This window comes from Catharus ustulatus, chromosome 10, assembly GCF_009819885.2.
Source record: "Catharus ustulatus isolate bCatUst1 chromosome 10, bCatUst1.pri.v2, whole genome shotgun sequence".
NCBI classification, from domain to species: domain Eukaryota; kingdom Metazoa; phylum Chordata; class Aves; order Passeriformes; family Turdidae; genus Catharus; species Catharus ustulatus.
In genome coordinates this window covers 1,262,040-1,367,615 of record NC_046230.1, presented here as the reverse complement: position 1 = coordinate 1,367,615, position 105,576 = coordinate 1,262,040, and the positions used below count along the sequence as shown (strand labels likewise).

General features: G+C 43.9%; 3 protein-coding genes and 1 long non-coding RNA gene across 6 annotated transcripts; 1 reads left to right on the top strand and 3 right to left on the bottom strand.

Moving 5' to 3' along the window:
- Positions 1-45: 45 nt before the first annotated feature.
- LOC117000602 (lysophosphatidic acid receptor 6-like) lies at positions 46-1,020 on the top strand. Its single transcript, XM_033068371.2, has one exon. The coding sequence runs from the start codon at positions 46-48 to the stop codon at positions 1,018-1,020; it is 975 nt and encodes a 324-aa protein (XP_032924262.2).
- Positions 1,021-16,370: 15,350 nt separating this feature from the next.
- ITM2C (integral membrane protein 2C) lies at positions 16,371-39,511 on the bottom strand. 2 transcript variants are annotated; one of them, XM_033068351.1, is made up of 6 exons: positions 39,361-39,511; positions 25,778-25,915; positions 24,043-24,231; positions 23,647-23,757; positions 19,977-20,127; positions 16,371-18,158 (listed from the first exon to the last, which is right to left on the bottom strand). In XM_033068351.1, exons 1-6 carry the CDS (start codon positions 39,472-39,474, stop codon positions 18,067-18,069), a joined length of 795 nt encoding a protein of 264 aa, XP_032924242.1. In that variant the 5' UTR covers positions 39,475-39,511; the 3' UTR covers positions 16,371-18,066. The 2 variants fall into 2 exon arrangements, with proteins under 2 accessions (XP_032924242.1, XP_042635528.1); XM_042779594.1 differs by lacking the exon at positions 39,361-39,511 and adding an exon at positions 33,962-34,024.
- Positions 39,512-40,691: 1,180 nt separating this feature from the next.
- Positions 40,692-60,174, bottom strand: LOC117000545. Its single transcript, XR_004418812.1, has 3 exons — positions 59,938-60,174; positions 44,190-44,279; positions 40,692-43,626 (listed from the first exon to the last, which is right to left on the bottom strand). It is a non-coding gene; the product is annotated as an uncharacterized LOC117000545 (long non-coding RNA).
- A 726-nt stretch (positions 60,175-60,900) lies between these two features.
- Positions 60,901-103,167, bottom strand: CAB39 (calcium binding protein 39). 2 transcript variants are annotated; one of them, XM_033069009.1, is made up of 9 exons: positions 103,084-103,167; positions 82,017-82,173; positions 73,588-73,752; positions 69,635-69,753; positions 67,551-67,719; positions 66,781-66,840; positions 65,249-65,314; positions 64,271-64,414; positions 60,901-63,478 (listed from the first exon to the last, which is right to left on the bottom strand). In XM_033069009.1, exons 2-9 carry the CDS (start codon positions 82,128-82,130, stop codon positions 63,290-63,292), a joined length of 1,026 nt encoding a protein of 341 aa, XP_032924900.1. In that variant the 5' UTR covers positions 82,131-82,173; positions 103,084-103,167; the 3' UTR covers positions 60,901-63,289. The 2 variants fall into 2 exon arrangements, with proteins under 2 accessions (XP_032924900.1, XP_032924901.1); XM_033069010.2 differs by lacking the exon at positions 103,084-103,167 and adding an exon at positions 102,370-102,448.
- Between the last annotated feature and the right edge of the window lie 2,409 nt (positions 103,168-105,576).

Below are 105,576 nucleotides of genomic sequence, written 5' to 3'. Positions count from 1 at the left end.
GACTGGACTCACAGAGACCTTATTAGCCTTTGTTCTATGTCTTCTATGTCATCTTCATCTTTCCTTGTGATGATTTTCTTCTCTTCCAGCCTACCTGGAGATATGAATGACACCCATGGCAAGGGCAATATCAGTGCTGCTGTGGAGCTGTTCCAGCTCATCATGTACACCCCCACTTTTATCCTGGGATTGCTGTTCAACATTATGGCTCTGTCCTTCCTGTTTTTTAAGGTTAAAAAGCTGTCAGAATCTACAGTCTACCTGATAGCCCTTATATTCCTGGATACTTTGCTGCTGTTTACTCTTCCTTTTAAAATCATTTCCTACCACCTTCAGAGCAACTGGAATTTGGGGTCTGTGTTTTGCTCCGCCTTGGAGAGTCTTTACTTTGTGAACATGTACGGCAGCATCCTCATCTCGCTGTGCATCTGCGTGGACCGGTACATCGCTATCCGGCACCCTTTTGTGGCCCTCACCCTCAGGTCCATCAAGAAAGCTGCCATGGCCTGTGCTCTCATCTGCCTGGGCACCTCTGTGGGGACAGTTTCTACTTTCCAACTGCATGGAAAGGGCCACAACATCTCGTCCTGCTTCCATAACTTCTCCAAGAGCACGTGGGAGAACGCAGGCCTGTTCAGCACCTTGGAGATCATCTTCTTTGGCAGCATGGCAGCCATGATTTTCTGCACTGCCCAAACTGTCCGGTGCCTGAGAAGGCACAGGAACCCAGACAACCCCCAGATACACAGTACCAGAGCAGAGAGGATCGTGGTGACAAACCTGGTTGCCTTTTTGGTGTGTTTCACACCTTACCACGTGGCATACTTCATGTACTTTTTGGTGAAGAACAACATCATCCACATCAGTTTTCAACCAGTGCTGCGAGACATTGTTCAGGTTACTCTTTGCTGGGCAAACCTGAACTGCTGTCTTGATGGGGTGTGTTATTATTTTGTTTTAAAGGAGTCCTTGGAAGAGCCATTGCAAAACAGTGAAAAAAGAGCCATGCAAAAGCCTTGATTTATGTACTGCATGTTCATTACTTCGGGCGATGTGTGGAGAGACTTTTGTGGAAAGTACAGGGCTCTAAACTTCTTACCTAAGCAGTTTGCGTTAAATATTCATGGCTGAAAATATTTCCTAAAAACCAGAACTAAGTCCATTTCCAGGAGGATGTTCCTAACTTTTTTTTTTTATTTCTTTCCATAATGTTTCCTGTTACTATTTATGGATAAAAAAAATTATATTATTCATATAAATAGTGATGCATATTTCTTTGGATATGATTCTCCTTTACTTTGAAAAGAAAAAAATGTTCACTTATATGTGGTAGTATAATTCAGCTTCCCTGTCCACACTGTACCTGCAAACCTTCCTCAAAACTTTGTTTCTTAGCAGACCAAGTCTGTAGTGACTAAAGACTTGAAGGTCATGGTTAAAAGCTTCAGACTAAATTCTGTCTCCCCTGTCCTGGTCATGTATGCTTGTCCTCACATACATGTGCCTGTTGGGTTAAGCCTGCACATGCTATTTAAAAAAGAAAATAATAATTGCAACTAAATGCAAAGGCAGCTTTAGGTTCATGGGTACAGCAAGATCTCCATGTCATTCCTCCACTGCTTCACTTGCACTACAAGGCACAGAGTCACTTGTTTTAGTGACTTAGTGTTTTAGACTACCTCATCACATCTAACTGATGCTGCCACTGGCTCCAATCCCCACACAGCACACATTAATTGACTCCCCCAGTCCCAGGCTTCCTCACCACCTCCTCTGCTACTTGCAGGCTTTTCACATCTGTTCCTTCCTGCTTGGTTACAAACATAGTTTCATGAACAGAGCCAAACCAAACAAGAGCATGAAATAAAATCCCCGTGTCCAATGTAGCAGCAAACACATGAACCTGAAGGAACCGCCCCCACCTCATGGGGGGATAAGATAAGAGCAGCCCTGATCCCTAAAGCAGTAGCCAGAAACACACAGAGCCCTGGGGGAAAGCAACCTTTTGGACCTCAGAGCAAGCTGAGCACTACCATTCCCCAAGCAAACAAGGCAATAAAAAATAATCAAGCAGCGAGAGCCTGACATGCCAGTCAGTTACTTCTTATCAGCGCTCACAGGCGCAGATTAACCCAAAGACAAGGAGTACCCAGCCTGCAGAGAGGCAGCCTGCTGCTCTGGGCCACCCCCACTGCTGCCTGCAATGCTGCCCAGCAATCAGCTGCCACCTTCCTCAGGGATGAGGCTGATTTGGAAATCAAAGCCAGACAGTTTTCATATTCATGTTGAGCTGGATTCTTGCAGTACCTCTTCGAGGCAGGGATACTAATCCCAGCCTTTGAACTGTCTCTTTTCCACACACTTTCGACAAGGATGATGCACAAACTGTGCATTGATTTCTCCCCTGAGCTGGAGATGTGGGGGCTCCAGTCAGCCAAAGTGAATGTTTTTGAAGTGAATCTATGTATGAGATTGTAACAAAGAAATCCAGTTCCAGTTGGGAACACTGACCCACCACAGACCTATGTATGTGCTGCTGTTGACAGAGTCCTTCTGGTGTTCAGGCAAAGAATTGTGCTTCTGAGAAGGCATGGACTGTGCATTTACCTTATGTCCTGGTTATGTAAAAGTGCCTGAAAATCAAATTCACCAGGATATTCCAGCAAGAATTCCCTCACAATAACAACGGCCATTTCCATTGATTCCCTCAGTAACTTCAGAATATCTGACTGAATATCCCTGCCAGCAGACAGGGAATCCTCATCATGTCCTTGCTCATAACTTACCTCTTTACTAACTACACTTCAGTAGACACAAAGATTTTACCATTGTGACTTCAGGCTCCTTTTGGAAAAAGAGTTAACAAATCATAGAAGAAAATAATGCTGAGACAAAAGAGTTGTTTTACATCTCAAAGCAGTAGGCCATGCCAAGAGGGCCCCAGTTTAACTGACAATGCCTGAACAGAAGGAAGTGGGATTGCATCAGTACCTCAGGAGGCAGAAAATGCCAAAGTGTATGAGAAAACTGGTGTCAATTGCTCTTCTGTAGCCTGAGGCAGCTCCATTAGTTTTAGTGACATGACTTTGGGCTTACAATGCAATAACTGAGACTAGAAGCTCACCTGTAGTTTTATGTGTAGTTTCATGCTTCCTCTGTTGCTCAGCTTTTTTAAAAATACGCCTATTCTTTGTTTTGTTATCCTGCTGTCCCTGGTCTCACAGATCATAAAGTAACTTGCACTGTAATTTAATTTAGAATGCTGGTAGACAGCAGGGAGATGAACACTAAATTTAGGTATTTTTGGCTTCTAGGCTGCCTTCCTCAGCAATAACATACTGCTTGGAAGGGGCTGGGGTGTTGACCAGATTAAGCATTGTTAACACTGCACAAAGGACAGGTTAAAAATGCTTGAGGCATTTCTTCTTCTCTTGACCATTTCCTCTGTGTTTCTCCAGTGATTCTGGAGACTGATTTCTCTAGAAACAAACAGGCTGAGGTGTGGACAAGCAAGTACCTGTCCATGGACAGGTAGAGCCAAGCACGGTCTGAGCTCCCTGCCTCTCCACATTGCCCGCAGTGCCTCTGCCAGCTCGGAGAGAGCACCAATGATCAGGGCACACTAATGATTTTGATTCTACAATCCTGGGAGAAATTTGAATTTTGTAAAGGCAGCACTTCCCACTCAAAAGTTCCCTGCTGGATCTTACTGTTTCTGGGCCTCTGAAGATTCACTGCCCAGGTAAAATGTAGTGTTGTCTGATCCCTTCTTTGCTCAGGTGGTAACTGCAGCAGCTTGCTCATTGGCAGGCATTTATATCTGAATCATGACATGGGTATCACGAAGAGAATATTAAAAGATGTAGAGTACTAAGAAATAAAAGAAGAAAAAGTCTGAAAACCAGAAATTCATATGAAGAAAAAGGAAGCAAACCCAGAGATTTGTTTGTAAACAATTTGCCCTCAAGAGCCAAGGACTTATTCCTGACACATACAGTTCTTAGCTTAAAATCATTAGTCCATTCTTTAAAAAATGTAGTGGGGTCTAGAGAGCTGCTATAGAGTATATTTTCTACTTGCACTTGGCTTTGCATTTGGATAGTGAAAGGCAAAAGGTTTGAACCAGCACTGAAAGCACAGCAGGTCATGGGAGCTGATGAAGCTGCTTTGCTGGGGAACTTTACCCTTTGGGCCAAGCAAGGCATTTCAATTGAGAGGCCTTTCAAAAATGCACCCTGAGGCTGCCAGATTTCTTGCCAAGTGTTGCAGACATTCAAGCCTGTATCCTGTTCACTTAAGCAATTTTCCCACTTTCTATGCAGGTTTTACTGGGAGACTAGGCATGTGCTTCAGCTGCAAATGCTCTATTCCCTGCAGCCTCACTCACCTGGGAAAGCAGTGAGGCTCAAACTTAGATTAACTGTGCACATCTGTCCTTTGCTTTCCAAATTTCTTGTCTTCTAACACAACTACTATCTTATGTGTCAGGATCAGGAAGTATCTGTTTGGCTTGGGAAAGAATAAAAGGTTTAAGAGAAAACATCACCAGTGATATTTACGAATAATCACTGAAATCTCAACCAAAGCATTCATCTCCCAAATTGAAAGAATTAACACAGGTACCAGGCATGCAGAAAATTCTACAGAGTTTTCACTATTTTGGGAATAAAAAATGAAAAAGTAAAAGAAAATTACTTTATATATTTTGCCAAAGATAGAAAAGTATTTACCATTAACAAGATCACATCTGTCATCAGTGGTAATGAAAAAAACCTTCAGAAAAGTAATTCCCAACAGAAATAAAAAGTGTTTTATAGATATTTTCTTCTCTATGCTTCATTCTCTCAACATGTTTTAGCATTTTTACTGCTGCCAAAATGGATTAAAATTACCCTTTGTTCTCTCTGCAGAAGGACAGCAACAGGATTTTAAAATGAAGTTGTAGCACTGTAGATGCTAGACAGAAGCCCTCTGAGAGGTGAAATAGTTAATTTTGCTGTGAAATTTAAGTGCTGCAGATAGGCAGAGACAGAAATCACGCCCCAGCTCCCTTCACAGCTATTTCCCTACAGAGCAAAGCTGTTTGCATGCTCCCTCCATCTGCTGCATTTACTCGTGGTAGTCTCAAAAAGAAGTAAAAATGTCCTAAGTGGGACCACAGAATGGTGAAAAATTCCCAGGACTGACCTTGGTGTGCCAGGGACACACAGACATCAGGCTCCAGTTTTGGAGGGAGGACACTGCTCTCACACCTGACCAATGCAGTTTGCTCCTGGATTTGCACCTGGCAAAGTCACAATTCAATCAGGTGCTCCAGTTTATTCATCCCTGTCCTCATCCTTCCTTCCCTTTCACAAGCCTCTGCCTTCAGCTTTTTGGAGGCACTGAACCCTTTAGTGAAGCTGAGACTTCTCCCTCCATTGGGTATCTTGCTACTGAGAAAGGTCTACCATAGCAACAAACTAATGAATCAGTGTCTTTAGCTACAGGAAAATGGAAAGGACGCCCACACCCTCCTTTATTTTGTTTATTCCTATTATTCTGATTTTATTCGCTGTCACTTCATAAGAATGGCATTTACCACGTTTTCTAATGTTGCTGTGGGACAGTGTTAAAATGAAAACTCTATGAGGAATCAGAAATGTGACCCTGGAAGAAGAGCTGAATCAGTGCCATTTGCAGACAGCAAACAACGTAAAACATCACATCTGCTGTATGCTACAGATCCCTATTAATCCTTCTCTCTATTCCAAGACAAAAAGGGCATTAAACTGGGACTATGTTTGAGAGCAAGCATCAGCAGTTTAGAGCTATAAACACTGGTGGGGAATTGCTAATCCAAAACTAAGCATTACAAACCCAGGAAATCCAGTTTAGATTACACTTCAGAGTACACCACAAGAATCCCAGCCATTCCTGGGTAAGTATTAACTTTGTGACTACAAGTAAAGCCACCTCCCAGAGCCCAGCATTTAACCTGGGCCTGCTTGGCCTGCCGTCACTACTGAGACAGTGAAGGACACTGTCTGACACAGCTTTTATCAGTTTAATGGAGAGCTTAGGAAAGAAAACACTAGAAGCTGCAGACAGCAGAGACCTGACTAACTTCATTCATACTGATAGGAAGTGGTGTGGTTTGAAGAAATTGCAACTGGGAGGGAGCAGACAAAAAGGACTGTGAGTTTTGCCAGACCCAGTTCTGCATAACAGTAAAAGCCCTCCACGTAGGTTTGTTTCCCTCATGCAGAGCAAAATAACTTGGTTTTAATAATAAACATGCTATTTAGACCTTTTTGTTTGAGCAGTGAGAAGACAAAAGGAAGCCTGAGGTATAAAACACCCTGTTTCACTCAGCTCAGCTCTTGCTGCTGCTCCTGCCTGTGACTGCGCAGAGGCCTTGGGTGGGACCTGCTGTGTGACGAGGGGTGCTTGTTCCCTTTTGAGTTGCCCTGTGGTATTCCACCCAGCCTCCAATGTGGAATCGAGCAGGGATGAGCTGTTCCTGGTCCACCTCACTTCTGCCCATCTCTCACAGCAAAAATCATGCAAAAGGAGCCAGATTAATTCAAACCCACAGCCTGACACACAGTGCCTTATGATTCCTCAGAAAAACCACATGGGGCTATCAGGAAAGGGTGGGGGTAAAGCAATGCTGTGGACACATTTGCATTTATAACCCACTCCATGCTATAATGGTAAGAAAACACAGCACTCGGCAACAATAGCAAGACCTTTAATGCCCCTCTCCTTTGCAACACAAAATACTGAGGCTGGAATAATATGTTACATTGGTTTGGGACAATGGGGCAGAAACCAAGCACTATCACTGACTCTTATCCCAGATTCCATTTCTGCACATAATCACACCACTCAGATCATTTTTATGCTCTATGCTATTACAGGTTATTGCTCTCTTAAATTAGCCTGTGTCATTTGCCTTGAGATGCCCACATACACCTGCCATGAGACATCTTTAGAAGATGTCCCAAACCTCTCTCCCACTTTTTGCCAACCAAAAATACAACCCTGTGGCTAAATACACCCATTCTAACTATCAGGCTATCAGATTGTTTAGCTTGAACACCACAGCTGCCAGACTCCAGTATTGAAAACTATTCTGTTTGCATTAGATGAAGCATCTGTTTTTCTAGAACTCCACAGTATGCATCTAAGAATCTTATTCCTAACATTCTTCCTGGTCACAACACAGGTTTACAGTCCAGCTCCTACCTCATATCCTTTAAACACAGATGCAAAGAGAACCATGTAGGTCACAATCCCTCTTATCAAAGTTTCATCAAAACTGCTCAGGATACAATATATTATTTTCTTGATTATATGCAAAATGTCAAAACAGCAAAGCCTGAAAGTGTTTCTGTCAGGGAGCCAAGAGGAAGGAAGGACTTTGCTGGTCAGCTCAAGGACACCTGGAAGTCTTGTGATATTTTGAGTGTTAATGAAGACAGTGCAAACGTCCATCAGGCAAGTTTCTCCAATCAAAAAAGATGAAGCAGCAGCACCCCAAGCCAATTGCAAGTCTCAAACGAGCCATGGAGCCGCATTGCAGGACTCCCACTGGAACAAAGGGGCAGCAGATCAAGCGCCTGCAGCTCCAGGCTTCTCAGTCCCCAGGGAAAGAGTGGGGTTTCAAACACAGCTGGAAAAAACACACGAAAATTTCTTTGCTTTAGCGGCTGCATTTGGCCCTTGGAGGACTCTGGGGAAATTCCTGTCAGAAGGGTATAACTTCCACTGATATAACTTATTTTTGTGGTATTACTGCACCCCACTCTCCATTACAACCACGTTCGCTCAACCTCTGCTGCATACTTAATCCACCCGAAGTGAGAAACCCTTTTCTATATCACAGTCGGATGCTGTGGAAATGAGCTCAGTATCCCAGAGGATTAGCGTCTGTAGAATTCGAGGTAATTGCGCTCTCTGGACAGACTCAGGCTCCAATGGTCAGTGTCCAAATGAGGAATAAGTAGTCGGGATGGATCAGCTCTTCAGAAACAAAAGGTCCCATTTTAATGCAAATAACATTCACTAGGAAGAACAATGAAGGAGAGCTAAAGAAAAGTCAGACAAAGCAACAGAATCCTTATGGTCTGAAGGTTTTTAGGAGGTATCAGCTGCTCCTTAAACTATTAACAAGATTTCAGAGGGTTTTTGTATTTGCTTTTGCATCCCTGCGTGGGAGTTGGTAGATAGAACCAAAAGCAAGTATCCAATTTGCTTTAACGTTGTTTCTGTCACCTAGGTCCTGTTCACACCCTCAGATGGGAACAAATTTCAACATCTGTTACCAAACTTCAGAAGGAGAAAGAAAGAATAATAAAAAAAATACAGGTGGAAAGAACAATACCATGAAAAGCAGAACAGTGGCAATGCCAAGAGCTCTCCTTGGCAGATGCTGGCTGTGAAAGGGTCCCTTTGGAAGATCTTGGCAGCAGAACCAAGGTGAGTGAGTGCCAGGAAAGGGGGCAGTGGGAGACAAGGGAGGGCTAAGAGAGCCCCTCGGCACAGGCACAGAGAGCTGACCAGGGGTGACACCTGCAGCACTGCTACATCCCTGGGGAAAAGCCCACTCTTCAACTGTCTCAGAGGGAAAGAGCCAGGAAAATCTATATACAGTAGTAGTTCTTTGAATAAGATAGCATAAACATGTATTGCTTTGCAAATTTTTCTGTGCTAAGCCCTGGTGACAGAAGACACCTTTTTGTTTTGTTTATTTGCTTTTTTGGTTTGGTTTGGTTTGTTCTTCTTTTCATGCTCCACTGACACCAGAGCATACCAAGAGCACATCACACCCATCACATGAAGGGCTCACTGCTGCCCAGCACTTGACTCCAACCATGCCAGTCACTTTTATCACTTTTTTTTAAAATGACAAAGCAATGACAATGCCACCCTTCATGATGCCACATATCCCTGAGTGCAATCTGCAGCCTCAGCCCTTTCTCCTCCCCCTCCTGCCACCATGGTGTGACAACCCACTCTTAAGGAGCATCGTTCCCCTTCAGGGTGGGTCATCACACACATTTGGTTGGTTGGTTTGAAAAGCAACACAAAACAAAATTTAAAAACAAAACAAAACAACAAAAGCAAAGATTCCTCCTCCACAAGGTGTCCCAAGGTCCTGTTTTGCAATGACCCAGCGATGGTGAGGGCACTCCCAGCTGGCAGACTGTGCCTCAATGCAGCAGCATGAGAGTTTATTTTAAACATGGACAGCAAAGTATATTTAACTTCTTTCTCCTCAAAGCCATTTGCCAAATTCAGAAACCGTTTTGGTCAGAAGAGTAGTGTTACTTTTTACTGTGCCCAGCGAGGATTTTGCACAGAAACACTCACAGGTCCTTGGACAAAGTGCTGCTACTGGTGCCTCACCGTGAGGGAAAAACATGAGTTTGGACATTAAAATGTTAATTTTAGCTGTTGACACTTGCTGTGTGTCTGTCTGAGTACCAGGACACAGCCACAAGTGAGAGCAAGCCGGCTGTGAGGGGAGGGAGGGCGTGCAGGGCCTGCTCCTGCCTCCCCTCAGCGCTGCCACCTTGGCCACCACTCAGCACCTCCATTGCCCTGCTGCGGTGAGTGGCAGCAGCATGGCCACCAGACCTGCCATGAGGAGGCCCAGGGGTGAGATAACAACGCCATAATTGCAGCAGAAGCCCCTCACACTCTCTGGTGCAGGCGCAGGGCAGCCCTCGGGCCCAGTGGCCTGGCCTGGAGCCATGATGGCGGCAGTCACCTTAGGAGCAGGCTGCATGATGCCTTCAGGTTTTAGCCTTCATATTTTTCCAATCCTGTGCTGCATTACTACCTGACTCTAAACTTTGCATAAAGTGTTAACTACTGTCTTCACACTTCGGTCAGAAAAAACAATTCCTCTGGGCCTGGAACTCAAGGACACCCTACAGCCTTAGGCCCTGCAAAGTATAAACAAAAGTGAATTGAGGGAAGCAAACTGTGGGTAAATTACTTCATTACCTGTAGCTGGAGGATTAATGCCTGATATGCAAATAGACCAAACTTATAACTGTCTGAAAAACTCGTGATCATTGTGCATTCTGGGTGTAGCTTCTGAGGCTTCTGACTGCCCCGGGTGTATCATTGAAGGCCTTTAACAAATCCCCACTTTATTCTCTTAACCTTGTCCAGCCTCTGTTCTAGGGAGCCACCTCAAGGCATCAAGCAGACACAGAACATTCTCCTTGCCTGGAAAACCACTTCTTTTGGCCACGCAGGGGGATGTAAGCAGTGTCAGGACACCCCACTGCAGCTGTGGGGCTGACATTACCCTGCCCACACATCACAGCACACAACTGAACGTGCTCAGACACACAAATATTAGAAAGCCTTCATCAGTTTTACAGCTCCTGCAAACAGCCCTGCACAGTGCTGCCCTTCCAGCAGCCAGAGTGTAAGAACCTTGGCTGTTAATGAAAAATCTAAGGAAAGAGACAAACTGAAGATGTAAAGTCCCTCCAGTTCCCTAACACAACACGCTGCTCTGGCAGAGGCAGCACTTCGGGAACAGCTACACCAGATGAACTCAAATTGTCAAGGAGATTAATACCAAATATTTACCTTTTAGTGCAATTAAGCAACTTCATCAAAAGCACTGAATGAAGGCAAAGTGCATTTCCTTTGCAAACCTTATTAGAGAATTGTCAAGCTTTTCTCTCCCCACTCAACATTTCAGCCAGCCATTTGGTGTTTGGTACCTGCTGTTATAAAGGCAACTCATTTTGAATTTGCTTATTGTTGGCTCATGCATTTCATGGGCTAACACTGAAATACTGGGTCAGGGAGAAAGAGCGAGCATTTCTATCCATGATATCTTAATTGAAACTTTGTTTAAAGCTGTTGTAAAGCACAGAAAGAAACAGTCCAAAAGGCTTATTGCAAACCTGCTTCATGATTCAGAGGGGCTCAAGCTACATTGCAACTGTCTGTACTTCGGCAGCATTCGTTTTTCTTGGAGAGAGGGATGAGCGTCAGTTCTAAGCACCTCCTTTCCAAATACAGAAAAAGCACTTTGATCAGGCAATTCTTTTTCCCCAGCCTGCTGTTGCCAAGAGAGGAGCCCCTCCTTGCAGTGCTGGGGGTCTGAATGTCTTCAACTGAATGGAGAACTGAGACCAAAATAGGGCAGCAGACAGAATATGCTTAATTGGCCCTCATTTCCTTCCCAAGTCCCGGGCTCAAACTGAGGCAAGACTGACAGCTGTGACCCTTCAAACAGGCAGCTGTCCCCAAAATACAACTAAGGGCTTGATACAGACCTACTTAGGGCAGTGTCTGTGGCTGGCACCCAGGGAAGTAGCACAGAGACAGCCAAGGCCTGGGGGCTTGGGTTGGAGCTCAGTGCTCATTCCCAACAGTGCCATCCAGAATGACAAAGGCAAATGTGCCCCAAAAGCTGCCATTCTCCTGGCCATCCAAACAGCTCCCTGCCTGGGGCTAACCACATTTTCCCTGACCCAGACCCTGACTTGGGGGACAGTTTCACAACCACCCTGCTCAATTACATAGCTCCTGCAAGGTGGGAGTGTTTGCTGTTCCCAGCTACATTCATTGCCTGTCATGCATTGTCTACCACATTCACATCACAGGTGCTGCCTGTGGTGCCATGGGATTCTTCCAACATTGCTCAATAAATAGGCACGCTGTTGGTTTTTAAGGAGGATGTTGTATAGTCTCTCATACCTCAGTGAGCAGCCTCAGAGGCAGCTGCTGCAGCCCTTCAGGGTGTGTGCCCCATGGCAAGTGTGTGCAGACTGTGCCACAGCCAAAGGACCGTCTGGGAAGTGTATAAAGCTCCTTATAATCCAGGGACTCTTCAGTAGCACTGGAGAAGGCCAGGGGTGGGGAGTGCTTTTAGAAATTTGAAGTCAACATCCAGTCCAACATATTGAGGCCCCCCCTCCTGTTCTCTGTCCCCACAGCTGCTCTGACAACCCTATGTCACTCTGAGGTCTTGCAAAGTCACTACAAAACCAAAAGCAATCAGCTGCACAACCTGCAACAGGAACACGGGGCTGCCAACCCACACAGCCTCCCCTGCTTCCCTCCCAAGGAGCTGGGACTGCAGATGGCCGTGCAAATCCAGCCTGTAGGTGTGGGTGGTTGTGCTTGGTTTATTCCATCCTGAGCTTTTTTTTTCCCTGGATGTTTATGCAGTGACCTCCAGTGTTTATTCTTAGCTTGTATAACAACAATACAGCAGTTTAGTAGGCTGCACCTAAATATTTGACCTACAAAATGATCAGTCTAATTTGGAGACCAAGCTGAACTCAGCCAAGTCATAAAATGCTGTCTCATGTTACTACTTTCAGCCCTTAAAACCCAAACCTATAGCTGTGTCAGGTCCAAGCCTTTCTCTAAAGGGGAACTGCATTGCCCTGTATTTTCTTACACACCTCCAGAGACCACTAACATGGTGCTGCTGGTTTAATTGCCACAAAGGCTCCTGTACATTCAAAACCACTGAGCTGTAAATCCTTTCTTTCCCAAATCCACCTTGCCTAATTTCTTTGTGCATTGCAAACCCCCTGCCCACTTGTCCACAGGTGCTTTCCAGACCTCCTCAGTTCCACCAGACCCAGGCACGCTGCAGAAGGTACCCAAGGGCCAGGCACAGGCTGCACCTCCCAAAACTTCTGCAGAAGGTTTGCTCTGACAGCGCTGCTGACACTGGAGCATTTTCAGATGCAAGCTGTGGGTATCCACAGTACCAGGGTAAGTCAGCTTACAGCTACTTCCTCGAGCTTTACTTGCAACCATTTTTGGAGAAGGGAGAATCACTTAGGGGATTGACTGTTGTTCTGGCAGTGGTAACCACATAGTGACCATCTGAAAAGGGGGAGAAATGAGATGGGGCCTCATCCAAAGCCTTTCCTGTAACTTCAAGGAGAACAAGTTACTCCATGAATAACAACTGAGGGAACAGAGTGACATTCCAGAGAGATCTCTTGAGAAGATGACAAATTTGAATTTCAGAGATTTTCTTCAACATAAAGTTGTCTTCGTTTTGGAAACTTCTTTCCCCACTCAGACCAGGAGAACATTCAATCATTGCATAACGTGATTTCAATTCAAATACAGATCTAAAAGTTCAAGTATGAAATTACATACTTGGCCTTTTCACATTAATTAATCCAAATCAATAGAGTAACACACTGGCTTTCACTAGAGAACATCTTTGTGCTAGTGAGAACAATTAATTAGAGCTGGTACAAACACCTTCCATATCCATCATGAATAATAATATTCCCAGAGCAGATTTTCTCAGCAAACTTGAGGAAACAGCTGATTCTTGATTCTTCAGCTCACCCACTACTTTAAAGATTTTAATAAGAGAGAAGGAGTTGATTGGTAATTGATGAGCAGCCCCTGTGCTCTTCCTGCCCAACACACCAGCTCCAGCCCCTCCTCTGATATAAGCTGCTAACACCAGAGATGCCCGAGCCTGTACAATCAGTCTCGGTGCCAAGGCTGCCTTGCATGTTGTGTCACCTCTGCAGCATCCCCCTGCTGCCTCCAGCAGGACATCAGTCTTAGCCTCAGGGGCTGAGGCTCTGGAATGTGCCACACTACTCGGGTCTGCTCTGCATCTTCCCCTGAACTGGGGCCTGTGGAGAGAGCTCTGCCATGTGAGACCCACCCATGAGCTGTGAGCACCCCATGGAAAAAGGAACAATATACCAAAGGAGATGATGGGGAAGGTCACAGTCATCAGCTGAAATTTCTGTGGAGGCAACCCCAACCTAAATCAAGAGATTTTCCTTTCATTCAATAGAGACCAAAGGCACCAGCCACCCAGGCATGCCCATTTCTGCTCAGCACTCCCCTCCTCACCTGCAGACACAGTAAGTCAGAGCCAGCTGTACTCGTGAGGAAGTAGAGAAACACAAGGGTGTACACAGTACCAAGGAAAAGCAATAGCCAGTTGCTCACCCTGTCCTGAAGTCAGTCTTGTATTTAAAAGTGCCACTCATTTAAAGCATCTGACACATAAGGGTGTTAACACTGTCTAACTCAGGTATGCAGGAGCTCCTCAGCTGAACAGCCAAAGGCATCCTCTAGAGAGATCCTTACTCTCCAGAAACAAAGACTCCTAAATCAAGTATGACAAGTTGGATGGTCAAGCTCCAATTCCCCTCCCGGTCTCATAGGGCCCTGCTGGCAAGTAGAGCTGGTCACTGTTTTGTAGACATTTTGGTCAATGTAAATGCTTCTTCTAACATAAAATGAACAGTGTTTTATTTATTCACATGTTAGTTCACCATTTTAATTCAGCATTTTTTGTTAAAAATTGTTTGGAAGCAAGAAATAATAAATTAATTACTAAAATGTTAAAACAAATGCTTTAGCTTAACATCAGGAAGTTTAGCTGTTTCCACCCCTTTTATATTATGACTTTTTTTTCCTTTAGCTGGAAATAGTCACTAAAGCTCAATGCATATGTGTTAGAGGCTCTGTTCCCTCACACTCTGCTTTTTGTTCATTTAATGCAGAAAACATTCCCTGTGAGCTGCAGCACCTCAGTGATTTCACTGGGACATCAGGAACTGTACTTGCCAAAAGAGCAAGAAATGGGCATTTACCTGGGACCTGGGAAGCTATTTTTGTGGATCACATAGGTGTCCAAACATGCCTTCTTTCTCTGGGGAGCTGTGACAGCATCCACAATACTAGTTCTTATAGCATTCTGGGTGAAATTCAGAATGAGAGTAGAAAAACACTTTGGGAACAACTTGCACATCCTAAGGCACATACATGAGCACGTATAGAAGAGAGAACAGGCTTTCATTAGCTTGGCATCATAATAGAGAGCTGTTCCTATTGGGCTCCTTTCTGGAGTGCCTACATGGTCCATCATGGTCTGAACACTCCTTGTCCCCAGAGATCCCAAAGGGCTGCACATCATGGGATGGGACCGGACTGGACTGTAAACACAACTGCAGAGAGCTTATAACAAAGAAAAAATATATTTATGTTTTAGAGAAGACACTAAGATACTTCCTCTGGACTTCTAAGTAAACAGTTTCCAGCAGTTTTTGTTTTTTAGAAAAACAAGCCCAGAGCTTGGAAGTGGATTCTCCTAGTCAGACCAACTTTGACTTACTGTGCACTGTCTGCCAGAACTAAAAAACTGCCTGAGCCATGCTGCAATATGCAAATATTAGAAAGTAAATTATATTAGATGCCAGCCATTATCACAGTGACCCATATTTTAGGGTTTCAACTGCATCTCTGCCAGTCTTCCTAAAGCAGGTTTTATTGCCAAGCTTTTATATGTGCCACTGTTCAGTCAAATAAAGCAGCCTTCTGCCAGAGTGGGAGCAAGATTAGGAAGTAGAACTGACTTAAGTTCTCCTAAGAGAAAGGGGCAACAAATACAACCTCAGAAAATGAAAAACTGAACCATGAGGGAAATTTTGAAAATGCAAGGTTTCACAACACAGCTGGTTTTCTTTGTAGTGGACAAGTCTCAGCTGGCTGACTCACTGATAACTGAATTTACTGGAATGCATCAATCACATTCTTAATATCAGCATTTCAGCCTTCAAAAGGCATGTCTGAAAGGTTCAGGTTTCCCACAGAGTGGTGCAGAGCTGCTTGCCAGAGTTGATGGAAGAAGAGGGCAGTCAGGCAGAGCTGGCTGGGCCAGCCTGGGAGAAGCACCCCAGAGATACTGTAAGGTGCAGCTCCCTTCGACCCCCAGTGATGGAAACAGCACCCATATACTAAAGAATTAAGTGCAAAATGCAGCAAAAATTACTGTAACAAACAAAACATGAACTTCCTCCCTGATTGACCAGAGACTAATTATGGAAAGAGGAACAGTCAAGATCAGAAAAACATTCTGACACTTCTCTACCAGGATGAAACAGGGAGAGAAAATCTGGGAGGGCACTAAGGGACCCCCATTACTGTGTGTAGTGCGGAAAGGAAAAACCTCAAAGGCCAGCCCTGCAGAGCCAGCCAGAAGGTTTAGGTCACACTGGACACATTTCTGTGTAGAAATATAGCAGCTGGAGAAGCAAGGCTGAGCACAAAGATCCAATGCCCACCAGCCACCCAAGCAGCAGAGGTGATCTCTGCAACTTCCCCACACAGGCTGCCCTTGGGTGTCCCAGCAATGTGCAGGGACAGGGGAAGGGCTCTCCAGAGCCTGCAGGCATGGGCAGTTGTGTGGGTCAGCCACATCCCCACACAGCTCTCCTCTCCCCACTGCAGCATCCTCCCACTGCCCAGTTCCACCAGTCTGGACCCCTCCCACTGCTGCCTCCCATCAGGAACAGCTTTGGGGAGGGCATGTGCTTCCCATTCCAAACAAACACATACTTCTCATATCAGAGGTAAAAGACTTTATTATCCCATGGGTTTTTTTCTAAGAAGTAAGATTCCCACCAGACAAAATATACAAAGTATCTTATGTTTTCTTTCTAGACAAGTGCATTCTCATCCTATGGAACAGTGACGACATTAGTTGACCCCAAAGAACCAAGGTTTGTCCTTAAAGCTGCGGGATTGCACAGTTAGCACATCCAATGACCACTTAAATCATGCAGAACCAGAGGGGAGGGCAAGAGGCCTCTATGGTCCCTGAGTGCAGGCTCAGGCTTCTAGAAACACAGGGCTTAAATTTACCAGTTACTTCCATTAAGTGAACCAATTCTCTGACCCACTTCTTGTCATCCTCTTGGCAGTTAAAGGCTGGGGCTAGCAGCAAGTTATTGCTGGAAAACACAATGCTAGAAAAGTAAATACCCATCTGGCAGTGGGAAACTTTCCACACCAACCTGCAAGAAGTGCACATAATTCTTCATTATACATCAAGCTTACAGGAGAATGAAACCAAAACGTCCTCCTCTACTTGACAGAAATTAATGCTTATAGCTACGTTTATATAAAATAATAAATACTCAGACTCTAAGGACATACTAATTCCTATTGCATTACATGACCATCCTGAGATCCTGTTTTGTTTTCACATAATTAACTCATAGAATTAACACTCAAAAGTTTAAAATATATTAACTTTGCATTTTGGTTCTGCTGAGTTAATGATTGTACTTGCATTTACTTTATACTTCCTCTTCTAAAACAACAAGCTTATTTCAACAGATGGTGAACAAGCACAGATTTGCTGGAAACTAATTAACAAGAATGTGCCAAATTGAAACTCACCCCTTTCTTTCAAGCCAAAAAACTGCCTGCATTTTAAGAACCTAATTAGTTTTAACTACATTTATGGAATGGAGGGAAGAATATTTAATTACTCTGCAATTCTTCTGTCTGATGATCAATAGAAATGCAGTTTTGTTCAAACAATTTCTCTGCAGTATATTGATCAGCTGAATCTTGCCTTGTATCAGTACCTGTACTTTACTGGTGACTGCAGATAATGTGATACACAGCTGGATTACAGTGATTACTATCAAAACAGCTTTCACTGGAGGAGTTACACAAGAGCACACATTGTTAAAAGATTTGAAAAACCTGCTTCTTCACTTGCCAGTAACTACCAGCTCTGCTGCTGACACCACCTTCCCTCTGCTGAGCTCTCAAACTGCCCTGTCGTAGCCTCACGACTATTCCATTCCTAAGTGCACCTGGTTTAGGTCATTGCATCAGCACCAAAATGGAAATCCTCCTCCTGTACACACACCCTCTGTCCCAGTGCCACAGCAGCCTCAGAGCAAGATCCCAGCCTGGAATTGCTCAGCCAGGAAAAGAACACCTATTTCCAGCATTCCTATTCCTCAGCCCTCCCTTCTACTCAAACGTGCTCCCAAAAGATGTGTCTATCCTGTCGTGTGGAAGAAGCTGCATCTACCCCCAGTGATCTTTGAGCACTGTGTAAATTTAAGCCCAGCAAATGTCTTGGGTAGGTAGCAGGGAAGAAAAGGCCACAAAGGACCCCAGAGGTTAGAGCTGCACAAGCTGGGGGAGTATAAAAAGTAGCCAGATTACCATGTCTAAAGAGAGGGCTGAGAGCATGTGTGTGCAAGCAAAGCCAAGGAAGGTTACATCTGGAAAGTGGTTTCATGACTTCTGGCAGATAACAGTTTCGACCACAAAAGTGTTTTCAAAGTGACGAATACGATGACAGTTTGCAGCCTCACGTCGACTGATACCTAGAAGTGATTTAAAGAAAGGAGAGAGGTGAATCAACAAATTATAATCTGTAAGAACCAAAGGAAGGGGGGGGAAGGAAAGCAGATGAGATGAAACTTCTGAACACTGAAATGAGGGGACAACACAGCCCATATGGAAAGCAGCATTATCTATTTGGAAGAATTAATATCTTCTCTAGGATTTAGTCCTGCAGTAAGAGCTTCCATGGGCTGAAGGAGTCACCTGGAAACAGCTGGTTTCAGCTGACAGCATCTTAGTGTCATCTCAGGGACCAGAAAGCCTCAAGAAACCAGCAGAAGTCAAGGGCTGATACAGAACACAGCCCTGGATGCAGCAAGAAGTGTTTAAAATAGCACTTCCTCCCGGGCTGTTTGTATTCCTGTGTGCCTGATACTGCTGTGGCCCCAGCCTGGGCTAATGCTTCCCCTTGGGTCACACTTCCCCATGCCCTTCAAGTGCAGCTCCTCAGCTCTGGGCAGCTCTGCTGGTAGCTCCTCCCCCTTACAGCAAACCTGTGGTGCCCCAATGACAAGCAGCACTGCGCCAGGGCTCCATGGGAGCAACAACCAGTGTGTGCCAGCAGCTCCTCCATGTCAGCACAGCTACCACTGGGAAAGCACAACCAGCTACAGCCATGGGGACCTCTGCAGCCTGCAGCTTCCCCAGAGATCCAAACCCAACTGACTGCAGCTCCATGTTCCAGGTGAGCCCTTAAATATACCTTAAAAGCAAATTAAGACACATGTTGGTATTAAAGAGTATTTTGCAGCTATGTTACCATTTCAATATAAGGTACATATTGCTGATTTCCATGAAATCATTTTTACACAGTCCAATGTTCCCTCTTCACAACGTTTTTCCATACTATTAGGAACTTAATTAATTAAAAGTAATTTGCAGATCTAATCTGCTCTGAATAGCTGCCACTGAATCAGGTGCTTTCATTAGGGAAATTTTCCAAACAGCTCCCAACAGTACCGCTATTAGTTCAGCCCCAGGAGACCATGTGTAAATGAATTGCTGCCTCCTGCAACCATTTCTGCAAAGTTTCTATCAGGCTGATGGACGACACAAACACAGCAGTCAACACTCATTTGCAGCAGCATCCTGAAGTTGGGTTTCCATTAACTGGATGGGAAACACCTCAAGGGAAACTTCAGAGGGAAACTCTGCTCTGGCCATGAAGAGGCCAGTATGGCTGCACCAGCCACAGTGGGGCTCTGATGTGGAGTGAGGATAACGGGGCAGGGCTATGATGGGGGGTGAGAGGATGGGACAGGGCTGTGATGCAGGGTGAGAAAACGGGGCAGGGCTATGATGGGGGGTGAGAGGATGGGACAGGGCTGTGATGCAGGGTGAGAAAACGGGGCAGGGCTGTGATGGGGGGTGAGGAGAACGGGGCAGGGCTGTGATGGGGGGTGAGAGGATGGGACAGGGCTGTGATAGGGGGTGAGAGGATGGAACAGGGCTGTGATGGGGGGTGAGAGGATGGAACAGGGCTGTGATGGGGGGTGAGAAAACGGGGCAGGGCTGTGATGAGGGGTGAGAGGATGGGACAGGGCTGTGATGAGGGGTGAGAGGATGGAACAGGGCTGTGATGAGGGGTGAGAGGATGGAACACGGCTGTGATGGGGGGTGAGAGGATGGAACAGGGCTGTGATGGGGGGTGAGGAGGACGGGGCAGGGCTGTGATAGGGCCTGACAGGATGGGGCAGGGCTGTGATGGGGGATGAGGAGGATGGGGCAGGGCTGTGATGGGGGGTGAGGAAATGGGGCAGGGCTGTGATGGGGCTGACAGGACGGGGAAGGGCTCTCACGTCGGCGGGTGCTGCGCCGTCGCAGCCGGTACGTCTCCTTGCCGCTGCACAGGCGGTAGATGAAGGAGCCCAGCTGCTCCATGTCACTGACATGCTCCGTGGCGATCATCTCCTCCTGGATTATGTATGTCTGAGGCAGGTATGTCCCTTTCTGAAACGACAATTGCCACCAAAATAAGGCACAAATACTGCCACGGTCTCCTCCCTGAACACAACTGTTTCACACAGAACACCACGGACAACCAAACTGCAGAAAATTCTTTCACTGTTGAGGCTCAAGCTCCACTTACTGAGGCCAGTTAATATGCGTCCTTGTCCTTGCAGGCAACTGTCCCTTGCTACTGGCACAGTGTACACAAAACAGGTTAGATCCAAAAATAGAACTTTCATATAAGGGGTGAAGTCAATGTAGGATCAACCCTGTTATAAACTGCCCAAATTTCAGAGCAGGATATCCAAAACTGTAATTCTGGGAGTACAACAAACCCATCTGGAGAGAAATAAAAGCTTAACCAAAATTCCAGGAACTCCACTGAAATGTGCACTCTACATTTACTTCAAAAGGCAAAGCCAAAAACCACCAGCCCAGCTCAAATTCCAACATTCCCCCTCTCCTCTTTGGTCCATTCAGCACAGCCACAATGATGTCCTGCCCTTACTTCCCACAGGAATCGGGGCTTAAGAGGGGCCATGAGCGCCACATTCAGAGAAGAACTGAGCTCTCCACACACCTTCATTGCCCCAGGAACATGTGGGGCAGTGACATCCCTGCTGTTGAGGGATGTGAAGATCAGGGTGAGGTGTCATGGCAGAAAGCCACCAAGGGATGGAAAAAAATGGGGTTTCTACGTGCCCTCCACAAATGGAGGTCACAACTCCCCCTGCAGGAAAGAGCTCAGCCCAGCATTGGAGACTCTCTGCAAGCTCATTCCCAGGTGCTGGGGGCATCTTTCATGTTTGAACATCGCTGTAGAAACAAACAGCTGTGTAACAAGTGCAGCTTGGGTCGGGGGGGCACTTGAGAGTAGATGCTAACCAGATCATGAAGCAAAGAACCTCTGGTCCCTTTTTCTTAAGAAGAGTCAAGGAAATAAAAGACCCTGGGGCGAAGGTAAGCATAGTCAAGGTAAAAAGCAAGCAATAGCCGCACCATTTCAAATATCACCTCTTCCATTTCCCAGGACTGGTTATCTCCACAGAGACACAGCTGGAAACACACTACCTCAACTCAGTGCTGTGCTGCTGAGCTGGCACAGCCAGGTGGATCAATAAGGCTGTCCTCTAACGCTGCAGGATTAGACAATTAGTGCCAGTTTGTACTGCACTAACACAACAGTTCTGTGAGAAATTCCATTATTGATTCTCAGGGGGAAAAGGCAGGGGGGCCGTGAGATACGTGCAGTTCCTGGCAGGGCTTGTCATGGTGACAGCCAGGGCTGAGGCTCAGGATGTGCTGTATCTGTGGCCTGGAGAGAGGGCTCAGAGAGACGGATGTGAGCACATAAGGCAGTTCCTAAACTGTCTCAGATTGAAATAGCTGTGGCAGGTGAAGGGGAAATCACCACTTCTCCATCGTAGGACTGTGCAACAAGAACAATACCTTCAAGTCTCTGCCAAGAACTTTCAGCAAGCTAAAGCTCTGAGCATCTTGCATTCTGCAAGAGATGTGGATGGTCCATCATTTAACTGGGTCACCTCCAATGCCCTGCTGCTGCATGGGGGAGTATCCCTCCATCCTGTTATGTCAGACACTGATGCAGGCCTGGTCACTGAACTGTCACACCTGTACAGAATAAAGCCTGAAAGATGCAGGTGCAGGGCATGTGGCAGCCACTCTGCAAAGGGGCACCCTGGCCAGGAGGAAAGAGCAAAGGAGGTTCCCCAATTCCCTGTGCTGCCACAATCTGCTGGAGCAAACCACTGGTGTTAACTGCTGGACTGTGATTTGATTCTAGAAACAGAATTGCAGTCCCTGAAGAGCTCCAAAACAAAACTCTGCTGGTAATCAGTCTCATTCATTAGGGACTGAGTGCATTCAGAGATGCAGAAAAGGCAAAAGTCTCCAAGTGCAAGGATCAACAAAGCTCACCCAGCATCCAAAAGGCAGCACTTCTGAGCAGCAGGGCAAGTCATAAGGTCATAAAGATCCTCCCTGCAGGGGAGGAAGAAACCTAAGCTTTCTGCCTGGCCAGCAAGGCCATTCCCCTCACATGTGGCCATGAAGATCACAGGCACACAGCATCACAGCTAATTCAGCTGGGGAGGAACCCCAGGACTTTATCCCATCCAGTCTGGAAAACCTTCAAGAATTTCAAGGAGGCAGCACAACCTCCCTGGGCACCCTGTTCCACTGCTTCACTGTCCTCGTAGTGAAAAACTTTTCCTGAGCCCAAAACCAAGCCAACCACTTTAAAACAATGTCTCTAAGCCACAGGTTAAAGCATCCAGAGACAGATGGGACACTACTGGACATCTACCTCAGTAATTAGGAGGCTATTTAAACCCACACCTGCTTTGGGCTGTTTTAGCACAGAAGACCACCTCATTTGTATTGCTATCCCCTTTTTAAATTCAATGACAGTGCATCATTTTCACTGACCGTGAGTTTATATCTGTTATTTTAGCATGTGACCAACATTCCCAATCTCTCAATTGTTTTCTCTCAGCTTGTGTAATCCTGCCTTTTCCACTTCCCTCTGCCCCAGGGACTGGTCACCTGCCATGATCAGCAGCTGTGACAGGTCTGGAGTGAGCTGTAAGTAAATGTGTGTTGTACCCCAGCGGGGTTCCCAGCACATTTGCCAGACAGTCACAGTGCATGGAACTGCTAGGAAGCAAACTGGGAGTCTGTCAGGGATTGGAGACCAGGCATGTCTCCAGGCATAACTGCTTGTTTCTGAGCTCACACTGCAAAGTTCACCACACTGCATATAGCAGGAAGTGAGTCAAGGGAATTTAGGAAAGAGTAAGAATTAGATTGTCATTTTCCCCCCTTTCTTTTAAACAGACCCTCCCAGGAGTGATAAAGGACCCAGGCTCAGTGCCTTGATTTACCTGCAGAAGACTGAGACAGATATGTACCTTTTGCAGTCTGAAAAAGCCTTTGCTTTTTTCCCGCTGTGAAGATTAAATAGTATTCTATTTTAAGATGGCTGCTTTCAGCAGCACAGGCTTCTGAACTGAACAAAATCACTGGTACTAAACCCAATTAATGCTGGCTGTGAGCACAATTGCATGAGCCCAAGGCTGGTGCTGCAGCCCAGCAGGGAGGGCAGCAGAGATTCCCCCCAAAAAGGTGCATGCTGAAGGTCTGTTTCTCCCCAAGGGACACTGAGAGCTCTGTAATTGGCAAACCACAGCGCAAACCACAGGAGGGTGAAAGGAAGGAATTTCTTCTTTTTTCCCTTGATTCCAACAATCACTAAACACCAGAGAGAAGGAATCTGCTGCTTCCATGTGTCTCCCTGGTCAGGCTGATCACCATGCCAGCGTCACTGTGCTGTCTGCACAATCAGTATTTCAGGCAAACCTGCTGAAGCCTTCACTTGACATGAAGACTCAGAGCCAACACCTCCCCAGACACAGCAGTTTTGATTTCCCAGGAGCTGCCAGCTGGCACCCAGGAGCCAACTCAAGGAAAGCATGCAGAAAAGCAGGGCTGCAGCCGTACCTTCACGTTGACCAGCAGCTCCCACAGGTTGCGGGGAGGCATCACGATGGTGGTGTTGAGCTCGATGACGTAGCACTTGTCCAGTGTTATGTCATGATACGCTGTCAGACCCTGCGTGCCAAGCACAGAAATGACACAACTGAACCCTCTACAACAGCTGTGACTGTGAAAATGGGGGAAAGGGGGAATTCAGGGAAGACAGGACTCTGTGTTAAACAAACCTCCCTACCAAGCAAGTAGAAGAGCGGGTTGGAAAAACCCAAAGAGGGCCTTGGGCAGCAGGACTGCTCAGGAATAGAACCATGTGACAACAGTGATGGGGCTAGGCCATGAACACAGAGCTGGTGCACAGCTCAGCCCCATGCTGTGCCCCCAAAGGCCCCAGGAGCTCCTTACTCGCTGGAAATCGTGGATGATGTCCGCAGGGTCGCTCCCTCCAAACTGGGGCACTGGGACATTGATTTGCTCATAGTTCTCTTCAATGTAGATCTTGACATCTTCGTGCAGCTCCAGCTGCCCTTTGAAGGGCGAGTACAGCGAGTCTTCGTACAGGACACCGCAGTGGAACACGCTCTCACGGGGCAGCTGTGGGGACAGATCCAGGGAGAGGTACAACACACACACACCCCTAACAGCTACAGCAAACATGGGCAGGAAGGTACCCCTGCTGGCTAAAACATTCATCAGATGCTTGAAGATATTTCAAGATTAATCTTTTTACCAGAGAACATTCTCAGTGAACCTAGTGCAAACTATCCTTGTGAAATGATCACATCTCACTTCATGCTAGCCAGGTCCAAAGTGAACAAAGAATTTCCTGCCAGCTTTCATGAAGAGTAATTCAGAAAGGCAAAGTGACTGTCTGCAAGCTCTATATTTCCTCACCAGGCTATTCACATTCCCCCATAGCCATGGCTTCCAGTAACTGCATTTTTCTACCGGAGGCATAGAAGCTTGGGCTGAGCAGAGCATGATTTCCAGAAGTCCTTGTAAATTGGAGTGGCAAATGCAGCAAAACAAAGTGGATTCACCTCACAGCAAAACAGGAGTTGCTGCTCTCTGAGCAACCTGGAAGGTGTCCCTGCCAGGGCCTCCCTTAGGGCCAGGCTGCTTCTCCTAGGGAAGTGCCTCCACCAAAAGCCCTGTGACAGGTACCCTCACCTGGGACATGGCTGTGTGTGAGGGGGGAGCAGCCCTGGGGCTGTCAGAGCATTTCCAGATCAGGTGTAAATGAGAGTGGGTAATAAGGCACAGATGATTCTTGAAACAAAAACTGCAATTTAATTTGACAGCAAGGAAATCCATGGACAAAAGGAGTATATAAAAAGACTCTTCTGCTGAGTGGATAAGTGCTGGCTGCAGACATGAAGGCTCACTAATACTCATTCACTAATAGCCACTCCACAGCACAAGGAGCGCTCCGGTGCAAATCAATGCTCTGGGGTTTCTTGACTAAACACTCAGCAAGCCAGAGCTCAGCAGTTTCCTCAAAAAGCAGCTTTGCCCTGTCTCATTCCCTGTGTTCTGACCCTCTACTGTGCTGACAGCCCAGTGCCTTGGCCAGGCCAGGCTAAGCTTTGCAAAGACTACATGGAAGAAAAGGTGCTGAATTTAATGGAGGTTGAGGGCTCACTTTCTACATCATCTCTCACTTAGTTCTTATTTCTCTGCTTGCTTTATTAATAGCAGCACCTATTTTTGTCACACCTACAGAGTTTTTCTGTGCTAGAGCCTGCAAAATCTACTGCAAAAAGCTGTTCCCTTGCCTGTACCCCACCCTGTTCTCTCCAGGCTTGTTCTCCCCTCACAAGCCAGGCTTCTGGACTGCGGTACCCTGAACAGCAGTGATGTGGAATTTAAAAGGTACAACTGGCAGGATATTTGATGCAGTTAAAAAGAAAGCAAAACAAATCCATAAGAGAAGGAGAGGGTTTCTGGAAGGCCCTTCCTGGCATTGGGGATGGAGGTCAGCCTGAGCCTAGCACTTAGGAAAAGCCTCATCTGCAGTGTCCAGCAACCTGGGTCCTGAGTTACCACAGTGCAGGGCAACAAAAACTAGCAGCACCTCTCTCGAAGGTGGTTTGGCTTATGGGGCTGATAGAGCCAGAAGTGCTTCCCAAGCCACTCTTACCTGGGTGATGAAGAAGTACCTGTACACGTACATTGATGCAAAGACCAGCCCCAGCAGCAGCACAAGGAGGCCCATGGTCAGGTAGCACACCCCGCTGAGCGATGAGCGGCGGCCCTGCGCCGTGGGGACCGGCTCCTCCTGAGGGACAGAACCACAGCACTGTCAGCTGCTGCTCCAGGGCACCAGGAATCTGCTGTTCCATCCACAGGGTGCTCCAGGGCACCACCAACCTGCTGTTCTATCCATAGGGTGCTCCAGGGCACCAGGAATCTGCTGTTCCATCCACAGGGTACTCCAGGGCACCACCAACCTGCTGTTCTATCCTCAGGGTGCTCCAGGGCACCACCAACCTGCTGTTCTATCCACAGGGTGCTCCAGGGCACCAGGAATCTGCTGTTCCATCCACAGGGTGCTCCAGGGCACCAGGAATCTGCTGTTCCATCCACAGGGTGCTCCAGGGCACCAGGAATCTGCTGTTCCATCCACAGGGTGCTCCAGGGCACCAGGAATCTGTCATTCCATTCAAAGGGGTCATGCTGAGCAATGAACAGGGCAGGCACTGCCCTGCAAAGCTACTTCACACCTGGCAACAGTAAGACATTTCTTGTGCATTTTGCCTCCCTTACCCCAGATACATAAACTATATACATTATATACATACATATTTATATGTATTTTAAAAAATGTGTGTGTATGAACATACACAGACATGAATCATCAGCTTCCCACCAACTGTTCAGAACAAAGACAAGCTTTGTTTCAATGGAAAATAAAGACTGACCAAAAATAAAAAATAAAAGCAGGAACTAAGACTTCCTGGCTACTGAATGTAACAGAATTTTATGTATTTACAGTCATTTTTTAATTTTCTTGAAATGCTGCCACTCATGGCAGAATTTCCCAATGGAAATTTTTGTGATGAGAATTACTGGTCCCAGAGAGGTACCTCCTGGCCCTGCTGGGGTGAGCTGACACAAACAGATGTGCTGATCTCAACTGCATTTTCAAGCACATTGCAGCACAGCTCCCAGGAAAATGGACAGAGCATCAAAAGAAAACATACCTGTCCTTTTCAGAGTGCTGCCCAATCTATACAGACAACAGCCAGCTCACCTTGTCACAGCCCTGAAAACAGGGCAGTGCAAAGGCAGAGTTACCTCCTGGAGACAGGTCATCCCAACCTATGGTGCTCTTGTTTTTACTACCAAAATAATCCTTCAAAATGTTAAGCAGGACGATGTAAGGCCTTTCAGAAGAAGATGAAAGAAGGTGCTTCAGAGATGCCCCAGTTTCCACAGAGAAGAGCAGAAAGCTGCCCTCAGCTGAGCGGGCAGGCAGGGAGAGAGGCACCAGGGAGAGCTCTTGCAGATTAACTCCCTCTGTGCAGTTTGTGGTCTGATGTGTTTGACTAGACAGGCACTCTCTCCACAGCTACTTGGAGACTGCTACAAATGGGAGGAACAGACTGAAAAGCAAACATCAGTCTCTCATTTCTAAGGTTCCTCATCTCTTCAAGGAAGAGATGTTTCTCCAGAATAATGTAGCCAAGACTCACAGGGTGGTGTCAGTGCTGAAGGCCCAGTGGGAGAGGCCCCTGGGCCCCTGCCACCCTCTGGTGGCATCAGCCTAGCTCTACCCAGCCCAGCTGGCAGCAAACACCTCTTTCCCCTTCCCTGTCTTGGAGCAGCCCTTGTGAGAGCAGCAGCTCACTGCCAGGCTTGGCCAGGCTCCTGTCCCAGAGCAGGACACCCCAGCATCACTGAGGCATCCCTGGGGACCCTGTCAGGTGGGCATTCCCTGCTCCTGGCCCACACCTGAGCTCCACTGAGGTGCAGCAACAGGGGTAGAGCCAGGAGCCTGCAGCCCCTCTGCTACTGCTTCACTCCCAGCAACGGGGACTCCTGCACATACTGACTTTCCTATTCCTAGCCACATTCAGCCAATAATTGCCAAGGCCAAATTGCTTTGGGGGAAGCTACAATTCCAGCACATCTCCAGGAAAAATTAATCTACATTTATTTCTCCTTCATCCCAGCTGCTGGAAGACCCACAGCACCTCTGGTCACTGCCAGCTCCCTGCACTGAATGATCACTGTAATCAGTTTGCTGCTGCTCCTCTAGCAAATAAAGGGATGAGCAAGGTGAAAAATATCACATTTTTCCTCTCCTTCTGCAGACAATGGGCAGCAACTCTGACAAGCCACAAAGAACAGGAAAAAAGGAACAAAAAATCACATTACTAGAGGAAGTTTAAAGGCTTTCTGACATGAACCACTAGGACAAGAAAGTCATGCTGGATGTCAAGTGTTTCACAAAAACAGCTTTCCCCAGATACTTGTCATCACAGAAAGAGTGCAGATGGTGGGGGTGAAGAGGAAGGAGGAGATCTCCTGACACTGAAGCAAGGCTGAGAAAATGTTTAATGCTCTGCAAGTGAACCATATCCAAAAGGTGCCAGGTTGCTGTGGGGTTAATGCACTGCTGCTCCTATGGTGGGCTGCCAGTGCTGACTCCAGGGAGGGCTCAGAGAGAGCCTTCATGAGGACACAGCAACTCAAAGGGCAAAAAACCCCACTCCCACTGAAAGAACAACTGTGTTTGAAGAATGGTAGGGAGGGGAAATAAACCCTCAATGGTTTGCTACTTGCTAGGGCAGCTGTGTCTTCTTTGCATGACCAAAGACACTGTGAGACATCCCACCTCTCACTGCCAAAGATGAGTTCTGCTTCCAACAAAACATTTCTGGCTCTGGAAAAAATGCCCGAGCTTTGCCTTGTGGGAGAAACAAAGCAAAGCAGAGTTTTGCTCTGATAGAAGTTATTAAACAAACCCCCAAATTCTGATGGAGGATAGAAAAAAACCAACAGCAACCATTCTGATGGAGCAGCAATTTAGGCAGTGAGGTTAAAAATGCAGCCAGCTGGGCCAAAGGGAACAGTTAGCACAGTCCTGCAAAATAGTGCATAAAAATCACCTGGAAAAACCTGACTAAAAAGGTGTGTCTCCATCTCCCAGCCCAGCAGATAGAAAAGCCACTGTGAATAAACGACAATTTAAAAGCAGCCACATCAGTCTGCACCTCAGCTTGAGGCTGGAGCTGTCCCAGCACTGGGAGTGCTCGGCTGGAGCAGTGCACAGCCTGCTCTAACAGCTCTTCACCCAGGATAACCAACCTGCACCAGCCTGGAAACATCCAAGAAGCTTGTTCCACAGGCTGCTGCCCTGCTCGTGCCACCACACAGCTCCCTTCCCACAGGAGCCCCACTCCCTGCAGTAGACTTGTTTACAAAAAACAGGGTACTCTAAAAACCAGAAAATCTATCACAGTTGATTTCCATCTCTTCCTGACTAGGAATGCCTGGCTCCCCAGCAAGAGGAGAATCAAACTTGGCAGCAAGATTTTCCTGAAGAGCAGTTCATGCCTTCAAGATGTAAATTTCCAAAGGAGAAAAATCAAAATATTAACACATAAAAATGCTGTACATTCACCAGATGTTTAACAATATTCTAGAGACTTCATTAACCAGACACACAGCTTGCAACAATCCTATTGATTTTCTGCCCTTGGGGTTTTTTTGGCCAAGAGGAATGGGAAAGGTTGAGGTCAAAACCATCCCTGGGCAGAGGCAGGGACAGGTATTTCAGCTGAGTAAATAAGTTTTCCTCTTTTCACTGTTTTAAACACAATATTCCAAGAGCTGGACATATTTTACACAAAAATGAACATAAGGTCCTTCTTCCCCTCCCTGGGCTGAGCAGAGGACAAACATTCATTTGTTTCTCCATGAAAGAACAGAAGGATAAGCAACAGCAGTGGCAGAAGGGCAGCATGCCCACGGTCCAGGCACTACAGATGTGCAAGTGGGTGGGATGCAGACACATCCTCAGCTCTGCAGGGTATCCCAATGCCATCCATGCAGTGATTCCTTCTTTGCTCCATTTCCTTGGCAGTGCCACTTTGCTGACCCTTACAGAAAGAGGGGACAGCTCCTTTTCCAGTGGACAATTTCAGAAGAGGCCATGAGTAGAGTTCCTTATGCTCTGCAACCCAAGAGGAAGCTACAGCTCGCTCTTCCCCTGCATGGGCAGTGGGGGAAAAAGCACCCACCTGTCACAAAGAGAACCTGCACACCTTGGGGTTTTGCCTGGCATTGTTCTGCTAATCCTTCATTCCACTGGGAAGAGTCAGAGGCAGCTCCAGGCACAAGCCTGAGCTCCCAGACATGCTGACACTGCCCCAGTGTGCAGGCAAGATTGCTTTCAGACACTCAGCTCAGTGCCCAGCAGCAGACAGGATATTGGAATATAAAAAGGAATTCATTTCCTCAGATAAAACGGGCTCTTCACCAGGACTCAGTGCCCTGTTGGCTCATGTGGCCAGCACAGGAAGCAAATACCCAGATGGGATAGGATGGAGGCATGATACAGACCATGGGGTAGAGGAGGCTTGAAAATAGCCTGAGGGGTGGGGAAAAGTCCTAACTCAGTCTTTGTGGATTTTCTTTGGAATTTCAGGTCATGCTGAGGACATGATAGAAATGGCTGGTGTCCTGTTATCCCTAAGTAAAAGGTTAAGGAACAATTCTCCTACAAGGGGATGGTGGACAGAAGCCTGGCTGGGCACAATGTCTGGTCCAAGGTTTAGAAACCAAGGTCAAAGGCCACAGTGAGTCAGAGCAAGAAAACATCTCAGGCACCAGTGGCTGAGCCAACCCTCCCAACTTCACAGCACCCAGTCTTTGGACACAGCACTGGAGGAGCTTTTCACAAGAACTGTACCTGGCGAGATGCTGCCTTTGGGATCTCTCATTAATACAGAAGGTTATAAAAATAGAAAAGTGACATTATTGCTCCTTCATCACCCATGTCTTGCTGAAGATGATAGAAGTGAGAAAATTAAAGTTGTCGTGTCACATATTGCCTCAGCAGAGATGGGCTCAGCTCACAGCCCTTTTCTGCTTCTTCAGCTTTAGAAACTGCTCTGAGTCCTCCACAAATCCTTCTCCCTGCATTTCTGAAACACACGGGTTTGAAATCTTTCCTTTTAGGTGTAGCAGGGCCTGACAAAACAGGGGACAGAAATTGGCAAGTGTCTAAATATACACCCCCAACAGGAAAAGAAGCATGGGGTGACTAAAAATAGTAGATGTGATTTTGATGACTGACAAGTGAGGAGAGAAATGCAATGCAAAGGGATGCAGTTTGGAGAGCAGTGCCATCTGAAATATGTCATCGCTCCCTGGGACACTGTTAAAGGGAGCAGCAGCCTGAGCTCTCAATGTTTGATTCACTGACATAACTGCAGACACTGCCATGGCTTCCTCAAAGGATGTAGGCTCCAAACTTAAGAAACCCTCATCACAACAATCTAACTTACCTTGCTGTTCACTCATTCCTGGTAGCCAAAGGTCAACATGGACATCGGAAAAGAAAAAAAATCAGTTCAAGGTTGCTACCTCCAACACATCAAGTCCCATATTCACAGCAAAATCAGTCAGTGCTTTACAAAACACAAGGACTTGCAATAGTGGCACCTCCACAGACTTCAAGTGGAAAAACCCCACAGCTGATTGCTGACAAACTGCAGTGCTGCCTCTTACAGTAGGTGTAAGCTGGAAGGGAATGGCCTCTCCTCTGATGTGATGGCTTAGCTTTGAGTGTCCCCTCTTGGGAAAGTGACCCCCAGACCTGAATCAAGAGCCTGCTCTTTCTACACATGAAGCAAAGTCTTCTCATTCACCCCACCATGGCCAGCACCCTATTGGTGCCAGGTGCTGGGCACTGCTGGCACTTACTGCTGCTCCTCTGCCCCAGGAAAAGCACTGGAGAGTTCGTGGGATAAGCTGTGAGGTAAAGAAATCCAGAGCTGCCTCCCAAAGACAACCATGTCTGTACTCAGGAATAGCAACCAGGGGTGGAGAGCCCCCAGGGATGGGCAGAGTGAGCTGGGTGGGCAGGCAGGCTCCAGACTGGAGCACCTGCCAAGCTCTGCAGAGGGGAGGTGAGAGACTACACACAGGAAAAAGGCAGACAAAGGAGGGCAAGAAGAGAGAGAGGAACAGAGAAATAAAATATCACAGCAAAGGCATCCTGGCCTCCATCAAAGCACCCTGACACTCCAAAGAAGGCTCCTGTGCCACATGAACAAAAAGAGGGGAGAGGGAGAGGGAGAGGAAGAGAATGAGACTACCAGGTGAGCCCGTGGCAGAAGACTGCTGGAAGAACTGCCCTGGCTGAGAGGGAGCAAAGCTCTGCACTAGCAATGAGAGGCCTCTCAAGGAACCCACACGGGGAAGGAGGGTCCTTCCAGCCTGAAGGGCATTTCTGATGCTCTAGGTCAGAAAAGGAAACATGTGCATGCATAGACAGAGAGGAAAACACACACACATACACACACATATATATGGTGCACAGTTTCCAAGGCAACCAAAGCCCCTGCTCACAGTCCTTGAGCAGTGCCTGCACTGGCCACCTGACAGCATTTCCACAGGGAACACAACTGATGACTTTTGGACTCAAAGATGCCTGGAAGCAAAAAAAAAGAAACAAAACCCAAAAGCGAGCCTGTAATTAAGAGACTATCACAGCTGAAGGCAAAAAAGTTGCAATAAATGAATCTAATCACACCTTTGAGTGACACCACAACAAGTGACTAGCAACAAAGCCACCTGCCTCAGAAGTCACTTCACAGCACTGGAAATTAGAATATCAAAAACAACCACTGGCTAATTAAAACCCCCAGCTTTGTTGCTATATGACAAAGACAGCAGGATGTTAAAAATGCAGCCTAGCATGTGGGAGCTCTTAAGCACTCAGTGATCATATTTTCCTTCTCCCTCATCAGCAAGAGAGATATAAATCCCCCTCTTCTCTCCTTTTTTCATCCCTTTCTGGAACGGAGGGGCTGTTTCTCCTCCCTCTTTGTACAGGGGTGAGGAATTAATTTCCATATTTTTTTAAATTTTGTTTTTTTGGCAGAAGCACAACTTCCAGCTGGAATGATTCCAGCCTCCCTCTCCCTTTTCTCAAGAGTACAACCATTCAGAGCATTAGCAGAGCCAACAAAGCCCCTGGTAAAAACAAGGCTGTTCTTATCACGCTCACAGCTGAAGCCCCAAGCATCATGTTGAACAGAGAGGCAGGCAGAGAGAAAATAAACAGCTGTGACAAAGTGGCAAAAAAACATCCCAACCTGGGCATTTAACAGCCTGACTGCCAAAATACTGACTCTGATAAACAAAGCCTGATTTCCAGGCCGCTCACTGCAATGATGGGGAAAATCAGTCCTCGCCATGGAGCAGCTCCAACACCACAGCTAAAAGGCCAGAGCCTTTTAAAAAGCCAGAGCACCAGGGCAGACATCACCTGGGAGACAGAAGGAGCCAGCACAGCCATGGGCTATGGGTTGTTTAGGGTTTTTTTACAAACTCCCCAAAGTGGGAGGTGGTATTAAAAAAAAGGGAATTTTCCCCAGGAGAAGAAGGGAGGTTGAGCTGTGGCACTGGGTCTCACAACCCCTCTAGAGCCATGAAAGGCAAAAGGCAGCTCAAGCAAGAGCAAAACAGAGCAGCTGTTCTGGGAATGAGGGAAGCTCTTAACCTGAGAGGCTGGCCGATTTAAAGAGAGCCTTGACTCAAAGGTAAAGACATATGCAGGTGGGCAGACACCTGACTTCTTAAAAGACCTTTCACAAATACCAAAAATATTTCAGAACACAGTGAAACTGATGTAAGGAAATGCCAACAGTTTTCAGCACGGCTGGGAAGAAGCAAACCATGAGCCGCGGTGCCCACCAAAGTGCTGAGCTATCCCTCAGGACACACAGCCCTTTCCCCAGACTGCTCTACAACTGCTCCCATGTAAAACAAACCCACCTACCAACCCACGCCAATTGGCCCTGGGCACAAGCCAAGAGAGACAGAGGCTGATTTTACAAGAGGTGTGAAGGATTGCATGCTGCAGCAGCACATCCAAAAGCAGAAAATGTGGCAGGGAAAAGACACATCAAAAGGTTTCACACGATTTCACCTGAAGTTTTTCACCTCTAGTGATGCTAATGAAGCACCAGAGTAGAGCAACAGCTGGGCCCAGGACTCACCTGGACACTGCCACTGGGCTCTCACACTGCTTCTCCCATGTCTGGAGAGCTTTTGGGTGTATACAATTTAAAATCACAGCACCCACCTTGGAGCTTGCACTGTAAAAGCAGAGAGAGATGGTTAAATCAGCCATTCTGGATCTCACCAAAAGCAAGCCAAGCACTGCTGATCTGCCTATGGTCAGTGAAGCCACATTTCCCTCCTCACTCTTCCTCTAGATGTGACTAATTCCCAAAAAGCTGTAAGAAAGGACACAGCCATGCCCAAGATGCCCAAGAACACTGAAGGTCCTGCCTTCTGCTGGTTTTGAAGACAAGAGGGGCAGTCACAGCCAGAAACCTGTATTGCTCACTCTGAGCAGAAGGGAAGAGTCCAACACCTCCTGAAGGGCAAGTTCAATCACCCTCAAGGAACCAGACTTGAGGTTATAGCATTTCCTTCTTCCCTGGAAATCAGGACTTCTGCAGTGTCACACCATAAAATGAAGTCACTGCTCCCTTCTGGAACACTGACAGCTATTATCTCTTCTCCCAGCAACAGCACAGAAAAACTCTGACAGTCAATCCTACACTGGAAAATTCACCACAAAGAAAAGGTACCTAGTTTAACAACAGCAAGAGAGAGGAGGCAAATTTACCCTTCTCTTTGTTGTTCAAACTGACTTCAAAGGTGGCATCAAGGAAGACAACTCTGAAAAACAAGTGCAGAGAGATAAGTGAAAAAACCCAGCATCCTCACACTGTCCTCCCTCAAATGGTAACTCTGGCATTAAAAAACTCCCCAAACATTCCTAGCTTCTCACACATCACTTGGGAAGAAAATAAGCATCTACAAGTGAAAATGCCTTTTCCATCTCCTGTAAACCTTGTAATGAGCAAACATTTGGTAGCACAAAATCAGGAACTGCAGAGCAACACACAAGGACACCTCATCCTCCATCCCTCCAGACCTGGCTGCAGTACTCTGCTGGATGCAACTACCTTCTTCTGGGCTTCTGTCCCATACTTACTTTTGGTTCATTTGTACCCTTTGAAACTCTTCATTTTAAAGGTATTTCTTGGTTTTCTGTATTTTGCCAAAAAAGCTCCACCAAAACTGCTGTGCCCTAAATGAGTAAATGCAACAGTGGGTCCATGCAAAGCTGGGCTAGCTCCAGCTCTGCCCCAGCTTTGGGAGAACACACACCTCTAGACAGATATTTCCAGTTCCTGTCTCCAGCTCTTCAGTAAAAGACAGCTATATTTTTCAAAATTCGCTAGCATTTATAATGTATCTGCTTGGAATAGACAATCTCTGTCCTAATCCCTCTGCCAGTTTTAGCCAGATCCTTTGTCATGCTCAGCTGGAATATCAAATATTCATGTCTGGAGTCCAATAAGACACTGAAGTCTAGTATTTCACTAGAGCAGATCCTGCAAGGGTCCAGAGACATTTTTTTGTCCAATTCAGATCTTTTCCTCTGCTTCCAAGGTATGCCCAAACCACAGAAAGCCAAAATCAAATGACAGTGCTTCTCTTTAAGCTGACAGCTCCGTGCAGGCCACAAAAAGAAGTCGTCACTTCAGCCCATGTAGTTATAGGAGGGTTGGGCAAAGACCAAAAAGACCTTCTGTTACAGGAGGCTGCTTCTTCAAATTAGGATCTACCATAGTTAACTCCCTAAGCCTGAACGTGGTGAGAACCCCCGCAGCTCGAGAGCCTCCAGCCTGGACTCAAGCCTGCAAACATGTCAATGAGCACAATCAATCCACACTGCTGCCAGCGAGTTTTCCCTTCCTCTCTCTAAATTTACAGCTTGCTTTGTGAAAAAGCCTCTTTAAAAGACTCTTCCTCACATCCCTCACCATCTGTCTCCCACTTCACAACATTCTGCAAGGAAGTCACTCACAAAGCCCAACACTGCACAGGCACAGCAGTGTCCACAGGCTGCTGTGACTCTGCTTTACGTGCCCAAAGAGCCACTGCTCCTCCACCTGCCCCGTGAGCTGGAACCAGCTCTGGAGCATCACTGCTCAAGGTGCACCAAACTCCTGGGAGAGCCACAAGTGTGCTACCACCATGAAGCGCTGATCCTCTTGGGCTTGCTCAGGCAAATGCAAAGCATTCCCAGCTCACCATGGCCAGCTGAGCATCAGGAAAGGCAGGGGAGCAGGGACACAGCATCAGTCCCAGCAGTGAGGACACTACCTGCTTGCTTAAGAGCTCCACAGCCACAGCAGACCTGCTCCTCACTGGGGAGATGTGCAACCACAGGGAACAGAGCTTCTTGGGTACCAGAGGGGCTCTCAGGGAATGTGCTCCCCACAGGTTTCCAGCTTTGCCCTGCTGTTTCTGCCAAACAGGGCAACCCTGCTGGGTGTGGGAGCTGTGGCAACAAGGAGGAGGCTGGGGCAGCTCAGCCATCAGCCAAAAACTGAGGCACCCACCAGAGGTCCTGAGGTGCAGCTACAAAGAGACTACACAGACACAGAAGGGTTGGATGGATCCAGGGCCAGGTAGCAAGCAGCTCCTTGTGGGAAACTTCTCCACACAACCAGGAAGGGTGTGATCCAAAGAACTCTGAGTCTTGTCAAGACTTTGGGAATGCAGATGGGATGAAAGGCACAAAATCAAAGCCTGGTATTACTGCAACCAACCAAGAGCAAAATATCAGTCACAGCCTGCAGACACGACTGTGAGCACCCCAGAAAGCCCTCGCAGCTTCTGGGCCTGTCTCTGCCAAATAATGAGCAATTATTAGAGGGGTGCACAAGGGATCAAAAAAAACCCCAAAAAACCCAACCTACATTTTGACTAGAGAGTTCCAGCCATCAGCTCTACTTGGTTCCTGTGGGTTTCAGCACCCATCACAATCACAAGGAGTGTATTTCCCACAGCAGTTAAAGACACAGCCTATGTATTTATTTCCATTTCAGACTGCAAATACGGAGTTCAGTGAAAACTCACTGAAGACTACCTTGCATCTGAAAAAGTATTTGCCAATGGACACAATGGATTATTTTACCGGCTGCATAATCTCAAGCTGCCTTCTGCTCAAGGGTGCTATATCTCCACAGTTCCTACTAATGACAAGACTGTTTCCTCTATAAGCTCTTAAAGTCTTGAAGCAGCCTCAAAATTATGTGGATTTTCCTGACAGGAGTTTAAATTGCATATTCTTCCCGATTCAATCCAAGCTGTGCAGGGGAGAAACAAGGCTCAGAACATGCAAGCCTGCTGCCACGACTCCTCACCTACTACTTTTCAGGACACATTAGCATCAGAGACATCTTCCTGCCTGCCGCATCTTTGCGTTCACTGAGCACCTGCCAAAATTCACAGGCTGCGGAAGCCGCCGCTGAATCATTTCCCAGCTCTGGCTCCTATCACTGGGATTGAAGTTATGAGATCAAAGAGAGAAGGAATGCAGAGCATGTTGTTTGCATGTCACCAATGCCATTTTGCTCTGAGGCAACTAGAGAAAGACACACACGGACAGAAATTATTGGCAGTAGGAGCGGGCTATGGAAAGACCAACAATGCAAGTTGGGAGTTTTACAAAGGTAAAGGTCCAGCTAAGCCCAAGCACACCAAAGAATCCAGTGGCATAGTCTGAAAAACATCATCAGGAAGAGGCCACCTGATGTCAGTGGATGTGCTGCTCCCTGGACATCCTCACACTGCACAGACTCTGTAACCCACCCCTTTTTTCATGGGTCTCATGCCAATATTCATACATGTCTATCTGCTGGACTTAAGAGACTGTTGAAGAGCCTTTGTTCTAAATTCATGTTTTTAAGTTCCTATGTAGCTCACAAAGGTGGGCTTAAAAGAACACCACCATGCCTCCCAAGAGTCAGAGAAAGGCCCAAGGCAATGTAAAAAACCCAACATTTATTATTTGCTACCTAAGCCAATTTCATACATCTGGCAGCACCTGAATCAGAATAATTTTGATTGCTGGGATCTGGCAGCACTAATGATAGAAATAAGTTTCTGTTACTTCATTACTTTTTAAACTCCTTTTCTCCCAGTGCCCATGAGAAATAGATGGATCTGCTTGAACTCATGCAGGATCAACAGAAGAGCTGAGTTTCTGGCTGTGGAAAGGTGGTTTAATGGTGGGATGAACTGGAAGTCCAGTGTGATAGTCAGCTTCCAGGGCTGGACATCAGAGGCTGGAAGAAAACTAGCACTTTAGTCTGTAATTAGGAAATACAGTCAGAAAATCACCGAGGTCACAGTTGGCCACATTCCCCCAGGTCTCTGCAGAGCTCCTTGTGTGACATTAACAGATGCAACCATGACAGACTGAGCACAGCCAGACCCTGGTAGCACAGCCAGAGCTGTGAGCACATCGTGTGTGATGGGAGAGCTCATCATGGTGTGACTCCCTGAACTCTGCAGAACAGAGCAGTCTCCTGAAGCCCCTGCTGCAAAGCACTCCTCCAGGGCAATTCCCACTTGTTTGGTGAGGCACACAAGCAGGAACAGTCTGCACTGCTGCAGGAACTGAGCAAAACCACAGATCCCACATCGTTTTTTGAGTCTGAGAGATACTAGGGTTCAATAAATGATCAGACATGCACAGCCTAGGGATTTGTGAGGAATACAGAAACACCATTTAGGACTCCTCCTCTGAAATGGAAGTGCTGTAAGGAGGCAGCCTCGATTCCGTGGGTCAGGCCCAGCTCAGGACAACACCCTCACACTACACAGTGTGGAATTCGCCCAGCAGGTCCACTTGCAGGGCTGGCAAGTGGGGTTCTCCAGCACCAGAGACTTCAGAAACACCCAGCTCCTGCCAAACACAACAGTACCTGGTTCAGTGTCTGCACTTTAGAGGGGCACTGGCCGTGCCACCACTGGCAGGTGCCCAGCACTGCCCGACAGCACTGCCCACGGCTCACACAGTCCAGTAGCTCTGCCCCAGCCCCAGCCCATGTTCTGCATCTGCTGTTACTGTTCCAGTGCCTTCGTTCCCCCTGTACCTGAAGGAACCCCAACCCTGCAGGCATGAGCACTTGTTCCCCTCTCCTAACCATCACCTAAAGGCAACAGAGCAACTCCACATCACCGTGTCAACTCCCATCTGCAAAGCTTCCAGAGCCGTGTGCTCTTAGCCCCTTGCTTCTCATCTTGCTCCAGCATGATCTGTTTTCCGCCTCTTGCCCGTGCCAACCCGAAGCCTTCAGAGATGTTAGGATTTGAAATCCACCCATATACGACCAATCTGAAATTACATTCCCGCAGGCTAAACCACCCAAAGGGATGAGTTCTGCAGCCACTGTGTGCGCTGGACATTCACTCGGAGCCCAGGGACGGCTGCTCCGCCATGGTGCCGCTACCCTGCCCCATCCCCTCCCCACTTCCCTAAACTTCGGGTGCTGACCAGCCCCCGAAGCCGTCGGTGAACCGGACACTTCAGCCGGTGCCTGTCCAGCTGAAGCACCTCGCCACCCGTACCCCTCGGCCCCCCCCGCCCCTCGACCCCGCCCCACTCACGGCGCCCGGAGGCAGCAGCACGGCGCCCGCCACCCCATCGCCCCCCGCCGCCTTCTCCTTCTCCTTGTCCGGCTTGAGCGCCGCGGGCGGCTGCTGGACACCGATCTTCACCATGGCCCCGCTCCGCCGCCACCGCCGGCCCCGGCACCGCCCCGGGGAGGGGCCGCGCCGCGCCCGCCCTCAGCGCACCGAGCCCGCCAGGGGCACCGGGCGGGCACTGCGCCCCCAGAGCCCCCCCAGAGCCCCCTCGTGCCCTCCAAGAGCCCCCAGTCCCTCCAAGCCGCCCCCGGGCTCTCCGAGCCGCCCCGGTCCCTAAGAGCCGCCCCGAGCCCCAAGAGCCGCCCCAGTCCCTCAGAGCCGCCCCGACCCCTCAGAGTCGCCCCGACCCCTCAGAGCCGCCCCCAGCCCCTCAGAGCCGCCCCCAGTCCCTCAGAGCCGCCCCTGGCCCCTCAGAGTCACCCCGGCCCCTCAGAGCCGCCCCTACCCCTCAGAGCCGCCCCCGGGCTCTCCGATCCGCCCCGGCCCCTCAGAGCGGCCCCGGTCCCTCAGAGCCGCCCCTACCCCTCAGAGCCGTCCCCGGTCCCTCAGAGCCGCCCCGACCCCTCAGACCCGCCCCCGGCCCCTCAGAGCCGCCCCGGCCCTGGCTGCCCCCAGCACCCCCGGCAGCACCGTCCGGCCCCGCTCTGCCCGGCTGGGCTGCGGGACACGGAGTGGATGCAGAGGCACCCCCGGGATCTTGGGGTGCGGGCACGGTCAGTACTGCCCGTGGCACTGCTGACATCGGGTCAGCAAAGGGAAAAGCCAGAACTGAACAGCCCCCGAGCCTGAAGATGCATGAGGCTGCAGCAGATGTACACAGAGAGCAGGGTTACTCTGGGGAAAGCTGGGAGAACCCAGCCGCTCTTGCGTTGGAGGCCACAGAACAGAATCCGTGAACACAGAGCACTCAGGTGGCCTTTCCCCCAGGATCAGCTCTGGACGGCACCAGATGGATTACCTTCATCCTGGGGACAGTGACTCAGAAAATGCCCTGTCTGCCAGAAGCAGAGAGTGGCATGCATGAGAGAACTCGGGGGAGGGTTGGGTTGCTTTTGTGCCACCAGTGATGGCTGGGGAGCAGCAGGGAGCACAGCAAGGAGTAAAGAACACATGTTGACACTTTTGTTAAGTAACAAAACGGAAAAAAAAAAAACCAAAACCCTCTCTGCCAACTACAGGTAATAAGGAAAGTAGGAAATTGTCAGTGGATAAACACAGCACTAGCCTTACATTGATTTGGTCCACTTAAACATAGCATTTATTTATAATAAAGTTGTTATGAGCATTTTCTTTCGATCCAGACGGGTTCATTATGTACTGAGTGCTTTACATCATGTTTTGAACTAACCCATTGATAAATTAGTGCTAAATTTTATTTGTAAAAGGCATCTTTGGCAAGGATTCAACATTGACTCACGGCAAGAATTGCTCATAGTGCTGACTTACATTGTTCAATATTTGGAGCTGTTTGGTGCTCTCAGCATCCCATCCTGTGGGTAAAAGTTACATGGGTATTGCAGGTTTTATTTCACACAGAGATAAGGGGCTGCATTTCCACCGAAGCCTCTACTTTCAGGAGTTCAAACTGAGGCAAGATGGTCCTGAGTTTATGGACATGGGAGTGTTTACAGCCAGACCCAAACAACTCACACTCAACATGCAAACTAGGAGACAGCCCACCAGAGTCTTCTCTGACTAAAGCTGTAAGGCAAATGCTAACTCTTCTAGTAACACTGAACATGTATCACACGTAGCCTTAGCGCAAGGAAATGGCCAGAACAGGGCAGAAATCCCCTTCTGTCCCTCTCAATCCACCAGATCATCCTGCTACCCAGACCGTGCTCTGCCCTGCCCTTTTTTCAGGTTGTTTAGCTGCACACTTCCCCAAGGACGGCCCTGTGCCACAAACACTGTGTTACCACCTCTCCTCCAGCCCACTGGGCAGCTCTTGTCACAGAGAAGAAACCTAAAGCCAGGATGCAGCTGAAGAAAAGTGATTACAAAGTCTTACAGCTGATAAAACCAGGTAAAGCTTGACACTAAAATCTTCCATTTAAAGGCAGAAGTTAAAGAAAGCTGGGGTTTGTTCTTTCCATTTATGTGCAAAATGTGACTGTGCCCCCCCACCCCCAGTCAGTCTGCAGGACTGGTAGGACAGGTCTGCAGTCAGGAGAGTAAAGGATCCTCTTCTAATATTTAGGTTAGGCACAAGGCTCTTGATGTTCTTCAGGGCTCCTGACATAACTAGTCTATTGATTTTCTCAGAGGCAAACAAATGGAAAGGCAGCATCACACCATTGCCAAGCCAGCAGCACAGCACCAGGCAGCAGTGACAGTGTGACTCTGCCCTTTTCTTGCATCAGGTGCTGGCCTGTCAACTGCTGAATCAGCCTGGGTTCTCTCCAGAGCACAACTGATCTCCTGTTTCAAGTGAGGAGAAGTATTATCAAATATAAGAGACCGGCACTGGAGTGTAGGTGTTGGAGCGTCCCCTGTGCACAGCTGAGCCAGCCTGGCTGTTCTCCAGCAGGAAACCTCACCTGGCAGCCACTGCCTTCCCTGTGGGGTGTGCCCCTCATGGCCAGCACAGCCTGAACTGCAGCCTCTGTGCTGCATGAACTGGGCCCAGAAGGGCACCCAGAGCAAGAACTGCTCCCGGGGAGGGCACAGAACCTGCAGGATGCTGTTAAGGTTCATGTGTTCTATTTTCTTTTGTACATGGTAATATGCACAAATGCCTTAAACAATTCAAGTTTGCATTATTTGTGAACATATCTGGAATACTGGAATATTACTTCTGCTGTACCATAAAACAACTGCAGGACTGATAAGGAAGGCAAGTTATTATCACCATAACAATGAACCCAAAACAAGTAAAGGAAAACATCAAAATAATTATAAAATGGGTCAACATTAAGGGTGTAAACCATTAAGCGTCTTAACTTATTTAACATTTCAAGACTGGGTCTCAGTCACAGCCACGGCGTTCTGTGGCGTCTCCGGATTTCAATTACATCCCCAGATAAATGGCTTTGCAAGCATCAAGAAAAATCACCCAAGTTATCACAGGCCAAGTTTGAGACTAAAAGATTTCTCAGTAAGAAATCTCCAGCTACAGGCCCTTCAGTCAGAGGCTTAGAGGATAAACAGTGACAATGAACTCAAGGCTTCTAACACAGCTTAAAACCATGTCTCTTGGCCTGCAGTGGAGAAGTGACATGCTGCTTACAGAACATCTCGCTCAAATCTACTGTCTTTTCTATTTTTAAGCAAGTAGGTTTCTATTTAAAACTGCCACCTTACCCACTTCCTTAAAGCCATCTGCTAGTTTATTAGTCTGTAACAACAAGTTTCCATCTCTGAATGTAATTAATGGAATCCCAGGGACAATTTAATTGACTGACCTTTCATTAAGAATAGCAGCATGATAGCACTTCTCAAGTGATGAAGAAGTGAAACTTTTACAAACCTTTATTGAACTGTCCTCTACCTTTCCACTTCTCACTTTTCAAAAAATCACTTATGTAAACAAACAAACCAATATTAAAAAGAGAGCACAAGGTAATTACTTTAATATAGTCTGAGCCAACCAAAATGTGTTTGTCATGAATTAGCTGCATCTATTTCTGAGGTCTGCCTGGTGTCCTTAGCTGTCATCCATCACTGTATCAGACTTGAAGGAAATGAGAATTTTAGAGTCCTTAAATCCTTCTGCTTTTCCACTGCAGTTCCAATAAGGGCTTGTACTAGAAAGCGTGCCTAAAAATGAACAGAACTCTGTAATGTGCTGAAAATACACTTTTATTTTCCCTTCTTATGCTTGATCAATTAAACAGAAAGAAGGAGACAGGTTGGGCTAAAAAAAAGAAACTGTTAAAAAAATCATAATCGCTCTTAAAGGAGCGGACCACAAACGCAGAGGATGTACTCATGGTTTTTTGCTATTCCCTACACAATCTATTCCTAATTATCACACATAATTGCATGAGGTAAAGCAATTACCTGTAGCCAAAGGTAGAGAATCAATCCAGTGGTTTCCATGCAAAGTTATATCTTTCATCTGCAACTGAACTGAGCTGAATTTCTTGTCACTCCTGGGCACCTGCCACACCAGCCAGGGCAATGTGGCAATCCCTGGTACAGCTATCAGGGACCACATCCTTTGTTCCTCCTTTTCTTTGTAAAAAAACCCTGATGGTTCAGCAGGACCAGGAAGCCTTGGGCTACCTAGGAGGGTAAATGGAAAAGTATTACCATTATGTACTTCAAAAATAACAAGAGAGTAATTTTCTCCTAATAATAGAAATTATCCTGGATTAGTCCCCTCCTGGAAACTAGCAAGCTCCAGGTATCTTGGTCTTCTCTCTTTTACAAATTCTGGTGTATAAAAGGCCATCACTTGGTATGCTTCAGTCAGTAGCTAAAAAAAAGTATTCACATTTCAAAAGGTGTACACAGACCAGATGCACAATGGCTTTGACCTGAGTAACGTTCAATTAACCACTGGTGGCAGGACTGCTGAAAGTCAGAGCCAGGGGCTTGTTAGCATTGGGTTGCCTGTTGTGGTACAAAAACCCCTTCACACCATGTGTCAAAAAGTGGGGAGGGATGGTGAGAACAGGAAAGGAAAATGTGGTTTGGAGACAGCACCCAAAATACCCAAGCTGGATTTTTATGTCATGGGACAAGCAGGGAGCATACCCAAGACAGCAAAACCACCAGGACTGTTGTATAGTTTATACTTTTTATGATTTAGAGGGAAATTTTCCACTGAAGTACCCACAATTTACCTGGAAACTTGTTAGGGGTTCCACGAATCAAAAATACTTCGTGTAATTTCTGGAACCAGCAGGGACAGCTTTTGAGTCGGTGGGGAAGCACTAGGGAAAAGAACAGAATACAAGCCTAAAAACCAAGAAAGCCCAGGAAGTGGGAAGGGCCATACTTTCCTACCTTTACATATGAATGCAAGCGTTGAAACAAAGCTTAGGCACAAGGGGAGAAAGGGGATGTAGGGCAGATGCTGGTTTAGGATAAAAGGCTGGGGCTAGATTTAAGTAGCTGCTGGAGAAAGTGGGTGTGAGGTCTCAGCCCCACGGAGTTCAGCTGCATTCTTGCCCCATTCCCTGAGAGCCCCAGGTACAAGAGAAGATGTAACTTGAGCTCTCCCTGCCCCTTTCCTTTCAGTCATCTCATTTCTAGTTCTATACTCAAGAACTAGGCTTTTTGCTGTACCTGCATCAACCTCCAAATATTCCGCTTGTCTGACGTTGAAAGAGGCCAAAGGATGTGGAAAACCACAGACTGAACCAATGCCCACATCCTGCTTGCCAGGGGCCTGCAGACCAGAAGTGTGGGAGGGGATCTGGGGAGACTGGCTTGTGTTCCCCCCATCATAAAGGATTATTATCTCAAAGTCATTAGGCCTGGCAAAACCCATCTTCTGGCAGGTGCAGGCAAGGTTCCCTCAGCATGAGCTCTGCCAGAGCAGCGTCTGAACCAACAGAATCATCGTGGGAGGCTCCTTAGTGCAGAGGCAGCACAGTACCAGCCTCAGATGTGGGGAGTGAAGCACCACTGGCTCCAGTTTCTGCGGTGTCGAGTGCCTGGCACCAAGAAAAAGGGCCTGCAATTACAGTTCTGAGCACAATGCATGTTTTAGTCAGCTGCAGAAAAGCCAGGGAGTTTAAAGAGGTATTAGCTTACACCAGCAGCCACCAGTTTTCACCAGCTCATGTCCATCCATCATGCAAGTAACCTACTGTGAGCAAAGACCTCACCTTTTTTCTTATTTCTCAGTGTTCCTCTTCTTCAATAGCGACTACTTACAAGTGTATGGAGTGACAGGACATGTGGTAATGGACAGAGGGCACATTTAGACGAGGTGTTAGGAAGAAATTCTTTACTATTAGGATGGTAAGGCATTGGAACAGATTGCTCAGAGGAACTCTGGATGAACCATCTCTGGCAGTGTTTAAGGCTAGGTTGGATGAAGCTCTGCTCTGGTGGAAGGTGTCCCTGCCATGGCAAGGGGGTTGGAACAAGATGATGTTTAAGGTCCCTTCCAACCCACACCACCCTATGATTCAGGATTTGTTAAGAGTGAGTGACCACACTCAGCCTGAATAAAATGCTTTATGGCAAGAGCAGAACACACTGAAGAGAAAGGAAAATGACACTGAAAACCAGCACCAGCTCTCCAGCAGGGTTTAGGCTGGGAAGGAGGAAAGAAAGTGTCATCTCCTGCCAGCAGTTTGACTGCTGAAGAACTGCTTTGAAAGCTCAGATATAATAACTGTGGTGTTCCATGACAGCCACATCCTCTGAGTGTGTCTGCTGTCTCTTTTAATTAGCACGTCTCCGTGAACGTCTCAGGATTTTAAGTTACACTCTTAAAGAACTATCATTACCTTGAACCCAAGAGGGATGAAGCATCACAGGACAGGGTAACTAATTATACTAATAACCCCTAGGAGATGGAGGCTTTCCTGTTATCCAAGTGCAGGACTGCAAAAGGAAGAGCCTGAATCTCCTCTGCCCTCCTTCACTGCTTCTGTCTCTGTTGAAATTTCTGTGTGATGTCCCATCATTGGCCAGAATATTTGCACAGCAGGCACCCTCCTGCTTGCCCTGGTTCCTTAGATTCGGTACTTCTGTGCCTTGCCTGAATGCACTCCTGAAAATACACACCAAGATGAGAAAAAACAAGAACAAGCCCACAGTCAGCATGTTAAACAGAGGTGCAGACTGAAGTGTGCAAGGCAAGCACCTGCTTGGACGTTCTCGGTTTTGACTCCTTCTTTGGGAGGGTGACTCAGTGAACAATCCTTTTTTTCAGACACCTGGTTTGTCACACTCAAAACTGCTGCAGATCAGGTCACATGGAAGGAACCTGCCACCCCCGCTAGCAGCATGTGACATCCCATCATACCCATAACTCAATTAATACCAAACAAAATCCCACTATTGCACGGCTGTCAAAGAGTTTGCAGTAAGAGACAGAACCACTCCTGTTTACAGCATCAGCACATCTTATACAAATTCAAGCAAGCTTGGGTCAGCAGCTGGCAGAATTGATGTAACCTTGCTATGTAAGAGTCCTCTGCTTCACAGCCCACATGAAATAAAAGCCAAAGTGAGCAAATTAAACTACATCCAGTAATTGTCATGCCCCCGTTCAGAAGGTTCCAGAGACAAGGGGAAGGATATGACATCTATGATGATGTTCAATGATCTTGTTTCTTTGAGAACTGGAATGTGACATGGAGGAGAGCTGCCCATTGATTAGAAGAGACTTGTGGGGTCAACTGGACTTGAGTACATTTAGAAGTCAAATGGACAGGCAATGAAAAATGTATTTGGATTAGTTCTAATGCAGCTGATTATATGGGCCCAATACTCACACAGCTGAAACAAGCTCCCTACACTCTCTTCTTGTCCCTGAACATTGCTTGACACCTTTCTGTCCAGGAATGAGGGCAATCCAGATCAGAAGTACATGCCCCAGTTCATCAGTGAATGGCCAAACTACACCACAATCTTTCTCTATCCCCCCTCTCTTTGGAGCCTAGGCACAGCAAATCCAATTGATTTCATGCACAGAGCATCCTTTAATGGCACCTTCCATTCCCCTGTGGTTTTATCTTCAAGGCCTACCAAACACCCCTGTTCCTCAGAATGTGTATTCTACTTCCATCCCACACATGAGAAGCCATCAGCTGGCAGATCACACGGACATAGCTTGTGCCTGTTCTGCCAGCAAAGATGCTGGTCTGTAGAGCAATTCAAGTCCTGTCATTGCCCAGAGGCAATATTTGCAGGTTGATGTTACAGCTGGAGTGCCATGAACATATATTCCTCTCACACTTTTTCAAAACACCCAACACAGCTGCATCAACAGCTGCACAGTTGGTTGTGCCAAGGGCAGGCAAAGCAGTTTCAGTACTGTAGGGTGGGACACCAGAACACTCTCCTGAATGTTTCAGGCATGAGTGAGGTTACTCTTTGGGGTGTTGCCACAAATTTACTTCTAAAAACAGGCTGCTGTATGTTGTGGTTCCCCATTTATATTGAGATTTGTCTTGGTGTAGTCCTGGGGTGCACATGTTGGCCCTGCTCTGCCTTCATGGTAAACCTGTAGTGCCCTTGTGTGAGACAGAAAGTTGGCAGTCTCATTTTTAATCACTTGTAGGTTTGATTTCATCAGTGTTTTTCCAGATTTTTATTTATGCCTTGTAAAATTTTCCAGAAAGCAAAAAATCTGTTCAGTCAGGTCACATTGTAAAGGATATGCCAGTTTGTCTCTTCACGAGTCATCATGACATACTCCCCCTTGTCCCATCCTGTTCTGCCAAGAGGAACTTAAAAATCTCTTGATTTAAGGAATTAAAAATATATAGGAATTAAATAAATATAATAAATATATATTCTAATTCCTATATTTAAAAAAATATATTACAGTAATTTCATGAATACAAGCCGCACCATTTTGACTAAGATTTGGCTCCCAAACCGGAAATGCAGCCAATATTCAGGAGCGGCTAATATGTGAATAATTTTCTGACATTTACAACCTCAGAAGTGCCAGCCAGGGTGCCGAGCCGAGCAGCTGCAAAGCCGGCATTTCGCGATTGTTACAAATTGTTACTCTGTTGTGCCGCGGGTGGAGCCTGGCTGCCTGCAGGCAGCACGAGGGGCAGGGAGAGAGGAGGGAGAGCTCTCTCCTTCTCTGCTGCAGCCCGGGGGAGAGACGGGGGGGCCCCGCGCCGCCATTGCCACGGCTCCATCCCCGCCTGCCGCCGCCGGAGCGGGGGGGAGCTCCGTCCCTGCCTGCCACCACAGGTCAGTGCCGGACCGTGGTGACTGAGCCCAGTGGCAGCGGTGGCTGGCCCCGAGCGGCCCCGCCGAGTGGCAGCATCAGGCTGGGCCACCTGGCCCCGTCAGCAGCCCCGAGCGGGCCGAGCCTGCACAGCCCGAGCCGAGCCAGTAAACCCCGCCCTGCTGCAGTTCTGTTACTATTTGGCAACTTTGTTGCACGCGGGTCCTCGCTGCGAACGACAGAGTGGCTTATACTCGGGTGCGGCTTATTTATGGACAAAAAACAAAATATTTGCCAATACCTAGAGATGCGGCTTATACTCAGTGCGGCTTGTATTCGTGAAATTACTGTAATTTAAAAATCTCCTACTACCAATATCATCCAAGTGGAAAAAATAACACACTTTGGCACTCCTGGAAACACACAGCCAACTCTCTTACAGTGATCAAAAAGAAAAATCTATACTCTTATGAGCTGCTCTCCCACTTTGTGCCCTTGTGACTGCTGATCCATCTTTTACAGATCTCAGTGAGACACCCCACAATGTGCTGCTGTATTAACCCATGAGAATCTCCCACCCAGCAGCATATCAGGTCCCTGGATGAACATATTGCACTATTGATGAGCTGAAAGCACCGTGTGCATTCAAATTCCTTTTTTTCTGGGTCAGGAGAGACGTTGCAGTGCCCCACAATGCACCCCAAGCCATACACAGAATATCCTCATTCCAGACATGACCCTGGCACAGCACATGGCTGCAGGTTTGCATGATGGCACAAGAATGTGAAAAGTCCATGTGGAAGCCTAGCATATATATATTGAACTGGCTCTAACTCCTCTAGAACATCATCTTCCACAGTGAATAATGGGCCTGTGAGGAAAGACTTCAGAGGGTGAAAAGCAATAGCATGTTTTTTTTCTGAACATCTCTATCCTAAGTTCAATGTTTGGGCATAAACATCCTGTGTTTTCCAGGACACAATTTCAAGGAAAAAACAGAATAAAACCTGTACTCTAAAGTCTCATCTTACAACTCACATAAAAATTTTAAAAGGGCAACAGACAGGGCAATGGCACTTTAAAACAATCCTATTTGTAAGAATTCGTATTTGATGAGCAATGCAGCCTGCAGGTTACTATAGCAGCCAGATCCATCACCTAGGTGACCAAGCACCAGTGATATCAACAGCAACCTATCCCTACACACAACCTCACACTGTGCACATTACCAGCCTTCCATTTCTTGGAAGTTTCTCTTCATACCAGCAGATGGACAGTAACAGAGCATATGGGCAGTCTCCAGGAGGGGTGAGCACTCCTCACAGCACCAGCCTGCCTTGCTAAGGAGGATTATTTCTGACAGCACCACCTGTGGAAGTGCTGGGCACTTGTGGCAACCAACATGGCTAACCTGATTTACGACCAGAATAATAAGCAATAACTTGCTACTTTGGAAAAGCTTCAGATGGCCAAAGAGTCCACTTAACATAGCAGAGGATCTGAAGCATAAATCCACACAAAACAGAGAGAACGTCTTGAGGCATTGGTAAGGTCTTCCCCCAAGGAACCATTGCTTTTGGGAAGCCAAACTCTTAATGAAGAACACCAAACCCAGTAAATTCCCAAATCAATATTACCTATTCCATGGCAATGATTTGTTCCAAATAATGTCAAATGAAATGTTTCTCTAATGTTTCACTGATGCTGTTTAACTCTCAGTATCTGAGGAACACTCATGAGTACAGACGTGTTTGTTTACAACCAAACAACACATCACTCTGAATACAGGGCAGAGTCAACTCCAGACTCCTGGAAAATACTGATTTTTTTGTAACAACGTTACATAACTGGTAGCTTCCGTAGTCTAAAAGGATTTTGGTTGCTTGGGCTAAAGGAAATCAAATGGAATTTAGATTTCTCCCCCCCTTTTGTTAAAGGCTGCCTTGTATCCCATTGAGAAATTAACTGAGGCAGAAATCTCTTTTCCCGTACTTTGATAAATAGGGATGACTCATTATTCCCCCATTTTGCTTTAAATATCTTGTCATCCTGGCAGTGTGCTTTGTTCAGCTATTCTCTCAGCTCCATACAGCACCTGCTGTAATGACACAGGAAGTCCTTTGTGGTTCTTCTGCCCTTTCAGTGCATCCCCTCGTCAACAGAGCGCTCTGACCTTTACACATCCCTCACTTCCCTTACCTAGCAGACACTTGCAGCCCCCCAAGACAGCCTTTCTTTGATCACCACTTCCTAGGCAGCAGGAGATTACACTATCTTGGCAAAGCCAAAATACCTGTCATACCTTTCCATGCCTTTACCTGCATTGAAGCGCACCCAGATTTGGGGCTGCAGATAAAATTTTCAAAATAGACTGAGCTGTTACAGCTTCATTGATACTTCAGGAGGTGAGGAAATTTCTTCAATCAAATCTATTTGTTTGAAACCTAACTGTTTGTTTCCTTGTCTTTTGCCCATCTTTCACTGCCTCTTGCCCCCTGTTCCTTGTGCTCAGTAAACACAGTGGTGTCTTTTACCTGCTTATCCATGCACAGCTTGAGTAAAGACCAGTAGAAGCCAAGCCCTTTGTAATCCTGGAGAACAAAAGAATAACTGTCTTCCCGATAAAGCCAGTTTTCTTGTCTGTCTCTCACTGGCTGATGATGGGATAACACCAGCAAAAGAAAACAAGATCAAAGTCATAATGCTGGATCTCAGAAGATAAAAGAAAAAAATTCAGAAAGAAAGGAACCTTGGGCAGATGAGAGAAATAAGAAACACAATTCTGCAGCAAAGGATATTTTACACTGAGGCTAGACAAGGGCAGAAGATTCTAGGAAAAAAAAAGTCCTTTCTGTTCCAGGGAAGACATCTACTGGGGCCTGAAGGATTCAACCTCAACACAGAGAACACTTGGGCAGTGGAAAACAAAAAAATAAGAGCATGGAAATGAATAGATGTTTTATTTTTAGCTGAGAACTGTACATTCTTTGTTGTTGACAAATGCAACTTGAATTTTGCAGAGCTTTTGCATGTGCTTGCTTCCCTTCAGAGGTGATCCAGGACTGCCCAAGGGCTCCCACCTTGTCCCTGGACAGGCTGGAGTTGCCTGGGGGGCTGAGGTACAAGAGCCAAAGCCCAGATTCTGTGAGAGGAGGACATCCCTGTCTGACAGCAGCAAATCAAAGCAGGTATCAGTGTGACTTAGAAACTTTCAGAGGGACTGGCAAGGTGAACAGTACACACAGATGCAGTCAACTGCTCATGTTTTTTTGTCTGTGAATTAATGAAATAATGTTTATTTGGTTCATATCCCTAAGAGTTCTCTTCAGAGGACTGGATATCCAAGGTCAGCATGCCTTTCAGGACAACTGGGTACCTTTAATGAATAACTGCACTTTAAGCAGTGAATTTAATTAAAATGCATCACTACACTGGAGAAAATATCCAGCCCTTGTGACATTATGCAATAGAGCACTCAGTGTAGAGATACAAGATAAACAAGGAACATGCTGAGCTTTCATATCATCCTGCATCACTTCCTATTACTTTTTACCTTTTTTCTTTCTCAATTTCTCTTTATATATTTAGAAAAGATAACAGGCTAAGTGAACATTGCAGAACTGCCAACAGCTGCTCAGGTGGAAATCTTGCCATTATGAGGTTGCAATCATGCTCAACTGTGTAGAAAGAAAACTTCCTTCATAAAACATCTCGTTGGTCTTTCCTGCAGGAGCAATGAAATGCTCAGTGTTTCCAACTCCATGCCTCTGAGAAATTAAATGAGTCCTAAATGCTGGAAGCCCATTTTGACTTTCATTTTTATCACTCTCAAAACCAAGACTGCAACAGGAAAAGGCAGTAGGATTTTGTCTGTTGTTGCAAAGTGCAAAGAGCAGTTCAAGACGGCGCTGGAGAGGCAGGAATGTAAAGCTTTATATTTTATATAATGACAAACAAGACAAACGTTATTCATCTGTTTCTTTGTGGGGAAGGCTCATACACTGAGAAAACTCAAAAAACCTGGAAAGAACTGCTTGAAGAGATAATGAAAGGAGACCTTCAAAGGGTGGGGGCAAAGAATCTTTGGATTACTTTTTTTCTTCCCTTTTTATAATGCACAGAGGACATGAAAGAGGTTTTTCAGTAGTTCTTTCTTGTTCTAAAAGGATTTTTTTTTTTTGGTTCCTGCTTCTCTTTTATATTAAAAATTCAAGTCTTGCCTTGAATAGAAGGCTCTGAGGCAAACAGCATCAAAGACATGCACAAGTCAGGATCAAGTACATTGGTAAGGACATTTGGTTAGTGCCCATCTTGCATTGGATTCTTAAGGTTGCAGATAAAAGTCAACAAATTTGAAGATTCAAAAACCAAACCCAATTTAGTTCAGCTGCAACAAAGACTTCTAGAATACTAAAAAAATTAACATATTTAAATCACTAATGGTTAAAATTTAGGAAAAATATATTATGTGCCCCCAAAAATTCACAGTTGTGTTTGGGCAGAAGAAACCTGTTCTTCATAGTCCAAGTGAAATTAATGATAAATAAAATTTATTGCCTTTTATTGTCTTTCTGTCATGGTAAATAGGCTCTAAGTTACCTTTTGAAACAGACCTGTATCCCACACCCATTTTCTGCTGAAGGGAAAAATCCAGTAATTTCACGACTATAAGGTGCACCGGATTATAAGGCGCACTTCCAGGTTTCAATCAAAATTTTAGTCAAAAGGGTGTGCCTTATAGTAGTGAAATTACTGTACGTTCTCAGCCAGCTGGTTTCTTTTCTGAGTAGGAAAGCAGCAGCAGAGCTGCTGGACAAGGACTTGAGACTATTTCTTGTGCAACAATAGAAAACTTCAAGTCTGTTGTACCTACAAAATGCCAGATAATTTTCCTGCTTGTAAGAGCAGAAAACATCTCAGACCATGGGGTGGTGAAACTATCTGTGAAAAATACAAAAATACAAAATAAAAGCATCTTCTTGTAAAATGAACATGTTGGATTTGGAGTCAGCAAGAGGAAGCAGAGATGGCGCATCTGATGATATTTTCCCAGTTTCTTTCTCAGGGTAGATCTGAGCTTTCAAAACTGAAGTGCTATTGTAACACTTTTCCCCCGTTCTGCATATGTGATTTTGGTGGATTGCCTACTGAATATTGAGTTAGGGATGCTGAGAGCCTGCTCGTGTTCTCAAAGTCCTGTGGTTGTGTTGCCCTAGTCAGAATTTAATGATACATTATCCCCTGAGTCACCCTCTACTAATGCCTGCTACATACTTTCTGGCATCAAAGTTTAGAATTGGAGCTCATTGGAAATTTTCCACAGGGGAGACTGAGAAAATAGGAATTTTCCATGTGAGAAAAAAAGGTTGTTTCTGCCCAAAAAAATTTGAAACTGTTTGTTTGTAAAGAGGACCAAAAGACAGTATTTAATTTTGAATTGACTCGGACTAACCAAAGTACGCAATGGCCCAGGTGATCCACGTGAATTTCGGATAATTTTTGATGAAGACAATCCAGCCAGAGCCCAGCCCCAGACAAAGCTGGGGCTGTGAATATAATTTTTAGATGACCCAGTGTGACTGCTCATTTCTGACACAGCCACGAGTGTCACAGGTGCCTGCTGGGCAGGGCAGGGCAGGGGGTCACAATCCCCCCAGTTTACAGCAGGGTTACAGCAGCTCCATGCAGGATCTCCAGTAGCAAGACAGACTCAGGCTTTCCAGTGAGAGAGGATGCACTTCCCAGTAATCTCCAGATGCTTTCTGAGCTAGCATTTCCACCTCCACATCCTTTCTGCTCTGCTGGAACCATCTCCTCCACTCTTCCATCCCTATTCCCTATCAGCTCCCTCTCCTTTCCTCACCCCTCACATCCCCAGTGCCACTGCACACTAACACAGCTGCTGTTGCTGCCCCTCAGCAGCTCCACCCTGGCACTGGGAATCACTGGAGCAGTCTCTCCTCCCCACCCTCCTCCTTGGCTGGCTGCCCTCACCCCACACACATCTGCCCATCACACACGTAGGACTCCAGGGGTAACCTCCATGCTGCTTCCTGCCAGGAACATGAATGGGAGACAAAGCCACTGGTACTCTCCAGTCTTTTGCCCCTTCAGCAGAAGTTTCTCCTACAGCTGAAAATGCTTTCAAAGCTTGGTTTTCGTGTTTCTTTTTGTTTTAAAAACAAAACCACACAACCTCTCATACTTGTTTAAAAGGAGGCCCCACCTCTGCCCTCCCAGTGCTCATCAGGAATGCCCTGAGATCTGTCAAGCCAGCAGTGACCTTTTTTCCTGTTTCAGTGGGCTCCGGCTCAGGCCACAATATGCAGACAAACATCAAGGAAACCAGATCCCAGACCTGAAACTGATGTCACCGTGAACAACCACTGCATAACCTGGATCTGGTTCTGTGACTTTACTGCAAAAAGGAATGGAAAACTGCCCACTTTGGAGCCATCTTCGAAGTGTGGTGAACCCCAGATCAGAGCTTCCAGTACTGTCTGGGTAGAGACCTTCTCACTTACCTTCTGCCTCCAGAAGTTAAAGGCCACACAGTAAGATAAGGACATTCAAATTAGTATCTTCTGGCTGTCACTGGACTTTTGTCCCTTGATCCATGAACTTCTTCCTTCATTCCTTTCCAAATAAAACAAAACCCCTCTGTACCATGAATGTAACCCTGTAGACACTGCAGCCCTCTCAGAAGCAGACCACACATGTCCAGAAGCTCAGCAGCTACAGGAAGGACCTGAAGGAAGCAGAGTTTTCCAGGCAGCACTTACTTCCAGCAGTCTTCAGACAGCTCTAAATTGTGCCAGAGGGTAAGGCTGGAGAGGTGTGGACATGTTGGCACAAAACCAATTTTTATCAAGCAGCAGACAACAGTGACACAGCTATCATCATCCCCCAGTGCTCTCCAGGAGAGGCTGCAGGCCAGTCCTGGGAACAGCCATTGTGTCTGAAGCTACTGAATGGTAACTTTTGGAGCTCATTTATCCCTCTGTTGTACCAACTCCAACACTGTTGGATTTGCAATTGCCTTTTGTCTCCCTGAGGGTGCTGATCCATAAGGCAGCACTGCAGGGAGGCAGGGTCTGGCTGATGTACTGGTGCTGCATGGAAATTTCAAGGGTCAGTCTGAACAGGGCCAGAGGGGCAGAGGTCACTCTGACACCTGTCACTCCTGGTGGCAGCACGGTGCATCAAATAGCTGCAGCAGAAAGTCTTTTAGAACTAAAGGAATGAGATAATAGGAACCAAAGACAGCACAGGGTGACACTGGCAGTGTCTGATCCTGCCAGCTAGCCTGAGACCAGGGGGACACTGTTCCAGCCACCCACCTACAGCCCAGAAAGGACAGGACAGATTGCAAATGTCACTGACAGAGCCTGTACCTGCCACCAGAAACCCAAAGCTGAGTGTTCATACAAACAGAGCAGCATTTTGAAAGCAGAGGTTTTTAAAGCACTGGCTGCTTTATAAATGTGTATCAGCTGCAGGTACTGAGTGCCCCACACAGCTGTGTGGGTGTTGAGAGCACCTGGCTTCCCAACACTGCCTGGTCACCAACCACACACCAAACCTCTCCAAGCAAGGGTCACTCTGGTCAAACTGTGCTCCTGCTGCTCCCATTCCTCTCCACATCCCCAGCAACATCCTCATGTACCAGACAGTGATGAGCCCTGTATGTGCAATATTTGTGACCTACTCTCACTCTGTTCTCTATTTTCTGATAATATACATGTAGTATTTCTTATAAGAAATCATGTTACCTGCAGCAATGATACTGTATGATAAACTCTTTATACCCAGAATAAAAATGATCAGAAAAATGACTGCACTTCTTATGTGCAATTACAGAATAGTTCCCCAAAAATACAGAGCCCCTAACAAATGAGCTGAAAAGGCAATTGGAAGAAATCAGGAGGGAAGGGCAAGAGTGAAAGACGTGATTTGCCAAGAGGATTGGGATTTTGTGAGAGAGATTAACTAATAGAAAACAGAAGTGCAGAAAATATCCTTTATGGATCTGTAAGTTGAGAAACAAGGAGTGGGAGCACCAAAAGAGATAAAGAAGATTTAAACCATCTTACATCCCTAGAGCAGAAACAGCTCATGAGGCTGAGCACACACAGGGCCTGAGTCAAGGACAGGTAACACAAAGCTGCTTTCACTGCTCTGCTGTGTCACTGACAGCTCTGCTGCAGAAACTGCATCTTTTCTGAACCTGTGCCTCACTGCCCTATCCTGCTCTAGGCTCTTTTTCCTGGAGATCTTCAGCTAAACTGTGGGATGAGGCAGGAGCCATCAGGTCAGCCAGGAGCAGACAGCTGCCTCCACAGCAAGGGGCAGCTGGAGCAGCAGCGGAGCCAACATTCTCCTCCTGGGAGCTGGCAGAGCCTTCCCAGCTGGTGGGAATGAGCCAAGACCACAGACCACACAATAATGTGGCACCTGGGCTGTTACAGGTATTTTTCAAAACTAGACTATAGTTTACTGCTCATTGTGAAGAACCATCAGGCAACAGCTCAATGCAATCATCATCAACTCCTAGGTTTTGCACACCTTCTTTTTGAAACTGGGATGTCTAACATTTACAATAACTCACTGTAAGCATGAATTTAGCCTACCTGAATTTTCCCATATGAACCTTACACCAGAGCACCCCACAAACATGACACCAACAGTGCACTGCAGTCAAGTGTTACCAATGACCAACCTGCCATGTACAGTCAAGGGAAATTTAATTTACACCAGTCAAGGCTGACAGAAAAAGCATCACTCAGAAGAAACATTCAGCTAAAAGAAATAAGTCACAACTTAATGCTCTCTTAAAAGTTCTGCACAAAAATTTTAACTATGCCAATGTTAGCTTTCAGGTTATTATTGTATCAAAGACATCAAGAGAAAACCTTTTAAAATTGCAAAGCAGCAGTAAGGAATGACTTGTGTAGTATTTTAGTATTTTCATTTTTAACACCATGTCTCTTCCACCTGCAGGTTTCACCCAAACCTGGTGAACACACAAGAGAAAGACTGGCATTAGAAATGTGAGAGCTAGGTTCCTGCTTCCCAAACACCACCAAGAAGCAAGAACACTTTCAGCGTCTGCCCATTGTAGCTTTTTCACACTTTGGTCCTTGTCAAGTACCTGTTTTTTATATTAGATAAACTGAAGCCAAAATTCCAAGCCTGCTTGTATAGTGTGTAGCATATTACATACATTGCATTCTGATGGCCTAGAACCTAGTATGGCAAGAAAAATCATTTTTCAAATTACATTATAGATATTTTCAAGCTGTTCACAAACTCCAGTGAACTCATCTTACACTTTTCCATGGGTCTGTAACTATTCCTGCTATGTTTACTTTATCTGTGCTTTTTTTCCTTCTAGAACATCCCTCTGATAAGACTTACAGCCAAGACTCAGCCCTGACCTGCAGCTCTGTGTGTTGAAGGGGCTCCTCAAACCTGCAGCATGTGCAGCATCACCAACTTCAGCCCAACAGTTTTCCTTGCTGCTCCCACAGCCTGAAGAAACACAAAAACCCTGCTCTGCCCATACACTGGGTTTGTGAGATTGGTCTCCTACTTCAAGACACCATTTGTAGGGAAAAGTATGTTTTACAAAAGGAGTATTACTGTAAATCCTTAAATGCTGTTTTCATGTAGTTTGGATATTACTCTGCAATTCCAGAGATGGAAGGTGAGGAAATCCAGCAGCTCCAATCTGAAGTTTTTAAGCCAGGTGAACCTTTATACCTTTTAGTCTCTCCAGACTGTATTTCTCAATCTGTCTAGATGCCCAGAAACACAAATTACAGTCAGATTTCTCAAAGTGACACTTTTCTTTTAATTCTATACAATCTGGAGATGCTGTTAAACACCTTAGGCCAAAAGCTTGGCTGGCTCACATCTCAGTTGTTTAAACACTGTTCAACACTGCATGCCTTATTTAGATGCCCTGAATTATAGTTACAAAGGCTTAAAACAGATCTAAGAAACCTATACAGCTTTTATTATTGTTCTATGCTCAGATAAATGTAAACCTAATCCTTCCTTCAAGTCTCTGAATAACACTAAGCATATTAAATTCAGTTCAACATCTTTTAATTTGCAGAACCTTGTTAAGCAACACTCACATTTTTATTACCCTGAGTTTCTCCTTGGTAGGATGTGAGGCACGTTCCCAAAGGCTGCCACAAGAGGACACAGAATTCTTAATGGGATCCTCCATGACAGCTCAGTACAAGGAATTTGCTGTGGCAGAAATGGAAAAACACCTACTGATGACTTAACTTTAGGCAAGAACAGAAAACTGCAGTCATTTATCTTGTTTTTTCCAAACAGATCCACTCCCACTAAAACATCTCTAAATTGTATCTTTATATTACTGCACACAGTTTATGTTCCTTCATTCCAAACATGCCCTCTTGATAAATTCTGCAGTGTTGCCAACATTAGGAACACCTAATGCCAGTGTCACCCAGGTAGTGTCACCTCCAGCTGTGGGACAGTCTCCCTTGGTGGGCATAACCCTAAATCCTGGAACTACACAGCCCCACCACAACACAGCTGGAAAACTCTCCTGTAATGGAAAACCTTTAGCTTTATGGGCCCCTTTATAGAAAGGAGGAGTGTCAGTTCTGACCAGGGCATTTCTGAGCAAGGAAACAAAATATTCTCACTTGTGCAAATCAGAATCTCCAGTAGAAGTCCTCAAAAAAAGAGTTTGCCTTTATTTTTTGCTGTGAATACAATACACTCACCAAAAATATATATTGGCTGTATAACTTGGGGTTTTGTGGTGGCATTTTTTAAACAGAGGTGCTTCAACAGATACTTCGAAATAGGAAGCAGAACACAGGATCATAGAAGGGTCTAGGTTGGAAGGGACTTTAAATATCATCATATTCCAGCCCCCCACATGGGCAGGGGTACCTTCCATTACTCCAGATTGCTCAGGGCTCCTTCCATCCAGGGATGGGGCACCCTCAACTCCTCTGGGCAAGCTGTTCCACTGCCTCACAGTAAAAATCTTTTCCCATTATCTAATCCAAATCTGCCTTCTCTCAGTTTAAAGCTATTCCCCTTTGTCTTGTGCAACTAGTCTCTCTCCAAGAAATAGCCAATTTCTTTGAAAGAATGCAATACATTGATGCATACCACTGCTTCCTCCTTTCAGCTTTTTTCCAGGTTATGATTTTTTGGATGTTTTGAACTGACCTCTAGTCACATGTGATTTAAACTGGATCTGTCCTGGTACACTTGTAAATACAGATGATATATGCCAGAAACAACTCTTCACAAGTTCAGTGTGCTCAGAATAGGTGAACACAGATTTAAAGAGGTAACATGTAAAAGAACATGTAATGTTTCCCTCATTATAATACTAATCATCACCTTGAATTGCAATGTGCTAGAAAACTAAAAGAAACAGTACTTAAAACTGCTTGACAAAGGCCAAAACCTTTAGAGAAATACAGATGTATCACGAGAAACAATCACAAAGGTGACAGAAAATAAAGGCACTGCACCCAAAGAGATGGCACCAGTGAATAGCCATGGGAAGTAAAGAAGCACAGACAGGTAAATAATTCAACCCATCAGCTAGCAGAAGTCCAAAACAAAGAGGGGGGAAAGGGAAAGAAGCAGAAGGAAAGCTGATGAAGTTGCCTGCTGGGAATGACCTGACAGGCCACAAACAGAGGGAGACTTACTGAAAGCAGCTTTGTCCACAAGCTGATCCCATGGCTCCAAGGACAGCTCCTGCTGGGGTTCCTGGAGGTGGCAGCTCAGAAGGCAGGTCCTGCTGATCAGCTCTGTGGGGAAAGCAAATTTTAAGAAGTCAGGGCAATACCTCCTTGCATTTTGTGTGCTTCCTCCCACCAGGGCTGTTTCAAAAACCTTGTAAAGTGCCTGACTTGTCCACTCAATTAAAATTTGCCATTTGTCTGACTACTAGTACAATTATTCCCTCCCCCTGTAATCTGTGAACTTCCTGTCTGGGAAAAAGAGAAATGCCAACATTTTCTACGGAGGCTCAGACAGGTGTGGTCTCTTGCAGGGGCTACCAAAGACCAAATACTTCTGTCTGCAAAGGAATTATGTTCCTGAAGAGCAACTTACTGTTCAGTAATGTCGCTAAACAAAACCATCTGCAGAATCTGCATCAAAAGCTCCTGAATGCTGTTTAGAACACAACACTCTCCTGATGTTTGCCACACTGCAACAGCTGGGGGGTTACCTGCAGTAGCAGCTCCATAGGCAGCGAGGAGACCCCGGTGACCAATTACAGGCTCAGCTCCTGAAAATCAGAGAGAAGTGAAGGGCCAAAAATTTCTCAACCAACCCTATCAGGTCCTGTCTCCAGCCACGATGCAGGAAATAGGATCTCCTCTTTGCCCTCGGTCATGCCAAAATGAAATAGAATCAGCAATAAAAATACAACGAGGCAAGGGAGGCTACCAACAACTAATTAAAATTGATTGCATCCTTAATACAGCACTTTGTCTTAATTCTTTAAAAATGTTTGTGCAAGCCAGAGTTTTTAATGATTTAAAATTATTTCATATTTCAAAGGGAGAAAGCTGAGCCACTCTAAGGCAATAAGACCTTAGAGACCTGATACACATCCACAAGAAACTGATCCTCTTCAGTAACACAGTAAAGAACACACAACATTTTTCTTCAAAATTTTATTTTAATTTAAATTATGGGGCCAGCCAGATTTTTTGGATACGAAACGCGTTTTCCTCAGGAGAAATGAAATGCTACCACGGAAATAGAATTACAATTGTATACATCTCTTAAAAAAAAAAAAAAAAAAAAAAAGACAAACGGAAAACCGCTTGCATTTAAATATGTTTTAGTAATACCCTTAAGCCTTCAAGCAGATAAGAAACCACTTCCAGAACAAGTTTTTTAATATGAACAGCACATCGAAGGAGCTTTAATTTAAATACAACTTCTTTTCAAAAGCCAACATTCAAATTTTCCACATATTAAAAAAGTCACCATAGCCATTGATTCCAAGGCCTAATATAGAGTTACCTCTATCCCAGCCCAAATGTTTTCACTTCTTTACACATAGAAATCTTTAGCACGTCTATGTCTTTCTAAAGAGGAAGCCTTACATGTTATAGTGAGTAACTTGGCAAATAATGTTTTCCTCCACTCAGCTATGATAAACCAAAATATAACAGACTGTTAGTACTGAACTACAATACCACATCAGTGCCAGCTCTGCCTGGCATCTCTGTGAAGAGTCAGCTATTTTCTTTCCTGTAAGCAAAATGATTCTGTTTGCAAAGGACACATTATGAACCTTTAAAAGACCAATTCTAATGGTAAGAGCAGTTTTAAACAACTGAGTGAAAACACTCAATTTTCTGGAGCTCTTGGATTTCCCTTGTGAAGGCTTTCAAATCAGCTCAAACGTCACTGATTGCGAAATATTTCAAATGGGAAGAGGACAGGAAGCAACAAACATTTTCTGAAGCATTCGCAATCATTCAGTCATGCAGAATTGGAACTTTCAGATCCCAATCCACGAGTTTTTGCTTGGTTGTGATCTTAGCGTTACTATATGATGGATAGATACAATTTTAATAACATTATTTAGCTATATTTAGTAGATTCCTTTTGTATGGTCACAGTAACAAAAACATGGTGCAAAATCAGTTGGGTTTTCTGGTTTTATAAATACTGATAGTGTGCAGCATTAAAGAACAAAATCAATGAAAAATTAGATCATCTGGTTATCCTAGGACACCTATGAAATTGTTCCTTGAGGTCGGAGGGAATTAATCACTTACACAACTATTGTACTGAGTTATTTACTGTAAGAAATGACGCACTGCAGGCTCCCCAGAAGCCAGAGGAATCGATATTAATTTAGCATAATCCTTGCCATTTGCAGAGCTGGTGAACACAATGCTAGTTTAATTAAATAAGGCCAGTATTATCTGGTAAGAACATAGTAGAAAGGGTTCCAGTTCTCTGTTTCAGCCTACCCTAATTGATGGTACCCCATTAGATAAGTGAATGCAAAGAATTTGTTTGGGTTTGGGTTTTTGTTTCCTTTTAAATGCTGCAGTACTTAAGATTGTTAAATCAGCATTTCCATGTGATCTGAAGTATTCAATTACATATGAGCATTCATTTTGCAAAACTCAATATTAGGTAATAGTTACAGACTAATACAATAACATTCCTCTGCTGTACAAATTAAATCATATTTTAAAGAAATGAGCAGCCTAGGAGTTATATACAAAAGAAACCGGCAAGCATTGTTGAAATGAAATGCAAAATGTCACTGCTAGGTCTACTGTCTGAAATACCTTTAAAGTAAAATTAACAAAAACCCTTAGAATATATTTCCAAGTTTACAAGTCAAGTCTCAGAAAAATCAAATAATGTCAAAAAAATTCTATAAAGCAGTGAAAGGCATATATACATTTTCCTTATGAACCTTGAGATTTCACTCTTTTAAAAGTTGCTAAGTTTGAATATCAGTTTATTTGCAAGACAACTGTTTATCCCAGTAAGCTCACATCTTAGATACATTTCCCCTTTGATTACAAATAAAGCACTGCACTTTTTTTTTTTTTTTTTTAAATCAAGGCATATAATCTTATACTATGGTGCCAGGTATGCACAGGTCACATTGTGCTCATTATCTCAAACAAGGTAAGTGCAAACATACAGATTTATTCAGATTTGCAAGCATGCAACCTGTTACTTAACTACATGAATACCTTCTTTCCTAGACCAAACTAGTATCTATATGTTTGCTTTCACGAACCTAGAATCTTTCTTTTCAGGACTCCTAAAACAAGCAGTGTCTTTGAATTCTGAAATGACACAAATACCAAGAAAGTCCACATTGTGCAAGAAAGCAGCAGCTATGGTTCTCAACTTGGACTAAAAATGAAAAGAGAAAAACAAAAACCGTTCACTGAACAGCAGATTAGCAGTAATGTTCCTCATGAATCGATAAGAGTGCCTGATGCTGAATATCTAACAGCAAATGCTGAATTTGGGTTTAATATTTTAAAGGTTTATTGGAGTTTAAGCTTCTTGCTGTGCTGGTCTCTTCAAATCCCTGATCTGTTTAACTAAATAGGTCTTCTCGTCATTAAATTGTTCATCCTCGGTCCTGTCATTCTGAAACTTGCTGAGGAACTCAATAAGTTTGGTCTGGTTCTTTAGAAGGATGTCTAATATAGGCTGTGTCTTGTTAGGATTGGCTACAAACACCTGCAAGAAAATAAAAGGCATTGAGCACAATAGTGAGAAACAGAAGGTAAGTTAAAAAAAATTATCTAAACAAAATACTGATGATGATGATAATTAAAAACTATGTTTTAATTATTCTGGTATCCCACAGAAAAGAATAATGGGGTAAATGCAAGTTTTTAAATCAGGACATAATCATGACAGCAGTACCCAAGAAAATTTAGTCTGTAGGAGGTGACCAGCCACAACAGCCTCTGCAGAAATCACTGAAGACACTTTTTGGGTAAGTTCTATAGCAAATGCATGGTTTCATATAATGTGCAGCATCTGATGGGTATCTCTCACTTCACTGCAAAGTTTTAGACCTCATGTTGTAACTCTCAGCTGCCTGTCTGCTGCAAAGTCAGAAGCCATCTCTTATAATGTTCAAATAACAATTCAGGTGACTCGACTGAAATACTGCTGTCCTTCAGAGATCATGCAGTGTGATAAAAGCAGTTTTTAACTCCATGATTTTATATGGAATCATGCATTCCTCCTTATCTTACTGCATTTAATTCCAAAAGTTTCAAAGAGAGATTACTCTGACAATCCCATGGGAGTCCATAAGTACTTTCTAAATGGTTTTCAAAAGATACCTTGGTTATCTATTTGTAAAAATGGATCATAAAAAAGCAAACATCAGGGCTCCCTTTATTTAATCACTTAGCAGACATTAAGATAAGCTCCATTTAGGCTCAGCTAAGCAGTTTACTCAATTAAACAACTTCTGGCCAGATTCTTTCTGTTTCATCGCGGGGTTTTGTAACATACCTTGAACACATGGAAGGCCTCAAACTGAATGTTACGACTCTTGTCTCGTAGAAGGTTCATCATTAGTTTGAGATTTTCAGGTTTACTGATGTACTTTGTCATAATTGTGAAGTTGTGTCTGTCCAGTAACAATTCACCGAGAAGCTGAAGGCAGAGAAAAAGCTCAAATGAAAAAATGACTAACACTGGGCATAAGAATCTACTTGTTTAGAAATGCTTTCAAACCCCCTGAAATGCTGTGGTGCTCTGTGAATGCAGTACCAGTGGTCAGTAGATAAAGCACCAACAGAACCAGGTGCCCTAAATTTCAAAGTGCATTTCCCCCTTATTTCAACAATACAGTTTCTCCTTTTCCTCAGAAATTGAAAAATCACACTTGTTCCCCCTTGTTATGAATTGGAAAGAGAAGTCTTTCATTTTCCCCCTGTGACTTCATTATTTTTTTCACTTATACAGAAGCTATTGTTCAGCATAGAAAGAATGCCTTTTAAAAAACAAAACAAAACCCCAATAAAACAGGTTAGTACATCAAATGAAATATTGACACTTCTTTTGCTACCTAAAGGGTTTAAAAGGATTCTCCCCACAAGGATCACCTTTGCTGCAAGCTCTGTATTACATTTATGTTCACTATTTCTCACCTACTTAAATGGAAGGTCAGTATTGCATTAGCACATCACATGAATCTTTGTTAAATTATTTAAAGGTACCTAGACTTGTTGAAGGAAAAAAAAATCAACAAAACAAAGAAAATTGAGGAGGCATTTCTTCATAGGGAGAGAAATTACTTTGGTCTGTGCTGGACACTAAATAATGTAAGAACAGGACTGAAAAAAAGTAGCTGATCCCAAGAATTAAAATAGATGGAGAATGAAATACTATTCAGGGCTGTTACAGAAGCCATTTCAAATAAAGTTAACTCACCTTGAAAATACAGAGAATCTCTTTGCATTTAAGAAGAAAATAAAATTGCCTTACCTTAAGTGACTGTCTCTTTGTCACATAATTTTCTGAATGAAGTAACTTCTCATATTCACTGAAGAACTAAACACAGAATAAAGAGAAGGGTTAGGAGTTTTTCAAGTGTCCTAGGCATCTTCTTCCAAATTACTGCAACAAAGTGGAGGAGATGCAAATCCCTAACAAAACCAAACTAATTCTGAAATCTCAGTAGATGCCTGTAAATCACTACATTGTCACTACTTCTGCTTTTAAAGCGAATACCAAGTTAAACACTGAATACACTTTTAAAAACACACATTTACTCTTCCAAGAGACTTTAATGTTTAGATTACAGGGCAATGGAAGGAGCTTCCTCATTATTTCTTACAGAAATAGGTTGCCAAGAGAAGCTGTGGCCGCCCCTGGATCACTGGAAGTGTCCGAGGCCGGGTTGGATGGAGCTGTGAGCAATCTGCTGTGGGTGCCCACCACAGGGGGTTGGGATGAGGGGATGTTTCAGGTGACAGCTCCTGCCCTGGGCACTGCTCCCAGTTCCCAGATTCCCAGGGATATCCTGGAAAGCACAGCACGGGCTCCCTCTGGAGGAGAAGCCAGGCCTGACTCCCACAGGACCACATTCAGTGTAAGACTTTGATGTCCTGCACTTACCAGACCAAACTAATTTTAAAATCTGTGCAGGGTTTTTTAAAAACACTCAAGTAACCAATTGGAGTTGCCATTCAGAGTGTCAAAACATGAGGACATCAACAAGTCAGGCAGGACTAAAATAAACTTTTACCTTCACACTCTATAGGGGTTTTTAAATATTGTCAAGTTTTGCTATTAATGAGTAGTCTAAGTTTCATAGCTATAACACTGTTAAATACAGTTTCACTGTTACTTTTTTTAGAAATACATTGATCAAAATCTCTTAATGTTTCAGATACAATTTCACAGCAAGAACTTTGCTCTGAAGTAGATTAAGAGGTCAGCTAAGTATCAACTCTGCATACTTAATTTCTCAGAGTCTCTTAATTGGTTCCCAAACAGTGCCTAAAGCATTGTTCAGTAGATATTTCAGGGCTAAAACAAGTAGTCAAAAGGGAAAAATAATTTTTTATCTCCTGTTTAAAGCTGAGTCACTCAGAGGAGATATTTGTGATTTGGTGAACATGCCTGAATAGAAATCTTTAAAAATCAAGGTGATTCCAAGATTGTTTGTTGGCTTCAGGCTTTTTGTTTGTTTTTTTTTTAATTGCTTGGGAAGTCTTGGAGTTTTAATTAGAGTAAGATTTAAACACTTAAATATCTTCGTGGAACTGGTTCTGAATAATCTGTTAAAAGGCAAAAGGATTGAAATCACGTCGCTGAAAATGTCAAGATAAATGAAACTCTCTAACACTGTTTGTTTTGACATTAGGGATGGAAATTGAATCCTAAATTCAGCTAATTTAATATTGTGTGAAAATCCCCAAAACTAGAACCAAACAAGGAATAAAACCACCAAATTATTCAAATAAGATACACAGCACCAGACAGCTCTTAAATATGAAAAAGTGTCTGCTCACCCTATCGTAATGTTGTTCCAAGAATTCTGCACTTAACAACTTGTGTCTTGTAAGCAAATCCTGTAAGAAAGCACAAACCCAGTACTGTCACTAAGAAGATTTAAACAGTACAAAGACATTCTCACATACATAAGACATTTAATCCAAAATTTTGCTATTTCATTAAACACACTAATTTAGGACATGATTGCAATTATCTGAACACTGCTTAGGATCTTGACATCACTTAGAAAAGTCACTTTAATTCACAGAGAAACAGCCTGTGAAATTATCACTGAGGAGTGCTATTTATGGATCAAGGCTATACTCTACACACAACTACACACAACCAAGGTTAAGACCCACCATTTAATATTGATTAATATTATGCTTATTGTCCCCATAACAGATCGGTTTAGGGACACAAAAACTGGGCCACAAAAAACTTCCCCAGAAAAAGTAACAGCATCAAATATCCTCAGGAGGAGCCCAGGAGGAGTTGCAGACACAGATTTAAAGGCTCTCGATGGGAGTACACCTGCATTCAGGTAATGCATGATACAGCTTACTCTCCAGAACACAATTTTTGGGAGCAAATATAAAATATGCATTTACAGGTGTGTCTGGCATTCTGAGAAACAAGAAAGAACAGTGTCCAGCTTTCCCATCTGCATCACACCTAGTTTCTTCCCCTCTCACAAGGCATGTTTTGCCAAGAACAAACACACAGCAGTGGGTTCACACAGCAGAGAAGCACAGAAGTAACAATTCCAAGGCTTTGAGGGAATTACCTTGAACGTGGCAAATGCATCAGAAGCAATGTCAAACGTTGACATTTCCACATATCTGAAGAAATCGTAGAATTGTTCAGACCACAAGATGATTTTGGCTAGTGGTTCATGCCGGATGCATTCTCTAAGCATTATCCCACAATTTAGAGCAATTTCTGGAGATTCGTACCTATTAAAAAAAGATTCTTAATAAATTTATAAACTTTCACAAGTTAGCACGGCAGCACCACATTTCTAATTATAGTGTTCAGTACTATCAAGTAAACACACCCATAAAAATTAGAGGTACTTATTCCTGCATTAAACTCCATTTTAAAATATTTTTACAAAATACTGCTGAAATAGCTGCCAGTCACAATTATGGCCAATTCAAAGGATTTTCACCAACTGGGAAACAAGACTAAATAAAAATATTTTCTTTGCTCTCAAAATCAATTTTCTTGTTTCATATTGGTAGGATTGCAGACAACTGGAAAAGCAGTAAATGATTTGCCTTGAAAGCTGCTTGCTTAAACATGACAGCAATTTACACAAAACTTTCCCTACGAGCACGAGGGGTTAACAACACTGGAGATAAATTCAGATCTCCTCTTTCATTAAACCATTTTTCAGTGTCACTGGGTGCTCTGCACATCATGGGGTTCCAGCATCTGGAGCAGTTACAGCCTCTCACATGCATTCCTGTCTTACACCTCCAGAATCCTTAACCAGAGGAAGCTAATTGAAATTCCCCAAAATTTCAGGGAAAAGTATCATTGTGCACACTGAGCATTAACTATATTACCCTACAAAAAATTGAAATACTTTTCATTAAATCCTGGAATACTCTCCCATTCAACCTGTCGTGGAGATTTGAAATCTACTGAACTTTTGGCAATTCATGCCACAGTTTAAATTTACATAAATCTGTCTCAGTTGGATACCAGATGTAACATGTAAGTTGCTAAATGCCTGTTTCAAACATCCTGACTTATAAATATAGATAGATAGAAACTTTCAATAACTCCTGTGAGAATAAAGCTCTCTGAAGTGTGGCAACACAGACTAAAAGTGAGCACCAATGTGTTGCAGCCCTCATTCAACCACTTACAATGAGAACATGCTGAAAAAGCAGTTTTATCTCTCTGCATCTCAAGTATCTTTGGCTTCTTTTGTAAATTATTTTGAAGAAGCACTGAATCAATAATTTCTTTTGCATTATGCCACAATTAATAGCTTCTTTTGTCTCTCTAACATTTAAATGACATTACAGGCAAGTAACACTACCAACAGGCAAGTATCCCCCTGAGATGAGCGGCCCTTTCATCCACCCTTGAGTTATCCCAGTAGGTGGAAGAACTCTTCAACTACAGCAAGCTTACCCAGCAGCTGAAGCCAGAATTATAAACACCTGTATTTTTAAAAACTGTTTATTAATGTTTGATGAGCTTTTCTGTCCCAAAATACCACAGTGGAATTGCAATTTTCAGAACTTTCTTAATTAATGTTATTACAAATGCAAGCAATTATGTTTTTGCTTTCATGTTTGAGAGCTGCAGCTCTGTACGTATTCAGTATGGCATGACCATCCTCCAATATCCAGCACACCAGATATTACTGAGGAGAGGAAGAAACAGTTGTCTGGCATGCACAGTATGCCACAAATCATTCTTTTTCTTGGTCAGGTTTGTTGATACAGCAATATAAATCACTACAAATAAGATAATCTAAGACAGACCAGCAAACCGGAAATTACTCTGGTTAAAAGGAAGAACAGCCTTCAACTCTTGATACGTAAGTTCACAAGAGAATAGTTTAAATAGGCTCAAATAGTACACTGAAAGGAAAGCATCTTACTAACCCAATAAGAGTATTTCAGAGTACTAACAGTTCTCAATTTTCATTATATTTCATCCAGAAGTAGATGGCCGGTTTTCTATTTCTTACATTTTGCTTTACTTCGAGGAATTACAGACCCCAAAGCCAAGGAAAAAGTCAAGCATATTGCAAAGGAAGAACAAACATGTCAAACTCACTGCTTCCCCATGTGTTTAAAAAGCCCTTACTTCATGTAAGAATGTGTTTATGTTTCACAGTGCACATACCCTTTTAATAGCATGAATAAGATATTCTGTTGAGTGCAGATGTATTCAACTGTGGGAGTTCTTGTACCAATTTGTCTTCTGAGAATGTTGTTGAAAATTTGCGCAACATCTTTCTTGCCCTGCCAAAAACATCAGCAGTTAAACACAAAATATTGAAGTCCAAAGGGAACTTAACAATTAAACATTATCATCACCTCGTGCAGCCGTACTGGGGGGTTCTGCAGTTCAGGCAGCTTCCACACTCTGATCTTGAACACATTCGATATTCTCTTTCTTTATGCCCATTTCAAATATGCCAAAGCACTCAAAACATGACACCACCCTGCAGCCAGATCATGGGGAATTTACATTGAGAAGTAAAGCCAGTTGATGTTTCATCAGATATTTCTACGTAGCATCAATCTCCTGGGTTTATTTGATATTTAATTTTGCTAACAGCATAACAGTTTTTAACTGTGCTCTTGCCTGGAAATGTATTTCTTCAACATTCCATTATCCTCTCCCCTTGTCTAGGGACACAAAGTGCCACCATTACGAGTGTGCAGAACATTTCCAACTGCAGTGTTAACATCCAACTTACAACTGCAATTTATGAAAGTGGAATAAATGAATGAATGAATAATACACACAGAAATCATCCACTGACCTAAAATGCAAGTCTCACATTTTTCAATGCATAAAAGAAGTATAAATAAGATCAGGATGCTGGAATTCAGCACAAATTATACATAAAAATATGTACAAGCATAGCACCAGATAGTGCAAAAGGACCTGGAGAGGTTCTTTCTTGAATAAATACACATCTCCTGTTTATTTCCTCTGTCAGACCATCGCTGAAGATGACAAACTGGTACATACATCTAACAAAAAGGTGATTACAAACATAAGCACTTTTCACTATCCTTCACATGCACCATTTAAAAGCCAGATTTCTGCAATTAACTGCCCATTCTGGACAAAGACACCTTCAGGATTATGTGCTATCAGATCTATTCCAGAAAAAGACCAGCCCAGCTTGTACTAAGCTCGGCTGCAAATAAAGGCCTGTTAAGCAACTCCACCTACAGGTTCCCTAAATGTTCTACACCAAGCCTAGATGTATATAATGTTTCTTGACAAGTTCTAGCTGTGCTGTAAATCTCCTGAGTAACACCAGGAAGCTTTTGAGTAAAATGCAGGGCATATTTAACTCGCAAGAATTTTTAAAACAACATCAAATATTTAAAATTCTTTCCATTTTCTAATCACTGTAAAAAGACTGCATAAAAAAAAATGAAATGTTTATGAAAACGTAGGAGGACTGGAGTTTTACAAATGGCATGTTTGTGAATTACCAGGGACAGTTTTGCTGGAGTGTTGTTTTCAGGATATAAGAGATTGCTTGTAAATGCTTGTTTTCTCAATTACAATTCCATTGAAAGCCAGCCCAAAGCAACACCAGAACTCTTTGTTCTGCCATGAGTAGAGCAGTGTTTGCAGGAATTGCTTTACTCAAACTCCACATAATATAATCATCAAGTCCCATTCACCAGCTCTGCCAGCACTGCGCTGGGTCACGGTGTTTGCCTCAGAGTCCCCAGCAAGAACAGCATTTCCTTATGATCCCATCCCTGAGCTGCCCATGGCACACTGCAATCCCACAGCCAGGTTTTGTCACTTTTTTGTGCCTTGCCAAATGACCTCATGGCCCAACAACTGCCAAAAGGCCCTGACCCTGTGCCAACAGTCACAGCAGCCAGAGGTGAGAGGGACACTGTATTGTCTTCTCAGCAGGAGGATTTGGCTCCCCTGGGCAAAATTGTTTGGTTTTGGTTTTATTCTTTATTTAAAAAATCTCAAAACAGAACAAAAAACCCAGTTTCACCAGGGATACCATCTCTTTCAGTGCAAACCAGCAAGGAGATAACTGATAAGTGTTAAGACTGGAAAGGAGATGGTTGTGTTGACTGCTTTATTGGAAAGCAAGCTTCCAGGGAAGGGTAACACTTTAAACGGGCCTGGGCACAAAGTAAGGGCTGGACAATTATAGTTTTCTTCATTAAAACATCAAGTTTGTTATTTTTCCGGTTTTTACTTCTTTCTTTTCTATGGGCTCTTTTTACCATAGCACTTCACATTCAAGTACATTTGAGACAGTTAAAGAGCTATAATGAACAGTCCCTGTCTATCAATAAGCTGTCTATTCCTGTTCTACAAGGAAACCTTCTTCAGAAGTGAGTGAGACTGAAAGGAAAGTTTAGTTTGTCACTGAATAACCCAGCTGTGGTAGAAACCAGGAAGAAAAAATTTTAGACCCACTCTTCAAGTTCACAAACCACCAGAAAATCAAATATGTATTTCCATCAGTAATGGAAAAATAGTTTCAAATGCAGTAAACCCACACAAACATTTGGAATACCAAAGGCAACATCTGATTGGCTTTGTAACAACAGGGAAGCTGGAGCACATCTGGAGCACAGGTGTGTTGACATGAATTCTAGGTAACAATAGCTGGACAGTCTGCCAGCTCCCAGCCATAAAAAGCAGAAGTGGTCCAGCCTAGAAAGCAGTGAATGACTTGCTCTCCCTCCAAGGGGAACCGTCACATCCTCTGGAAACAAAGCGGCAGAAGAGCCACAGGCAGGAAACAACTCACAATCTTTTCATGTCCCCTTAGAACAAAAAGCACAGCTCTCCTTAATGAGAGCAAGCTTGTGCAAATGGTTATCATTCTTCATTAGCAGGAGATAATGAAGGTTTCCTTTGCTAATAACTGGGTTGAGTAAACACCAGGCTGATACCAATCTAGAGGTCAGCAGAATCCAGATGATGTTTCATGATTTCCTTTCTTCAGCAATTAAAGGCCATCCCATTTCAGCATTCCCTCTCAGCTTTCCCAGGTTTCCTTGCTTATTTAACAACCTGAATGTTTTATGTATGGTATAAACACTTGTGTGGGTAGGGAAAAAATACCACTGTATTACAATTAAACACAAATCAGAGGGAGTTATGGGTGGGGTGGAGGGGAGAGAAGAAAAAACAGGGAAGAAAGCCAATGTTTTTGGAATGTCAAACTACAATAGGACTTTAAACTGTTGTGTTTGTACTGTAAGCAAGCTGTTTATGAACAATCCCTTTTTTAAGCAATCTTAAGTGGGATGATCTTCATGGTTGAGGCTATGCAGTGAGATACATAGGTTTGGCTCCTTTCCTAGACAACCACACACTTCTTGTGAGACCTCAGGGAACAGATTAAAATCCAACTGTACTGCAACATCTCATAACTAAACAGGATTTTTCTCTATGGTGCTAGGAATGTAAATTATTCCACATGATGTGGTGATAAATGCCACACAGGCTTGCAGAGAGATACCTTTAGATAAAAGTAAATATTGCTGTTTTGAATTATCAATAAAAAACTTGGGTTTGTTTCTTTAATAAACAGGAAAAAAGACAAGGAAAAGCAAAAAAGTTGCATCACTTATTTCTAAAAAGAAATACTGGACTATTAATAAAACTAACAGCTTTAAATTACATATTTAAACTTATTCATAAATGTTACAATAATTCTATTAGTTTTCCTAGTAACTAGATGTGGCAAGATCAATAGATCTTGTGTCTAGCATACAGATATACCTTGTAGTGTTAAGGTTTCACTAGGGGATTACTAAGATATTAACCCTTCTGTCTACACAATTCAGAATTATTCCATAATTTTAACAGAACTGTACTGCCAGATTAGAGGCTTATCAATATCAAATCTGTGTTGTTTATATGCCTAAATTCACAGATTTTATATCCTATATTTGCTCAATCTTCTATGCAGTTTCGAACAGTGAGTTCTCTTTCTAATGGACGTGTCATAACCACAAAATAAAAGCTGAAGACTGAAACCTCTTAATCAGTTAAAGTGGTAGGAATTCAGATTTTTTTTAATATACAGAATATAAGAAATGTCAAACCTCCTTTCTTACCTCAAAATCAATGAGTTGCAAGTCAGCTACTAGGGTGCTAAGAAGACCACTGTTGTATAGCTCCTGAGCAAGCTGTGCCACAGCTTCTGTTTGGGGTTCTTTTTCATTTGTGCCATACAAGATTTCTTTCATGGCAACAAGGTTTTTTGAGACCTCCTCCGTCGCCTAAAGAAAATGAGAAAACAATACAGTTAGAGCACAATGTCATTTGTCTTTCTAACTGCACACTCCTTTATTCTTAACATCTGTAAACTTCCATTGGAGGGGGAATGATCAGGAAATGACAATCTGGTAAAAAAACAATAGATATTCTTTCTGCAAATAAGACTGTTATGAGACTGGTATTTAAAAAGAAACCCCAAACAATAAAAAGCAGAGGCAAAACATACACATTTAGTTACCAAAGGTAAAAATCTCTTTTTTTAAACTGCCTTTTATCTTTCCATTCAAAAATCCCCTTAAGAAGAGCAATAGGATGAAAAGACCTGATAAAATTTCCATTCTGTAAAACACTTGTGCAGGATCAGACTGGAAAACATGACATGGAGCCTCATGCCTGTGCTGGTGAACTGCTCAGAGAGACCAAAGGTATCCCTCCTGTAGATTTTACACACATCAGGTTTTTTCAAATACTAGGCTCCCGTTCCAGTTACTGTGGGTGAAATCTTTCCAACAAACAAAATCTCAAGGAGAACCAATTTTAATTTTCAGGTTATCTCGGCACACAAGAACAACCTGGCCAATAGACCCAGAAAGAGATACACTCTTAAAGGACACAATTAAAGGTCTAAAATGCTTCCCTGCTTGAAGTCCACTTTACAGAAGACAAACAGGTCTGACTCGCCACTTGTGAGGAATTCCTAAGTTGCCATGATGAGCTGGAGCAGCATTTAGCAGTGGAAACACAGTTATCTCACAAATAAAACTAAAAAAATAAAAATTAACAAGAATATATCTAAACATCCACTTCTGAATCTTAAGGCATAGTTGTATTGGACCAAAAAAAGAACCACTCCTTTCAATACCTGTTTCACTGAGCTTAGGGGCAAAATGCTGAAAATCATCATCATAAATTGCTTGTTTAATTATAATGGTTCTTCACATGCCTAAAAAGTCTGAATGATTTGTAAGTGCACTGATTTTTAGTAATTAGATGAACCTGCCAACAAAGCATGCATACACTTTAATGTAAAGTATTTCTGATTGATAGCTTGCAGAAAATAAAGGGGAAAAATTATCACTTTCTGAATGTTGCCAGTCTTATAAAGGGTATGTAAAAAGATTTCTCATCTGTGCTTTTTATCCAGAGAGGCTTAAGATCAGCATGACCCACACACTATTCAAGCTAAAGCCATTCCAGCTTTGCTAGGTATGCAAGCAAGGATTCCATGACCTTTAAGGAGGCTCCGTATCATTTTTAGCTCCTCCGCAACTTTCCACTCCCTGCTGCCTCCCTCTTCCTGCTAACTTCAGTTCCTAGTCCCAGTTGTCTCCTCCTCAATCAGAATTCCAAAGGATTTTCTGTGCACTGTTAGTGAGACAGCAAGAAGCAGGTGCCCAGTAAGGCTACTTTGATTCATGCTGGCTCCTGAAGATGTGAAATGGAACACCAGCTCACCATACCAGAGCAGAATTACACCGCACAATTGTTCTCTGAAATTCTGAAGAAACAGCTTTTTCATAGGAGAAGAACAGGAACATCTGTCAGACACTGAGATATGAAGAGATATCTTTGATGCATGGCTAGCAAGGGAAGAGGAAGCAAAGTCTGTCCCTAAGGTACAGACACTAATGTAGAAAGCAAGATGAAAGAGGAAGAAAGGCAGCTCAACTAAGTGCCTATTTCAGCTGAAATGATGGCAGTATCGAGGGCATGCCTGTCATTAGGAATGTGAGTGGAGAATTTGTCCCACCAAAACCCCAGGAGAGAGAACAAGCCTCCCAACCCCAAAACCTTAAAAACCACACTTGAGGGCTCTCCCTCACCACCACCCAAGACAGACACCACTAATGGAAACGCCCACAAACCAGGCAGAAAATAATGCAGCGTGTACAACACAGAGAGCTTCAGAAAACCAAAAAGCCTTCTAGCCCAACATGAACACACAGCTTGGGAACTTCAGGAAGAGACAGTATGACTTCCATCTTTTCACAACCTCAAGACCACCTGAATGTGCTCCACTGGAACTTGGCATGGCATGAAGCGTTAGTGGGGAGTGGCAGTTAGAGAGACAGAATCATTGAATCACTGAGGTCAGAAAAGAGGTTAACTTAAACTCGAGGCTGCCACTAAACCACATCTCTAAAAAGCAGCACAGCTCAGGCTGCAAGGTACCTCAGAGGCCATCAGGATGCAACCACCTGCTCAAGGCAGGGCCACCTCAGGGCCAAGCTGAGCAGGCTGATGGCCAGCCATGCTCCCAAGAGCTCCATGGATGGCCACTGCACCACCAGGGAACCTGTACCACTGTCTGACCACTGCAGCATCAAAGCCTTGCATCGCTCCACCTATCATTTCTGGGCATCTTCTAGACATACAAGTATGAGGTTTTCTGGAATTATTTTATCAGTAACCAATGTCTTTTAATGCACTATACTTTCATACAAGATAACATCCCTATACTTCTCCTCTGCTCTAAAATTCAACATCAAAAAGACTAGAAATAAATGCTGACAAATTTCTAGAACCACCTTACTCTTGAACTCTCAAATATATTCCAAATCCAAGACATGCAGACCTATTTCTTGCCATTTCAGATGCAGAATGGAATTTAGGTAGTTACATTGAAAAATATAATGCTATGTTAAATACCAAAGAGTCAAGTAAAAAAACACTAAAAATACATAAATTCAAGAAAGGTAAGAGAAGGTTGGCTAGTATTACTTGCAAGATTTTCTAAGATACTGAAGTCCAAATTACCTAATGCACTGCTTTCTTTTAAGAGGGGGGAAAAAAATCTCTAGAGATAAAGATCAAAATACACAATGAGGTTCATCCAAAAACCCATGATTAAAAGTGGAACTAACAATTAGACACCATATGTATAAATACATAAAATATATCCCAGTACAATATATGGCCAGTATGTATTTTATATATACAGAATATCTATATTCTCTATGTATTTTATAGTCTAAGTATATATTTTATATGTTAAAATTTGTATTTTTTAAATATTAACATCTGTATTTATATGCTCTGAACACTGAGAAGGAGCAACCTGAATCAGAGAAAAATCTCATGGCAAGTCATATTATTTGAAATTCAATAGTTCCAGAAAACCAATACCATCTGAGGACAAGCCACACTATAAAAATTAAATTTAAAGCAAGGAAAATAAAGAAAGTACTTACTTCTCTATGCTTATGAAGGACAGGAAGATACTATTTAAAAATAAAAAGTAGACACCATGAAGTTACACATATGATTGTTACATCAGAAGAGCTGCACGTCTTTATAGCTATGATTTATTCCAGTCCCTGGAAAGATCAGTGAAATGCCCTAAAATTTAGTATTTTCTTAAATAGTAACCTGTGCAAACCCCAAATACTCTATCTAGAGTTGTACAGCTGGATCATTTGGGGTTTACCAACAGTAGAAGAAGATAAAGAAGACATGGTCAGTCATGAAATATTTCCAGTGAGCTTGGCAGTCTCCAGGCCTGTGGAACCCCAGTGGCTGGGGGTTCTCTACACATGAATAATGCACTTACAGAAACTGCACAATTAATGAAAACATCCATCAAAAAGATAAACCAGATATAGCTTTGAGCCTGTACTGGGTGAATAATTTTACTAGCCTAGAGCAGTATCTACCACAAGCAAAAAACGTCATTTTAATGACTACTTAAATTGGCTGGATTTCAAACTGTTTACAAAAACATACAATTCCATAAATGCATTAGTAACTACATCAGTGCAGTAGTACATTTAAAGGCCAGAAATGATTGCATGATTTTCCAGTAAACATTTAGCATGGAGACAGCACAGAAGAGCTAAGTTCAATTAGAAGAGAAGCATGTCCTCTCATCTGCTACTTCCTGAAGAAGCCTCATCTTTACCCCTTGAGTAACAGCACCACACCACAGGCCAGGCAGATTACTTAACCTTTAGCCTTCTTTTAGCCACAGATTAATTGTGCACACACGTGTAACAAATCTAAGATTTTACTGCTTTATGAAGGACAGCATTAATTCCCTGAATGAAATATGACCTATGGCAACATGGCACAGCATCCCCCTGGGACAGCTGAGCCCACAGCTCTCGGTGCAGCCCCATCACTCAAGGAGCTGCCATCACACATGGCTGGGACATAAAGGAGAGAGGCCAACCACACCTGCAAGGGCCAACCTGCCTGGGATAACAAGGGCTCCAACAACCACCAGCAGCCCAAAGGGAGCTGCTGGGACCAGGTTAACCCAAGGTCAGAAGGTAGCAAAGAACAACTTGATTGCATGAGTAAATATTTACCTGCTTGACAGTAAATGTGTGCCACACACCAAGTGAACTGTAGTATGACAAAAATGCTGGGATCAGCCAAAGAGGAGGAAGAGATGTCAGTAAAGACTAACTAATGGACTAGATCAAGGGTAAGTCCTGCTTGTAGGAAAGGAGGTTTCCTTTCTCTTCCCTTTAGCCCCCCTTTCTGAGAGAGCACAAGCAATGGAGAATGAACAGCATAAATGATGAACACATTTCACTTATAAAGCATTTGAAATCTCATTTCCCTTCCAAAATACTGCAAGCCATTACCTCTGTGCTAAGCATAGCACTGAAGCCAGCAAGTACCAGAGCTGTGGCATACAAGGGAGATGAGTGAGCCACAGCCCAGCTCCCCCAGCCCAGCTCCCCCAGCCCAGCTCCCAAACGAGCACCACATGCTTAAAGGACATTTCAAATGACCTGGAGAACTACCTGGTTAATTTTTCTCCAGTCTTCACAGAGCTCAAAAGGTAGATTAACATGTAACTAGGATACACCTCAATTTCAGATTTTTGGTTATAAAACAACCTTTCAAGTATTACAGGGCAAAATGTTCCATAACTGAACAAGACATTACTATTGATTTATGTCTTTTACTTCAAAGAGTAGCTTCCAATTTCATTATAAAGAATGGACAGGAAAACACACTCTCCAAGATATAAAAATCTTCATTACCTCCTTTGATATTTTGTTTCCACTCACAAAACATTAACCGTTTCAAATTTCAGCCTATGCCCTGAAAAAAATGAGGACTTCTTCTCAAACACTTACAACTTCCAGGGAAAATTATTTGTCTAATTTTCTTATAATCTGTATTTCCAATTGTGCAACAAGTTTGTTAAAGAGTATTCTCTATGTAATAGCAAATTCAGTATTATAAGTGTAAGAAAAGTAGGCAGTGCCTTAACCCAAAGGGGCACTTGTATAACCAATACTGAGTATTTAGCATGCTGACCCAGCATTGATACAAAAGCACACCCCTGGATCAAACAGCAACAATAACAATATTACTGACAAACACCATATTTTAACCATGTCTAACCACTGATAAAATGAAGTCATAAAAACAAGAACAACTTTTGTATCCTCCTCCCATTTTAGTACCAGGCAGCAATTTTTGTGATTCATGTAAAGTGACTTTTTCTATTTCTGTTCCACTACTAGCCACAGAACCCACCCTGCCACTAGCATGGAATTCTTCTCCAAAAGGAGGCCAAAAAGTCACACTGCAGAAAGGATCATCATAATAAAAGAGACAATGAAAGAGAAAAAGATGCCTAAATACTGAGATATGGGCATGAAGAAAGTTTGTTCTGTTCTAATGAAGGCTACGGCTCAGACCCCCGTACAAATTCACTCCAGTCATTCCTACAGACTGGACAGGAAGAGGGCACAAATTCAGGGTGTCTGCTCAGAGCTGTGCCCTCAAAGATCTGATGACTGCTCCATAAGATATTGAAGAACTTTCTCTATCAAACCAGCAAACCACCTGAGCTAAACAGTCACAATGAGAGTCACCCTCCTGAAGTCTTAGCTTGCCAAGGAAACAAGTACTTCCTGATGAATCTCTGCATGGAGATGTGGACACTGGTAGTGTGAGTGTTCAGATTCATCAGCTCCTTCATGAATAGCAAGGATGACAGGGAACAGCAGTGCCATACCCAGGCTCATTCCCCAGGATGTCAGGATTCAGCCTTCCTCACACTTAACCTAGTTAATGTGAGCCTTTGCTCTCCTGCAAGCACAATGTGTTACCTTCTGTATGACACAGGAGACCACTCCACAGCCTTAGCATATTCTTGTCAGAGCAGCAGCCTCACATAAATGAAGTCTTTCAAAAAGATAGAGGTGTGGGACTGAAGGCCAGCAAGAAGAAATGCTACATACCAACCTTCAGCTACAGGAACACACATGTGCTACACTAGACACCTACACACAATGGGATGAGCTGGTCTGTTCCCCATTAGGGTATAAGCAGAAAGAGAAGACACAAAAGAGTAGAGATTTTTAAGACCAGGCCACATCTCCAGGAACTAATAACGAGGCTGAGATAAAGGAGGCAGTGCCAAGTCTTGAGAGAGAATCTTCAGAATGCACCTATCCCTCCTCTCTTGAAGAAAGGCTCTTCAAGAGAAAGAAGAAAAGCAGCAGCAAATGACAATCCTTCCAGCCTTCACACAAGCCTGCATAACAGAACATAACATTTTTCTCTCCAATAAGAGAGGAAAAGCATCAGAGGAAACTACTGTGGTACACTGTGAGACACCTGGAACACACCACATGGTGGCAAAGGAGTAGAAGATGATAATTATTAAAGAATACCAGAACTCAGACGGCAATTTGACTAAGACCCTTTGAAGCAGTAGTGCCAAATCTAGGTGAAGCAGTGTAGAGGAGCTGGCCACACTCTGCTTGAAACTACAGGTGAACATGGAAAGATTGTGACTAACTGCTATATGGGACTCTGGATGCCAAGAATGACACATAATAGTTAAATAATGCTGGGAGGGCCTCCAAGGAGGGTGCTCATCTTAACCTCTGCCACACAATTCACTAGGTGGGATGCAGCTGCACACAGGCAAACTTTGAGGTCAGTTCCTGTAAAGCTGTAAAATCAAGAGTGCCAGTTGAGAAGTAAATGACTGTGAGCAGGTACAGAGCCTGAAGAAGCAAGATACCCATTCAAAGGAAACTGCACCAGCACAAGAACTTCTCACATCCTACTGTGGGCTGAAGAAGAGGCAGGAAAACCAAAATATACAGTAATTTCACGAATACAAGCCGCACCAATTTGACTAAGATTTTGCTCCTAAACCGGAAATGCGGCTAATAATCAGGAGCGGCTAATATGTGAATAATTTTCTGACATTTACAACCTCAGAAGTGCCTGCCAGAGTGCCAACCCGAGCCGCTGCAAAGTCGGCATTTTGCGATTGTTACAAATCGCTACTCTGTTGCACCGCGGGTGGAGCCTGGCTGCCTGCAGGCAGCACGGGGGGCGGGGAGAGAGGAGGGAGAGGTCTTCCCTTCTCTGCCACAGCCCAGGGAAGAGACGGGGGGGGGGCCCCGTGCCGCCATTGCCACGGCTCGGGGAGGAGGGGAGGGACCCGGGCCGCCCCTGCCGCGGCCCGGGGGGGAGGAGGGGAGGGACCCGGGCCGCCGCTGCCGCAGCTCGGGGAGGCAGCGGGGGGCTCTGTCCCCGCCCACCGCCGCGGGAGTGGGGTGGGCTCCGTCCCTGCCTGCCACCACAGGGCAGCGCCGGGCCGTGGTGACCGAGCACAGTTGCCCCGCCGAGCGGCAGCGCCGGGCTGGGCTTCCTGGCCCCGTCAGCAGCCCCTAGCGGGCCGAGCCTGCACAGCCTTAGTTGAGCCAGTAAACCCCGCCCTGCCGCTGTTCTGTTACTAATTGGCAACTTTGTTGCACGCGGGTCCTCGCTACGAACGACAGAGCGGCTTATACTCGGGTGCGGCTTATTTATGGACAAAAACCGAAATATTTGCCAACACCCAGAGATGCGGATTATACTCAGTGCGGCTTGTATTCGTGAATTTACTGTATTCTCTATGCATGAAGACACAAAGTTCTTCAGCTTCAGTAAGAGACACTCTGCTCTGTAAAGATCTGCACGGACAAGCAGAGACAGAACTACTTGTGCAGTACTCAAGGCACTGTGGTGGTCACAAGCACCAGAACAATGCATAGCTGTGAGGTGCTTATTAAAAGAATGCAATGTCCCACAGCTCCAAATCATTTTAAATATGATTATCAGCTGCCAGTGGCGTAAGCAAACCAACAGGACACACACCTGTTCAAAGGTACATAAATTACCCTTTATCAGAGTATAAACCACGAAAATAATTCCTAATTGATTCAGTTTCGACAGCTGTAAATTCCCCCTTTCCCCCTCTTTCAAATACAGTTTAGCAACTGGAACATCACAACTGTACCTTTTCTGCCTTTTTATCAGAGATGTCTTGTTTTTCTAGAACTGCCATGCTCTCCTTCAGGTTTTTCACTATGTCTGCAGGAGACTTGTGGGACTTGCCAAAGGGGAATGGCATGATTGCAAACCACAAGGTCTTCCTTCTGTGGCTCCTGCTTCACCTGAAAAAGGAGGAGAAAGAAAGTACATTAAAAATAGAAACTTGAGCTCTGTGTAACAACACACACAAAAATCAAGAGAGAGTGGCAAAGGTATTCATCCATACAATCATGATACTTGACAGGTGAACTAGAGCTTGTCATGACAAACTTAAAATCTTGTATTTCTTTTTCTTTTAAAACAAAAGATACACAATCAGAAACTCACATTAAAATCATCATCTTATGCTTCAGAAGCAAATTAAAGAGTACATTAATTATATCCAAAGGCACATACTGCACACATGCCCTATATGGGCAAGAGTTACTAGGATCAATTATTCCAATTAATGCTGTCAAGCAAAATGCCTTTTCACACGAGGTGTTTGACACACAGCTCCTTGTGTCTCAGGGCTCTGCAATGACACGCTTTTACCCAGAAGCATTCCATAACGAATTTGCAAATGCAAAGCAGACCCAAAGTCTGCACCTTAGTGCAGGACCCACAAACATGGAGCAGGTGAAGCTACTGACAGCAGCCTATTCCTGTCAAAACACCTGGCATGTCCTGGCATCTTCCTATCTGAAATAATACTAAAACACAGTCTCACCCTCACACATTTTATGGGAAATAAAATTTGATATCTAGCAGGGATACATACAGCACTTGAAAACATTAAAACCAACACATGATGTGTATCATTCTTAAAAAGATAAAATGTTTTACAGGAGAGAGTTTCCTTCTCTAAAAATATCTGTCTGTTGAATCCAAAACACATTTATTCTTCTGTATATTTATATGCATTTACTTTTATGCACACACATATATATACTCTCTTCTGTGTACAAAATAGAAAAGTACTACTGGAATAAATGAGTGTACTGAAGCTTTTGTTACTAAACACATACACCCACATTTAAACAATAATAAAAGCTTCTACAAGTGAATTCCATAAAGTAATAAAGCATATTTCTACAACTCTAATCTAGACAGAAAAGAACAGGAAATCCTCCATTAAAAATGCTGACAATGCTACTTCTGCTAGACACAAAAGACAGCTGAAGCTTGCAGAGCAGAGCCTGCATTGTCATTCCAAAGAAGGGGTATTACACTGAAAGCTGGATTTCTATCTCCTTGCAGTGTCTGTGTAGCAAGTAACAAGTCAACTCTAACCAGCATATGTTAAAGTTTCTTATCTGACATGATGCACTTTGCTCCTTGATTAAAATACCAGCTCATCCACCAGGAAACTCCAAAATATTACTCCTGATCTTATTCAACAGAATTTTGATCAGGGATGAAAAATGCCAATGTAATGCTATTTTTGAGGTTTTTTTTTTAAACAAATAAGTTTGGCTGGCCCAACAGCAACAATTTAAAGGGTAAGAACAGAAGAACTCGGATCTTTAGCCAAGTAAATTTCCATAAATAGAGATTTCAGGTAAGCAGTTACAGAGATCATACCTTCACAGTTCCATGCCTGCAACTGATTTCACAAAGCATAAGGTAGGTAGTTTTTAATTAGATTGCTTCCAGATAAAAGTATCAGCAGGAAGCTTGGAACAAGACCTTCCACCAGCCATTTCCATTATTTAACAGATCACAAGGACTTTCTATTGCATTTATTTTGTGGTGTGCGTCATTATAGTAATCTCTCAGTCACAATCGGCACAAAGGGGCTCTAACACTGAAATTACAAACACAGGAGATAAAGAGACATCAAAAACTGCCCACAGGTCATTCCTTTGACAAGAGAATTTTATGCCTCAAACTTTATCTCATCTAGTGGAACAGAAACCTACCTACAGAAAAGGACCACTACTGACTAATACTTAATGAAAATACAATGGCATTTAAAACAATATTTAAGGAAAATTATGGTATTTTCACACAGGCCTTTTTTTTCCTAGAAAGAGATGGTGTGAAAATAAGCACAATTTCCCCACAACATAGATGACACACCTCAAACATCACAGCAACATTTTAAATGTTCTCTATCTCTCCCTTTGATTACTACTTCTGCCAAATTAAGATGAGCCCTGAAAAGAAATCTGGATTCTTTCATGTTTGCATATCATCACTGATAATAACAGTATTTAACAACTACTCTGCCTATTCATTCTGGAAGATGGCTTTACCCATGTAACAGAAAAGGACTGGCTCGAGAAATTGCCAGTCTTAATTCCTTGGATTATTCATTAAAACAGGAGCGAACAAAAACAGCAATATACAAAGAAAATAAATCAAACCAAAGAAAACAGCTCTGCACACTTATTTTCTGGATCAGAACTATGCTACTCCTTAAGTCTAAAAGACTACATGGACAACACAAAACCTACGGAAATACAGTATACTGATAAATAACTGTCCTCATGTGTGCCCAAGGTCTAGGTTTGCAAAACCTGATTTGCCTCTAGACATGCCCAATTTTTTCTTTACATTAACAATAATCTACACCTTTGATTTATTCCTGAAACCTTCCAGGTTCTGTGTAAATCAGATATACATACTCCAGTCATACACAAGCTTCACTCTGTATACTAGCAGAAAATAATACTACTAATAATACTATTCTGCTATATCTAGTAGAAAATAATCAATTAGTAACAGCTCAATAGCATATATTCATATCAAACATTTTCTCCCAATCCAGGTAAGTTCCTGTATGAATCTCTCACAAGCAATTTAGGAAAATCAGGAATGACTGTTAGCACCACTAAGAAGGAAATCTACATCCTTGATTAATGAAGGTGACATTTTGTTTCAAGGTACTTCTTTTATTATATAAAATGGAGCAAATACACAGTTTATGCCACTTCAAGTTTATTACTGGAAGGAATGCAATGGCACTGCTGGGAACATCATCTGGGGCCTCAAGACTGAAGATCCCACAAACCCTGAAGCAAAATTCTGTTACTGAAAAACCTGTGCCACATCCTGCCAAACAAAAAAAGCAAAAAAAAAGCTCTCAAAGCTGTACTTCATGCACGAGAACATAGACAGGCTGTTCCTTTTTCAGCCCAGCAAAACTACCCCCAGCAGCACTCTATGCACAATAGACAATGACAACATCTGTGTGGGATCGGAAAGAGCTGCCACCACCCACATCTGCAACACAAGAAAAAAAGGGAACAACATCAAATGACATTTTCTGTAAATAAGAATAGGTCTTACATCATGTCAAATGATAACTGATTCACAATACTAGCACCTGGTTGTCTTGCAAATTCAGGATAAAACACTGATTGTGGCTAAACAAAGGATCATAGGATTCCTGAAGAGTTAAACTGCAACAAGTACATGGACAGCTCTGTGCTCTGCTGGGCTGCTTTGCTTTATCTGCCCTTCTCAGAAACCTCACATTCATCCAATTGTTAAAAGAAGTCATGGACAATATTACACAAACCTCAGGCTTTCTCACGCGTGCATTTTATTTCACCTGTATTCAAGTAGGCCAAAAGTCACAAAATTTAAGGTCCTCACAGCATTGTGGTCACAGCCACAATTAGAAATCTGAAGTGATGTTATCAATCCCAATGGACCATCAAACAACAAAATGGCACATGGCCAAAACATGCAGAGACTGCAGTTCCACTGACACACTCAGGCACACTGGCACATTTGGGCTTTTGTGATAACCAGAGATAGTAGCCTCACTGTTTCACACAGTATATAACTTCCAGCTCTGTCAATGCACCAGGCATCCATGCAGTTTGCTTTATCTGTATGGCTTTGTATTTTTTAATTCACTGTATTGACCAAACAATCAATAATGTTCAATTTAAATCTAATATATTCCATATATAAGACTTTAAAGTGTCTGCTGAGCTAAAAAAGTCACAGCATTTCTCTGTAAGGACAACTCTCCTGCAGAGAAAAAAAAAAGCTACAGGAACAAATCCAGAAGCAAGATAAACAAATTTCTTTCCTTTAGCTAATTTAAATTCTCTAAAGAATAGATACACTAGCCTGAACTGTGGTCTGTCATGTTGCTGAGTTTATTTTATTTGAACGTCAGAAAATATGCTACCTCTGTAACAGAAGTGTGTCACAGTTTAAAACCTAATTACTAGTAAAAGTGGTTTTATCTGTTGTAAGGAAGTATGTTTTTGTTACTGTGAGATGCCTGCACTACTATTTTCAGAACAATATAGGTACAAGGAATAGTATAATTACACTCCTGACTGCACTAACACGTGTAGAGTTACTCCACAAACAAATGAATTTTTGGAACCAAAGTCTCATCAGCACAGACTTTTGAAGGCAAGAAGAGAAAGGGATTAAATTGAATGGAAAGCCATGCCAGCAGTATAAGCAAGTACATAAAGGCAAACTCAAGCCTTTCTACTTTAGACGTACCATGAATCTACCACAACATAAAGATTAAACATTTTTTTCTCCGCTCCTAAGTATAATCTATAAATAAAGCGTAATTTAGGTATTCACACATATTCCAGCTCCAGAAAGGAAACCATCACCTATCCCCATGCAAAATGCTACTTAACTGATATACAAAAAACCCCACATTTTGTGAAACAAGTGCAATAAACTCAATCCTTATTCTATTATGGCCCTCACCATTTAATTGCACTAATATTAAGTCCTCAGCTGCATCTTGTTGTCTTGTTTATACACATCAAGAGTTTAAGGTGACTGCTTTTGCAAGCTCCTAATGACTTAAAGAGGAAGAAAAAAATCCTCCAGCTATTTCCTGTCTGTGACTGCAAGTTTAAAAAAATCTACTCCATGTAACATCCATTTAATGTGCATGTAAGAAGAAAACTGCTGCAGATCAAACAAAACCAACACAATTTGAGTAAGGCCAAATAATTCCCAGTGAGGTTCCCCACGGCAGATGAGCCAGCCCCAGAGCTGACCACTGCTGATGGGGAGGTTCTGTTCTCCCTCTGCTCCCAGCACCACACCCCTTCCCCTGTTTTATACCAGGCCAGCTGACCTGTCCATGAGCTGAGCACTCACCAAGTTACCAGAAAACTACCACAGAAAAGGAAAATAAACAATGAGTAGTGTAGGGAATGTAGAGAAAACATCCCTTTGAGGAGCAAGCAGCTGTCAGTCAGCCCCTGATCTCTCCAGAAGAGCACTTCATGGTAAGGCTGGAGCTGAACCAACAGCAGGGCTGGAGGGGCAAGGTCACTTTCCATTAGTTATTTTGAGAAGCCTGGTATTTGTCTCAGTGCCCAGTGTACTCACTTAACAGACCAAAATGGCAGAAGACAAAGCCAACAAAAATGAGAGACAAGAAATAAAAATTCTGAAAGGTTCTTAAGACAAACCAGTACAAGGCACCCTAAGCTGCGAGCCAGCCCCAGCCCAAGGATGGGAGGAGCAGAGAGCTGGGGCACTCAGGAGGGAAGGGCACAGCAGCTTCTCCTCCTCCTCCAGGTAGAGGGAAGCTGCCAACTTCTATCCTGAAATCATATCATGTGTCAATTACCTTCCACAGTGCTAAGAACACATAGGAGAATGGCTTAAGCAAATACACTTGAATAAACTAATGAGTCTACAAAGGCAAAATACCAAGTTTCTAAGTAAACAGTCGGGGCTGCACTGCAGGTGGGTTTTTAATTGACAATTTATCACCTTATTACTGACACAACATGATGCGTCTTGCTAAAAAGGGACACGCTGATATTAAAAAAACAGAATATACAGCAAGCTCATGTTTGTCTTGATAGTCCTGATTTCCCTCAGAATTCGCTCTTTCGCTGCATGCTTTTTGGATTAGCAGGGACCATTAAGCCAGTATTGAAAACAGTAACATAAATCAGTTTTCTTCAGGTGCAATTGGTACAAGCGGCTGTTAGCTCAGCTAGAATTCACCACTGCAAAGTGGTTCTGGTTGGAATGATAAACCCAGAAAGAGATCAAGAAATTATGCATTTTTAAAGGCACTGTCTTACACTCAGACATGCCCAGCATCCCAAAGGAAGACTGACAGCCTTGCCTGTGATCCAAGAACCATTTTTTATGCAAGCTACCATGCTCCTTGGGAAAAAAAATTGAGTACTTCAAAGCCAGAAGCATCGCCTCATTAGCTATTCAACCCCCTTGTACAAGATTATGAAATGTCACCAGTTATCAGAGTATTTAGGCAGACAAAGTTCCTGCCTGCACTTCCTGTGTGTGGTTTGCCCCAGACAGGTGTAGAAGAAGTAGCATGGCAGGACAGCAGCCAGGTGCCACTGGGAAGCATCTGGAATATTGCTGCCAGCTCATCACTGCAAATTCCTGCCTACAGCACATCTTCCTGAAAGGCCTTACCATTTCTGATTGCACAAGTGTAGTGACCAAGGGCAGCAGCCATTATTTCCTTCAGTGTCTTATTTCAATTGAATACTCACATTCCTCATTAAAACGTTCTTGCACATTTTTCATGTGCTGTGTTCTACTGCATCTTTCAGTATCCTCATTCTGGATATGTGGTTTCTCACTAGATTAAAAGATCTTCCAGAGCTTCAGTATTGTACCAAAACAGTGCTTTACTTTTTTTTGATGTGTTAAACGAATTGAAACACAACAGCCTCTCATCCAAAATACGTGCCTAAGTAGCACAGCTTATTAACACAAGCTCACCTGCAAAACTTCCCTGTCACAAAGGAAATGAGACTGATAAAGAGCAGGAGCCACACCACAATGTGTTTAAGGGCTCCAGCATGAACTGCTCAGTGCAACCATGTCCTTGTAAATGGTAATTACTGGCAAAAATTAAGGGTATAGTCCAGGTCAAAGGCATTTTTGCTATCCTCTAAATACTTCCATGCACCTTTTCAGTATTTCTTTCAACATAACTTTAAAATGTGGATAAAAGAATTACACCAACGATCTGTTTGGATCTGTTGTGATAATTTTGTGAGGAATATAATTCATACCTACAAGTTTTCTTGAAGGACAGGCATGTTCATCTCACACTTGGCATGTCCCACCCAGCACAGAACACTAGCATCTTTCTTAAAATTCACTATTAACTTGTATTACCAAGTCTGCAGCACACAAAAGCTTTAATGTGATTCAAAAGCAGTTTCACAACTCTGTATCACAGAATTATTTGTAGTGTGACCCACTTAAAGACTAAAATGCAAAAGAAATCTCCTCTTTTAAAATAACAACTTAATTTAAGGAAAAACTAAAATCATGAAGGAAAAAATTTAAAAATTCCCACCTGTAACACAGAAGAACAGTGAAGTGAACAAAAAAAAAAAAATTCAATGGATTCAGAAAAAAAAAGGTTAAAATTGGAAAATAAATTTCTAAAATTAAAAAAAAAATTTTAAAAAAAGTGACATAGCTTCTTACTTTCTGAAATTTTCCAAGCAATTAAAACCATGGCAGTTAATAGCCCTCCTTGTTTCTTTAGCACCAAATGCCATCTGATTCCTTTCATTAAGCAGGCTTCTCTCTTGCCATTCAATTAATTTACTGATCCTTCCGCCTCTTCAAGGGCCTCCTTCTCCAGCACCACGCTGGACAAAGAGAAAGGCAGCTACTGCCACTGGGCTCCACTGGCTCACTGCAGCCCCCTAAAACTACATGTCTGTGATTTGTACATTGTTATGGAAATTGCAGTTTAACACACAGCTACATAAACATTAAGTAGAAACTGATTTTAAATACCACTGCTGCTTTTAAGGGGTTTCAGAGATCCAGCATGAGTAGAAAAGCTTGTTAATACTAAAGCTTAGAATGTGAGATCCCAGCCTGTCTCCATAAGGAAATTTTATGACTCAGCTTCTTTCCCTGGTGTGCTGTTTAGTGTTACCCCACCCATCCATTTCCTCACAAACCTTACTGCTATATTGCAATACGGTATAGAGACAGGCATGCGAATGCCTCACCCATTTCTCAGGAAGTATATTTAAAAATTATTAAAAACAATAATGATCCTACATTTTATCACAAAAAACAACTACAGTCCCTAGCACACTGTGCACAAAAAACAAAAAAACATATCTGAAGCTTCAAGAAAAGTTGCCAGACAATATGCCCACTTCTGCCCAGGCAGAAGCTGAAACAATTTTCCCAACCTGGTATTACAGTCAACCCCTGTTGGCTCAGTTGCCTGTACTGCATCATCACAAATCTCAGAATATTTGTTACATGACAAAAAATGCTGCAATTCTGTACGTGCCATTCTACCCACCCTTGGAAGCAAAAATGCAAAGCAAGAGTCTCCTTCGTAAATATTTTTAGTCCTTTGCACATATTATTCCCATTCCTTTCCAGAGCTTCTCTTTGTACCAGATTTTCCGATATACATCTCAGGGTCAATTTTGAGAGTGAAGTAGTGGCAAAAGTGGAGGCAGAATTTTAATTTCCAATTTATTTCACATTATGAAATATGGCCTGGAGTTCACACGTTGCAGTAACCCAAATCAGGTGTGTGCGTGTGAGAAACCACACAGGTGAAGGATAGGAAACCCCACCAGCACCACAACATCAGCACTGAGTCTGAACCAGAGAGCTGGTGCAGTGGGCAGGGGAAAACACCACTTTGAACACGAGCAGGTTACATGAGGAAGGATGAGAATCCCAAGTACCAGCATGATGGAAGTGCATGTGCACTTTTGGGGCATTTTGTTTTAAACAGAAGTTGAGAACAATGAAACTGCAAGAATGGGTCTGAGACTGCTCCAGCCACAATCCTCTAAGGCACAATTTCCTTTAGAGAATATTCTCTCAAACAAAAACCTACACCCAGTAGAGTCATTCTCTAGTAGCACAAATAACAAAGCCCGGGGGAAAAAAATTTAAAAACCAAACCAAAATTAATAAAGTATTTATCCAAGTACAATTTCAATAAGAAGTGTATCACTTTTAAAACTAACTTTAAAAAAATTCAACAATATTTTTCCCATGGTTTCCTTACTTTCTTTGGAGACCATATTCTGTGGCCTGCTATAAACTTCTAATGCTCAACCTAAGTTTATCAAAATTCAACATAACATAGCTCTTCATCTAATTTACCTTAAGATCAACAAATTTTTAACAAACATAACCTACAAAAGAATAATATCACTTAAAGAACAACAATATTAAAGCATTAAGATTATGAGCAGTAAACAGTGACCCTGACATACCTCAGGAATGTCCTAAAACCACTGACTTAGGAACTGGGGAGACACTCCAAGGAGTACCCTCTTCCCATAGTGATTGCTACTGGTCCCTGCCATAGGCAGCATGGAGTGAACTCCATCCATCTCTGCTTTGCCACATTATATGTGCGAAGGCTTCTCTTCCAAAATAATCCATTTGGGAGCTCACAATTAAAGGCTCTTTATGTTAGACCACTGTGGAGCTCACCTCAGTTCCACAAGCTGTACAAACCAGCTGGGATGACAGGCAATCAAGCATAGTTTAACTACTTGGGTTGCCTTTCGTGCATCAGCTAGGCAGAAGTAGGGCTGAAACTGAAACCCAACGAGCTGCACTGCAAAGAGCTGGCCACGTTCTGCAGAGGTGGCCGAAACCACAGCTCACTCCTCAATTCTGCCACTGTCACCCCAACTGTGAGATCCCAGCAGTGTGACACAAAGATTAAAATGCAAATCCCTGGGAGATCAATTCTCACGAATCCAAGCATATTCTGGCTACATGAAACCAAGACAATTTGGTGCATGATCCACTGATCCACACCTCCTCCACAAAAGGTAGTTCCTGACAAATAACCTATGGGAGTTATGTACTGAGTCACAGAGAAAGCAGGACAGGGCAATCAAACGACTGAGAATCATGACACCACCATTACTGGGAATCTTTTCCCTCTAGTTCATTACTTCCTCATTCTGTAAAGGAAAAGAGTTGTTCAGGGCTTTTCCCCTTAAATTAACTCTTACCTAGAACTAAGGGCTGAAGCAGAGGCAGTATCTGTGCTGATCCACACATCATTATCTATCTGACAAATTTGCTTTCTGTCACACTTTTTTTTTTTTTGCCATGGTCCCTGGCACTTAAAAGACAGTTTTGATGACAATACAAAGGGTTTACTGACACAGCTCTGCTAGCAAATCCTACCTAGTGCAGATACAGCTTAGATTAGTAAAAACCACAACCACTCACCATGATAACAACTGTGCTAGGGCTTTACTGGTTAAGTACTTTTATAAAGAGTGCTCTTTCCTTCATACTGCCAGCCAGCATCAGCACACTATCAATCAAGTGTCCAATTTCCCCAAGTTAGAATGTGGAGATGCTTTTTCAGTACAGAACTCTCACACAGCTCATCCTCAGACAAAACTCCTGCTTCCTCTCAGGTATGCTGTATCAAGGACAATGTGGCAAAGAGGAACACATCACAAAGAACAGCAAAATCAGAGGCTAGCCAGGAGAAATTTTCTCTCTGATTACTCAAGACCAAGAATTAATTTCACAGGCATCACTGGAAAGACAAAAGAAGAAAAAAAAATCAATACATTACAGGCCACAACACATCTGTGATATTCAGGTGCACATCTATCTCACTTCTACCAAGAATAAACTCATGAGAAGCAACTGGCTAAAATCCAGCCTGATATCCAAGGATCAGGAGAGAGACAACACTATTATCCCCCACAAGGAGGGGTGTTCCTCAGGGGTCACAAGTGGCCTGGCACTGTTCAGATGTGTGAGATTGAGCACACCCTCAGCAAGGGCTGCTGAGTACATCAGACTGTGGGGTGCACCCAGCCCGCTGCAGGGCTGGATGCCATCCACAGGGTCTGCACAAGAGTGACACGTGGGCCTGCACAAACCTTTTGAAGCTCAACAAGCACAGAAACTGCAAGGCCCTGCCTGTGGGACAGGGCAATCCCAAGCACAGACACAGCCCGAGCAGAAGGACTCGGGGGTGATTGGGAGAAGCTCAACATGGCATGGCAATGTGCACTGCAACCCAGAAAACAACCCAAGTCCTGGCCTGCATCATGAGCAGCAGGCAAGGGAAGGGATTGTGCCCCTCCACTCCATCGTGGTGAGACCCCACCCACAGTGCTGCCCCAGCTCTGCACCCAGCAGAGCAGGAACATGGAGCTGCTGAAGCCAGGGCAGAGGAGGCCGTAAAGGTGGGCAGAGGAGGCCGTAAAGGTGGGCAGAGGGCTGGAGCACCTCTGCAGTGGAGACAGGATGAGAGAGCTGGGATTGATCAGTCTGGAAAAGAGAAGGCTCTGGGGAGACCTTAAAGTACCTTCCAGTCCCCAAAGGGGCTACAAGAGAGCGGCACAAGGGCTTCTGATAAGGGGGAATGGCTTCAAACTGAGAGCAGTCAGGGTTGGATTAGATATTAGGAATTAATTCTCCCTTGTGAGGATGGAGAGGCCCTGGCACAGAGTACCCAGGGAAGCTGTGGATTCCCCATCCCTGGAAGTGTCCAAGGCCAGGCTGGATGGGGGTCTGAGCAACCATGGCAGGGGCACTGGAGCTGGACAGTCTTGAAGGTCTTTTTCCAATCCCAACCATTCAATGATTCTATGATAAAATTATCTCCCTTTAAAACTAAGTAACAAACCATTACTGAATAAGCAACCAGATTTTGTGCCAAGATAATAAACAAGCAAGCAAAAAAACTAGACCTTAAAGGATAATTCACTTTGTTCTCCCAAGAAAAGAACTAGTGATTGCAATACAGAAATTTCACATAAATAACTTCAATATCACTATATGCCTTAAGCAGCTGTAGAAAAGTGTGATTCCCCTGAATCACCTCTCATTCTTCTGCCAGTTTAACAGTTTAGTTCTAAATCTTCAAAGTCATGAATGGAACTCAGTTTCTGATACATAAACCATACCACATCTCAACTGCCAAGATAGGTGTGCTCCTTTGGGGCAACACAGAACATAGAAAGGTATGAAAGAGGTGATGCATCCAGGATTAAGAGAACTGTCCAAGTCACCTTCAGGAGAGACGAGGTAAAAGTCATAACATTTAATACCATGCCATTGCATTTTACTTTCATAGATTTTGGGGCAGAGGGAGAAGAGTTCATGAATCCATGTTATGAAATGCTCTGCAGCAAAGGAATCAAAAACGGGGAATGATCTAGATTGCTCCCAAAATGTGCTCAAGCTCTTGCCATGGCAACCTAATTAAGAGTCCTTCTGATGATTCACAAGACACCAGCCCAAAGATCTATGTTATAGCAAGATACGTCAGCACACACACTCTGAAAAACCCAGGTCAAAATCCTTCTCCCTCCCGACACCACCTGAGAGTTTCAGTTACTCGAAGTTATTGTATGTTAATGAAAACAGAAGATTAACAATGTGTCAGATGTCTGTGCTGATACATGCTACTTTTCATGTCTTTCTCTTTCTGTGGACACTTGACTTCTTTCCAGGCAGACCACATTAGGCTAAGCAAACTTCTCTGCTTCCATGAGAGCAACAAATAAAAGAAAGTAAACACCTTGGAATAGACACGTTGAAAGTCTTCATAAAAAGTTTAACACCTAAATTTATTCCAGCCGAAACTCAGGAGATAGTACCTTACAGCTCCTGCTTGCTGTTGATCAAAATTTTTTAAAAGCACATTAGCATTTAACGAAAAAGGAGGCTGGAAGGAACTCCACAGCATAAAGTCACCCTTCCAAAAGAAAGGTTTCCCAACTGATCTGACTTCAAAGCAACTCGCAATAGCGGTTGTGGCTGTGACTCTCCAAGGAAGAAGAGCCCTGAGGGCTCACAAATGTAACAAATGTCCCATGCAGCAGTCAGCACCTCCCCTGAAACACACGGACAGGGCCCCGAATGAAACACTGGCTGAGAGCTACCTGGCTACAGACAGCAGGTGAAAAAACAGGTTGGGAACAAGAAGTGACTAATATCAGGTCAACTAACATGGTGGGAAACACTTCTGAGGGGGAGTTCCCTTAATTAATCTGCTAAGAAGAGCTGGACTGGAAAAGGGAACTATCAAATTGTTTCACAATACTAAAATAAGAACTCCCAATTTTCCTCTAATGCAATTACTGTGCAATGATACCAAAAGAAACTTGAACACTACAAACGAAGTTTCCATCTCTAGAAGATTACCCAAGGAATGATCTCACATCATATCTGAAAATGACCAAAAAAAACGTTCAGCAGGACAGTAGTTCTTACAAAGGGGTGACACCAAGCTCAGGTACAACTTAAATTTTAGCTGATACGTACCCTCCTAACACTTTGCATTTTCACTTATTTCAGCTATGTCAGTATCCTGCCAGTACCCTTAGGGCTATTTGGAAAAACAAAACAAAACCCCCACAACCCTTGAAATTATTAATTGGTGCACCAGGTTACAATAACTTTATTTAATTAGGGATTACAAAAATATTTCAATAGGAGTTTACAACAGTACATCATCACCTTCTGTATCACTAAGAGGTTTCAATCAAACAAGAGCTCTTAAATGATGAAACAGTCAAGAAATCAAAATTCCCTCCCCTGCCCTGCTGCCCTCACTGCTTGTGATGCAGCCCATAAACTGTAATGTAGCCTTTACATTCATTACAAAATAAAAGGCATGCAGTGACAATTCTGGAATCTGACCAACCATCCATTAGAAACAGAAGTAAATACGGGGATTTCACAGAGTTCAGATGCATTCAAATCTATTATTATTCGCTACTAAATCAAACAAAATGTAAATAAACAACATGAGACACTGTAATACATGGATTTTCAAGCTATCCCTTTTAGCTACTAAAAATACAGATTTTAATTTTCCCTTCACAGTCATTTTGAAATTAGTTTAGTTTGGTTATCCAATTTAGGGACTTGCTCAAAATCTGGATTTTCTGAGTTTTTGTATAAATCTTAGAGGCATCAAGCCACAACACTGAAAGTTAAAGTACCATAATGAATACAAGAGACAAGGTGTAGAAACTTCTGTTGTGCTTACCAACATTTCTCAATGCTTGCTAGTAATTCTGAAAGTTTAAAACAGCCAATTTTGAGAGAAAAGCTTCTGCATTTCTGGCCAACAATCGTTCTCCTTGTTCACTAAAGAGCTCAAGAACAGCTACTTCTGAAACATAGATTTGACATCTCTTCCTAGATTTGATAGTGTTAAGTCCTGCATCAACATGAGGAGTAACTGTCAGTGCTAAAGGGAGAGCAGAACTACTCAGACTCCACTCCAACAACTCTGAGACCCTACCCAGTACAATTCCTAAGGGAAGCAAGGAGCCTTGCCCCCAAGCAAAAGCTAATCTTTGTTGGATGCAAACTATAAATCCAGCCCCATATGGTTGTTAATGTTTTTATATTTTTACATATCCACACACACATGTCAGTTCCCAAGCAAGAAGGAAAACTCACTAAACAGAGTTTATTTCTCTGAGAGAAAAAGATTGTATATACAGGCAGGAAGTAATAACTACATTCACAAATTAAGAAGCTGGGGAGTTGAAGGTTGTTTGGTTTTTCCAGGTTTAAAGAATGAAGAAAATTGACATGCAATTCTCTCATGGAATTTAAAACTTAAATACATTTGCAAGCTTGTCAGTAGGCACAAATGCCCTGAAGTTTTTGTGACTTTTTGGGAAAATATTCCATAGCCCTGTAATGAAGAGGCTCTTTTGGACCTAATGAGGTTAAACCCGTCACCCTAACACGCGAGTTAAGGATAACACCAGTCAGAGAGCACAGCTATGCCAGGACTCTGCCCAAAATGCCGTGAATGGATGCAGTTCCTCATAGAAAAACTGTTTACTCCAACTCCACCCTATTACAGAGTTAGTAGAGTCTGGATATTGCTCAATGTCAATTACAGACATAAAACGGAACTATATTAGTCAATTCTGATGAGTCAATCTACTGCTTTTCTTAGAGATTACAAATCTAAATAATCACCTCCAGAACAGCGCTTGTTTAGCCAACACAGACTATTTTCAAGAAGCTGTCTTTGCTGTCAATCATTACCTCTGTAATTCATGGAAAAAAACTATTTGCCCTGGTGACTGGAGTTTGTGTTTGCTTTCAGTCATGTTTTAAGATAAGCTGAACTTCTCAGGTTCATATTTGAACCCTCAAATCCAACAGCCAACACTTCCTTTAAGGTTTTACAATTATCTTGATTATTTTAGTTTTCCTCAGTTGTACTTTCTTAAGAGAAGTCTTCACTCATTCAACTGAAACTATACTAGATGACAAAAAGGAAAATTTCCATAGGAACTTTTCCTTTTTTAAAAATGCAAAGCAGGCAACAAGGCAGAGGGCAGCAAAACCAGGTCTCTTGGACAAGACTCAGGCAACAGATTTTGATCCCAAATCTTCCTTTCTTATTTGGCAACACATAACCCAGGTGCTTATAACATGGTCACAGCTTGAATGTTCATCCTCTTCTGGAAGTGCAACAACAACCAGTATCACAGCACCAGTTCAGGTGCCTAAAGGACAAACATCACCATGAATGCACTGAAACAGCACAGCTGGTCTCCAACTGCCCTTTCAGAAAATCACAAACCTCTAGGGCAGGTGCCTTGGAGTATCTAAAATAAAACTAGATATCTGTGTTTAGGCAACTGAATTTCACATCACAAATGGGTGTCACTGGAAAAGTTTAGGGAGTGTTCGTAAGTGCTCCACCAGACAACAGGTAGAACAAACATCACACACTGGAAGAGAGGAAGAAATTCTCTGTGCTTAAGCATCATTCCCTGAAAAAGGGGGGAGAAGCACCGTGCTGCTGAAGAACACTGTGAAATGTACTGTCATGAGTATCTGTGAACCTACAAGGACCTGGATCCTCCTATCTTCTTTCACAGTAAAGTGAAAGACCAAATACATTGTAACTAAACAAGTACATTCAAAGGATGCTTTGTGCACCAGCTGAAAAGCCTGGAAACAATCACATAAGGTTTTTGTACCAAACCGGTGTAAATGAAGCAAAGGTTCTGGGTATTTGCTAATTTTTGAGAGATTAACTTTTCTTTCTCAACATTTGTCTTATACAGTACCAAGCACATACAAAGTCTTTATCAAGAACCGTGCCTCAAGTGACCTCCTCCAAGGCATCTCTTTAAATTCTCCTGAGAAGTTTCTCCATCACTACCAAACTCCAGTCAGAAGAAACCTAGGACTTGAATAGCAGGCGTGACAGGTTACTGAGCCATGCATTCATAAACTGTGTGGGAGAGACTTCTCAGGCATCCCTGTGTTACACTCAGTGCATGTCTGCATCACTAAGGTCTCTCTACAATAAAACCCCAGACATTTTCTTTGCTAAAATTTTGTGTGTCTGTGAACAGATTTTATTTTTGCTTATTCTTTGTCTATACATGATATTCAATAAAGTTAATGTTATGTGGTGGCTAATTTGGTGGTTCATTTTATAAATTATTGCAGTACATCAAAAAAAAAAAAGGTAATCTTCTGACATCTATCAAAAGGAGTATCATCTGCTAGAGAAGTAACTTCACATGTAACAGTTAAAAGTAAACTATAATGACAAAAACAACTTTTGCCTCATTTCTACAAGTGTGGCAAAACCTCCTGAAATTGCTTACCCAGGGGAAGAGCTCAGAGCCTCCACTGCAGCAGGATGCTCTGGATGGGTGTGATCAGCACACACATCTACCACTCCATGAGTGACACAGGGTGTCACTCATAACTCGCTGTCTACAGACTTTTTCTCAAAGCAAGCTGCTCAGCAGATGAGCTGAGAAGCTGCTGCAACGCTGAATGAATATTTAGAAAAATATATCCATCCATGAGGAGCTTCCCAGGTGCACCTGGCCAGGAAAGTAAAAAGAAAATGACAGAGAAAGTTGCACAGTCAAAGCAACGCTGGCTGCAAGAGCTGGCTGGGGTGTCAGAGGGACCTTCTAGGACTCTGTGCAGCTGCCTTTCCTCCCAAATCTATGCAGTGCCATGCTTTACTCAGAAATCAGTAAATAAAACAATGAAAACTTTTCAGAAAGGTGTTTCTTCAAATGTTAAGCTGGTTGTCTGGGCAGCTCTAGCAGCCAGAAAAAGATCACACATTCCACATTTCTGGAAATGCTTCTCCATTTTTTCATTTTATGTTTTAACACAGATAAACTTCAAAGGAGATAAGGCATTTCACGCATGAGTGACTGAACATAACTACTTGTTCTCACAGTCACATACATTCAACTCCCTGAAAAGTTGACAAATTAATTCTATTTAATTTATAGCCAAGTTCTGTCTTATCTATTTTTAAGTCTCATGTTTCAAATCTTGCAGGGTTTGCAATTAAAACAATGTTACATTCTCTTAGTAAGAAAAAACCATTTGTTATCAAAAAATACTGACTAAAAAAAATACACTACAGGGCAAGGATCAAAAGCAGCACAGAGTAATTTTTCACTGATGCAGCCATTTCCCACACTTGGTAGTATACCTGAATTTTTTTAAAATATCCAATGTTTTAAACATCTACGTAGTAACTCATAAATATCTTCATCCAAAAATGTCTGTGAACTTAGAAAAGCATCTTACACTAATACTAGAGTTCTCTACTAATTATAACTCGTCAGTTTTTTAACTGTCTTGCTATATTTAACTTTTTGGTGATGAATTCTCTGAGTGTTTGAAGGGGAGGGAAGGATTACAGAGGAAATGGACCTTTAGAAAGGAACTTGGAATTTAACAACAAGGAGCAGAATTTCAATAAACAGAAAGATCCCCCAGAATTTTATGCCTTTGTGGACAGGCTCAATATTTGCTTCCTTTTAGCAAATTGGAAGTCAACAGTCAGGAACTTTTTGTAGTGTCTTTTGATTATATCAAACATAGCTAGAATACTCAGACCAACGTAGTTAGAAAGCAAATTGCAGTTGTTTATTTAAACTAAGCCATTTACTTCCTAAATTAACACTGTCTGAAAAAAAAGAGGCCACGAAGGCTGTTGAGGAACAACCACAGTTATTCCTGTAAACACACAGAATTTTGGCTGCTTCCAGTTTGGATCAATCCTGAATTCAAAGCTTTATAAGGAGTATTTAAATAGGGGCAAATGAATGTGTTATTTTATTACAAGGTGCAATAAGGAAAGCACATAAATCTGCTCAGGCTAAAGAAAGCCCAAACTCACATGACACCAGCGTAAGCCTTAGGTGCTCCACGATCATGCATTTAACAGCCCAGCTCAAGTCCTTTAAAATAATTCAAGACAGCCTCATCTGCTAATTTAACCTTTGTGTTTGCACTTGGGGGGTGGGGAGGGATCTCAGCATAAAGTTTCACCTTCTCACTGCAGATATTCAGCTTCCTTTTGGCTCACACCTCTGCACCTCGTGGTGCCAGAAGCATGGTATCGAGAAAAAACATGGGCAAAGAGAATTAAACACAACATTTCAACTGTACAATGCAGAAATGATAACATTTGAAAAATATTCGACTCACATTTTTGCTTCACACATTATTTACATAAATAGCTGCAGGCTATTGTGGAACTATTAATTTTGAAGGAGCAGATGAGTCAAATCTTATTTTTGATAGGTAACTGGAAGATGCCTCCAATTAGACAAAGATAATCATACTTTAATAGCTGCTCTCGTAATTAAACCATATTACACAGTGTCACAAGTACAGAAAAGCAGGGCCAGAAGGGAATTCAAAAGGCCACCAGGCTTCTTCCTGTCCCCTGCTTCAAAGCAGCACCAGCTATTACAGCACCTCTCTGAAACGCCACCAAAAAAATCATTATTGCAGCAAGTGTCTAAAGCCCCTAAAGCATGCACAGAGATTATCAGCTTTCCGAAATATTTTACACAAAAAATTAGGCTGCAAACTATTCATGTACAAAAATCTGCAAAAACTGAACAAAGAAATTATTCAGAAGGGAAAACACTGGTCAGTAATTCTCATATTCATCAAAATGCCATAAAAAACCTTAGGAAGTGCAGCACACACAGGGCAACAGTTGAGTCTCATTCAACCACCAGCCATTAATTAATAAGAGCTACACGATAGAATGCAAAATAGATACCATTCCCTCCTGAATAAACCAATCAAGGAATTCCAAGAGGTGCAGTTTTAATATTATCACACCCCACTGGGAATATACATTTGTCTGGGCTTGATAATACCCAAAGAGCGTAATTATCTCTCAGAGACATACTGTCACAAAGCATTACTCAACTGCTGTTTTTATTTGGTCTCCTTTTATTTGTAAATACATATATTTTTACAAATATAAATTCTGTTTTATACAACTGTGCACTCAATACATACAGAACACATCAAAATTTCAGAACTGTGTCAACATAAAGAGAATGTTATTAAACTTAAGCAAAAAAAATCAATGCTGTCAGCATTCAGAACAATCCAGCAGCATGCTAGTGCATATGTACAAACCCACATCTATTCTCCTCAGTCCCAGCACCAGACATGACCTCCTCCTGTCCCAAGATACTTCTGTCTGACCAAGAGAAGCCCCAACAACAGGTGTATTACTCTACAAATGAGATCCACATTAAATACAAATAAATTTAAGCCAAGTGCATCCTAGCTGGCTGACCCAGTAGTTTCTCACACCACAGGAAAACCATAAAGCTAACTGTGAAATACAATATTCTCACAACAGCCAGTCCACGGCAGGCAGAAACCTATCAAGACACCATCATGCCACTTACAGATCACATTAGCTGCCAATTTCTACAGGACAACTGAAAACAAAAAAATCAAATTACTCATGAGCCCAGAGCAGGCACCATGCTTATTCTACTTCACAAAATATTTCATGGACTTTTTTTTCCTTCTGTAGTTAAAGGCATGTGCCACATCAACAGGTATTAGGTAAGAGCTATTAATTAAAGGTACACTGTGTTTTAAATCTGTTATTTAAAAGCTTCTATACCAAGGTGCAAGCTCAGGATGTTAAATTTCCTCTGACTACATGAATTCTAGGTTTTTAAAATGAAGACACACTTCCTGATGAACCACAGTGCTAAGGATCTTGAATTAGGAGTTTCTAACAGGCAAGTTTAAAAAAAACCACGTGCAGGCAAAACCCTACAACATTTTGATGTTAATCAAATTTCATTTCTGATCTGCACTGAAACTGTCCTTCCACGCATTGTTATTTGCTTCACTGAAACTGAAGAGCCTAGGTCATGTAATTTAATCTTTGACTCATCATGCAAATTAAATCACACCATTCCCACAAGACAGCATATAGGTTTTAAATAAATCCTGGGCACCTACGTGATCCCTCACCAGAAATTTAAATTCAAAAGATTTAAAAAACACCCAAACCAGATACATCCTAGTTTCAGTACCGGTAGCGTTCCACGGATTTGGAGGCGAAAAAACGATGACAAAACTTTTCTTATGCTACAGAACGGGGAGATCACGCTGCGTTAGCTGTCTGTGGGGCAGTCTGCAAAGAAAAGAAGCTCTCGCAGCCTCTCGCGGAGGCCTATCGGGGCTACCAACAGGAACAACAATTGTAGGAAGAGGCCTCGGAGCCGGACCCCGAGAGGCCGCGTAAGGCAGTGCCGGCCCCGCACCTCCGGCCACTCGGTGCGGCCAAGGCCGTAACAAAGAGCGGTGGTCGCGGGCAGCGCCCCCGGCCCGGCGCTGCCGTGTGAGGGGACAGGCGCTGTCCCCCCGCCCTCCTGGGGAGCGGCCCGGGCGCTGCAGTTCGCTCCGAGCCGAGCCGTGCGCGGCTTTACGTTGATCGTTCCCCAGGTTCGACGCCTGAGGAGCTCGGGGACCGGGGCGCTGCCGCACGGGAAGCACAGCCCCGGCCGTGCCCTTCCCCTCAGGTTGCCCGGCTGTGCCCCCGGACCAGCGGCTGCGATCCCCGGACCTGCCCTCTGCCCAGGCCGGCGGCACTCGGCCGGTCCCTCCCAGCGCCGAGGGAGAAACGGGCCCGGAGCGCGGCAGGCACCGGCCGGGCCGCGCTACCCGCGGCCCGCAGAGCACGGCCCAGCCCCGCGCCGGACAATGCCTACAGCTCTCGCCCCCCACGGCCCTGGCCGTCCCAGTACCTGTGGGTCCGGCGGGCCCTGCCCGCCCGCTGGCGGCTCTCGGCTCCGGCGCTGCGGCTGCGGCAGAGGCGGCGCGGCCCCGGCTCGCCCGGCCCGTCCCCCCCGCCCCGCGCTCACGGCGTCGCACCGGCCCGGCCCTCCCGCCCGCGCTTCCGCCCGCGCCACCGCGCCACAGCGCCCCCTGCCGCCTGGGAGGACCCGCGGCGCTGCCGAGCCTTCCGCACGTTTTCGTTATTTCCTCGTTTTATTGTTCACGGTGCTTTTTATCGTTATTGGGGTCATGGAGTCACCAGGGTTGGAAGAGGCCTTTCAGATCATCCGGTGCAGCCATCTGTCACTGCGCCCCTAAGCAACTAAACCGCATCACCCAGCCCCAGGTCTAGGTGCCTGTTGACCACCTCCAGGGTGGGGACTCCACCACCTCCCTGGCAGCCTGTTCTGATGCCTGACCTCCCTGACATAGAAAAATATGTTTCTAATATTTAATTTGATTCTTCCGCCTCAGCTTAAAGCCATTTCCTCTGCTCCTCTCACTGCAGAGCGGGCAGAAGAGACTGGCCCCATCCCTACTACAGCTCCTGCCAGGGAGTTGTACAGAGCACGGAGGTCCCTTCTGAGCTCCTGGAGACTAAACAACCCCGGCTCCCTCAGCCACTCCTCATAAGACAAGTTTTCTAAATCTCTCACAAGTCTTGGTGCCGTTTGTTGGACACACTCCAGCACTTCAATGTCCTTTTTTAAGTGAGGGCCCCAAACCTGCATTCAGATCTCAAGGTGCAACCTCTTCCTTTATTCTTATTCTAATAAACAGCAGTTTTTGTAATTACTATTTAAATTATTTAAATTTTTAATTATTTACTATTTAAATTTTATTTATTGGTATTTATACATTCATTGTTTGTACTTACTGTTCTTTTCACCCCCCTCTGCCCTTCTGTAGACCCTTTACACCCTCTGTAGTGTCACAAAACTTCCATGCTGGAACCCTCAGGGCTTCAGTGTGGGGTTGGAACTCGGCATCATGCCTTGGACATGGGCTGATTGTCCTGATGCATCGGGTGCTGGTGATTTACAGCCTGGAGATTTTCTGCAGTCCCCAACATGGCATGGAAGGACTCCACACTGGTTTTCTGTCCCTGTACATAATACTCGTCTATATTGTCACTGTAACAAATGCAAATTAGCCTGGATGGAGAAAAGCCCACACCTCTCCCAGCATAGATCAAGTTGATACTGTCTGTTAGTGGGGTATAATACATTTCAAGTAGAAAATACATTTTTAATGGTACAAGTCATTAATTTCTTACAAGCCACGAGGTGCAACCTTGCCCCAGGAGGTCTGATGCAGTACTGACATACAGCCATGTGGGACCTACTTTCCCAAAACGTCCATGAGCTTCTCATGAGCTGACAGCTTCTATCTTCTGCATCTTTTTGATTACGTGTCTCCACATCCCTTTGCTGCACTTCCTTGTCTCACTGCTGGGGAGGGTTTGGTTTGGGCTTCTCCACATTTTCCTGCAGCAGTGTATTGCTGCTCTGAACTCCACATGTCACAGTTCTCTGGCTGGTGAACTTCAGATGTCAATGGGCAGAGCTACCCTCTTGGGGAGATCTTCATCAGCTGTGTGCTACAGCTCAGACATGGAAAAATGCATGTGACCACACCTGCAGCCATCCCAGCATCCAAGAGCAGGGGAGCACAGAGGGTCTGGCACTGGATTATGGGACTGGGCAGCTGCAGCAGCGCTGGTTCCATGGGATACTTCCCCAGACAGGTAGCATGGGTTCCAGGTCCAGCCTGGCACCATGCTGGTGTCACAGGGGCTGCCTCAGCCAATCCTGCCATGCTGAGCACCTCAGGGGACAGGACATGGGGGTATAAACAACTGTGTGTGTATGCCCAGCATTTATTTAAATCTACTTGCTAATATCCCTCAAACGTTTGCTTGCTGTTGTAGAAAGATATAAGAGATGCAATAGCACTGGACCTGAAGCGGGAGGGGTCCTGGTGCCTGTCTAAGGTGGTGGGACCTCAGTGGTCACCTGGACCCATAGTGTGTGCTCAGCAAAATTTTGGCAGTTCATATATCCCTCTCATGAGCTGGGCTTTCAAAGCCAACATGGAAAGGGTGTGTATATTTGAGTTCAAATTGTTACCCATACTTAGGCAAAAAACATTTGAGTTTAAACATATAATAATCAGGAAGAAGAGAGGAGAAAAGGAGAAGAGGAAGAGGAAGAGGAAGAGGAAGAGAAGCTAAAGGCAAGCACTGTTAAAGGGATTCAATATCAACTCCTGGAGAATAGGCCCTACTGCTTTACAAATGGGAAAGAGATCATGCAAGAAATGGGTCCAGTGCAATCGCCACCCTGTACACTGCAGAGAAATCCCTGAGCATGATTTTCTAAGCTCTTAGAAGCAGGGATTAAATACAGCATGTGAGAGAGCTCTTAGCACAGTAATGATTCACTAATTCGCAGCCATGACTG

Excerpts from the sequence above, each read along its gene's own strand:
- ITM2C (XM_033068351.1), bottom strand. The coding sequence starts at position 39,474 with ATGGTGAAGATCGGTGTCCAGCAGCCGCCCGCGGCGCTCAAGCCGGAC. Across the intron at positions 20,128-23,646 it reads AGCTGCTGGTCAACGTGAAG|AAAGGGACATACCTGCCTCA; the intron begins GTACGGCTGCAG and ends TTGTCGTTTCAG. Across the intron at positions 18,159-19,976 it reads ACGGCGCAGCACCCGCCGAC|GTATCAGTCGACGTGAGGCT; the intron begins GTGAGAGCCCTT and ends AATCACTTCTAG.
- CAB39 (XM_033069009.1), bottom strand. The coding sequence starts at position 82,130 with ATGCCATTCCCCTTTGGCAAGTCCCACAAGTCTCCTGCAGACATAGTG. Across the intron at positions 67,720-69,634 it reads TTATTCATGCTATTAAAAGG|GTACGAATCTCCAGAAATTG; the intron begins GTATGTGCACTG and ends TTTTTTTAATAG. Across the intron at positions 63,479-64,270 it reads AGGCCTTCCATGTGTTCAAG|GTGTTTGTAGCCAATCCTAA; the intron begins GTATGTTACAAA and ends ATTTTCTTGCAG.
- LOC117000602 (XM_033068371.2), top strand. The coding sequence starts at position 46 with ATGTCATCTTCATCTTTCCTTGTGATGATTTTCTTCTCTTCCAGCCTA.